General features: G+C 43.5%; 1 protein-coding gene across 1 annotated transcript; it reads right to left on the bottom strand.

Annotated features, from left to right (window-relative positions):
• Positions 1–77,631: 77,631 nt before the first annotated feature.
• On the bottom strand, positions 77,632–114,686 carry LOC134566022 (vomeronasal type-2 receptor 26-like). Its single transcript, XM_063425736.1, has 5 exons — positions 114,538–114,686; positions 112,300–112,591; positions 101,538–102,356; positions 89,495–89,618; positions 77,632–78,542 (listed from the first exon to the last, which is right to left on the bottom strand). The coding sequence occupies exons 1-5, from the start codon at positions 114,684–114,686 to the stop codon at positions 77,635–77,637; spliced, it is 2,292 nt and encodes a 763-aa protein (XP_063281806.1). The 3' UTR covers positions 77,632–77,634.
• Between the last annotated feature and the right edge of the window lie 29,493 nt (positions 114,687–144,179).

The following is a 144,179-nucleotide window of genomic DNA, read 5'->3' as shown; positions in this document are numbered from 1 at the left end:
TTCACCGAACTGGATAGTTATACGAAAGACCTCTCTCCTCGATACGAACAATCCAATTCCCTGAACTAAGAATCAGCCAAAATCCTTCTCTCCTGGAACAGGAAAAAGAATACTCCAAAGTAGCAATCCCCCCAAACACGAGACCAAGCTCCGTCTTGAGGGTTAAACAGGAATCTGGTTTATTGAGGGCTACCTGCCCGGTATTTATGCAGGTCTCCCTCCTGGTGGACACTCCGCTAGGGGACCAGATGGAAGACTGGGACAAATGAGGTACAGTAGCCAATCACAGTGGCTCAGGTATAAACACTCCCCTTTGTACAGGTAAGCCCCTCCTCTCTATCCTGGAGATAATTGGGAAGAAATCCAATTATCTCCATGGATAGAGGCAAACCGCCATTTTACATGGTATAACAAAAACACATAAAAATCCATAAATGTAAAACTACCGAATGCATTTAATTCGTATAACGTATCTCCAGATAGCCTAGATCTGTGCGCACATTACTACCGAATAGCGCTCAGACCCAATGCACACAGTTCAATCGCCATGGAGTCAAAGTCTTTCACACTGTTCTTTCGGTATACGAATGACTCCATGGGATGGCTGGGTTAAGTCCATTCGTACAATAAAACGTCCCGAACGGACCGGCGTTCATATGCCCGATGATAAGAAGGGAGGTCGGCGGTTTCAGCGGTGTTCGGTAGAAAAGTGTCCGTTTTGAGTTCCATAAGTTCATCGTCGAACACCGCTGCCTCATTCGTGTGTTTAAGGCCGCCGCCTCGTGGTCGACATACGAACGACGACCACCAAGCATACGGTTCCAATTAAGAGGTGTCTGCAGTTAACCACAACATTCTAATTGAGGCCAATACGTTAGCCAGCAGCACACTTCTCTTCTGGGTGGCCGGCCGTTCGGTAGTTTTATTCGGTATAAACTAATAGAAACGCACAGGCAGGTAATTCCACGAATGTATAACAAAATAGACGAACCAGCAGATAGTACTTAGACAGATGGATCTGTCACATGGCTCCCTCCTTGTGGGACACTACGGCAGACCCGGCTTGACCCTTTGGCGTGTCAACTTGGGGATGACCGGACTAGGAGGTGGGGGGAGGTCAGTTTGCCAGGAGAATCCATCAGCATTCCCGTTCTGCTTACCGGGTCGGTAGCTGATGGTGAAGTTATAAGGTTGGAGTGCTAAACTCCACCGCAGCAATCTACCATTGTCTCCTGAGACCCGGTTAAGCCAGACAAGGGGATTGTGGTCCGTTATAAGGGAGAATTCCTGCCCGTATAAAAAAGTGCCCAGACCAGGGCTAAACACTCCATCTCCACTGCCACATAGCTCACTCCCCGAGGTAGTAACTTTCTGCTGAGATATGCGACACGGTGCTCTCCTCCATCTTCCCTGACCTGGCTCAGCACAGCCCCCAGTCCATACATGGAAGCATCTGTATAAACGAGAAAGCATTTGTTAGGGACTGGGGCAGCCATGGCAGGGGCATTCACAAGAGCCTGCTTCAGGGCTTGAAACGCGGCTTCACAAGCTGGAGATCACAGGACCTGCTTAGGTAAATTCTTCTTAGTCAGGTCAGTCAGGGACTTGGCGATAGTACTGTAGTCAGGGACAAAACGTTGGTAGTACCCTGCCATCCCCAGCGGCCCGAATCTTGTCCAGAACCACCCCTACATGGACCAGGTGTTCCTCCTAGGACTCACTGTAGACCGCAATGTCGTCCAGGTATGCACAAGCAAATTCCTGGAAGCCATCGAGGAGTCTATCCACCATACGCTGGAAGGTAGCTGGAGCATTCTTCATCCCGAATGGCATGACCTTAAACTGGTACAGGCCAAATGGGGTGACGAATGCCGACTTGGGGATAGCATCCTCGGCCAGGGGGATCTGCCATTAGCCCTTACACAGGTCTATGGTGGTCAATAGCTTCAACCCTGGCAATACGGTCTAATAATTCTTCTTCCTGGGGCATCGGGTAGGCGTCAGTTGAGCCATCTGTAGTCCACACAGAACCAGGTGGTCCCATCTTTTTTAGGCACTAGGACTACAGGCGTGGCCCAAGGACTGTCAGAGTGTTCGATGACTCCAAGCCGAGTCATCTCCTGTATCTCCTTCCGCATTCCTTCTCGGACTGCTTCAGGGATACGGTAGGGGGGCTGTCACAGGGGGTTCTGTCCAGGGGTCTCTACCTTATGTACAGCTAGGGTAGTGTAGCTGGGCTCTTGGGAGAACGTCGCCTGCTTCTCCCACAGAAGCTGCCTTGCCTGTACCTTCTCTGTGGGGCTTAACAGGTCCCCTAGCTGCACAAGACTAGTGAGGTCAGTCTGGGGGTCCTTCTCTAATATATTGGGCAGGGTAAATTCTCTGGGTCGTCTGCAGCAGGGGCACACACTGCAGCGACATCCTCTGGTCTCTCCTGATACTCCTTCAGCATGTTCACATGAAAGGATCGCTGAATTCTCTCATCTGCACAGCTGGCTATAAGGTAGGTAGTATCACACACCTGAGCTTACACCTTATACGGGCCCTGCCAAGATGCTTGCATCTTGTTGGTCTTCACAGGCTTGAGCACCAACACTTTCTGCCCAACCTGGAAGACCCGCTGCCGGGCACCCCGATCGTACCACCTCTTCTGTCTCCCTTGGGCCACCTGGAGATTCTCCCTTCGCATCAGGGACAGTTTCTCCATGTGGTCCTGGAGTTCCAGGACATATGGTACTATGGGGTTTCCCTCCTGCTCTGTCTTTCCCTCCCAGTGTCCTCTAATGAGATCTAGGGGTCCACGGACCCTTCTCCCATAGAGTAACTCAAAGGGACAGAACCCAGTGGATTCCTGGGGCACCTCTCTATATGCAAATAGCAGATGAGGCAGGAATCGCTCCCAGTCTCTGCAAGTGTCAGTAAAGGTCCTCAGCATCTGCTTGAGGGTGCGGTTAAAGCGCTCGCAGAGACCGTTAGTCTGTGGGTGATAAGGTGAACTGAGCAGCGGTTTAATGCCGCACACCTTCCACAGCTGCTGGGTGAGCACAGCGTTAAATTGGGTTCCCTGGTCTGAGAGAATCTTGTAAGGGAATCCTACCCTAGTAAAAATCTTAACCAGGGCATCGGGGGTTGGTAGGCGGTAGTGGCTGGGGGTGCTGCTGGCCGGTACTCCACTCTGGCAGGGACCTTGGTGGTGGTATTGTCCAGTTTACGGGCATCCGTATACTCATCTGCCAGGCGGCCTTCTTCATGCAGGGTGAAGGGTTTACAGTCCCGGACTCACTCTCTGACTCCTGTGGATAGCTTGTCAAAACAATGTTCCAGCAGGAACATCTGCAGCACCTCTTCCCCGGATACAGCTTGGCATCCTGCCATCCAGTGAGCGGATGTGCGGTGCACCCGTCATGCCCACTCGACGTATGAATCTCCGGATAGTTTGGCAGTGTCTCTGAACCGCCTCAGGCATGCCTCTGGTGTAACTGCATACCTGGAGAATAGCACTTCTTTTACAGCATTTTTATATTATAAGGGCTCCCCCACCTGCAACCAATTGGTGTAGGCATAGGCCCCCCTCTAATAATAATTAGGACCCTCATCTGCCACCAATGCATGAGGCTCAGGGTGAGGACATTAAGTTTTCCACTATTTAATATTAAAATTTGGGTTTCCATTTATTTCCAATGGTTGGGGGCTGTAGGAAGGAATTAGGTCTCCCCCCTCTAATATAATAGACAGGGCTCCCACCTGTGCCCAGTGATCCGTCCATCCTCAATTACTTATTTGAAAGTCCCCCACCTGTTGCTCTTATGGGGCAGAATGGGGAGGGACTATGCCCCTAACCCTTCTTTCACAGGTCCCATGCCCATGGTTTGGAACCTTTCTAGTGATTGGACATGACAGGTGCGAACATAGAGACATTTAAACCTTATTTATAGTAATATGCAAACCTTATTGAGCCCCATAGGGTTTTTTAATTTATTTATATTTTACCTTTTTAATCTGATGGCTGGCTAGCATGTGCTGGCCAGCTGCCACATAATTAACCCTTGCACTGTTTCATGTTTTTAACAATTTCTTTACTGGTTGCTATAACTGTCAGTGGGCATATTGAACTTAAAATTAATTACCGTATATACTCGAGTATAAGCCGACCCGAATATAAGCCGAGGCCCCTAATTTTATCCCAAAAAACTGGGAAAACTTATTGACTCGAGTATAAGACTAGGGTGGGAAATGCAGCAGCTACTGGTAAATTTCTAAATAAAATTAGATCCTAAAAAAAATATATTAACCCCTTAACACCGCAGCCAAATGTACAAGTTGTGAACGAAACAAAACGTAAACAAAACCTGGCATTTGCGCTATATGTCTGTCCAACCGTAATTCACCTCTTTCATATTAAATGCACCCCCCCTTATTATATATCATTTTATTCAGGGGAAACAGGGCTTTCATTTAATATCAAATATTTAGCTATGAAACATAATTTAATATGAAAAAAATGGGACAAAATAAGATTTTTTTTGATTTTTTTCGTTCTACATGACATTTTAACTGTCAATGTCATAATACTGTTTGCTTTTACTGCAATAAAATACACATATTTGTATTCAGCAAAGTCTCACGTGTAAAACAGTACCCCCTATGTACAGGTTTTATGGTGTTTTGGGAAGTTACAGGGTCAAATATAGCGTGTTACATTTGAAATTGAAATTCGCCAGATTGGTTACGTTGCCTTTGAGACTGTATAGTAGCCCAGGAAATAAATTTACACCCATAATGGCATACCATTTGCAATAGTAGACGACCCAAGGTATTGCAAATAAGCGATGTCCAGTCTTTTTTAGTAGCCATTTGGTCACAAACACTGGCCAAAGTTAGCGTTTGTATTTGTTCGTGTGTGAAAAATGCAAAAAACGCCAATTTTGCCCAGTGTTTGTGACTAAGTGGCTACTAAAAAAGACTGGACATACCCCATTTGCAATACCTTTGGTTGTCTACTATTGCAAATGGTATGCCATCATAGGGGTAATTTTCATTCTTGGGCTACCATAGGGTCATAAAGGCAACGTAAGCAATCTGGCGAATTTTAATGTGAAAAAAATTAAACACAAGCCTTATATTTGACGCTGTCATTTTTGAAAACACCATAAAACCTGTACATGAGGGGTACTGTTGTACTCAGGAGACTTCGCTGAACACAAATATGTGTGTTTCAAAATAGTAAAAATTATTGCAGCAATAATATCGTCCCTGTAAGTGCTGTTTGTGCGTGAAACTTCACTTTTACTGGCGATATCATGGTTGTAATACATTTTACTGTTTTGAAACACTAATATTTGTGTTCAGCGAAGTCTCCCGAGTAAAACAGTACCCCCCATGTACAGGTTTTATGGTGTCTTGGAAAGTTATAGGGTTAAATATAGTGCTAGCAAATTAAATTCCCTATACTTTCGGCATGGGTGGTCAGGCAGGTCCCGCTAATTGTAATTAATTAGGATACCTAATTATGTAAAATTATTACATAAATATATGTGTAGAATTAATATATGTATATATATATATACATATGTGTATATATACGTATATATATATATATTTTTTTTTTTATATTTTTATTTATATATAGGTATATATATAGTAATATATATGTATATATTTATGTATATAGATATATATATTATTTCGTTATAAGTGTATTTTGATATAAATATATATATATATTAATATCAGAATACAGTTAGAACGAAATAAAACACATCTATATATTTTTTAATATTTTATTTTTAATTATTTTTTTTATTTAATTTTTTTACGTATTTACATATTAATTTTTTTTATATTATTTATAAATATATATAACAATAATTATATATATATTTAATCAGTATCAGTCTACGTGTAATTTGATATTAATATATATATATAATTATATATATATTAATATTAAAATACACCTAGACAGTGTATGTGTGTGTATGTATATGTGTATATATATACTTAGATCATATATATATAATATATATATATGATCTAAGTATATAATTTATTTATTTTTACACTGTTTTAAAAAAATTTTATTTGATTTTCAGCCAGCAGGGGGACCAACTGTCATTACAGTTGGTCCCCCTGCTGGCAATGCAGCTGGCAGCTATACCGGCCATTTGATTGTGAGGTCCTCGCAAGGACCTCACTCTCACATGGCCGGGAGGGCTCCTGGAGGGCGGACGTGCCGCGGGGGGCTCCCTGGGAGTCCCCCCAACCGCGATCGCCGGCGTGGGACCGCCAGCGACCGGGTAAGTTACTAAAAACCGGAGGGCGTACTATTACGTCCGGCGGCGTTTAGAGCCGCTTTTAAAAGGACGTAATAGTACGCCCTCCGGTCTTAAGGGGTTAATTGAATATTTATTTACAGTGTGTGTATAATGAATGCAGTGTGTGCGTATGTGTGTGTGTGTATGAGTGCAGTGTGTGTATGATTCCAGTGTGTGTATGAGTGCAGTGTGTGTGTGCATGAATGCAGTGTGTGTGTGCATGAATGCAGTGTGTGAATGCAGTGTGTGCAGGGCCGGTGCAAGGATATTTGCCGCCGTAGGCAAAAAAATTTTTGCCGCCCCCTCCCCCCCATATGTCCTGACTTCCCCTCCTCCTCCCTCAGTGGTCCTTACCTCCCCACCCCCGTGTTCCTTCACCCCCCCCCCAGTGGTCCTGACTCACCCCTCCCCTAGTGGTCCTTACCCTCCCCTCCCCTAGTGGTCCTTACTTCCCCCTCCCCTCCCATAGTGGTCCTTATCCCACCCCCTCCCTCTCATAGTGGTCCTTATCCCACCCCCTCCCTCTCATAGTGCTCCTTATTCCCCTTCTCCCTCCCATAGTGTTCCTTATCCCCCCATCCCTCCCATAGTGGTCCATATACCCCCCTCCCTCCCATAGTGGTCCTTATACCCCCCTCCCTCCCATAGTGGTCCTTATCCCACCCCCTCCCTCCCATAGTGGTCCTTATACCCCCCCTCCCTCCCATAGTGGTCCTTATACCCCCCTCCCTCCAATAGTGGTCCTTATCCCCCCCCTCCCTCCCATAGTGGTCCTTATCCCCCCTCCCTCCCATAGTGGTCCTTATACCCCCCTCCCTCCCACAGTGGTCCTTATCCCCCCCTCCCTCCCATAGTGGTCCTTATCCCCCCCCTCCCTGTCATAGTGGTCCTTATCTCCCCCTCCCTCCCATAGTGGTCCTTATCCCCCCCTCCCTCCCATAGTGGTCCTTATACCCCCCTCCCTCCCATAGTGGTCCTTATCCCCCCCTCCCTCCCATAGTGGTCCTTATCCCCCCCCCTCCCTCCCATAGCGGTCCTTATCCCCCCCCCTCCCTCCCATAGTGGTCCTTATACCCCCCCTCCCTCCCATAGTGGTCCTTAACCCACCCCCACCCTCCCATAGTGGTCCTTATACCCCTTTTTTTTATTATTAATTTTTTTTTTATTCTTATTATTTTTTTATTCTTATTTCTTATTTTATTTATATATTTTTTTTTCGTCCCCCCTCCCTGCTTGATATATGGCAGGGAGGGGGGCTCTCCTTCCCTGGTGGTGCAGTGGCAGTTCAGTGGGGGGGAGAGGGGGGCTGGCAGAGCTGTAACTTACCTGTTCTGCAGCTCCTGTCAGCTCTCTCCTCCTCTGCGCCGTCCGTTCTGCTCTTCTATCAGCTCACACTGTAAGTCTCGCGAGAGCCGCGGCTCTCGCGAAATTTACACTGGGAGCTGACCGAGGTGCTGACCGGACGGCGCAGAGGAGGAGAGAGCTGACAGGAGCTGCAGAGCAGGTAAGTTACAGCTCTGCCAGCCCCCCTCTCCCCCCAGTCTGTATTATGGCAATGCAAATTGCCATAATACAGACCTTGACTCGAGTATAAGCCGAGTTGGGGTTTTTCAGCCCAAAAAGTGGGCTGAAAATCTCGGCTTATACTCGAGTATATACGGTAGTTGCATTAAAGCAGGTTAATGATAATTTGTGAATGAGCATCCTGCCATTTGTTTCTGAACTTTAGTTAAGCTGGAGCTTTGTGAATGTTCTGATTTCTATACTCTGTGCAAAAACACTGATTTTAATCCAGACAAGAAGACAAGAAATGCTTCTGGGCGATTGTTGCAGATTCTCTCAGTCTGACTGAATTCATACCGGATTTGGCATCAGTAAATATGAGAATTGCCATTGTGGTTGGAATTTGGTCATTTTCACTGATTTTGTCCATCCGGTATTTAGTGAATAATCTTGTGTGTCTTTGTGACAAACTGCCATTTGCCACTGGGCATTGGAGAGGACTGATCGCTAGCCTCCTGCCTGCGACTATAGCCCTAGGATGTATTGCCCTTTAAGAACTGCATTTGGGCATAATGGATTTTTATAATGCTGTTCCTGGCCCTTTAAATATCTTGGAGCAGTGTTACAACTTTTAAACTGGCACTTCGGATGCAGTCGAAGTGCTGAAGTCATCGAAGTGGCCGCCATTCGACAAACGAACATGTGGCGGCCATTTTAACTTATTCGAACGCGGTCAGCGGTCTTTGCAGCCAAATCTATGGAACTGTTTGCGGCTACCCAATTGCACGAACACCGCTGACCCGTACCTTCTTCGACACCGTGGCTGGAGACTAAGTCTAGTTCGAAGATTTGAACGCTCGTTCGAATGGGACTTAGTAATTTTCTCGGTGCAAAATAGACCGACCGCACAGCCCAAATCCAGGGAACTGTTTTGGGCATGAAAATGTGCTTGCGGTCGGTCCAAAGAGACTTTTTAATATTTCTGGAACCACTGAACGGATATTCACGAATTTGGAATATGTTGTTCTACAAGTTGTTTATTCATGTACGATGCAAAATGAGAAAGTTATAAAATTGTATAAAAATGTACAAGTTTTAGCTTGGAGATAATTGAGGAGATACAGTAATAAACTCAATTATCTCCCAAGCAGAGGGGAGGGAATCTGTGGGATGTAACCGTTATCTTATTGATTAATGCCTAATTGCCTGTGGGCGTCTCCCTTGCAGGGGAGCACTGCATAAAAGCAGAGTACCTGCCATTAAACATGAGATCTTCTTGACCCTCAATACGTAGCCAATACGGCACAAGCTAGGAAGCGTCCATTAACGGAAGGTGTCCGTTACAGTCTTCATTGCAACAGATTTGAGCACTGCACTTCCCACACTTTGAATTGTCAGTTAGATAATGTAGACTGGTTAGTTTCCACCGTGGTAAATCCTATTAAAGGCGATATTTCCTTGGCACGGTACTCTGATTGGTTGGCTTTAAAGCTATCAAATCAGAGCCCTCAAACTACAATTCAAAGCCTTAATCAAGCCCTTTCCCTCCATGAGAATAAGGAATACTTTTAAAGCAAAGTTTTTATTTTTTAGCAGGTGGGACAATAGCAGCGGGTGGACACAGTCAGGAGAATTTCAGAACCAAAAATTCCATAGGAAAACAAATTAGGGTTTCCTACTTTGGTATCTTTAAACATAGTAATCCCACATAAGGGGTACCAAATTATATATATTATGAAACCAAATTAGCTAAATTAAGAAAGGACCTTACATTTGCAAATCACTTTGAATTCTTACTTTAGTGAATGACCCTGTGAGAAAGATGATTTATAGAAAGATGCTGAAGTTTAGCAAATGGGGAAAAAAATGTGACAATAAAATACAATATAAATGTTTTCATCTTTTTAAAGCTACACTGTTGTAACAGATCGCCTGGCACCCCGACTGGGTACCTCCGTTGAAGTATGCTCCTAGCGCTTACAGAGGGCTCCAAGCGCTCCGCCAGACACCACAACCACCGAAGACCCCACGAACCACCGCAGTTTGGTTGGGGTCTTGCCGTCTCCTACCCACACTGGACCTACGCCAAGGCTCCAGGTTCCAGTGGGTGAACCTCTCCTCCAAGAAAGTGAAGCAGGAACAAGCTCTTAAAAGAGCTTAGTAGTGATTAGCTAAGGGAGTATGCAGAGCATAGCAATCCCTTGTAGTGATATAGTAATTTCCCCAATAAGAGAAAGGACTCTAAATTGAGGGTGAAGTAGAACTCTGGTTTAATGACACACACTCTGCTTTTATGCAATTCTCCCATGCAAGAGAGACGCCCACAGACAATTATACAATAGCCAATCACACAATGGTTACATCCCACAGATACCCTCCCTTTAGCCTGAGAGGTAACACAATTATCCGTACAGTTTAAAACATACTTTTTACCCAACTTTCATAACTCTAAAATACATATATAAATACATATAACTATACATTCAATCTTCATAAAAATTACATATTCAAACTCAGCACACTTTACTTACAAACATTTCCAAAATTCAACCAATTCCATCCAGGGGTTAAAGAGTTAGCTGGAAGTCCTTTATGACCGACCGCGAGTACATTTTCCTGCCCAAAACAATTCCATAGATTTGGGCTGTGCAGTCGGTACAATTTCTCACTGAAAAAATGACTAAGTCCCATTGGAATGTGTGTTCGAATCTTCGAATGGGACTTGGTCTCTGTGGTTGAAAACTCGTGCAGGAGAAGGTAAGGGTCAGCGGTGTTCGTTGAAATGTGTAGCTGATTTCAGTTCCATGGATTTGGCTACACATACCGCTGACCTCGTTCGAATGAACAAAGATGGCTGCCACCACGTGTCCATTTGTCAAATGGTGGCCACTTCGACTACTTCGGCACTTTGGCTGTATCCGAAGTGTCAATTTAAAGTTGCAACACTGCTCCAAAGTAATTAAAGGGCCAGAAACAGCATTATAAAAATCCATTATGCCCAAATACAGTTCTTAAAGGGTCAGTAACAGTATAATATAAGTCCATAAGCCCCAACTCAGTTCCTTAAAGGGCAGTACATCCCAGGGCCATAGTCGCAGGGCAGGAGGCTGGCAAACAGGCCCCCCCAAAAACCAGTGGTGAGGTTACTTTCGCCACAACTGTAACTTGTTAGTTTTTTTATTTTTTATAAAGACAGAATACTCATGAAAAACCTCTAATGGTTGCTTTGGGCTTTAGTATGAACTACTTAGTCTGATGTACAATTAGACTCTGACAAAACATGCAAAGTTACCACTGCTGCATCCTAATATTTCCTGTGGAAAAGTGACCAATCTGTCACCAAGTAATTTATAAATTTCCTACACGAGGATTGTGTTTAAAAGGATACTCTGCAATGGTTGTGTGTCTATGTGTGTGTGCTGGGGATGAAGTGTGTGTCTGTGTGTGTGCTGTGAGTAAAGTGTGTGGTTGTGTGTGTGTGCAGTGGGATAACTGTGTGTCTAAGTGTTTGCTGGGCATAAATGTGTGTCTGTGTGTGTCTGTGTGCTGTGAGTGAACTGTTTATCTATGTGTTTGATGGGGTGAAGTGTGTGTCCACTATGAGTAAAGTGTGTGTCTAAGTGTGTGCTGGGGATGAAATTTGAATTTGTGTGTGTGCTGGAGGTGAAGTATGTGTCTGTGTGTGCTAGGGATGAAGTGTGTGTTTGTGTGTGTGCTGGGTATGCAGTGTGTTTTTTTGTGTGCTGGGAATGTAGTGTGTGCACTGCAGTCAATACACTTACCTATACACTGTGTCTGTGTACCTGCATATGTGTCAGTTTGTGAGTCAGTATGACTGTATCAGCATGTGTCAGTGTTTTTATCTGTGTGTCTGTATGTGCATGCCTGTCAGTGATTGTATATGTGTGTCTGTGTATCTGCATGTGTGTGTGTACCTGCATGTGTGGCAATATTTGTCTCTGTGTATCTGTACATCTGTATGTGTCAGTGCCTGTATGTGTATATCTGAATGTGTATCAACGTGCCTGTGGAACTGAATGTGTGTGTGCATCTGCATGTGTATCAAACACTGACACACAAAAAGATGTACAGAAACACTGATACGCATGTAGATAAACAGACACAGATATACAGATAAGTGGGCATTTATTATTTTTATTCATTAGAAACCTTTTAGCTGAAAACAGCAAGGTGAATTGTTAGCGTGGGACTCACTTAAGAGGTTTTTCCTTGACGTGGCATGTGAGATGTGAGCTACCACTTTTGTGTCTGATATTTACAATCTGCCAGCAAAGTAGTTTGTAAATTTCCTACCTGAGGATAATGTTTAAAGGAACACTCCAGACCCCAAAAGAATTTCATTTTAGCAATCTGTTTTTAGATGGCAGGTGAGCTTACATTTGAATGACCATTGGAGTAATACTAAAAAAAACTCCAGTTATTTAAATGTGCATAGGAATTTAGGATAGTGCACAAGTTTTTTGCTTTGGTTTTTATTATACGTATGGGGGATTATTTGTACAATTGTCATTACTGTCACCCAGGAGTAGTGAGAGTTTGAGCACATGGCTTACTGGTGATGGTTTTTAGATTTACCCCCAATCAAAATAATAACTAAATAAATGCATACTTAAATGCACATGTTTGCATTTGGGGTATATTTGGGTGGGGCAGTGGAGTGTTCATTTAATCAGTCAGAAAACATTGTGTGGTAAGACATTTAGGATATTCAATAGATATTTAAGATGATGAGAATAGGTTCTAATGAGGAAAATAAACTCAAGGATGAACACGTGTCCTCCCTGAGAAGTGGTTTTGGTTAATAGTACTTTGACTCTAAAGAAGAGAGAGTGCTAAAATATGGTTGTTAGATGGGGACAATTATCTTCAGTTCTATGAAAAACAGAAGTAAACCTAACCTAAAGTAAACCTAAAGTAAACCTACAATACTACCTAGAAGTATGAATGGTAGTAATATGTAATATAATAATGGATAATAAGCCTGTAGTGGAGTGACTATACTTAGAGATACTGTGGTAAAGTGCTATAAAGTGAATGAAATAACGACCCAATTGGGTTAACTCCTATGTCCAAGTAAAGTCTTTAAACCAAACCTACATCAATCATTACTAGTTGTCATGTTACCTATGGTGTCTACCTCAGAGGAGGCTAGACACCTAGACGTCCGTCCTCAAAGGGGGTCTGGCATGCCCGATCTCCTCAGTCTCCCCGGCCGTTTACACGCCGGCTGCGATAGCTCCGCCACCTTTTATGACGCGGCGCTCATTAGCCGACGTCATGACGTCAATCACGTCCCGACCCGCCAGAAACTACAAATCAGGACTTGTTGGAGGCGGGGCCAACAATTAAAGAGCCAAGGTATAAAAGAGTGTTATTTGAAATGATTCATTGCCCTGTCGTGGTTCTAGCTAGTCTGGTCACTCAGTGCTCTTATTTCTATTGTCTTTTGGTTTTTGATTCGGCTTTGCATTTTCGTCCCTGCTTACCTCTCTTATCCTTTTGTCTCGGCTTGTCTCTCGCTTACCTGCTCTCTCTTTCGCTCGACCTCGGCTTGTCTCTGACCATTCTTTGCCTACTCCTTACGTTAGTCCGGCCATTTTAAGGTCCGGTATACGTACCTATCTCCTGTTTGCATTCTGCGTGTTGGATCCCTGTCACGATCCTGACACTAGTATATAAATGATAAAAAGAGCTTTATTAAGTATGGCGGACTCAAAATCATACTTAATGTCATACCTCCTCCCGGCCCACGCTGCTCCGGTCCCGCCGTCTGTCCTGTCCTACCACGCTGTACAGACGCCCAGCCGACATTGTGCGCGCATGCACGTGCTATTACTAGCTAGGGGGCGTGCAACTTGTCTCCAGCTTCTTAACCCCTTAAGGACACATGACGTGTGACATGTCATGATTCCATTTTATTCCAGAAGTTTGGTCCTTATGGGGTTAAAGAGGAAGTACCATTTTTTACCTTTGAAATGGCACTCTATTGAATTACTTCCTTATTATGTTCCCTAGCCTATCAGCTCTCACTTAGCCCTATTTATACCTCCCTCTTTCATCATTTCCGTGCCCTGTCGTGGTCTCTTGTAGCCCGAGAGTGTGTTCTGTTGGTTTGTCTGTTTTTGGTTTCTGACTTCGGCTTGTATTCTGGTTATCCATACTTCTGACATCCTTGACCCTTGGCTTTGTTATTCGATTTTTCCTCCGCCTCCTATCCTGACCTTGGCTTGTCTGACCTTTCTATTCTCATCCTTGTACCTTTTCACGTTAAGTCCGGCCATTCGAAGGACCGGTAATACGTCTGGATTTGTGTGCCTATTTGAGCCCTTTAGTTTGCGTGTCGGGGAGCTTAACCTTGACATAGAAAGGCTAGGCAATAATCAGAAACAGGATCAATATACAAATGAAGGTGTAACTGTCTTGGTGAGCAGAGAGAAATACAATTATAAACAATGATCTCCCTTCAATATGAGCTAGGCCTGTGTATATGGGAGAGGAGATCCAAGGTATGTGTCTAACTGTAATCCAACAGGATCAATCAAATTCTAGGTCCCACCAAATAGTATTATTATCAATATAAAAGGTACCGTATATCCTACAGACGTCTGAAGTAGGTATTTAATGAATCAAAATTGATTGCCAGAGAGCCAATTAGATATAGACAGTATGAGGGAAGATAGGAAAATAAAGTTGCTGGGGCCAGTAAAAGACTGGCACAATTAAAACTGTTCAAAGCCTCTCTCCCTTTAAAACTTACTAAATAGACATAGGCGGATAGATAAGAAATACAAATGAATGAACACTCAGAGCAACATGCTAACCTAGTGATACAAATAATAAAGTGCCCAGTGAACGAAAACCAACGCCCGACGCACGTTTTGGTGCAGTACTATATGCATCTTCATTTTGCATTTTTATTTATAAAAAATTAGAATTTATATATGTATTTGTCACATCAAATTCAAGCCCCTTTTGTCCTTCAAATTTTTTTTATATATATAAAATATGTGTTGGTGCAATAAATAAGAAAAAAGCAAATTGAGGTTGAACACAAACAGCAAACAATGCACAATAAGGGTGAAGATGTGTCCTTAAGGGGATAATAAAAATAATAATAATAATAATAATAATAATAATAATAAATGTTACCACATTTTTATAAATACAGAGTCTATGGAATTGTTTATATACAACGTTTCTTTTTTCTGTTTCTAATATTCCATTCCATAACTTTCAGAATCTTACAAATACATGTGTTAACTAATGTATTAAATGACTAATGACATAAATGTAACTAGCAATTCAGAATTGCAGTGAATTGAACTATGGATAGTAAAATTTGGGCTAAATTATGCAAGTTGTGACTATAACTGAGTTTGAGGATATTTTTCAGGTCAGCTATTTTCCCATCAATTTTGCCATTCAAATGTCATATCAATACAATTTATAGTTTAGTGAATAAACACCTTTATGCTAGTATATAATAATGTCAGTATGTCGACATTATTGACTAATGTTTGCTATTTGATTATGAATGCACTATAAATCAGTGTTTGGAGAATAACAAGAAAGCAAGATAAACTCAGGGCTCAGTTTCAAAATTGTGGTATTGACATATATCATTTCTGCATGTAGCTTTTTATTGGTATTTTCATGTCACAGTTTAGCACAGGACACAAGCAACACACATTGTATTCAGATAACAATATACTCAATCTATTCCCCCCAGATCTACATCTCAGTGATAACTTTAAGTGAAATATAATACTCACGCAAAGCAGATAATTGGTCTGACTTTGAATTGACTTGGTACAAATTCAAATGATTCCTTATTCACAGTGAATACTCCTCCTATTACAATGTCTCCATCTCGTAAATACTCAAAATCCTCAAAAGCCTCCATTAGGTGAAGGGTACAAGCCTGGGCTGAGCTGTGGGTCTCAGATATGCAGGGTGTCACACACACTATTAAAAGGAGCACTAGACATTTATAAGGAAGGGAGGCAGGTCTTAACATTATTCCCCCATACAGCACGATGTACACTAGTGCAGTGCAGCATACATGTATGTCACAGAGAGAATACAGAACACCTGAAACATATGTATTGCTCTGATTAATCATCTCGTCTGCTTTTATGCTGCATGGGATAATATATTTCAATGGATCCTGAAATTCATTATGGCTTTGTGTGCTTTGGGAGCACTATTCTGGCCAGCTCTTAAAATATATTAAATGTATGGCAGGTTACAAATTAATAACAGACTGAAACAAACTAAAACAAATACCAATGTATTTTTATTTGAGTGATGTAATATAGCAACTATTTATTCTGGGCTTCCAGATGTTGTCGAACTACAGCTCCCATTATTCCTTGGCTATCTATTTTATTCAATAAATCATGGGAGTTATAGTTCAACAACATCTGGAGGGCCAGAGTTTGGAGAACTAGAGACTAAATTAATAATGTTTTTAAAAATGTCTGATCTGGACACCAGTGTGAGAAGATGCATTCTCTTTGAGTCTCTGTCACGGTGGCGGTCCGATGCCTGGGACCCAGACACTGTCTGGGCGGCGGTGCAGGACCGGGACCCAGTATGCCTGATGTTCAGAGTAGGAGTCACTGTGTGGAGGAGGATTAGCAGGGTCTGGTGCAGGGTAACCGCACGCCCCCTGGTTTTGAGCACCAGCGTTTGTGCAGCCACATACCAAGACCCTGAATCAGCGTAAGCGGATAACAGGAACTAGGAGCTTGGAAATTAAGCAGACCTCCCAGGAGCTTAATAGGGAGGCTCTGCAGCAAGATTGTATCAAGTACTAGAAACAAGGCAAGACTAGAGATAGGCACCAAACAAGGAAACAAGACAAAACTAGGAGAACCCAGAACCAGAGAAGAATAGTAAGCTAAACCCAGAACATATACACAAGACATAAGGAAAACATGAACATAATGTAACGGATCACCTGGCACCCCGACTGGGTACCTCCGTTTAATGGATGCTCCTTGCGCTTCCTGAGGACTCCAAGCACTCTGGCAGACACCACAATCACCGAATCTGAGAAGCATATGAATGCTCTCAAGCCTCTGAATGCTGTAGACAGTTGAATAGGAACCATACGAATAGGCTTGCATTCCTAGCAGTCAAACTGGAACAGCATACAATAAATCCTCCCCCAATAATGAGACGACACTTCACTTTGAGGGTTAAACAGGAACTTTGGACTGGCACATCCAGCCTGGCTTTTATTTCCATCTCACACATACAGGCCACACCCAGGGGGAGGCATAAAATAACCAATCCGAGATATGGTACAACCCACACATCCCCTCCCCTTAGCCTGAGAGATAGTCCACTTATTATACAGTTTAAAACATAACTTTTACACAATATCTGTAACTTCAAAACCATACATCACATTCACATATTCAGACTCAGCATACTTTAAACATAAACACTTCCAAAATTCAGGCAAATCCCTCTAGTGGATCAAAAGTTACACGGAAGTCCTTTTATGACCGACCGCAAGCACATTTTCTTGCCCAAAACAGTTCCATAGATTTGGGCTGTGCGGTCGGTCAATTCCTGGCATAAAAACGGCTAAGTCCCATTCGAAGTGTGCCTGTACTTCGACTTTAGTCGAAGTGTCGAAGTGGAGTTGATGTTAAGGGTCGGCGGTGTTCGAAGTTAAAATGGCCGCCGCCACGTGGTCCTTTGTCCAATACCGCCCACTTCGACGACTTCGACAACTTCGACAGCTTCGACAGCTTCGACTGTGTCTGAAGTGCCATATACAAAAGTACCAATCTGTCCCCAAAGTATTTAAAGGGCTAGGGACAGTATTATACAATCCACATGCCCACAAGTAGTTCTTAAAGGGTCAGTACATTATGGTAGCAGTCCATAAGCCCCAATTCAGTCCCTTAAAGGGCAATATCTCCCAGGGATCACTGGGCAGGAGGCTAGCAACCAGGCTTCTCCAGTTCTCAGTGGCGAGGTTGGTTTTGCCACACTTCTCCCCTTTACCAACTAGACTAACAGGGTACCTGACCTCTTGCCGGTCAGTGCCCTTGTTAGTCCAGCAGCCCACCCACAAGACAGAAACAGCAGTACAGCCCACCCGCAACAAATGGTTACTACACCTGGGTAAGGGAGAATCTTGTCCATGTCCAGGTGCCTTACCACGGCTGTGTGGGGGACTGGTAGGCTGCCTTGGTGGGTTGCTGAGGGGGCAGAGACCAGCGGTACTCTGTCCTGGTGCCAGCACTACCACGGGAGTAGTCTGGTTGGGGCCTGGTTGCTGGAGACGGGCTGTCTCCCCTTTAGGTACACCGCTCTGTGGCTGGAGACCGACTGTCTCCCCTTTAGTTACACAGCTCTGCTGCTGGAGACACACTGTCTCCCCTTTGGCTAAACAGCCCTGTCGTGGGGGGGCAGGACCGACCATCCCTACCCCTTGTGCTGGAAGTGCAGAGACCACGGTCCCATCTGCACAGGTGTGGGGCTTACAGTCTCCCCCTGGTACATTAAGCTGCCGCTGGGGAGGGGTGGTAACCAGCTCCTCTCCCATTAGAACACTCTGCCGCTGGGGAATAGAGACTGGGCTCTCTATTCCCTGTACATTAATGATCCGCCGCTAGGGAGAGGTGGTAACAATCTCCTCTCCCATACATACTTCCCGTCTCTGCGGAGGGAGACCGACTGTTTCTCCTCCCAGCACAGAGTCCTGCTGTGGGGGAAAGGGGGCTGGGCTCTCCATTCCCTGCTGGATACTCTGCCGCTGGGGAATGGAGACTGGGCTCCCAATTCCCAACAAATCACACTGCCGCTGGGGAGGGAGGACGGCCCCTTCAGCTCCCTGTAACTTGGGCGCAGAGACCACGGTCCCATCTGCGCTGGTGTGGGGCTTACTGTCTCCCCTTGGTGCGCTAAGCTGCCGCTGGGGAGAGGGGATAACAGGCTCCTCTCCCTGAACCGTAGACTGCCGCTGGGGAGGAAGGACGACACCTTCAGCTCCCTTTTTGTCTGCTAGGTACTGCAGGAGCTCTGCCGTTGATTTCCTTATGGACTGCACAGTTTTCTCAGAGGGGTTGGGTCCAAAGAAAGCCAGCCGTATGGCAACCAGTCTGTCCAACCACTCCTGAGTGTAGCCAGGCGCCATGCTTGCTCTGCTGAAGTTGCTTCTTTTGTGGATAGGGGCGCTGTACGGGTACTAGCGTTGCCCTCCCTTTGTAATCCAAACGAACTGTGTCTCCGAGCTGCTTTACCTCACACTAGGACGCCATCCCACCGCTGCCACCAATGTAACGGATCGCCTGGCACCCCGACTTGGTACCTCCGTTAAAGGATGCTCCTAGCGTTTCCTGAGGACTCCAAGCACTCTGGCAGACACCACAATCACCGAACCGATGCAGCATATGAATGCTATAGACCGTTGAATAGGAACCATACGAATAGGCTTACTCTCCTAACAGTCAACTGGAACAGCATGCAATAAATCCTTCCCCCAATAATGAGACGACACTTCACTTTGTTGGGAAAACAGGAACTCTGGACTGGCACATCCAGCCTGGCTTTTATTTCCATCTCACACATACAGGCCACACCCAGGGGGAGGCATAAAATAACCAATCCGAGATATGGTACAACCCACACATCCCCTCCCCTTAGCCTGAGAGATAATCCACTTATTATACAGTTTAAAACATAACTTTTACACAATATCTGTAACTTCAAAACCATACATCACATTCACATACAAATCACATATTCAGACTCAGCATACTTTAAACATAAACACTTCCAAAATTCAGGCAAATCCCTCCAGTGGATCAAAAGTTACACGGAAGTCCTTTTATGACCGACCGCAAGCACATTTTCTTGCCCAAAACAGTTCCATAGATTTGGGCTGTGCGGTCGGTCGGTCAATTCCTGGCATAAAAACGGCTAGGTCCCATTCGAAGTGTGCCTGTACTTCGACTTTAGTCGAAGTGTCGAAGTGGAGTTGATGTTAAGGGTCGGCGGTGTTCGAAGTTAAAATGGCCGCCACCACGTGGTCCTTTGTCCAATACCGCCCACTTCGACGACTTCGACAACTTTGACAGCTTCGACAGCTTCGACAGCTTCGACTGTGTCTGAAGTGCCATATTGTCATGCCTTAACTATGGTATCCTCTTACTTCCTGGTTCCACGGAGCCTAGCCACACCCCTTTATGACACGGTCTGCCTATTTAATCTGACTGCACCAGCTGATCAGGGCTGGATTATTGAACTACGTTCCTTACTCACAACCCGGCTACAACTTCATGGTGAAAGCCTCTGCTACCAGACCGGACTGAAAGACTCTGCAAAGTTCCCTTCACCTCTCCTCATCCACGACTAAGGATTAAACACTCTTCATACGCCTCTGAGGAGATCTCGGGAACCAGTGTTCTATGTGCCGGAAGCTAAGTAAAACCAATGTGATAAGAGTTGCATCTAAAAGCTGTTATTACCTGTCTCCAAAAGTCCTTCGGTAAAAACAATCCCGTTACAGCTAACTTCAATTCATACTTCATATCAGTTATCTGCATCTGTCTTGCTTCAGTTAAAGTATGGAACAGCTATTGTAATTACTTATCACCTAAACCGTTAACTCTACTAAGAGACTCTTTATTGATTCAGTGTCTGCAATTTACTACCGTTTACTCCTTAAAGCTACAGTGCCTGTAACTGTGGAATTCAGTTATCATTTACTACTTAAAGCTTCAGTACCTGTAAATTGGAATTAAAGTCTTTTCCTTTTACTTTCGTTAATAAAAATTCAACTATATGAAATCTGCAGTTGTGTTCCTTCATAACAAATGTTTAAACGTGACAGAATACTCCAACACTCCTGAGGAACATAGAAAACATGTCAGATGGGTATTATCAAGACTCAGAACTCACAAATTATTCGCTAAACCCGAAAAATGTGTTTTTCACGTCAAAGAAATAACCTTCTTAGGTTATGTCATCTCCCCTCATTCAATAGGTATGGATAATTCAAAAGTCGATTGTATCATCAACTGGCCTGTTCCCTCTACAGTAAAAGAATTACAGCGATTTCTAGGGTTCGCCAACTTCTACAGAAAATTTATTAAAAACTACTCTGAAATAGCTCACCCACTCAATCAACTTAACAGAAAAAAACATCCCTTCAATTGGAACGAGAAGGCTCAAACTGCCTTCACTGAATTAAAGAGAAAATTTACAACAGCTCCTATTCTTCAACTTCCAAATCCTTCATATCTTTATGTCCTTGAAACGGATGCTTCGGAAATTGCAATTGGAGCTGTCCTTTCTCAACACAAAACTCCTCAAGAACCTCTTCATCCTGTTGCCTTCTTCTCACGATCATTATCTCCTGCCGAAAAGAATTATCCTACAGGAGAAAAAGAATTATTAAGTATCAAAGTGGCTTTAGAAACCTGGAGACACCTTCTTGAAGGTGCTCAGAACTCTTTAATCATATATACTGACCATAAAAATCTCGAATATCTTCACTCCAATAAAACACTGTCTGCTCGACAAGTGAGATGGAATCTCTTTTTTTCCCGGTTCAACTTCCAAATCGTCTTTAGACCTGGGTCTAGAAACAAAAAGGCTGATGCCCTTTCCAGGATCCATAAAGACACTCAAATTGAACCTCCTTCGCCTAAAGTCATTGGAATCTTATCTTCTCTTATTGATGACATTAAAGATCTCAGTGAAGATGCTCTCGAACTTCCTAAATCAATTCAATTATCCAAGAAAAACGGTCTTTACTACTTCAAAGACCGGATTTACGTACCTCCCTCTTTCAGAATTAAAGTACTCGAATTTATTCATGATTCTCCTCTGGCAGGTCATCCAGGTATAAAAAAGACCCTTGAATTGTCTAAAAGATACTATTGGTGGCCTCGTCAAGACCAAACTATTGAATCTTATGTCAAATCTTGTTCTGTATGCCAAAGATCAAAACATGCCCATCATCAACCATTTGGTCAATTATTGAATTTACCAATTCCTGAACGACCTTGGCAATCCATTTCTATGGATTTTCTGGTAGAATTACCTCCTTCTCATCATCATACCACCATTTTAGTGGTGGTAGACCGCTTCACGAAAATGTCTCATTTCATTCCTTTAAAGAAGTTACCCACATCCTCTGAACTTTCGAAAATATTTCTTGATAACATAGTCAAACTTCACGGACTACCAGACGAAATCATTTCAGACCGAGGAACTCAGTTTACCTCCAAATTTTGGAATGCATTATGTGCCACTCTTCATATCCAACGTAAACTATCATCTGCATATCATCCTCAAACAGATGGACAAACTGAAAGAGTCAACCAATGCTTAGAACAATATCTACGATGTTATTGCTCTCACTTACAAGACGATTGGATAACTTGGTTACCTATGGCAGAATTTGCATACAACAACTCTTTTCATACCAGCAGTAAAATGACTCCATTTTTATCCAATTATGGATTTCATCCTTCTTCATTTCCTGCTCAGACAGTTTCTTCATCTAATCTCTCCGATTCGAATCAAATCTCTCATATGTCCTCTTTATTCAAGAAATTGCATGAGAATCTAGAATTGGCCTCCTCCAATCAAAAGAAGTTTTTTGATACAAAAAGACAACCTTCACCTTCTTATAAAATTGGTGATCTTGTCTGGCTTTCCTCAAAGAACATCTCTACAAATCGTCCATCAAAGAAGTTAAGTTCTCTTTTCCTTGGTCCTTTTCCAATAATATCGGTTATCAACCGTAATGTTGTTAAATTGAAACTTCCACCAACTTTAAAGCTACATCCTGTTTTTCATGTGTCCTTGTTGAAGCCTCATCATCCTGACCCTTTCCAAAGAAATGTCACTACTTCTCCTGATCCCATATTGGTCCAGGGTGAAGAAGAATACGAAATTCAAAGTATACTGGATTCAAGGATCCATCGTGGCTCCTTACAATACCTCATCAGATGGAAAGGATATGGAATTGATGAAGATACATGGGAAAACTCCTCTGTCGTTCATGCTGACAAATTGGTTTCCAATTTTCACAAGCGTTACCCTTCTAAACCAAGTCAATAGCACCCAGAGGTTGCTCATTAAAGAGGGGGTACTGTCATGCCTTAACTATGGTATCCTCTTACTTCCTGGTTCCACGGAGCCTAGCCACACCCCTTTATGACACGGTCTGCCTATTTAATCTGACTGCACCAGCTGATCAGGGCTGGATTATTGAACTACGTTCCTTACTCACAACCCGGCTACAACTTCATGGTGAAAGCCTCTGCTACCAGACCGGACTGAAAGACTCTGCAAAGTTCCCTTCACCTCTCCTCATCCACGACTAAGGATTAAACACTCTTCATACGCCTCTGAGGAGATCTCGGGAACCAGTGTTCTATGTGCCGGAAGCTAAGTAAAACCAATGTGATAAGAGTTGCATCTAAAAGCTGTTATTACCTGTCTCCAAAAGTCCTTCGGTAAAAACAATCCCGTTACAGCTAACTTCAATTCATACTTCATATCAGTTATCTGCATCTGTCTTGCTTCAGTTAAAGTATGGAACAGCTATTGTAATTACTTATCACCTAAACCGTTAACTCTACTAAGAGACTCTTTATTGATTCAGTGTCTGCAATTTACTACCGTTTACTCCTTAAAGCTACAGTGCCTGTAACTGTGGACTTCAGTTATCATTTACTACTTAAAGCTTCAGTACCTGTAAATTGGAATTAAAGTCTTTTCCTTTTACTTTCGTTAATAAAAATTCAACTATATGAAATCTGCAGTTGTGTTCCTTCATAACAAATGTTTAAACGTGACACATATACAAAAGTACCAATCTGTCCCCAAAGTATTTAAAGGGCTAGGGACAGTATTATACAATCCACATGCTCACAAGTAGTTCTTAAAGGGTCAGTACATTATGGTAGCAGTCCATAAGCCCCAATTCAGTCCCTTAAAGGGCAATATCTCCCAGGGACCATAATCACTGGGCAGGAGGCTAGCAACAAGGCTTCTCCAGTTCTCAGTGGCGAGGTTGGTTTCGCCACACATAACATGGGCATGACTAGACAGGACTGTACATGGACTGGGATACAAACTAAAACAAGACAGGATAACATAGGCAAAACAAGAGGAGAAATAACTAAGTACTACATATGAAAATCATGGGGATTTAGTCACACTATATGATCATACATTGCATAAGCCTGCCAACAACGCCAATGTACCCCATATCTGGCAGGTCCTACACTGCCTAATGTATGCTAAAACATCCTAAGTAGACATATATAGCACTTACCTGCAAGAAAGGGCAGAAGCTTTGAGCAGCTGCCTGCAGGACTCTGAAACAGAAAGGAATGATGGAAAACAAACGTGTGTGGTGACATAAAACAAACATTTAAAGGAAACCTGGAGACTGGGAAATCCAGGGACGAACTATAGGAATGAACCCAGAAATCCCAGCATAAAGAAAACCAGACATAGAATAGAAAACCAAAACACCAAGGAAAACTAAGCAAGAATAGCAAAAAGAGTACTGGATACCAGAAGCCAAGTCCAGACATCAGAACAGAGCAGAGCAGATCATGACAGTGGTATTATTCTGTCAATTTCTATACAAACAAGATATTTAAAATTAAAACAGGACATTTATGACAGTGTCTAGGCACGCTATGTTTTTCACTTTTATTTCTAATACCATTAAAATATTCTAGCAACCTTTCGTGCAATTTCCGTATAGTGTGATCTATATATTGAATCCCAGCATTAATATGGGCCAGTGTTTCTTAATGGCTTTCTCAATTTTAGTTGCTTTACTGTTATACTTTGTTCAAAAGGCCATGATAAAATCCACATTTTTAACTATTTTCTTGGGTTTTTCTTTTAAACTTTCTTTCCTATTTAAACACTCTATCTCCCTTTGGGAGTTTTTCAACAAGTCCTCCGGGTATTTCCTATCTAAGAATGTCTTGTTTAAAGACTCTACTTGGATCTTAAAATCTTCTTTTCTCGATCAATTCTGATATAGCCTCATGTGTTGTCTTTTTGGAATGTTTCGCAGCCATTGTTGATTGTGGCAACTTGTATAGTCTATCAAACTGTTACAATCAGTGGGCTTAAAATAGGTTTTATTGCACACTATTCCATTATTTAGAAAGAGTGCTAAATAAGGAAGTTAATACTAGTGTCACCTACTTCTTGGGTGAAGCGTAAACCATAATTATGGGAGTTCACGTATTCAATCAAATCTTTAAAAGAGGGTTTATCCCCTTGCCAAATAATTAAAATACCATCGATATACCTTTTCCATAACACCAGGTTCACCAAAAATGGATTAACTTTGACTCCCAGTTTACAAAACAGATATCGGCATATCTGGGGGCAGACGTGGTGCTCATGGTAGTCCCGCATATCTGAAGATGATGTGTGCCCTCAAACCAAAAAGCATTTTTCTTTAAAATGTACTCAATACATTTCAATATGAATACCATCTGTTTCTGAGACATTTGTTCATCAATGGTGGGAACATCCTGTACAGCCCTAATCCCTTTTTCATGGTCTATTACTGTATATAAGGAAGTTACATCCAGATGTAATCCTCTTTCCATTGAAGGTCCTCCATTTCTCTTATTATGTGGGCAGAATCTTTTATATAGGAAGGTGCTTGACATATTTCTGTAGATAAAAATCTACATATTCTGATAAAGTACTGGTCAAAGATCCAATCCCACTAATAATTGGTCTATAAGCTGGGTTATCTAAATGTTTGTGGATCTTGGGCAGGTGGTAAAAAATTGCCAATTTTAGATGCTGAATATACAAATAATCCAGCTCCATTTTAGAGATAATCTTTTCATTAAAGTTTTTTTTTTTTTTTTTTTAAAGTGTGCTAGGATTTTCTTTTCAGACTTTCTACGTATTCTCATCTTGTAAAATCTTGGAAGCTTTGTTGAGGTACATCTCTCTTTCCATAATGATGACCCCGACCCCTTTGTCAGCCTGTTATAACGAGATTATTATAGCGTGCCTGGACACTGTCATAAATGTCCCTATTTTAATTTTAAAGATTTTGTTTGTAAAGTAATCAACAGAATAATACCACATTGGAGAGGAGGTGATACATTGAGGGGCTTGGCGACAAAAGAAACAGAATAGATCTATCAACTTAAAAACTCTATTCCTTATAGTTTGAATACAGATTGGGATTTTTTATCATTTTTATAAAAAAATGAACTATTTTTGGAAATAAATGTTTTTGAAATAATATTGTTGTCTTCAATATATATGTATATTTTTAATACAATGTTTTTCCTTTTTATATTGGAGTGTTTTATCTATTCCCACATTTTATCAATGGGATTCCTATTTCTATGGATTATTTATGATTCCCTCTCTTTTCCCCATGATATATTATGCACCTTTATCTTTGATGGTTCTTTAGCCATTTGTTTTTGTCATGTTTTGTCATGGGTGGCGGTTCAGAGACCGGGATCCCAGAGTGCCTGATGATGAGAGGAGTCTCAGCGTGGAAATGGACTATCAGGGCCTGGTGCAGGGTAACTACATGCCCCCTGGTGTTGAGCACCAGCGTTTGTGCGGCCACATGCTAAGGCCCTGATGCAGCTTCTACAGATCCCAAGAGCTAGGACCTTGATGATATGCAGACCTCCCAGGAACTGCATAGGGAAGCTCTGCGGGAGATATATATCCAGTACTAGAAACAAGGTAAGACTAGAATAGACACCAAATAAACAAACAAGACAAAACTAGAAGAACCCAGAACCAGAGCAGGACAGAAAGCAGAACGCAGAACATGTACACAAGACATGAGGGAAACATGAACAGGACAGGACTGTACATAAACTGGGAATACAAGACAAAAAGAAAACCAGAGATGCAAGGCAAAACAAGAGGAGACATAACTAAGTACTATATATGTAAAACATTGGAGATTTAGACATGCATAAATGGCCAAGATGTATGCAGTCCACCACTGCGCCAAACTACTCCAAGTACGGTGGGTCCTAACTGCCTAGATATACATGACTAAATAAACAATAATAAAACACACACAGCACTGACCTGCAAAGAAAGGGGCAGAGGACATGAAGCAACTGCCTGCAGGAACCAACTGAAACAAAAGGATTAATGGGAAAGGAAAGGGTGTGGCAACATAAAACAAACATATAAAGGAATCCAGGAGACTGGGAATTCCAGGAAAGGAATAAAGGAATGAACCCAGAAAACCCAGCATGAAGAAAACCAAACACAGAATAGAAAACCAGAAAGACCAAGAAAAACTAAATAAGAATTGTAAAAAGAGTACTATAAACCAGAAGCCAAGGCCAGACACCTCCGCAGAACAGAACAGGATGTGACATAACTCCCTTCTTAAGGAGCGACCTCCGGGCGTGACAAGCAGCTCTCAGGCAGAGACCAGGAAAGAAGCGAGGATCCAGCAACTAAGTCCTCAAGACTTACAGGAGGCAAGGATTCCCCGACACAGCAGGAAAGTAGTTTGCGACTCACAATGCCATTTTGAACTACTTTAATTCATTTGGAAAGGTACCCTGCAAAGGAACCACCAGCCAGGACCGAGATCCACTTCAGAATAGGAGCACTGCCATGAAACAGGAACCAGAACAAGGAACCAGGAAACAAGCACCATAAAAGAATAACTGAAGCGACGACCGTACCGCTTAGTGATCGACCTCCTCCAGCAGACTGGTCCAGATACTGGTCCAGATACTGCGTCTCTTGCATGCAAAATTCCCAGGCAGGACACGACACAGACAGAGCAAGTCAGGAAAGCTGCAAAGTCCACTCCACAAACTCCAAGTGCATACCCCTGGGACCCCTGAGTGCCTGATGATGAGAGGAGTCTCAGCGTGGAAATAGACTATCAGGGCTTGGTGCAGGGTAACCACCCGCCTCCCTGGTGTTGAGCACCTGTGTTTGTGCAGCAACATATCAGGCCCTGATGCAAAGAAAGGGGCAGAGGACATGAAGCAACTGCCTGCAGGAACCAACTGAAACAAAAGGATTAATGGAAAAGGAAAGGGTGTGGCAACATAAAACAAACATATCAAGGAATCCAGGAGACTGGGAATTCCAGGAACGGAATAAAGGAATGAACCCAGAAAACCCAGCATAAAGAAAACCAGACAGAATAGAAAACCAGAAAAAACAATAACAACTAAACAAGATTTGTAAAAAGAGTACTGGATACCAGAAACCAAGGCCAGACATCTCCGCAGAACAGAACAGGATGTGACAGTTTTAGATTGTTTACCTTTTTTGCACCTTAATAGATTCAGCCATATTTAGTAATTTTTTTCTTTATTTTCTATTTTTAATACAATAGAATGTGAGGTGTACCACAAATACTTTTTTTTACATGCATTGTAATTTTAGGGGGAAATTCCTTTTTTAATTGATTATCTCCTCTTTATTTACTTATTTATTTTTTACATAGCCCTAATTTGTGGTATACTCAGTTCATACAGATATATGGCAACTTATGTGACACACCTTTTGCCACAAATGGCTTTTTTTCATTAAAAAAATTGATGCAGTTTCGGGTTGGGGCGGTGGTTGCCATTAAAGTTGCTTAGCGCTCCAGGGTGTAACTCTTATGCAATGGACACTTCCGGGTTCACGTAGCATGACGCTAGGTTGTACGACATTGTGCGCAATCACCCGGAAGTGTATGTGTCCATGTGCGTATCCGTTCATTCACCTTTGGGTGCGAAGAGGTAGTTATTTAAGAAGTTCGGGAGAAGGGACTCCTATTCAAGCACCCTGGCTCTTGAGGAAGTTCTGATGACCACTGGACGAAACACATCAAGAATCATAAGTATTGTTTTACAGCTCCACAGTTTGGTGACTTTACACACTATTTTATCCTTGTTTAGCACTTTATAGGTATTAATTACCCCAAGGAGTCGCGAACGAGGGCATTTGTTTTACACCATTTCATACCTATAGTGCTTACTGTGGACTTCACTGTGCTGTATATTTCAGTTTGTTGTATTAATATTCACTTTTTAATTTTGCTGCACAATAAATTGTTCACTTTTTTAATCCAGATATTTCTCTCCTTCTCTGCCTTTCTTATTTTTATGGGCTTGAGCCCCGTTATTATACCCATTATTTCAGGATAGGTAAATATGACATTTTACATCTGGTACTCTAGCACCCTCTTATGTGTGGTTTCACAAGTGCTTTTACTTGGACACTCTCTGGTGCTTGTTTACTATATTTATAGACGCCTCTGCACCTAGCTTACTTAGTCTGTTTTCTACTAGTTTTGTTTTTAGTTCATCTCCTAGCAACCGGACAGAGAGTCATGTGATCCAAGATGGCAGAGGGATGCCGGGAGGTGTTGCTTTACTCAATTATGCAAGTAATACCAGCTAACCAATCAGCGCACTCTTACTAAAATTACATAGTGGACATAGCATGAAAAAGCATTTATAAGGGCTTTCCCTGCCATGAGAGCTAATTTTACAGCAAACCCTCGCAGGACGAAGATGGATTCATTTTATTGTGTATCTTTCTCTTAATTGTTCTGTTACGGTATAACCAGGGTATCATGTGTTAATACCGAATAGGAGGTTAAGCTGTTACGGGAATAGCAACTCACGAACGCTTCAATTCACCGAACTGGATAATTATACGAAAGACCTCTCTCCTCGATACGAACAATCCAATTCCCTGAACTAAGTATCAGCCGAAATCCTTCTCTCCTGGAACAGGAAAAAGAATACCCCAAAGTAGCTGTTACAAATCGCTATTTGTAACTGGCCCTTTAAATGAGAAATTGCCCTGCTTCCCTGGATTGTGGAGAAGCATGTTTGCCAGCCTCCTGCCTCATGACTATGGCCCCTGGAAGATTGTGCCCCTGAAAACTTATTAACATTTATTGGGTGTGTATGGCCCTTTAAGAACCGTCTGGGGACATATTGTGACTTTGCTGAACAATGTCCCTTTAAGACTATGTCCCCAGACCTGTAAAATAACTTGCCCCTGGCTTTCTCCCACTTGGTTCAGTAAATAGGGCTTACTGAACCAAGTACCACACAGGCGGACCACCCAGAAGCTAAAGTGTGCAGGCAATTTACCTCCCAGGCTGTGAGGTTACTGCAGGTTAATTGCCGAGCGCTGGGTGGCCGCCATTCGGCAGCCGAACACGTGGCGGCGGCCATTTTAGTCATTCGAATGCGGTCAGCGGTGTATGCTAAAGATTCTGTGGAACCAAAATCGGCTACACATTTTGCCGAACACCGCTGACTCTTACCTTCTCCCATACTGAACTTGCAGCTCCAGAGACTAAGTCCCGTTCGAAATGGTCGTTTTTCGGCATGAAATTGACCGGCCGCACAGCCCAAATCTATGGAACTGTTTTGGGCAGGAAATTGTGCGTGCGGTCGGTCATAAAGGGACTTCCAGCTAACTTTTGATCCACTGGAGGGATTTGGCTGATTTTTGGAAGTGTTTATGTTTGATGTATGCTGAGTCTGAATATGTAACTTTTATTGAAATTGAATGTATGGTTTTAAAGTTACAGTGTGTATGTGAAAACTGTATTTTTATTGTATGTAATAATTGGTTTAACTGTTTATCTGAGGGGAGGGAACCTGTGGGCTGTACTATGCTGTTATTGGTTAATTTCATCCTCCCCCTGGGAGTGTCCTGTGTGTACCTTATCCTAATAAAAAGCAGGCTGGGTGTTCCAGTCCTCAGACCTCTTCTGACCCTCAATACGTAGCCTTGTCTCGTTATTGGAGGGAACTGCTAATCACTTAGCTCTTTTAAGAGCTTGTTCCGGATACGCTCTCCAGGAGGAGAGATCTTCCCCACACGTTCCTGAATGCTGAAGGTTCATTCCAGGGTGGACGGAAGACGGCGCAGCTCCAGTTAAGCTACGGCGGTTGTGGAGCCTTCGGTGGTTGTGCTGTCGTCTGCAGTGCTTGGAGTCCTCTGAGAGCGCTAGGAGCATCCATCAACGGAGGGTACTCGGTCGGAGTACACGGAGCTCCATTACAGTAGCAATCCCCCCAAACACGAGACCAAGCTCCGTCTTGAGGGTAAAACAGGATTCTGGCTTATTGAGGGCTACCTGCCCGGTATTTATGCAGGTCTCCCACCTGGTGGACACTCTGCTAGGGGACCAGATGGAAGACTGGGACAAATGAGGTACAGTAGCCAATCACAGTGGCTCAGGTATAAACACTCCCCCTTGTACAGGTAAGCCCCTTCTCTCTATCCTGGAGATAATTGGGAAGAAATCCAATTATCTCCATGGATAGAGGCAAACTGCCATTTTACATAGTATAATAAAAACACATAAAAATCCATAAATGTAAAACTACCGAATGCATTTAATTCGTATAACATATCCCCAGATAGCCTAGATCTGAGCGCACATTACTACCAAATAGCGCTCAGACCCAATGCACACAGTTCAATCGCCGTGGAATCAAAGTCTTTCACACTGTTCTTTCGGTATACGAATGACTCCATGGGATGGCTATCTGGGTTAAGTCCATTCGTACAATAAAAAGTCCCGAACGGACCGGCGTTCGTATGCCCGATGATAAGAAGGGAGGTCGGCGGTTTCAGCGGTGTTCAGTAGAAAAAGTGTCCGTTTTGAGTTCCATAAGTTCATCGTCGAACACCGCTGCTCATTCGTGTGTTTAAGGCCCCCGCCTCGTGGTCGACATACAAACGACGACCACCCAGCATACGGTTCCAATTAAGAGGTGTCTGCGGTTAACCACAACATTCTAATTGAGGCCAATAGGTTAACCAGCAGCACACTTCTCTTCTGGGTGGCCGGCCGTTCGGTATTTTTTTTTTTTTTTAAAGATTCTTTATTTTTCATTTTTAAATATCATATCATATGAACGTTTGTACAGAAGTAAGAAATACGGGATTGGTTATGTTCAGAACAATAACAACAATAACAGGGTACGACATCGTATTGTTTGCAAACAAATCTGGCATTTCGGTTTTGATATCGTGAGCTATACCGTAACTTGGGGACAGAGTTTCATTAGGGGTCGTGAGTTCAACCTCAATGTTCGAATTGTCCGTCTACGCCTCCTAATGGGGGGTCATGGTCGGGATGTGACATCCCTGGTTGGGTAGCGGACTATACAGTCGGCCTATCGACGGTTGTGAATTGTGGTATAGCTTATGAGTCTGTGATGCCAGGGGTTCTGGTGGTGGTCGTTTATAGAGGGGGTCGCTGGTGTGGCGGTTGCCGTCTTAGTAATATTTGTTGGTTGCGGTTGCGTCGGCAAAGCCAGGCAGTTGGGTTCGGTGCAGTGGTCAGAGGGTGGTTGGGTAGGTGGGGCGGTGTGCGGGGAGATGGGAGGAGTACCTGGTGGAAGAGGGAAGTGGTAAGTGGTGCTGCCTCCTTGGGTCCCTTCCAGGGCCCCGAGTTGGTTTGGATTGGTGGGGGGTCTAGTTGGTGGGTGCTGCTTCAGTGGTGGTGGCATGGTTGCATGAAATTGTGGCAGGTCACCACGGGAGTGAACTGTATCCTTCCAGCCAAGGGTCTCAGACTTTGTGAAATGATTTTGGGGTGTCATGTATTTGTGCTGTAAGCTTGTCCATGTCAATGCTGTCAGTTATTTTAGTGTGTATTTGGGGATGGGTGGGTATTTGTTGTGTGGACCAGACTTCTGCGATTGCTCTCCGAGTGGTTAGGGCCACTCTTGCAATGAGTTTGTTTTCGCTGCGGGTGAAGGTGTCTATGGGTTTAGAGAGTAGGAGAGCCCATGGGTCTAGAGGTACAGGTTTGGTAAGTATTCTTGACAGGAGTGCTGTGATTGTTTTCCAGAGGGGGGAGAGTTTTGGGCATGTCCACCAGCAGTGGAGGAAAGTGCCAGTTTCGCCGCACAGCTTCCAGCATAGGTTAGTGGGGAGTTGTTTCATTGCTTTTAACCCCGTAAGGACCAAACTTCTGGAATAAAATGGAATCATGACATGTCACACATGTCATGTGTCCTTAAGGGGTTAAGCGGCAGGGGGTGAGGTACCATCTGAAGAGCATCTTGTAAGCCTGCTCTTTGTGGGTTACGCAGGTTGAGATGGATTTGATGGATGACCAGACATCTGCCCATTCAGTGGGGTCTTCGGGAGGTCCTAAGTCAGTCTCCCATGCTGTGATGTATGGGAGGGCTACCTGGGTGTGGTGTGAAGTTAGTGTCGTGTATAGGGCGGATATTTGGCTCCTTCTAGCTGGTGAGCGGAGGGTGTCCCTTTCGAACCCAGTCAGGGTCGAGGTGGCTGCTATGCGGACTGTGTCTGTTGTGGCGAAGCTTCGGAGTTGGAGGTACCGAAAATAATCATATGTGGTTAGGGTTTCGGGGTCGGGGATTTCTGCGTATTGCAGGAGTGTGCCATTGGGGTAAAGGTGTCCAAGTCTGACTATGTCCCTGTCTTCGAAGTGGGTATAGTGTTGCGGTGTGAGGCCGGGCGGGAACATTTTGTTGCGGAGGATTCGATTTATCCTGTGGATAAATCGAATTTGTCGCTGAGGTGGTCCCAGAGGTCCAGGGAGTAGGTGATCATTGGGGATGTGGGGGGTGGTAGTGGTCTGTGCTGTTTCGGGAGCCACATGTATTGGGAGGGGTGGTCTCTGCCAAAGATGGAGTGTTCTAAGTCCACCCACCATTTGTGTGCGGGGGGTAGATGCCAGAGTTGGATTTGTGTCAGGAGGGCAGCATGTAGATAGTGTGTGAGGTTGGGAGGGCCTAGTCCTCCAGATGGAGTAGGTACATATAGAGTGGCCCTGCAGACTCGGGGTTTCTTCCCATTCCAGATGAATCTGTCTATGGCTGATTGTAGGAGTTTAACGTCGGTTTTATTACAAGGGATGGGTAATGCTTGGAAGGCGTAAAGGAACTTAGGTAGGAGATTCATTTTGACCGAGGCTATTCTCCCGAGCCAGGAGATAGCCATCGGTTTCCAGCATTCAAGATCTGAGAATGCTTTCTGGAATAGGGGGGGGGGGGGGGTAATTGGCTGAGTAGAGGGCGAAGGTGTCGTTGGTGATTTGGACGCCTAGGTATGTGATTTTCGTTGGGCAGATGCGGAAAGGGAATTTACGCTTCAGAGTGTGGATAGTGGATTCAGTGAGGTGGAGCGGCATGAGGTCTGATTTTGTGGCATTTAGTTGGTATCCTGAGATCACTGAGTAGTCTTGTAGGGTGGATAGGAGGGCAGTCAGGGTTGGGATGGGGTTGGTTAGGGTGAGAAGGATGTCGTCATCATTTGCGGCAACGGTAAATGTTTTGTCTCTGATTTGGAGTCCTGTGATATGTGGGTTGTTTCGTATGGTCTCTAGGAGGGGTTCAAGAGATATGGCGAATAAGAGGGGGGGAGAGGGGGCAGCCCTGATGGGTGCCGTTCAAAATAGGAAAGGAGGGGGGGTAATGTTGGGGATCAGCAGTTGTGCGGCCGGTGCGTGATACATTGCTTGTAGGAAGTGTGTGAGTTCTTGTGGGAATCCAAACTTGCGGAGCACTGCGAAGAGGTAAGGCCAGAGAAGGCGGTCAAATGCCTTCTCGGCATCTAGGGAGAGTATTGTTGTCGGGAGGTGTTTGTGGTATTGTTCTTCTCGTATTGTCTTGTGCTTGTCTTTGTGGGATAAAGACTACCTGGTCCGGTTTAATGAGTTTTGGTAAAAGGGGGTTAAGTCTAGTCATCATTACTTTGGTCAGGAGTTTTAAGTCAATGTTTAGGAGTGAGGGGCGGCAATGGCCTGGTTCGTCATGGACTTTACCGGGCTTGGGCAGGAAGGTAATGTTGGCTTGAGTCATGTCTGGGGGTAGTTGGTCGCCTTGGAGCATCGCGTTAAAGACTTTGCAGAGCCGTGGGGTGAGGATGTCTCTAAATGATTTGTAATAGATGGCCGTTAGGCCGTCGGGGCCGGGACTTTTATTAGGCTTTAATGTTTTGATTGCTGCCAATAGTTCCTCTGGGGAGATGTCTGCCGAGATTAGCGTTCTGGCTGCGTCCGTGAGGGAGGGGAGGGAAAGCTTCCCGAGAAAGGCGTCAGTTAGGGTTTGGGTTAGGTCAGTTCGGGGATCAGCGGTATGGTTGTAGAGGGTTGTGAAGTATTGTTGGAAGGTTTTCCCTATCGCGTGTGGGTCGTTGCTTATTGTGCCGTCCGTGGTGCGGATTTAAGAGATTCGTTTCATGTCGGTTAGGTTTTTGAGGCGTTTTGCTAGCATTGCGTCTGCTTTGTTACCCTTCTCGTAGTATTTCTGCTTGGTCCATGTGAGTGCTTTTGTTGTGGCTGAGAGTGATAAGCGTTTGAGTAGGGCCCTAGCTGTTGTGAGCTGTTCGAGGAGAGAGGGGGTTGAGTTTTGTTTATGTAGGGTTTCCAGACGGCCTATTTCGGCAATGGTTTCTAGCAGTTATTTGTTGTGTTGCTTTTTGCGTGCTGTTGCTATGGCTATCAGTTTACCTCGGATTACCGGTTTGTGTGCAGCCCACACAGTGATTGGGGAGGATACAGATGGGTCATTTAGGGTGAAATACTCTTTGATGCCGTTGGCAAGGGACATGGTCACTTGCTTGTTGTGTAGGAGTTGTGGGTTGAGTTTCCACGTCCATGGACGTGTCATATTAGGAATTGAGAGGGTTAGGGATATGTCGGCATGGTCCGACCAAGTTATGTGGCCAATGGAGGTGTGTGTGATCCTTGTCGTGATGTTTGGGGAGATGAGGAAGTAGTCGATGCGGGAGTATGTGTTGTGAGGGTGGGAATAGAATGTGTAAACAAGGGTTGAGGGGTGTTGGGCTCTCCAGATGTCCAGTAGGTTATGTGTGCTTAGTGTGCTTAGGAAGTGTGAGAAGAGGGTGTCATTGTGTGATGGTCGTGGGTCATCCTGGGATTTGGTGGTGCGGTCCAAGACTGGTTGGTGTGTGGCATTGCAGTCGCCGCCTATAATGGTGAATGTTGTGTTGAGTGCTGCTAGGTGGGCCGAGAATGTTTGCCAGAATAGTGAGTCCGGGGTCGTAGGTGCGTATAGTGACATGATGGAGTAGGTGGAGGGGCCTATTTTGCCCGTGAGTGTTAGGAATCTCCCTTGTTTGTCTGGGATGGCTTGGACGTCGGTCAGTGGGCAGGATGATTTGAGTATGATGGCCACCCCTTTGGTTTTGGCATCCGGCGAGTTGGCGAGGAAGCTGCGGTTGTAGTGTTTGTTCTTGAGTGGGAAGTGTTTGTGAGGGGTGAAGTGGGTTTCTTGTATCATAAGAATGTCTGCCTTTTGGCTGTGGGCCCATCATGTAGGGAGTGATGTTTTTTGGGGTTGTTAAGGCCCTTCGCGTTGATGGAAATACAGTGTAGTTTGAGTGGCATGGTCCGAAGTAGGGCAGTCGCTTGCTGCGGTGTGTCCGGGGGGTATGGGGAGGTGTAGAGGGGGAGCACCGGGGTCCGGGTGGTCCCAAGGAGGCAGCAGAGGTACTTGGTGTGTCGGGTGAGATGGGTTAGGGTATGAGTGTGCTGGGCTTACGTCTGGTGCCAGCGAGGGTAGACTGAGTTGCCGGGGGTCTCTCAGGCCTCTATGGTCGGAGAACGGTGGCACTTATCAGGTCGTGTATGGGGGGGAAGTGGTCGTCTTTCTGGGAGCGGGCGGCAAACATTGTGCAATTTCTTGCGGGCAGTTTTGATTTAACGTAGAACCTGAGTTAGTGAAACTTGGGAGGTAACTGTTGTAAGTCAGGGTGTCCCCAGTCCGGTGCCCTCTCCACGGAGCTTGGGGTCCGGAAGGGGGACACGGGTGTGTGTGCAGTCGAGAGGAGAGGGCCAGACCTGTGGGTCTCCCTAAAACTATGTACATGGGTGTGCGTGTCGTGCCGCACCTCGGCACGGTAATTGGTCTGACAGGGTGGTCCGTTAGTGGGCTCAGCGGCTCGGGAGTCCGAGGTTGGCGTAGGGACCGGGTCCCCTTGAGTCCAGTCCTGTTGCAGGGTGCTATCGGGTGTGCTAATAGTGGTATAGGTCTGAGTGGTACATTTGTCTGAGTGCACCAGCTTCACTGGTTTCGGGACCGCCGCGGCCCACCGCCCCCCCCCCCCCCGTCCCTCGGGAGGGGGGGGGATGACCGCCAGGGCCCCGAGTCTTTTGACATTTCCCACCCCTCGGTCCCACCCACCGGGAGTTGTTGGTGCTGGTCAGCTGGTTTGTGACGGCTGGGGAGCCATATCCCCCCTGACCCGGGGACCGTCGACGGAGGGGGGGGGGAGGGCCGCCAGAGCCCCGGGCCGCCCTCCCTCCCCTGCACCCCGGTCTACAGAGTGTCCCCAATACATCTGCTGGTAGGCCCGTATACTGGGGGCGATAAGACAGTTCGTGTACAGCATTCAGGGTGCAATCTCCCCCCTCCGGGCTCGGCGCTGTTGCCGCCCGCCGCCCCCCCGCTCCGTAGAGAGGGGGGGGCGGCCGCCAGGGCCCCGAACCGCATCCCTCCCAATCCCTTTCCCAGCCCCATGGTAGGCAGAAAGAGTGTCCCCACTGTGCTCTTAGGTTTTCCCAGAGTCAATAGAGTTCACTCAGCTCTGTCTCCTCCAGGCCGGTGGCAGGGCGTCGATCCGAGTGGGGCCTCCGCCACGTGCGGCCAGGGGGTGCTGAGTTGTGTGCTTGGGCTTGTTGCATGTCCTTGGTGGGGGTCCCAGGATCTCGAGCAGGCATGGGGGAGCTTGGTTAGGTCCTGAGGCTGTCGAGTGTCTCTTGGGGGCCGAGGAGCGGGCAGGACGCTTGGTGTCTCAATTTGTTCGGTGGTGTATAAAGTTTGTATCTAGGCCCATGACCGGGTCCCTGTGTGACCCCTGGTCAGGGTGCTTTACTCAGTGCGGCCGTTTGCAAGGGTCTGGGCTGCGTTGCGGAGTTGGCTTGTTGCGGAAACATCGTGAGTGTTGGGGTGCAGCTGCGGTGCTTGCGGTGTTTAGGCGTGGGGTTGCGAGGGGTGCTGTTGCCTTTCTCGGTCTCTTTGAGGTTGCGGTTCCCATGTGCGGCGTTGGGTCGAAGGCTGCTGTAAAGTTGCGGCTAGTTCTTGGGTAAGGTCTTGGAGGCCTAGTTGTGCGGCGAATTCTCGGGCTTCTGATGGTCTATGAAGCGTGTATGTGTGGTTGTCGTGTCTCACCACTAGTTTAAAGGGATGACCCCAGGAGTAGCGTATTCTCCGTGCTTGTAGTGCTTGGGTCAGCGGCCTTAGTTCCCTGCGTTTGCGAAGGGTAGTGGGTGCCAGGTCCTGGTACAGTTGTACTGTATGGCCTTCAATTTGTAGCGGGGTCTCTTGTTGCGCGCATAATCACCTCTTTGATGTGAAAGTAGTGACATCGGATGATAATGTCTCGAGGCTGCGTGGAGCTTGTGGATAGTGGGCGGAGGGCCCTATGTGCTCTGTCGAGGAGAAGATCTGACGGTGGGGCGTCAGGCAGCAGGCTGCTGAAGGCCTCGTGGAGCATGGCGGTAAGTGCCTCTGGCGCTGAGGATTCTGGCAGCCCCCTTATGCGGATGTTATTGCGCCTTGACCTGTTCTTCAGATCTTCTTGCGTATCTTCCAAGTACGCAATTTGCTCTTGTAGGTCTTTGAGGGAGGCTTCATGGGAGGAAGTGGTGGCGGTTACCTCGTCCATTTTGTTTTCAAGCGCATGTGTGCATTTAGAGAGGTCAGTCAGTCCTTCATTGAGTGGGGTTAAGTGTTTGGCAAGTTCTTCGGCCACTAAGGACTTCATGTCAGTCAGCAAGTCTTTCAAGTCTTTTTTAGTGAGGTGTGATGATTCCCTTTTGTGGCTGGTTATGCTGGTGTCAGAGACTGAGTCTGAGGCCTGCTGGCTGTGGGAGCATGGCGTCTCTTTGTCTGACCTCGGTTTGAATATCGGAGCCACGGCTGCTCCGGTTTTCGATTTCCTCCCTCCGCCCATTGTGCTGCGATCTAGCATGGTTCAGGGTTGTGGGAGTCGGTCCAGGGCTTGTGTGCCAGTTCTGGTGCCCCTAATGTAGGCTGATGTGCCGTTTGCCGCCTCGGAGCTCACTCAGACTGCGGCCATCTTCGTCGGCGGTTAGGCTCCGCCGGCCGTTCGGTAGTTTTATTCGGTATAAACTAATATAAACGCACAGGGACGTACGGGCAGGTAATTCCACGAATGTATAACAAAATAGACGAACCAGCAGATAGTACTTAGACAGATGGATCTGTCACATGGCTCCCTCCTTGTGGGACACTCCGGCAGACCCAGCTTGACCCTTTGGCGGGTCAACTTGGGGATGACCGGACTAGGAGGTGATGGGGAGGTCAGTTTGCCGGGACAATCCATCAGCATTCCCGTTCTGCTTACCGGGTCGGTAGCTGATGGTGAAGTTATAAAAAGTGCCCAGACCAGGGCTAAACACTCCTTCTCCACTGCAGCATAGCTCACTTCCCGAGGTAGTAACTTTCTGCTGAGATATGCGACACGGTGCTGTCCTCCATCTTCCCCGACCTGGCTCAGCACAGCCCCCAGTCCATACATGGAAGCATCTGTATGAACGAGAAAGTTTGTTAGGGACTGGGGCAGCCATGACAGGGGCATTCACAAGAGCCTGCTTCAGGGCTTGAAACACGGCTTCACAAGCTGGAGATCACAGGACCTGCTTAGGTAAATTCTTCTAAGTCAGGTCAGTCAGGGACTTGGCGATAGTACTGTAGTCAGGGACAAAACGTTGGTAGTACTCTGCCGTCCCCAGCGGCCCGAATCTTGTCCAGAACCACCCCTACATGGACCAGGTGTTCCTCCTAGGACTCACTGTAGACCGCAATGTCGTCTAGGTATGCTCAAGCAAATTCCTGGAAGCCATCGAGGAGTCTATCCACCATACGCTGGAAGGTAGCCGGAGCATTCTTCATCCCGAATGGCATGACCTTAAACTGGTACATGTCAAATGGGGTGACGAATGCCGACTTGGGGATAGCATCCTCGGCCAGGGGGATCTGCCAATAGCCCTTACACAGGTCTATGGTGGTCAATAGCATCCCCTGGCAATACGGTCTAATAGTTCTTCTACCTGGGGCATCGGGTAGGCGTCAGTGGTGGTCCTCTCGTTGAGCCACCTGTAGTCCACACAGAACCAGGTGGTCCCATCTTTTTTAGGCACTAGGACTACAGGCGTGGCCCAAGGAGTGTCAGAGTGTTCGATGACTCCAAGCCGAGTCATCTCCAGTATCTCCTTCCGCATTCCTTCTCGGACTGCTTCAGGGATACGGTAGGGGGGCTGTCGCAGGGGGTTCTGTCCAGGGGTCTCTACCTTATGTACAGCTAGGGTAGTGTAGCTGGGCTCTTGGGAGAACGTCGCCTGCTTCTCCACAGAAGCTGCCTTGCCTGTACCTTCTCTGTGGGGCTTAATGGGTCCCCTAGCTGCACAAGACTAGTGAGGTCAGTCTGGGGGTCCTTCTGGGGGGTAAATTCTCTGGGTCATCTGCAGCAGGGGCACACACTGCAGCGACATCCTCTGGTCTCTCCTGATACTCCTTCAGCATGTTCACATGAAAGGATCGCTGAATCCTCTCATCTGCACAGCTGGCTATAAGGTAGGTAGTATCACACACCTGAGCTTACACCTTATACGGGCCCTGCAAAGATGCTTGCATCTTGTTGTTCTTCACAGGCTTGAGCACCAACACTTTCTGCCCAACCTGGAAGACCCGCTGCCGGGCACCCCGATTGTACCACCTCTTCTGTCTCCCCTGGGCCACCTGGAGATTCTCCCTTCGCATCAGGGACAGTTTATCCATGTGGTCCTGGAGTTCCAGGACATGTGGTACTATGGGGGTTCCCTCCTGCTCTGTCTCTCCCTCCCAGTGTCCTCTAATGAGATCTAGGGGTCCACGGACCCTTCTCCCATAGAGTAACTCAAAGGGACAGAACCCAGTGAATTCCTGGGGCACCTCTCTATATGCAAATAGCAGATGAGGCAGGAATCGCTCCCAGTCTCTGCAAGTGTCAGTAAAGGTCCTCAGCATCTGCTTGAGGGTGCGGTTAAATCGCTCGCAGAGACCGTTAGTCTGTGGGTGATAAGGTGAACTGAGCAGCGGTTTAATGCCGCACACCTTCCACAGCTGCTGGGTGAGCACAGCGGTAAATTGGGTTCCCTGGTCTGAGAGAATCTCGTAAGGGAATCCTACCCTAGTAAAAATCTTAACCAGGGCATCGGGGGTTGGTAGGCGGTAGTGGCTGTTGGTGCTGCTGGCCGGTACTCCACTCTGGCAGGGATCTTGGTGGTGGTATTGTCCAGTTTACGGGCATCCGTATACTCATCTGCCAGGCGGGCTGCTTCATGCAGGGTGGAAGGTTTACAGTCTCGGACCCACTCTCTGACTCCTGTGGATAGCTTGTCAAAACAATGTTCCAGCAATGTTCCCCGGAAACAGCTTGGCATCCTGCCATCCAGTGAGCGGCTGTGCGGTGCACCCGTCATGCCCACTCGACCTTTGAATCTGGCTAGTTTGGCAGTGTCTCTGAACCGCCTCAGGTATGCCTCTGGTGTAACTGCATACCTGGAGAGTAGCGCTTCTTTTACGGCATTTTTATATTATAAGGGCTCCCCCACCTGCAATTGGTGTAGACATAGGCCCCCCTCTAATAATATAATTAGGACCCTCATCTGCCACCAATGCATGAGGCTCAGGGTGAGGACATTACGTTTTCCCATATTTAATATTAAAATTTGGGTTTCCATTTATCTCCAATGGTTGGGGGCTGTAGGAAGGAATTAGGTCTTCCCCCTCTAATATACAGGGCTCCCACCTGTGCCCAGTGATCCGTCCATCCTCAATTACTTATTTTAAAGCCCCCACCTGTTGCTCTTATGGGACAGAATGGGGAGGGACTATGCCCCCAACCCTTCTTTCACAGGTCCCATGCCCATGGTTTGGAGCCTTTCTAGTGATTGGACATGACAGGTGCGAACATAGAGACATTTAAACCTCATTTATAGTAATATGCAAACCTTATTGAGCCCCATAGGGTTTTTTAATTTATTTATATTTTACCTTTTTAATGTGATGGCTGGCTAGCATGTGCTGGCCAGCTGCCACATAATTAAACCTTGCACTGATTCAGGTTTTTAACTATTTTTTTACTTGTTGCTATAACTGCCAGTGGGCATATTAAACTTAAAATTAATTAGTTGCATTAAAGCAGGTTAATGATAATTTGTGAATGAGCATCCTGCCATTTGTTTCTGAACTTTAGTTAAGCTGGAGCTTTGTGAATGTTCTGATTTCTATACTTTGTGCAAAAACACTGATTTTAATCCAGACAAGAAGACAAGAAATGTTTCTTGGCGATTGTTGCAGATTTTCTCAGTCTGACTGAATTCATAACGGATTTGGCATCAGTAAATATGAGAATTGCCATTGTGGTTGGAATTTAGTCATTTTCACTGATTTTGTCCATCCGGTATTTAGTGAATAATCTTGTGTGTCTTTGTGACAAACTGCCATTGGGCGTTGGAGAGGACTGATCACTAGCCTCCTGCCCTGCGACTATGACCCTGGGATGTATTGCCCTTTAAGAACTGCATTTGGGCATAATGGCTTTTTATGATGCTGTTCCTGGCCCTTTAAATATCTTGGAGCAGTGTTACAACTTTTAAACTGGCACTTCGGATGCAGTCGAAGTGCCAAAGTCATCGAAGTGGCCGCCATTCGACAAACGAACATGTGGCGGCTATTTTAACTTATTCGAATGCGGTCAGCGGTGTGTGCAGCCAAATCTATAGAACTGTTTGCGGCTACCCAGTTGCACGAACACCGCTGACCCGTACCTTCTTCGACACCGCGGCTGGAGACTAAGTCCCGTTCGAAGATTCGAACGCTCGTTCGAATGGGACTTAGTCATTTTCTCGGTGCAAAATAGACCGACCGCACAGCCCAAATCCATGGAACTGTTTTGGGCATGAAAATGTGCTTGCGGTCGGTCCAAAGAGACTTTTTAATATTTCTGGAACCACTGAACGGGTTTTCACGAATTTTGAATATGTTGTTCCACAAGTTGTTTATTCATGTACGATGTAAAATGAGAAAGTTATAAAATTGTATAAAAATGTATAAGTTTTAGCTTGGAGATAATTGAGGAGATACAGTAAGAAACTCAATTATCTCCCAAGCAGAGGGGAGGGAATCTGTGGGATGTAACCGTTATCTTATTGATTAATGCCTAATTGCCTGTGGGCGTCTCCCTTGCAGGGGAGCACTGCATAAAAGCAGAGTACCGGCCATTAAACATGAGATCTTCTTGACCCTCAATAAGTAGCCTTGTCTCGTTATTGGAGGGAACTGCTATATCACACTGGGGATTGCTATGCTCTGCATACTCCCTTGAGCTTTAATCACTTAGCTCTTGTTCCTGATATGCTCTCCTGGAGGAGAGGTCTTCCCCACACGGTCCTGGAGGACAGAAGCTGATCCAGGGTGGACGGAAGACGACGAGGCTCCAGTTAAGCTATGGCGGTTGTGGAGTCTGCGGTAGTTGTGGTGTCCAGTGCGGTGCTTGTGGTCCTCGGCGCAAGCTAGGAAGCGTCCATTAACGGATGGTATCCGTTACAGTCTTCATTGCAACAGATTTGAGCACTGCACTTCCCACACTTTGAATTGTCAGTTAGATAATGTTGACTGGTTAGTTTCCACAGTGGTAAATCCTATTAAAGGCGATATTTCCTTGTCAGGGTACTCTGATTGGTTGGCTTTAAAGCTATCAAATCAGAGCCCTCAAACTACAATTCAAAGCAGGGAAAGCCTTAATCAAGCCCTTTCCCTCCATGATAATAAGGAATACTTTTAAAGCAAAGTTTTTATTTTTAGCAGGTGGGACAATAGCAGCGGGTGGACACAGTCAGGAGAATTTCAGAACCAAAAATTCCATTGGAAAACAAATTAGGGTTTCCTACTTTGGTATCTTTAAAAATAGTAATCCCACATAAGGGCAGGGGCTTGCTGGGCCGGGGGGCAAGGAGGCAATTGCCCCCGAGGCCGCCCGAAATTCTTTAAGGACCGGCTGCGGCGGGCCGGCCCTTTAAATGCTGCAGCCGCCTGAGCGCTCTGTAAGAGCGCTCAGGCGGCTGCCGCACTGCCTCACCTCCCCTCCCCTATAGCGTGACCGAGCTGCTCTCCGGTCCGCGGTGCCCGGCCGGAGTGATGGGAAGGTGCACACTGAGTGTGCACTTCCTGTCAGTCCGGCCGGTTATAGGAAACAGAAACTCCTATTCCGCGCGGAGTTTCTGTTTCCTGTAACCGGCCGGACTGACAGGAAGTGCACACTCAGTGTGCACCTTCCCATCACTCCGGCCGGGCACCGCGGACCGGAGAGCAGCTCGGCCACGCTACAGGGGAGGGGGTAAGAAGAAGAGGGGAGGGGGAGAGAATTAGAGGAGGGGAGGGGGGGAGAGATTAAGAGGAGGGGAGGGGGGGAGAGATTAAGAGGAGGGGTGGGGGATAGATTAAGAGGAGGGGAGGGGGGGAGAGATTAAGAGGAGGGGAGGGGGGGAGAGAGATTAAGAGGAGGGGAGGGGGAAGAGAGAATAAGAGGAGGGGGGAGAGAGAATAAGAGGAGGGGAGGGGGGAGAGAGAATAAGAGGAGGGGAGGGGGAGAGAATAAGAGGAGGGGAGGGGGAGAGAATAAGAGGAGGGGAGGGGGGAGAGAATAAGAGGAGGGGAGGGGGGAGAGAATAAGAGGAGGGGAGGGGGGGAGAGAATAAGAGGAGGGGAGGGGGGGAGAGAATAAGAGGATGGGTGGGGGGAGAGAATAAGAGGAGGGGAGGGGGAGAGAATAAGAGGAGGGGAGGGGGGAGAGAATAAGAGGAGGGGAGGGGGAGAGAATAAGAGGAGGGGAGGGGGGAGAGAATAAGAGGAGGGGAGGGGGGAGAGAATAACAGGAGGGGAGGGGGGAGAGAATGAAGAGGGGAGGGGGGAGTAGGAAGAAGGGAGGGGAATAAGAAGAAGGGAGGGGAATAAGAAGAAGGGAGGGGAATAAGAAGAGGGGAGGGGAATAAGAAGAGGGGAGAGGGGAGAGGGGAGTAAGAGGGGAGTAAGAGGGGAGTAAGAGGGAAGTAAGAAGATGGGAGGGGGGAGTAAGAAGAGGGGAGGGGGGAGTAAGAGGGGAGGGAGGAGAGTAAGAGGAGGGGGGAGAGTAAGAGGAGGGGAGGGGAGAGTAAGAAGAGGGGAGGGGGAGAGTAAGAAGAGGGGAGGGGGGAGTAGGAAGAAGGGAGGGGAATAAGAATAAGGGAGGGGAATAAGAAGAAGGGAGGGGAATAAGAAGAGGGGAGGGGAATAAGAAGAGGGGAGAGGGGAGTAAGAGGGGAGTAAGAGGGGAGTAAGAAGAGGGGAGGGGGGAGTAAGAAGAGGGGAGGGGGGAGTAAGAGGGGAGGGGGGAGTAAGAGGGGAGGGAGGAGAGTAAGAGGAGGGGAGGGGGGAGAGTAAGAGGAGGGGAGGGGGAGAGTAAGAAGAGGGGAGGGGGAGAGTAAGAAGAGGGGAGGGGGGAGTAGGAAGAAGGGAGGGGAATAAGAAGAAGGGAGGGGAATAAGAAGAGGGGAGGGGAATAAGAAGAGGGGAGAGGGGAGAGGGGAGTAAGAGGGGAGTAAGAAGAGGGGAGGGGGGAGTAAGAAGAGGGGAGGGGGAGTAAGAGGGGAGGGGGGAGTAAGAGGGGAGGGAGGAGAGTAAGAGGAGGGGAGGGGGGAGAGTAAGAGGAGGGGAGGGGGAGAGTAAGAGGAGGGGAGTGAGGGGAGAGTAATAGGATGGGAGGGGGGAGAGTGAGGCGAGGGGGGAGAGTAAGTGGAGGGGAGGGGGGAGAGTAAGAAGAGGGGAGGGGGGAGAGTAAGAAGAAGGGGGGAATACGAAGAAGGGAGGGGAATAAGAAGAGGGGAGGGGAATAAGAATAGGGGAGTGGGGAGTAAGAGGGGAGTAAGAAGGAGGGGGGAGTAAGAAGAGGGGAGGGGGGAGTAATAAGAGGGGAGGGGGGAGTAAGAGGGGAGGGGGGAGTAAGAGGGGAGGGAGGGAGTAAGAGGGGAGGGGGGAGTAAGAGGGGAGGGGGGAGTAAGAGGGAAGGGGGAGTAAAAGGGGAGGAGAGTAAGAGGGGAGGGAGGAGAGTAAGAGGGGAGGGAGGAGAGTAAGAGGGGAGGGAGGAGAGTAAGAGGAGGGGGAGAGTAAGAGGAGGGGGGAGAGTAAGAGGAGGGGGGAGAGTAAGAGGAGGGGTGGGAGAGTAAGAGGAGGGGTGGGAGAGTAAGAGGAGGGGGGAGAGTAAGAGGAGGAGTGGGAGAGTAAGAGGAGGGGTGGGAGAGTAAGAGGAGGGGTGGGAGAGTAAGAGGAGGGGGGAGAGTAAGAGGAGGGGGAGAGTAAGAAGAAGGGGGGGGAATAAGAAGAAGGGAGGGGAATAAGAAGAGGGGAGGGGAATAAGAATAGGGGAGAGGGGAGTAAGAGGGAGGGGGAGTAAGAAGAGGGGAGGGAGAGTAAGAAGAGGGGAGGGGGAGTAAGATAGAAGGGGGGAGTAAGAGGGGAGGGGGGAGTAAGAGGGGAGGGAGGGAATAAGAGGGGAGGGGGGAGTTAGAGGGAGGGGGGAGTAAGAGGGAAGGGAGGGAGTAAGAGGGGAGGGAGGAGAGTAAGAGGGGAGGGAGGAGAGTAAGAGGAGGGGGGAGAGTAAGAGGAGGGGGGAGAGTAAGAGGAGGGGGGAGATTAAGAGGAGGGGGAGAGTAAGAGGAGGGGGGAGAGTAAGAGGAGGGGGGAGATTAAGAGGAGGGGGAGAGTAAGAGGAGGGGGGAGAGTAAGAGGAGGAAGGAAAGTAAGAGGAGGGGGGAAGTAAGAGGAGGGGGGAGAGTAAGAGCAGGGGGAGAGTAAGAGGAGGGGTGGGAGAGTAAGAGGATGGGTGGGAGAGTAAGAGGAGGGGGAGAGTAAGAGGAGGGGCAGAGTAAGAGGAGGGGTGGGAGAGTAAGAGGAGGGGTGGGAGAGTAAGAGGAGGGGGGAGAGTAAGAGGAGGGGGAGAGTAAGAGGAGGGGGAGAGTAAGAGGAGGGGAGAGTAAGAGGACTGGGGGAGAGTAAGAAGATGGGAGAGGGGGAGAGTAGGAAGAGGGGAGGGGAATAAGAAGAGGGGAGGGGGGAGTAAGAGGGGAGTAAGAAGAGGGGATGGGGAGTAGTAAGAGGGGAGGGGGAGTAAGAGGGGAGGGGGGAGTAAGAAGAGGGGAGGGAGGAGTAAGAAGAGGGGAGGGAGGAGTAAGAAGAGGGGAGGGGAGTAAGAGGAGGGGGGAGAGTAAGAGGAGGGGGAGAGTAAGAGGAGGGTGGAGAGTAAGAGGAGGGGGAGAATAAGAGGAGGGGGAGAGTAAGAGTAGGGGGAGAGTAAGAGGTGGGGGAGAGTAAGAGGAGGGGGGAGAGTAAGAAGATGGGAGGGGGAGAGTAGGAAGAGGGGAGGGGAATAAGAAGAGGGGAGGGGGAGTAAGACGGGAGTAAGAAGAGGGGAGGGGGAGTAGTAAGAGGGGAGGGGGAGTAAGAGGGGAGGGGGGAGTAAGAGGGGAGGGGGGTAAGAGGGGAGGGGGAAGTAAGAGGGGAGGGGGGAGTAAGAAGAGGGGAGGGAGGAATAAGAAGAGGGGAGGGAGGAGTAAGAAGAGGGGAGGGGAGTAAGAAGAGGGGGGGAGTAAGCGGAGGGGGAAGTAAGAAGAGGGGCGGAGTAAGAAGAGGCGAAGGGGGAGAGTAAGAAGAAGGGAGGAGTAAGAAGAGGGGAGGGAGTAAGAAGAGGGGATGGGGGATAATAAGAGGGGGGAGTAAGGGGAGGGGTGAAGTAAGAGGAGGGGGGCGTAAGAAGAGGGGGGAGTGTAAGAAGGAGGGGAGAAAAGAAAAAAAAGGGGGGAAGAAGAGGGAGGGGAGTAAGAAGAGGGGGAAGGGGAGTAAGAAGGAGGAGAGATAAGAAAAAGAGGGGGGTAAGAAGAAGAAGGGGGGAGTAAGAAAAAGAGGGGGAAGTAAGAAGAAGAAGAGGAGGGAGTAAGGAAAAATAGGAGGGATTAAGGAAAAAGAGGAGGGAGTAAGACGAAGAAGGGGGAAGAAGAAGAAGGGGGAAGTAAGAAGGAGGGGGAGTAAGAAGAACAAGAGTGGGGAGTAATTAGAAGAAGGGGGTAAGAAGAAGAAGGGGAAGTAAGAAGAAGAAGGGGGAGTAAGAAGAAGAAGGGGAGTAAGAAGAAGAAGGGGGAGTAAGAAGAAGAGTGGGGTTAAGAAGAAGAGTGGGGTTAAGAAGAAGAGTGGGGTTAAGAAGAAGAGTGGGGTTAAGAAGAAGTGGGGGTAAGAAGAAGTGGGGGTAAGAAGAAGTGGGGGTAAGAAGAGGGGGTAAGAAGAAGAAGGGGGAGTAAGAAGAAGTAGGAGGGTTAAGAAGAAGAAGGGGGGAGTAAGACGAAGAAGAAGAACAAGGGGGTAGTAAGAAGAACACAGGGAGGAGGGGGGTTAAGAAGAACACAGGGGGGTGAGGAGAACACACAGAGGAAGGAGTGAGAAGAGCACAGGGAGGGTGGGTGAGTGTGAGAAGAGACCGCTAGGGGAGGGTGAGGGTGAGGAGAGACCACTAAGCAGCAGGGGAGAGCTCTAAGGGACAGAAGGGACAGCTCTATAGGACAGGGAGCAAGACAGGGTGCAAGACAGGGAGCTCTTTCACACTACGCAATCACACACACAATGCATCCCTATACATACACAGAAACACACAATGCATCCCTATACATACACAGAAACACACAATGCATCCCTATACATACACATAAACACAACATGCTTCCCTATACATACACAGAAACACAACATGCTTCCCTTACACACAATGCATCCATTACACACACACACAATGCAACCCTTACACACAAAGACAATGCATCGTTTGCACACATACACAGAAACATACAATGCAAACCTTTACACACACGCAAACACACACACTGTTTTTCTTACATACACACAGAAACACAATGCATCTCTTACACTCAATGCACACACCTTGCATCCCTTATGCATACAAACACAGATTCACACAATGCATCCCTTACACACAACCAGAAACACATAATACATCCCTTATACACAAATACACACTGCTTCCACTACACACAAACACACTGCATCACCTGCACAAACTGGTATCCCTATACACTACATACCATAAGCACACATATTAGATCCTCTACAATAACACATAACATCCCCTACACACTCCACTCCCTGAGCGAACTCATGGGTGGGTGGAACATATAAGTGGACTCATGAGTGGGCCTTATGGGCATACCCACCATCAGGCCCTGGGGCCCAGACCTTGAGCTGTGTAAGAGGCCCCCCAAAAATGGAGCTGCTTCCAATTCTCCCAGAACATTGAATTTTGTGACCACAGTTGCAAACAGCCTCCAGAGATCCTGTTCTACACCAGACCAGTGGAGCCAAACTGCAGCCCATCATCATCCTCATCTAATTGTAAGTAGGCAATCTAGTATATTATTAGTGACACTAATCTATATTTACCTCACATTAAAGGGACACTATAGCTTAATGAAGTGGTTCTGGTGTCTATAGCTGGTCCCTGCAGGATTTTTAATGTAAACACACACTGTGTGCAGCACTGGCGTTAGTTCATATGGCAGATCATATGGGTGGGGCATTGTGTTGTCACATGGGGGGGCGACAAATTTATATTTTGTCTAGGACGTCAAAAATCCTTGCACCGGCTCTGATCCTGGGCAGGTGCACCAGTCTACTGGTGACCCACAGGAGGGGAGTGCACTGATTGCAATGCACTCTCCTCCTGCCCAGACCCGTCTTGACCGCAGTGCAAGTGCCCTCTGCCCCTAATTTACAGTGGCTCACACTCACAACAAGCAGTGCCTGGAGCCCTTTGCAGAGACGGAAACAAAGAGGTTCTGTGGTGGAATCTCGGTAAAAATAAATTTAGTAGGCCGAGATTACCACGTGGCATGTGTACGTGCATATGCTGACGTATCGATCAGTTGGTTGCACGAGGCAAGATACGATCAGTAGTGTACGGAGCATGTGCAAGAATACCGGATATAGTATTCCCCTCCTCCATTGTGCTGGACAAGCCATGCGGTCAAACAGGAAGTTAATTCTTATTTGTGTTGATTGGTTAAGAGAATGTGCGGGTGGAGCTTAATATGGGAGGAGTTATATGCCTATATAAGGAGCCTGCACTATTGTCCGGGGCTCAGAACTTGTGGTATTTTGGTGACGCTAGTCCCTCTGAGTCCCGATCGGTGATCCAATAAAGAATCTCTTCCTTCCTGAAGAAACCTGTGTCCATCTCTCTGTGCTTGGCTTCCGTCAGTTTCTCCGGTATCATTTGGTGCATTGGCCGGGAAGCTCATCGTTCAACGGTAGCTGAGAGGCAGAGGCGTGAGACGGTCTATCTTTGCCCACGTTCTCTACGGCTGCACCCCTGAACTTCTGCGTGGACCTCCCTTCGTCTCGGCGCCACTGGGCCGTTGTCCAGGAGATCATCGGCCTCTACGTGAGAAGTGCTGGGGTGTCCCCGTCGATGAGTGTGAACTCAGGTTCAGGAACGAGGAGGTAAGACAACTGCTGTTTTAGATGGCAGGACCCACTAGGGGTATACCGATTGTGCGGTAGGCCCAAAGGGGTTTTGAATCTGTGTATCTGCCCCCTCTGTCGGAGGGAAGGAGCGAAGGCGCACCGCTCGATCGAACGCTCTTTAGTCAGACCGTTTGATTCTGTTAGTCAGGCGGGGCGCTCTGGTGTAAAATAGCCCTAGCCGGACACCGGTGTCTTGTCTAGACTAGCGTTCTAGGGTGTACATTTTGTTCGCTAGGTCGGAGGGACCGGGAGACTAAGCGGCGTCTGTGTAAATTCGGTTCGCTAGTTCTCATCCTATCTGGGCTAAGTGGGAAGGCGTGTAAATTTGGAACCCACTAGACTTTTGATAGTACGACTAAGAGGCGTCTGTGTAAATTCGGTCCTCTAGCTCGTTGTATAGTGCGACTAAGAGGCGTCTGTGTAAATTCGGTTCTCTAGCTCGCTATATATGTGGTGATTGGGCAGTGTGGCTAACCAAAACGTATGTAGATTGTTTTTAGGTAGTCCATTCAAGGTACTGGCCAATAGTTTAGTTGGGAATTGTAAATGTGTTAACGATTGTTTTAGTAAAGTGTATATCTTGTTAGATAGCGCGAGCTCAGCCGTCTAGCGAAAGTGTTAATAGTGTGTTGCTGTATTATAGTGCACGGTACCATAACCCTGTATATTTACTGACATTGTATAATAAGTACTAATCATTGTCGTCCATTGCATGTTTAACACCATAACCACTAATAATTGTATTGTGACCTTAACTTGTGCTTTGACCTATGCTAACCGTACTGTAACCGCTATTTGTAAAAGACGATGTTACTGGGGTGTGTTATAGACGGGTAATTCGTATATAGAGAATTATAGCGTGGGTGACTGTATAGTTACGCCAAAGGGCATAATATTGATTATATAGTGACTGGTGTAACAGCTGTGTGTGTACGGGAATTCCCTGAGTGTTTATTGTTATTGTGTACGTTTCACTTGGTAACCGTACCACGTGGTGCTGTTGCCAGAGGAAACGGGTGTGACTGTTGAATAGTACGCGTGTATAGTATTCGTTGTCGACGACGTTCTATTGTTAAGTATGGGTGCGTCGCAGTCAACGATTCCGGATCCCTTAGGTTGCATGGTAAAGAATTTTAAAAAGGGATTCAAAACTTGTGATTTTGGGGTTAAGATGTCTCCTGTACGTTTAGTTACTTTGTGCACTAGGGAGTGGCCTACTTTGGTTGCGGCATGGCCGCCACGTGGCAGTTTGGATCCAACTCTGGTACAGCGCTTACACGTGGCTGTATCGGGTAGGCCTGAACTTTACGGCCAGTTTCCTTATATTGATTGTTGGAGACAGGCCGTAAATGACTCGCCAAAATGGCTCCAGACATGCCACGAGGAGCAGTGTCGCCTCATGGTAGCTAGGACTTGTTCGTCCACTAGGACCGGTGTTAGGCCCATTTTGGACACGCCCCCTGAGTCCGAGATCCCTTTGCCGCCCCCTTACTTTCCGTTAAGAAGAAGTGACGCAAACGCAGGAAGCCCTGCACCCCTCCCCTCATTACCCTCATCCACTTCCGCTTCCTCCTCCAGTACAGGATCCACCCCCCCTCGTACTAAATCTCCCCTTCCGGAACCAGAACCCACCCCCATTAAAAACGAATATCCTGATTTGGCGCCACTTCAGACTTCCGGTCAAGCTTCATCTAGCTCGGCTCGAAGTGTTTTATTTACGACCTTTTCCCAAAACCAACCTCCCAAATCCCCATACCCTATCTCTCCCCGACCGGAACCCATGACTGACGCCTCTCTACGTAGCCCCATCCAAACCCGACAGTTGACTGGTGCCCAACAATTAAAGCATTATCAGATGCCTCTTCGCCTAAATCCCGGGTCAGCTTATATCGATGCCGCAGGTCAAATGGCACACGCTGACCCAGTCTTCGTATATGTCCCATTTACCACAACCGACCTTTTAAACTGGAAGACCCATAATTCCTCGTATACTGAGAAACCACAAGCCATGACTGATCTGTTCACCTCAATAGTACAGACGCATAATCCGACATGGGCTGATTGCCAGCAGTTACTAATGACTTTATTTAACAATGAGGAAAGGACAAGAATAAATCAAGCAGCCATTAAAGCATTAGAAGATAGAGCCCGTGCTTTGAACCAAGCTAATCCAGCAGCATGGGCCGCAACACATTATCCCAATACTGATCCCGATTGGAACGTAAATGGTGCTGATATGGTTCAACTCAGAGCCTATAGAGACGCTATAATTGCTGGCATGAAAGCAGGAGGAAAGAAAGCCATTAACATGTCGAAGACAGTTGAGGTGATTCAGAAAAGCGATGAAGCGCCCAGTGTCTTTTATGACCGATTATTGGAGGCGTACCGCTTGTACACCCCCTTTAATCCGGAAGACGCAGACAATTCCCGAATGGTTAACTCCGCCTTTGTCAGCCAAGCATACGGAGATATTAAGCGCAAGCTACAAAAGTTAGAAGGGTTTGCAGGTATGTCCATCACCCAACTAATGGAGGTAGCAAATAAGGTTTATATGAACAGGGATACAGAAAGTAAGAAAGAGGAAGAGCGCAAGATGCGTAAAAAGGCTGATATGCTAGCGGTAGCGATCGCAGGCGTAGATAGACGGGGCCCGGATAGAGGCGATAGTAAGTGGAATGAGGAACCTCTAAGTAGGAATCAGTGCGCTTACTGTAGGGAAGAAGGGCATTGGAGAAATGAGTGCCCGCGAAGGGAACAGTCTGAGAGAGACAGACCTAGGTCAGGTTACGGAAACTTTAGAGGCAGAGCGAGAGGTAGAGGAGGCCCCGGAGGGAGTAATGGTTATAGAGGGAGTAATGGGAACAGAGGAAGTGTTAGGGAAGACAGGTATATTCCAGCAGCGCAAAGGTCCCGCGATAGAGAAGGTAGGGACTTTGTAGGATTGGCTGACACGGTCATGGAGGACTATTGATACCGACCGGGCTCCATCCCCCTTGGTCGAGCGGAGCCTATGGTCGATGTATCAATAGGGGGGAAAAGGAGTGCGTTCATGATCGACACTGGTGCTGAACATTCAGTGGTGACTAATCTAGTTGCTCCTCCATCTGGAAGGACTATTACTGTGATAGGAGCAACTGGAAGAAGTGCTGAAAAACCGGTTCTTAAAAGTCGACTCTGTACATTGGGAGGCCACGTAGTAAAACACCAATTCCTTTATATGCCTGAATGTCCAGTCCAATTGCTGGGACGTGATATGCTATCAAAATTACAAGCGCAGATTACGTTCCTACCAAATGGAACAACATCCTTAAAGTTTAATGGACCCTCAGGTATTATGACTTTATCCGTACCAAAGGAAGAAGAGTGGCGACTTTATACAGTGTTGACTAGCCAAAACCCTAGGAGTGATGAGACATTGTTTAACATACCAGGAGTTTGGGCAGAGAACAACCCACCAGGACTGGCCCGCAATATTCCACCTATAAAAATTTTACTGAAACTTGGGGTTTATCCAGTAAGCCTAAGACAATACCACATCCCACAGAAGGCTAAGAATAACATTCAATCCTATCTGGATAAATTCATACGGTATGGTATCCTAAAATTCTGTACTTCCCCCTGGAACACCCCATTGCTGCCTGTTCAAAAGCCCGGTACAGATGAGTATCGACCTGTGCAGGACTTAAGAGCAGTCAATGATGCGGTTGTTAGTATACATCCAGTCGTACCCAATCCATATAACCTGCTTGCTTTAATTCCGGGCGGGGCTACTTACTTCACAGTCTTAGATCTCAAAGATGCCTTCTTTTGCCTCCGAATTGCCGCAGAAAGTCAATGTATTTTCGCTTTCCAATGGGAGAATGCTGTAACGGGCTCAAAACGCCAAATGACTTGGACAAGACTACCCCAAGGGTTTAAAAATTCACCTACCCTATTTGGTTCAGCCCTAAGTCAAGATCTATTGGATTTCGAGTCCATCCCAGGAGAGTGTGTATTGTTACAGTATGTAGATGACTTGTTGATAGCAGCAGTTACAAAAGAAAAATGTCAGCAAGCAACGCACGATCTACTACACATTCTCTGGAAGGCAGGATACAAGGTGTCTAGAAAGAAGGCTCAGTTGTGTTTGCCAACTGTCAAGTATCTGGGATTCCATATCTCTGAAGGTCAAAGGATTATGGGGCCAGAGAGAAAAGAAGCTGTCTGCCAAATACCAACACCCAAGAATAGAAGACAAGTGCGAGAATTCTTGGGGGCAGCAGGCTTCTGTAGGATATGGATTCCCAGCTATGCGATACTAGCAAAACCTCTGTACGCAGCCATCAAAGGTACAGAGCATGACCCCTTCTTATGGACCCAAGAACAACAAACGGCAGTTGAAGATGTGAAGAAGGCTTTGATGAGTGCCCCAGCATTAGGTCTACCTGATCACACACGACCATTCTACTTATACGTACATGAGCAAAGAAGAATGGCTGTGGGAGTATTGACACAGTACTTGGGATCATGGCAAAGACCTGTTGCCTACATGTCTAAGCAACTGGATGCAGTGGCCAGCGGACTTCCACCTTGTCTAAGAGCCGTAGCTGCAGCCGCCTTGCTAGTAGCTGAAGCCGATAAACTCACTCTGGGTCAAGAACTTTATGTACGAGTCCCACATGCAGTACAGACGTTGTTGGATTACAAAGGAAATCATTGGTTTAGTAACAGCCGTATGACCAAATATCAAGCAATGTTGTGTGAAAACCCAAGAGTGCATTTAGAGACTGTAAACACCTTAAATCCAGCTACCCTTTTGCCACAACCTACTGAAAGTCAACATGATTGTTTGGAAGTAATGGATGAAGTATTTTCAAGTAGACCAGATCTTCGTGATTTTCCCATCCAGAACCCCGATGTTCAATATTACACCGACGGCAGTAGTTATGTGAAAGAAGGGATCCGCTATGCAGGATATGCAGTAACAACAATAGACAAGGTGATAGAAGCTCGGCCACTGGCAAAAGGAACATCAGCACAAAAGGCAGAATTAATAGCACTAACACGAGCGTTACAATTGGCTGAAGGTTTAAGAGTGAATATCTATACGGACTCGAAGTATGCGTTTTTAACCACTCATGCCCACGGAGCTTTGTATAAAGAAAGAGGACTACTGAATTCAGAAGGCAAAGAAATCAAATACGCAGCTGAAATCCTACAACTATTGGAAGCAGTGTGGGAGCCGAAAGAAGTCGGTATCATACATTGTCGAGCGCATCTGAGAGGAGATGGTGATGTAACCAAGGGAAATCGGATGGCAGATAGTGCAGCTAAGCGTGCTGCTGAATCAGGAAGACAGGAGTATGTGGGGCATATAGCTGCTCTTATACCAACTCCACTGTCTCAATGGACTCCAGTTTATACAGCTCAAGAAGAGGAGTGGTTAAAGACTGAACCGGGAAAGTATTTGGAGAACAAGTGGTATCAGCTAGAAGATGGAAGAATAGTTATACCAGCATCACTAGCAGTAGAAATTGTCCAGAACTATCATAACGGGACACATTCTGGGAGAGACAGTACTGAAGAATCTCTCAGGAAACATTTCTACATACCAAGATTGTCCAACTTGACTCAGGCCATTGTACGCAGATGTGTAACGTGTGCTAAGAATAATGCAAGACAAGGACCAGTAAAGCCACCAGGAGTCCAGTTTATGGGGGGACTCCCCATGTCCGATCTACAAATAGACTTTACAGTGATGCCTAAATCGGGTGGACATCGTTACCTGTTGGTAATTTTGTGCACCTATTCAGGTTGGGTAGAAGCATGTCCTACTCGTACAGAGAAAGCAGGAGAAGTTGTGAGATTCCTGCTACGAGAAATAATACCCCGATATGGACTACCCTGTTCTATAGGATCGGACAATGGTCCAGCTTTTGTTCACCAGTGCCTACAATAACTGACTCATATGCTTGGTATAAAGTGGAGGCTTCATACTGCATATAGACCCCAGAGTTCTGGTAAGGTAGAGAGAATGAATAGAACTATTAAGAACCAGTTGGCTAAAATGTGTCAGGAAACCCAACTTAAGTGGAACGTTCTCTTACCCATAGCTTTATTGCGAATCCGCAGTACCCCTACCAGAAGGATGGGCCTCTCTCCTTTTGAAATTATGTATGGGCGACCACCTCCCGTACTTGGTAACTTAAGGGGGGATTTGAGTCAGTTGGGAGAAGGAATTACCCGGCAGCAGGTTGTAGAGTTGGGTAAGACTATGGAGGAGGTACAGAAATGGGTACAAGATAGATTACCTGTGAATATTTATCCCCCTGTTCATAGTTATCATCCAGGAGATCAAGTGTGGATTAAAGAGTGGAATAATGTACCGTTAGGGCCCAAGTGGAGAGGTCCTTATGTTGTTCTTTTGTCTACCCCTACAGCGATAAAAGTAGCCGAAGTGACTCCGTGGATACATCACTCCAGGGTTAAGCCAGCAGCAGTCGATTCTTGGCAAGTTACAGCAGATCCAGAGAATCCCTGCAAGATCCGGTTGAAACGCACTACTCAGTCGGAGTAACGAGGAATTATTGTGGATTACAAATTTTATTGTTACAGGTGTGAGTGAGAAGGCCATAATAAAGCCTGTCCGCTTACCATCACATAGTGTATAAGCCAGGAAAGTCTCGAAGGGACACCTGTGAAGACGAGCAGAACTCCATTCCCTGCAGCCCTCACATCCTGGAAGCTGAGGTTCCATCGCACGGACGAAGACTGAGGATGACGGCGAAAGATGTGCTTTTGATTGTGTTTATTTACATGTGTTTTTATATTCAGGAAGGTAGAGGTACCGACACTCCTAGCTGTGAGGTATGCATTAAGACTACGAGAACAGGTAACCATATTTCCCAAACCCTAATTTGGCATTCACAATACGAATGTAAAGGAGAGGTATCAAGATGTAGATACCTAAATATAGACTATAGTGTGTGCCATTTAGGAGTAGGAGAACCTAAGTGCTTCAGTCCGGAGTATCAACCTCGTACAATTTGGTTGACTCTCAGGAATGGAGATCCTCAGGGGACCCTAATTAATAAGACGGTGTTAGAATCCGTATATTCTTCGGGTGTTCTGCTATTTGATGCATGTAAGGCGATATCAAGTGGTAGAAAGCCGTGGAATGTATGTGGGGATCTTAGATGGGAGAGGACGTATGGATCTAACGATAAATATATTTGTCCCAGTAGTAAAAATAAATATGTGAGTCCTAGATGCCCAAATAAAGACTATAACTTTTGCCCATATTGGTCTTGTGTGGGGTGGGCGACTTGGGGACAGACAGTAGACAAAGACATGATAGTGACTAAGTTACCAACTAGCCCTTATTGTAAGTCTATGGAATGCAACCCAGTCCATATACTTATAAATAACCCCGACAAGTTCTTAGACAAATATGGAAATTTATTTGGGTTTCAGATATACGGGACGGGTTTAGATCCTGGGACATTATTGTTTATAGGAATAGAGACTGATACGGTATCCTCCCAGACTCATCAAGTATACCATTCCTTTTATGAAGAGATGAGTATAGATAATAAGATCCCCCATAGCGCTAAGAACCTGTTCATAGATTTAGCCGAAAGTATTGCCGGTAGTCTTAATGTTACCAACTGCTATGTGTGTGGAGGTACTAACATGGGAGACCAATGGCCTTGGGAAGCAAAGGAGGTAATGTCCGGTTCTGAGGCAGTTGACCAATTAATATCTACACAAGCCGATTATCATATGAGTGTTAGAGGTAAATCTGAGTGGAGATTAAAGACCTCCATCATAGGTTATGTTTGCATAGCAAGGAAAGGAATAATGTATAATACTTCTGTAGGAGAATTAACTTGTCTAGGGCAAAAAGCTTATGATGATGATACAAAGAATACAACTTGGTGGTCGGCTTCAAATGTCTCAGAACCATCTAACCCGTTTGCTAGATATGCCAGTTTAAAGGATGTGTGGTTTGATTTATCCATCACATCTACCTGGAGAGCCCCAGCAAATTTGTACTGGATCTGTGGTAAGAAAGCCTATTCGGAGTTGCCACAGGACTGGGAAGGGGCATGTGTGTTGGGTATGCTCAAACCATCCTTCTTCTTGTTACCGATTGAAACAGGTGAGACTTTAGGTGTTAAAGTGTATGATGTGAATCATAGGAAGAAAAGGGGACCCTTAGAGATAGGCACCTGGGAAGATAATGAATGGCCTCCCCAGCGTATCATAGATTATTATGGGCCAGCCACGTGGGCAGAAGATGGTACCTTTGGTTATAGAACCCCTATTTATATGCTCAACCGCATTATAAGATTACAGGCGGTGGTTGAGATTATCACAAATGAGACATCACAAGCGCTCAATCTCCTAGTGAAACATAATACCAGGATGAGGACAGCAGTATACCAGAATAGATTAGCCTTGGATTACCTTTTGGCAGTAGAGGGAGGTGTATGTGGGAAGTTTAACCTAAGCAATTGCTGTCTTCAAATAGACGACGAAGGGCAAGCAATAGCGGAGCTTACTAGCCATATGGTTAAACTAGCACATGTGCCTACTCAGGTATGGAAAGGGTACAATCCAAGTAGTTGGTTTGGTAGCTGGTATGAGTGGTTTGGAGGGCTTAAGGCAGTGGTAGGTGGAGTCCTACTGATTTTACTGTTGTGTCTACTCCTACCGTGTCTTATACCCTTAGTAGTTAGGTCTGTGCAAAGCCTGATAGGAAGTATAGCAGAGAGGAAGGCTGCTGCACAGATAATGGCGATATATAAATATAAGGCTCTAGATCAGGGAGAACCAATGCAAGAAGATGAATGTTGAAGATTCACATCATAAGATAAGTCTGGTCTGGTTCAAGGTAACTTGCGGTGTAAGCAAAACTAAGGTTATGTGATGCCTCAAGTAATTGTAAAATATCAAGAGGCATCAAAGGGGGGAATGTGGTGGAATCTCGGTAAAAATAAATTTAGTAGGCCGAGATTACCACGTGGCATGTGTACGTGCATATGCTGACGTATCGATCAGTTGGTTGCACGAGGCAAGATACGATCAGTAGTGTACGGAGCATGTGCAAGAATACCGGATATAGTATTCCCCTCCTCCATTGTGCTGGACAAGCCATGCGGTCAAACAGGAAGTTAATTCTTATTTGTGTTGATTGGTTAAGAGAATGTGCGGGTGGAGCTTAATATGGGAGGAGTTATATGCCTATATAAGGAGCCTGCACTATTGTCCGGGGCTCAGAACTTGTGGTATTTTGGTGACGCTAGTCCCTCTGAGTCCCGATCGGTGATCCAATAAAGAATCTCTTCCTTCCTGAAGAAACCTGTGTCCATCTCTCTGTGCTTGGCTTCCGTCAGTTTCTCCGGTATCAGTTCTGCGGCAGCTGCCCGTCCTGCAAGCATTACATTAAACAGCTGTTCCCCATGCAGCCACAGGTGGCGTTGTGCTGGGAGACTGATTACTCTTCACTTCCTCCCAGCCTACAGAGCAGCGCATGGGGGAGAGAGAGGAGGAGGCATGATTTAATCTTACAATAAATCCTCTAAGCAAACCTTTTGGGGGGGGGGGGGATCAGCTCTGTTTCCACAGTTTATTGGTGTTTACTCTGATGTCTGTATTAATATTGAGGGATGTCTAAGTAGTAACGTCAGTGTGTGTCAGCAGGGACAGCCGTTGGGGTGGGCAAGCTGTGCGGTCACGCAGGGTGTCATGACAACAGAGGCACCCGGCGGCCAACACAGCTCGCAAGTTGGGTACACCAGCATATTTAATTTAAACGATTCGCTGGTGGTCCACTGGTGCGTACCAGCAGTAGGTGCAGTCAGATCATATGTTAGTGAGTCAGAGCAAAGGCTCATAGATTCTCAGCCTGTGCTCTGACAACATTGAAAGTCAGAGCCGTGAAGGAGCGGGTATGGCAAAGAGCTACTGATTAACATAACATCAATATCCGTTATAAAACCAAGAAAAGGTGGGCATGGATGGTGAATTGATTTGGTGGCGCAATGGGCCACTTGACTGGTTTTGCCCCCCAGGCCTAAGGCTGCCAGCCCTCCCCTGCCAGACTCCACCATTGCAAAACAGAGCAAGGAGAGGAGGAGGCATTGTTATTTATGTTGACACTTCCATAAAGTTTACCCATTACAAAACGTTAGCCCTCCTGCCACCTTTGATTTCCTTTCTGGCACAATTGAGATGCCGTGCAGTAAATCAATCATTGTTGCATCAATCTACCGCCCACCTAGCTCCCATAGCATTCCCTATCTGACATAGCCCATCTCCTTAGTGAAACCATAACTCAAAACCCAAAAAGTAAACTGTTGGTCTTTGGAGATTTCAATATTGATTGGCTGAATCCTAAAAATAATAGTTCTTGCTCGCTGTTTAACCCCTTAACACCGCAGCCAAATGTACAAGTTGTGAACGAAACAAAACGTAAACAAAACCTGGCATTTGCGCTATATGTCTGTCCAACCGTAATTCACCTCTTTCATATTAAATGCACCCCCCCTTATTATATATCATTTTATTCAGGGGAAACAGGGCTTTCATTTAATATCAAATATTTAGCTATGAAACATAATTTAATATGAAAAAAATGGGACAAAATAAGATTTTTTTTGATTATTTTCGTTCTACATGACATTTTAACTGTCAATGTCATAATACTGTTTGCTTTTACTGCAATAAAATACACATATTTGTATTCAGCAAAGTCTCACGTGTAAAACAGTACCCCCTATGTACAGGTTTTATGGTGTTTTGGGAAGTTACAGGGTCAAATATAGCGTGTTACATTTGAAATTGAAATTCGCCAGATTGGTTACGTTGCCTTTGAGACTGTATAGTAGCCCAGGAAATAAATTTACACCCATAATGGCATACCATTTGCAATAGTAGACGACCCAAGGTATTGCAAATAAGCGATGTCCAGTCTTTTTTAGTAGCCATTTGGTCACAAACACTGGCCAAAGCTAGCGTTTGTATTTGTTTGTGTGTGGAAAATGCAAAAAACGCCAATTTTGGCCAGTGTTTGTGACTAAGTGGCTACTAAAAAAGACTGGACATACCCCATTTGCAATACCTTTGGTTGTCTACTATTGCAAATGGTATGCCATCATAGGGGTAATTTTCATTCTTGGGCTACCATAGGGTCATAAAGGCAACGTAAGCAATCTGGCGAATTTTAATGTGAAAAAAATTAAACACAAGCCTTATATTTGACGCTGTAATTTTTGAAAACACCATAAAACCTGTACATGAGGGGTACTGTTGTACTCAGGAGACTTCGCTGAACACAAATATTTGTGTTTCAAAACAGTAAAAAGTATTGCAGCAATAATATCGTCCCTGTAAGTGCTGTTTGTGCGTGAAAAATGCAAAAAACTTCACTTTTACTGGCGATATCATGGTTGTAATACATTTTACTGTTTTGAAACACTAATATTTGTGTTCAGCGAAGTCTCCCGAGTAAAACAGTACCCCCCATGTACAGGTTTTATGGTGTCTTGGAAAGTTATAGGGTTAAATATAGTGCTAGCAAATTAAATTCCCTATACTTTCGGCATGGGTGGTCAGGCAGGTCCCGCTAATTGTAATTAATTAGGATACCTAATTATGTAAAATTATTACATAAATATATGTGTAGAATTAATATATGTATATATATACATATGTGTATATATACGTATATATATATATATATTTTTTTTTTATATTTTTATTTATATATAGGTATATATATAGTGATATATACGTATATATTTATGTATATAGATATATATATTATTTCGTTATAAGTGTATTTTGATATAAATATATATATATTAATATCAGAATACAGTTAGAACGAAATAAAACACATCTATATATTTTTTAATATTTTATTTTTAATTATTTTTTTTATTTAATTTTTTTACGTATTTACATATTAATTTTTTTTATATTATTTATAAATATATATATAACAATAATTATATATATATTTAATCAGTATCAGTCTACGTGTAATTTGATATTAATATATATATATAATTATATATATATTAATATTAAAATACACCTAGACGGTGTATGTGTATGTGTGTATATGTGTATATATATACTTAGATCATATATATATAATATATATATATGATCTAAGTATATAATTTATTTATTTTTACACTGTTTTAACATTTTTTTATTTGATTTTCAGCCAGCAGGGGGACCAACTGTCATTACAGTTGGTCCCCCTGCTGGCAATGCAGCAGGCAGCTATACCGGCCATGTGATTGTGAGGTCCTCGCAAAGACCTCACTCTCACATGGCCGGGAGGGCTCCTGGAGGGCGGACGTGCCGCGGGGGGCTCCCTGGGAGTCCCCCGAACCGCGATCGCCGGCGTGGGACCGCCAGCGACCGGGTAAGTTACTAAAAACCGGAGGGCGTACTATTACGTCCGGCGGCGTTTAGAGCCGCTTTTAAAAGGACGTAATAGTACGCCCTCCAGTCTTAAGGGGTTAATCTCCTTCCCAACTTGTATAAACATTAAAAGCCATAACTATACCCTGCTCGATTGGATTCTCTCCACTTCTCCTGATCCAGGAGGGCGGTGTTCTCCCAAACAGTTTCAGTGATCACTGTTTAGTGTACTGCGTGTGCAAAATAAAGGCTACTAAATCCTCTCCCAAGGTTAAAATCACCAGGTCCTTCAAAAATTTAATCTTGAATCCGTTCTTAGTGACATCAAAAACCTCCCATGGCGCATATTAAACATTATCCCAGATCTAGACTGTGCAGTTGAATTATTTCAGTCTGAACTCCTACAAGTTTGGAAGTTGCATGCCCTGCTGCGTAAAGTGAGAGTAAAAGGAGCACATATGAACTGGATCACAGCTCACCTCATCCAAATGTACCAGTTTTGGGATTCATTGTGGTCAAAGTTCACGATCACTGTGCATATAGACAATGGCAAAATATATGCACAAAACAAACAAAATTGACCAAGTCCCAATATTTCTGTGAAAATCTGAATAATATCATATCAAACCCTAGAAACTTTTGGAAAGTCATAAATAAATTACAAAAAAGAAAGTGAGGAAACCGCGCCTTAGATATAAAGGGATATACAAATATATCAACAATATATGTACACACTGGTGGAAGTAGTGGTCGCTATACAATATGACCTCAAAAAAAAGGAAAATACAAGGTAATAGTGCAGTATATCAGGTATAGTGGGTATGTGAATGAATAATTAAAGTAACCCTCACTCACATTTCCCAGAGCTACCTAAGAGCTCTGCCGTTAGTACGCGTGGACGGAACAATCCCCGTCTAAGGATATATGTGGAGTAGTAGGTGTCCCAATCGTCTCGGATGAGATAATATGTGGAGAGACAGAAAATTCCAAAATAGTGCAGATTGTACTGGTAAAATAATTAAAGGAAATAATATAAACTCCGTACTCACATTTACTAGAGCAGAACTTGCTCTAGTTATTGTAGCATAGGTGGTACAGTCCCCACCAAGGAGTAAGATGGTAACCAGGAAATAAGAAATAAAATTCAGGTATATATAAACAAAGTGTACATTTATTATACCAAAATAAAATAAAAGAGATAAAAAGTACTATAAAAAGTCTTTTCCAAAATCCACTTTACGCGTTTCACCTGTCAAAGGCTTCTTCAGAAGTGTGCATAATGTCCTGGAATAGTCCGTTTATATAAGGGATCCTTAAGTGATGATTATTTCCTGGTGTGTGTTGATTGGAGTTTCTTACTTCCTGTAACCATCGGTGACCTGCACGCGTCATACCAGAAGTGACACGGCGTGGTGTTGCCGTGGTATTGTATGCGTTCCATAAGTGGAACGCAAATGCTACCAAGAATAGTAGCCTTGCGTCCCAGTAGGATAAAGTAATAAAAACATATATTAGTAGGACATACAAGAGTGGGGACCTATTAGAATATATTGCTGTATGTATGTGTTCAAAATATCGTGTAGGTCGCGCTAGGAATAACGCGGTGTGATAAGGACGAAGAAAATGGCCGTGCGTTCCATACATGGAACACACACAATATTGCCGTAATAATTGTAAATATATATATATATATAATCACAATTAAGTGAATTAGAACTTTGTAATATCTCATATGGAAATATAGAGTGGTACATAAAAATAGACATAGCAATATTTGAAGGTACAAGTCTTATAAAAAATGTCCGTGCGTTCCATACATGGAAAATAACTATGCGTTCCACACATGGAACGCATATAATATTGCCGTAATAGTAATAGATATATGTGTGCAATCTCTATAGGATGAATTAAAACATTGCAATATTGCATACAGTAGTATAGAATGGTACACAGAAATAGGCATAACAGTATTTATGGGTGCAGATCATATAAAAAATGTCTGTGCATTCCATATAGTTTTGCCAAGAGAAATAATGGGTACATATGTAGAGTTAAAGTAATACAACATCAGATAGCATAGGGCACATTGAACTGTATGAACAATAATGTATATGGATAAAAAAAAGCTTATAAGAAAAATTAAAAATGATAAAAAAATGTATATGATATACATTTCTTAAAGGGATATAATAATTTATAGGTGAATATAAAAGAACATATGACAGATATATAAAGCTGTAGGCACAATAGGGGAATAGCATATATACATATGAAAAACACAATATGTAAATCAGGATGGAGAGTTACATCAAAAATAGGAAAATAGCTATATAGGTATGGAATGTGACTTAAAATTAACATAAAAGTGATAAAAAAGTTACATATTATAATTATAGGGCTTATACATAAGGCGAAAATCTATAATAAATATTGGTAAAACATATTATAAAAAAATGTTATTATAAAAAATTAAAAAGATCGAATTCGATATTAAGCCCATTCGGATGTAAAGTATCCATATTAAAAACCCATTCCATTTCTTTTTGTCCTATTTTTTTGATCAAATCTCCACCTCTCCAGTGATTTTTTACTGTGAATCACAGTAATGACCCAAAAAGGTCAAGTGTTTTGGGTCATTACTGTGTTTGCAAAAGTGTGATGATACGGAGTGATTGGTATAATTAATTTCTATATTTCTGCAATGTTCAGCTATTCGTGTTTTTAATGATCTTATAGTACGCCCAATGTATTGAAGACCACACGGGCATTCTAACAGATAAATTACATTTTTACTTTCACAAGTGATTATTTCTTTAATAGTGTATGTTTTACCCGTGTTATTTGATTTAAATGAAGTTATCCTTCGCTCGGTAGGATTTGTTTTTTTACAAGCTGTGCAGCTATTACATTTATAAAAAACCTTTATTTAATGATAAGAAATGATCTTTGTTGGAATTATATGTTATATCTGTATTGGTTATGGGCAATGATAAATGTTCTATTATTGTGTTCCCATTCATGTGCAATAACGTATGATACCTATAGGGGGTGTAGTGAGCACTGTGACGTCGAGTGAATAAAGATGGCTGCCGCATAGTCAATGAGACATGTGCTTTAGGGAGGAAGTGACCTATAGGTGGCCTAGTGAGCACTGTGACGTCGAGTGAATAAAGATGGCTGCCGCATAGTCAATGAGACATGTGCTTTAGGAAGGTATTGAGAATTCTTAATTTACTTCCTTTCACAAATGACCACATGTAGTATCCGCCTCCTAGAGATGACCATTAGGTATTGGTTATGTTACCTCTGTGGGCGGATACTAGATGGGAGGTTATTCAAGGGGTTACCAGAAACCTGAGAGCAGTTTCATGACTGGGTCGGAAGAAGCCAGGTGTCTTTAGAGGTGCCCATGTAAATCCATTTAACATGTGGCAAGGAACTCACCTCATTGTTCTGTGTGTTATGCTGATTCAATTATCCTGTGTAAGCTGCTGAATCTCCATGAATAGAGCTAAGTAGATTTCTTACCTGAATGTATTGTTTATAGCAGTGTGTGTTTTTTAAAAGTATTTGTTTTTTTGTGTGCTTGATAATTGTATTCCCAGTAAAGTTTTGTTTATACTTTCATCAAAACTTTGCCTCTTGTCTGTTCATTCAAGATATTCACTAATATTTATGTGATTGACCAGTATACCTTTTATTATTTTATTTGTGGTATTATTTCATATTTATGAAATTCAGAACTTCATAAATATAAAGAAATTACTTAATTTACCATTACAACTGGCGCTGTGAACAGGATACTGCACAATCACTAAATATAGAATATTTGAATGTGTGTATAGATTGAATAAGCCTATAGCACAGTCACGTTGCACAGTGAAAAGAGATATAGTTAACAAGCATTGTCTTTGATTGGTATATTTGCATTTTTGTGTTCCCCCTGAGAGTAAAGATGCTTACTCTGTTTAAAAAAAGTAATAGAGCAGGAGGGAAGGAGGCGTCTAAGTATGGGACAATTCCATTGTGGGCCAGTTTAGAAAACTGGAAACCCATTGCTGAGGAGCTGATCAAGTATGCAGCTCCTGTCTATCCTGATGCTGGTACTGAACTTGGTGTTCAAGCATTACGGTTAGACCTGGGAGTATACTCCAAAAAAGTGCGGAAAGCCGCTGCCACCACAGGGTGGATAGTTGTGCAGGCCCTTAGCCGCGAGGTGCAAAGAAATAAAGCGCTCGAGAAAGAGTTGCAGGATGTAAAAGATTTATTAGTTATGACTAAAGAATGTATGCGTAGTAATGCATGCCAGGTGGCTGCCCTAGAAGAAAAGTGTACTACTTTAGTGGTAAGCAAGATTAACCGCAGGAGGTCACAGAAAGGAAAAAAGCCAGTGCCTGTAAGTAAAGTGCGAGCAATGGTTGCAAACCCCATATGGGATCCTGAAGCACCGCTACAGTCATCTGATGATGAGTATGTATCCTTTTCTGATGATGATAATGATGTGGACAGGCGACAAGCCCGTCCTATCATTACACAGCAGCGGAAAAGGAGACTACAAGATAGAGCGCATGGTTTGAGAAATGGTGTACATGAAGAGATGAATGAAGTGGTAAAAAGTTACACACAAACAGAGCTCATGGAGCTGGCAAAGGTGTATAAGCATGAAGTTGGTGAAAATGTGGGAGAATGGTTATTGCGCATGTGGGATGGAGGAGCTGACAGTGTGCAGTTGAATGCAAGGGAAGCATTATGTATGGGGCAGCTGACGCTGCATCCACAGCTCATGCAGGTATTACGGAGGGTGAGGGAGATTGGAGGTAATTTTTCATTATTTGATATGGTGCGGCATGCCATAATTGTGGCCTTCCCATCTAGCAATGACATTGAGCCCATTTTACCCTGGTCAAAACCGAGGGATGCTATTACCCGCATTAGAGTTATGGGTTGTGTGGTGGGATTAAACAAGGATAACTGGGAAGGTCCAGACATGGAGGAATTCACAGCCAGCATGCGGTCTCGGTTTTTAAAAAGTGCACCCCAGGAAATGAAGGCATCTTTATTGTCTTTGCTGGGCAGTTTGGGGAATAATGTAAAGGTACATCAGCTCACCACTTATTTAGCTGAAATTGGGGAATTAGAGTCAGAATCTAACCCTAGGAAAGGTGTTTTTGCCGCTAACAGGACAAGGGAGGAGATGGTGGAACCAATAGAGGGAAAAAATCAGGGAAAGTTTAGGAATAAAACAAGGCTGAGAGTTAATCGTTTTCAAATGTGGAATGATTTGATTGAGGCTGGTGTACCTAGAGAACAAATTAATGGAATTTCAACACCTGCCATGTTTGAAAAATGGTTAGAACTAAAAAAAGAGTCTAATAAAAAGGTACAGGTGCATTTGGCATGCAAGGATCAGGCAGACAATACCATGCCCTCTGCCCCATTTGTCCCAAAGTCTCCTCCCCCTAGTTATTTAAAAAACACTCCTCTCATGCCTACAGACACACCTCCTCTGTCCATACCTCTATTCCAACATTGTGCTCCTTATGCTGTGCCCCCACCCTCACTTCAAGCCCAAGATAACACCCCCCCACATTCATACCCACATATGTCCTCACTGTTTCCAACAGAATATCGTGCTAGGACTTACTCTCATACTACACCTAGTGAGAAACAAGCACTGCCAGAGAGTGATGGTAAAGTCAGATCCTTGTATCCTGTAAAAGATCTGATGACACATGATTTGATGGATTGGGACAGTGCTGTAGTACAATGACAGAATGGTGGGCCTCCGGCGGTACATGTTTCCCCTTTAACCGCCGGGGACCGACGCCCTTATGTACCTTTGACTGTGTGGTGGGGGACAAGACCAGGACCAACAAAGATTTTAGCTTTAGTTGACACAGGAGCAGAAGTCACAGTACTGCATGGTAATCCATCAAGGCTATCAGGACCCTGTGTGAGAATAGAAGGTTTAGGAGGTAGAATTACCAAAGCAGTACAAACTGTTGTGGCTATGTCAATTAACAAAGGACCAAGATTCAGTGCTAAAGTTTTGATTTCAGAATTGCCAGACAATATCTTGGGAATAGATGTGTTACTAGGGCAGAGTATTGAGACACAGTGGGGGGTGTTCACGTTTGGATTCCCTCATAAGCCATACTATCTCAGACCAGTAAAAGACATTGTGCGAGGGAATGCAAATTGGACACCTGACATTGTTCCTCCTCCATGCAACCCGGTAAGACTGAAGCAATACCGTTTGCCCGCAGGATGTCAAGAAATTAGTGAGACTATCGACAAGCTTTTACAGTCAGGTGTAATTCGTCCAGCTGTCAGTCCGTTCAATGCTCCAGTATTCCCTGTAAAGAAGATGGATGGTTCATGGCGAATGACGGTGGATTACCGGGGACTCAACAAGGTAGCACCACCATTGAGTGCTGCTGTCCCTGATATTATAACCATTGTGGGAAACATTGCCAAACAGGCCGGGGAGTGGCATGCGGTAATAGATTTAGCTAATGCGTTCTTTTCAATTCCTATTGCACCTGAGTCGCAAGATCAATTTGCTTTCACTTGGGAAGGACCCCAATATACCTTCCAAGTTGTGCCCCAGGGATATATACACTCACCTACGATTTGCCATGGACTAGTTGCACGGGATTTAAGCCACCTCACTCTACATCTTCCAGTATTTCACTACATTGATGACATCATGATCTCTGGATCTAAAGAGGAAGTGAAAGAAGCATTACCTGTTCTAGTGAATTACATGACTGGACGGGGATGGGCAATAAATAAAGACAAAATTCAAGGTCCAACCCAAGAAGTAAAATTCCTAGGAATGATGTGGTCCGGGCCTGTTCGGAAGATACCTCAGCCTGTGCTGGATACAATCCAGAATTCTCCAGAACCTAAGACGTTAACAGAAGCCCAAAAGTTTTTAGGTGCAGTTGGTTACTGGAGAGCATTTATACCGCATCTAGGATTGCTGCTACGCCCCATATACAATGTTACCAGAAAGAAATCAGCATTTGTATGGGGAATTGATCAAGCTACAGCATTCCAAGCAGCAAAGGAAGCAGTATTACAGCATCAGGGCTTGGGCCCGATTCAAATTGGAGCTCCATTCATATTGGATGTGATGGTGAACGACAACGTAGCATCATGGGGACTATGGCAACCGAGCGAAGACAAAGGCAAGCGGGCAGTACCAATTGGGTTTTGGTCCAAGCAATTGACTGGGGCTCAGCAAAGGTACACACCTTTGGAGAAGAATCTTCTGGCAGCATACCTCGCACTGCAGCATGTGGAGACAATGACTGAGAAAAGCATAGTATCAGTGAAAACAGATTTACCAATAGCAGGATGGGTACGAGATGAAGGATTATCTGCAAAGACAACAGTGGCACAAAGTCAGACATTATTAAAATGGAAGTGGTACCTGCAGGAAAGAGGAGGGATCCAAGCAGGTGAAGTGAAGGAACTGACCAAACTCCTTACTGGGTTAGTGACATATGATACACTTTCACATCCCAATGTACAAGAAGTCCCAATTTTACAGCCCTCACCCATCAAGACAGCTCCTTCATTTGGAGAACTGGGTGAAGAACAAAAGAAAAACGCATGGTTCACAGATGGGTCTGCAATCATGACCCACAAAGGACGACATTGGACTGCAGTAGCTTACAACCCTCAGCAACAAATTGTGATTCAAGAGAAGGGAATAGGAGGATCTAGTCAATATGCTGAATTGACTGCCATAGTCATACTGATGGAAGAAACCACAGATCCAGAGCTCTACATCTATACAGATAGCTGGGCTGTGTACAAGGTTTGTGTTACATGGATGCCTACATGGAGAAACAACAGGTGGCAAATACATGGCAAGACAGTATGGGGAGGAGAAGATTTATGGGAAAATATATGGAAAACAGCCCAATCAAGATTAATACACCTCGGACATGTTAATGCCCATGTGAAAGACAGTACTGGAGAAGAGAACGCGAATAAGATAGCCGATGAATTGACCCGAATACGAGAAGCAAAAATAACACCAGAACCTGTTGATCCAGTATTACTTAGAATGGCAGACTGGGCCCATGAGACCGCGGGTCATAGAGGAAAAGCAGCTACGCTAGAGTGGGCGCGAGCCCGAGGACTACCAATAACTCTCCAGATGATTGTCCAAGCTCAAGAAGTATGCGAGACCTGCAACGAGGTGAAGAAATGGCCCCTCACGAAGCAAGCCCGTGGACATTTAAATAAAGGAACAATAGCAGGACAGATCTGGCAGATGGACTACATTGGTCCCATGCCTAAAGGAAGAGGGGGGCTGATGTATTGTTGTACTGCTGTAGACACCTTTTCCGGAATTCTGAAAGTATTACCCTGCAAACATGCAAACCAGGCCTCAACACTTCAGATGCTACAGACTCTTGTGATTGCTTATGGACTGCCATCTGAGATTCAGACAGACAATGGAACCCACTTCACTGGACAGCTCGTACAGCAGTGGGCAAATGACTCAGGGATTAAGTGGATCTTCCACATCCCCTATCATCCTCAAGCTTCGGGGTTGATTGAAAGGTGCAATGGGCTTTTAAAAGAACAGATTCGGAAGCTATCCCCAAGTAGGACATTGAGGGGGTGGGACCGGGTGATCACGCAGGCAGTTATGATACTAAATAGTAGACCAATAGGACAGTTTTCACCATATGAAAGATTGACTGGACAGGTAGGGACACCAACTGTGTCAGTTCGATTAAGGTTCAAGGGATCTTTCCCCCAACAGGTGGGGAAGAACAAATTTAAAGTGGTCAGCCAGAACCTAGTTGAGATTGTACAGGGTGATGAATGGATGACATACATACTTCCCATGGGTGGGATATTACCAGAAGGGACTGAAGTGACCTTCGCCCTAACAGAGGAGCTAAGAGATGATAAATGGTTGACCACAGGGATGGTAAATGTGTTATCAGATTTGTGGGAAATCCCATTGACCAGGGGGTGTCCAGGCCAGATTTTCTCACACACTGTATTAGGCGTGGTATCCATTTGGATCCCACGGAAAGTATTAGTGACATGGGAGGAAAGCAATACCTTACAGACAGGTTCCAAAGTATGGGTGCTACCACGAGCAGGTGAGCAGGTCAAACAGAAGGGAGAAATACTGTCCAATGGACCTGGTGACACTAAAGTTGTATTACTAAGTGGAGGTACTCACCCTATTTTCTTTCCTTCCAACAGATTGGTGCCTATATAGACAAGTCGGATCCCTGGTCCTCCAACTCATACCTGAATCTATTAGCAAGTTATTCGAGAGTGTCAAACAGCACGGATTGCTGGATTTGTGGGGCCATATCATTCAGCGAGGAGAGCAGTTACCCATATGTTGGTGTTCCATGGACATTGGAGGAGTTAAAACAATATAATAATACAGGATTCGGCTGGTACCGAGAAGAAGGAAAGCCACAATCATTGGACAGATTGCATATTATAAACCGCCCCCAGGAAGGTGCTATTTGTATCAGTTCACATAACAACGGAGGCAATGCCACTAAAATGGGATATTCTAACTGTACATCTGCCTGGGTAAAGGGCTATGGTAATGAACAACATTGGGCAATGACTGTCAAAGACGCCAGCCCAGTGGTGAGATTAATAAGTATGACCTCTCATGGTGCAATAAAAAGACTGAGCTTTCCCTTTATTTCTATACTCCTGGACACTTGTTTTAGTGGGGCCCCAGATAATAGTTACAGTGTCCTTCCCAGAGGTGTGTATTTTCTGTGTGGTAATTGGGCCTATAGATGGTTACCTAGTCAATGGGAAGGAGAATGTTACATTGGATCAATCATCCCCGCCATAAGGCATAGAAATAGCTTTCCAGAAGGCATGATTAGAAATAAACGGTGGAGTTCATTTATCGGAGAACATGAAGCTAATTCTGGAATTGTATTTCCCGGCTGGGGAGTATATTGGTCATTAACTCGAATAGAAGCTTTAAAAAAGCTAGTGGATGAAGCTTTAGATGCAACCGTGGATGCTATTAACAAACTATCCCAAGAGCAGGTACAAATGAGAGCAGTGGTGTTGCAAAATAGACTGGCATTAGATTATGTCTTGGCCGCCAAAGGAGGCGTTTGTGCGTTGGTAGGGGCAGAGTGCTGCTCATATATTGTCAATAACTCTGGCGCAATAACACATGATATTTCAAAGATAAATGATACCAGGAAGAAGCTCCAGAATCCACCGGATAGTGGACCTTTTGGGTGGTTGGGTAATTTAGGGTTTAAAGTAATGCAATGGGTAGTAGTGGGTGTTGTTTTATGTATAATATTGTATTTTTTTGTAAATTTGATTATATGTGTGGGAAAGCAAGCTATGAAGAAAGTAAGACCTATCCGGGAAATATATGAGTTATAGTTATTACTCATGTAATGGGATCAACAGGTGGATTGTATTGGTTATGGGCAATGATAAATGTTCTATTATTGTGTTCCCATTCATGTGCAATAACGTATGATACCTATAGGGGGTGTAGTGAGCACTGTGACGTCGAGTGAATAAAGATGGCTGCCGCATAGTCAATGAGACATGTGCTTTAGGGAGGAAGTGACCTATAGGTGGCCTAGTGAGCACTGTGACGTCGAGTGAATAAAGATGGCTGCCGCATAGTCAATGAGACATGTGCTTTAGGAAGGTATTGAGAATTCTTAATTTACTTCCTTTCACAAATGACCACATGTAGTATCCGCCTCCTAGAGATGACCATTAGGTATTGGTTATGTTACCTCTGTGGGCGGATACTAGATGGGAGGTTATTCAAGGGGTTACCAGAAACCTGAGAGCAGTTTCATGACTGGGTCGGAAGAAGCCAGGTGTCTTTAGAGGTGCCCATGTAAATCCATTTAACATGTGGCAAGGAACTCACCTCATTGTTCTGTGTGTTATGCTGATTCAATTATCCTGTGTAAGCTGCTGAATCTCCATGAATAGAGCTAAGTAGATTTCTTACCTGAATGTATTGTTTATAGCAGTGTGTGTTTTTTAAAAGTATTTGTTTTTTTGTGTGCTTGATAATTGTATTCCCAGTAAAGTTTTGTTTATACTTTCATCAAAACTTTGCCTCTTGTCTGTTCATTCAAGATATTCACTAATATTTATGTGATTGACCAGTATACCTTTTATTATTTTATTTGTGGTATTATTTCATATTTATGAAATTCAGAACTTCATAAATATAAAGAAATTACTTAATTTACCATTACAATATCTTTAGTATAATTTCTTGTAAGGTGCATTTTCAAATTTGGTGCCCCTCTAAAAATAATTTTAGGTTTTTCTGGGATGATATCTTTTAAGATAGGATCTTCTTTTAGAAGGTGCCAGTGTCTGTTGACAATTTTTTTTTATATGTCTATTTTTGTCGTTGTAGTCCAATACTATAGGGAGTATTAATTCTTTGTTTTGTTGCAATTTTTCTTTGTGTATGAGATCTTTTTGACTAACTGTAAGTGTTTGCTGTATAGTTGATTCTATTGCTTTTCCATTATATCCTTTATTGACTAGGCTATCTTTTATTTTGTTTGCTTGTTCAAAAGAGGTAGTGTTGTCAGAGCAATTCCTTCTTAGTCTAGTGATCTGACTCTTAGGGATACTGTCTAGCCAGACTTTTTTATGACAGCTTTTTTTATCTATATAATTATTAACATGCACGTTTTTAAAATGAGTTTTAGTGTTGATGGTAATCTTTAATGTAGATGTTTAGGTCTAAATATGTAATCTCACTCTTACTGATTTCTGAAGTTAAAATGATACCTTCTTGATTGGAATTTAAAAATGTAATAAAATTTTGTGCGTCTATAGTAGAACCTCTCCAAATGAAAATAAGGTCGTCAATATATCTTGAATAGGACACCAGATTCGCTGCCCAGCCATGACCACTCCAGATATATCTTTCTTCCCATTCTGCCATGTATAAGTTAGCATAGCTGGGCGCGAATCTGGTGCCCATAGCTGTCCCTCTATTTTGCAAATAAAAAAAATCTTTAAACCAAAAATAGTTGTTATTTAAAATTAATTTAATACCTTCGATTAAAAAAAAAATTGATCTTGCATCATAGTACCATCCTTTTCTAAAATCTTTTTTACTGCTTCACATCCTTTGTTGTGTTGGATGATAGTGTACAACGATTGTACATCACAAATAATGAGTAAGTAGTTTTCTTGCCAGACAATCTTTTCCAATTTTTTTAGAAGGTCTATGGTGTCTTTTAGATAAGATCTAGTTTTAATGACATAAGGCTGGAGTAGAATGTCTATATACTCGGATAGGTTAGAGAGGGCTGAGCCGATTCCAGATACAATCGGTCGTCCTGGAGGTTTTGACAGATTTTTGTGAATTTTCGGGAGGAAGTAGATCACCGGAATCTTTGGGTAAGTGATATTTATATATTGAAATTCTTTATTGTCCAAAATTCCTATATCAAGCCCTTTATCTAAATATAATTTTAGTTCTTTCTTAATATTAGTTGTAGGGTTAGTGAGAAGTTTAGTGTAGGTAGTGTGATCGTTGAATTGTTTATAAGCCTCTTCTTCATACTGTTCTTTAGATAAAATCACGAGCCCTCCACCTTTGTCCGCAGGTTTAATCACAATTGTGTTGTCATTGTATAAATCTTTAAGAGTTTGTCTTTCTTTCTTAGTTAGATTTGTCTTATCTTTGTATTTATTGTTTTTTTCTAAAATTCTGATATCTTTTCCAACTTTCTTTTCAAAGATGTCTAGAGCGCTTGATTTGCAGTATGCCGGGTAAAACTTTGATTTATTTTTTAAATTACTATTTATATATTTATTTGAGATGTTATCGGTATTGGTCTGATTTTTATTAACATTAATAGAAAAAAAATCTTTTTAATGTGGCATTTCTGACAAATTTGCCGATGTCTATAAAGGTCATAAAGGAATTGTAAGGTTTAGTAGGGGCAAATTTGAGGCCTTTTGTGTGTTTGTGTGAGTGCAGGGGGTGCAGTGTGTTTGTGTGTTAGTGCAGGGGGTGCTGTGTGTGTAGTGTGTTAGTGCAGGGGAGCAGTATGTTTTTGTTAATGCAGTGTGTGTTTGTGTGTTAGTGCAGGGGAGCAGTAGGTTTGTGTGTTAGTGCAGTGTGTGTGTGTGTGTGTTAGTGCAGAGGAGCAGTATGTGTGTGTTAGTGCAGTGTGTGTTTGTGTGTTAGTGCAGGGGAGCTGTATGTTTGTGTGTTAGTGCAGGGGTGCAGTGTATGTTATGTGTTTGTTTGTGTATGTAGTGTGTTTGTGTGTGTATAGTGTATATGGCCTTAAATTATTAAATTAATAAACAAAACAAAAAAGTTACAAAAATAATATAATGCTATTTATTCCCCCTTTTAACTTTGCAGGGGGAGAGAGGGAGCATTCAGATACCTGGTGGTCCAGGGGGGGCGAATGCCTTTTTTTCAGAGTGTTTCCACAGGTTATCATGGCAATGCTCTGATAATCTCAGAGCTCGCAAGAGGGAGAGAAGAAATCTCCTCGGCATGCACGGAGGGTGACCGGCTCACTGCCCGATCTCCCCTCTGGCCCGTGATAGGACAGAACTCCATCTTCAGGCTGGTGCTGCCCTGCATGGGCCAGCAGGAGAGATCTCTTGATCTTTTCTGCCGCCTTCAGTCCATGGACATCGCGGCTCACCAGGCATTTGCCAGGTTTGCCCGATGGTCAGTCTGGGCCTGGGTGGGGGGCAAAAAAAACAATGATATCAGCGAACCTTTGAAGACTGTGGTGCTGTATATGTAAGGGGCATGTCAAAATAGCTGTCAAGTAAGGTGACATTATAGATAGGCAAGCTTATTGCTGCGGGGGAGCTTATTTTTTCCATTGTTGAAGGGGAGTCTTTTAAAAAAACTAATTCAGACCCTGGCTCTTAATTACCACCTGACTTCCTGAACAACATAAATCAGGAAAGTAGTACCCTTTCTGTATCATTTGTGTGTATCACTTTTAAAGAAGTAGCTGTCTAAGGCAGGTGGACATAGTGTGCCGTTCTCCACAGACCCCTAGTGTGCAGAACTATACACTTGATATAGCATTCTAGCCAGGCATTATTATAGCCAGCACAGTAATAGGAAACGGTTTTCCTGCTGCCGTCCCTTCCCAAATAACCTTCTTTAAAAAAAAAATGTAACGTAATTCAGCCAAAGCGATACTTTGCCAGCCTTCCAAAAAAAAAACTATTTTTTTTTTGCCCTACACAAGTTTACTGTAAGCTTTATAGTCAGGATGAGAATTTTGAATTTAACTCTTCATGACATGTAAATTCAGCATACATTTAATAATCATGATTTATCACTACATAGTAATTTTTTTGGACTTTAAATAATTTAAGAAAAAGAATGAATTATGAAATCAGAGAGGTGGGTAGCTTAAATTTTTATTTAATTCGGGCAATCTTTTTTTTATTTATGAACAAGAGATATTTCATTTTTCACACTATAAATAGATTTATTTAAAGGAGAATTAAACTTGTATAAACAATGTCATTGCAAATATTTCCTTGGTATTGTCTTTGTCCACAGTACGACAATTAACTGAGACAGGAGAAACAATTTTGCAAGGAGCATCAGTATTGGTTCTATGTTAAGTACAAATATTTGGAACTCATCTTCAGCTGTTATCAATTGAGTTAAATACATATGAGTGTGTGTAGTAAAGTTAAGTGCCAATTTAATTAGTTCTATATCCAAAAAGATTTGATTTAACATTCAACTCAGGTCTAAACATTATTATGAAACATTTTGGAAAAAATATACATGATAACAGAGCAGCAGATGAGGTCAAAATAGCAAAAATCTCAACAGCCACCACATATTTCCCTTTGGTGCTCAGATAGGCTGGGATCATTGCAATCCAAACACTGCAGAATATCAGCATGCTGAAGGTGATGTACTTGGCCTCATTAAAACTGTCTGGTAATGTCCGGGCCAAGAAAGCTAGAATAAAACTAACTGCTGCCAGAAACCCCATATAACCAAAGGAAGAAGAAAAGGCAAAAAATGAGCCTTCATTACACTGAATGATGATCTTTTCTTTATACGAGTATATGTCCATCTCTTGAAAGGGTGGAGAAATAGCCAACCAACTGACATTTATCAATATCTGGATGAATGAGCAGAGAAAAACAACAGAATTTGTCACTTTTATATTGACCCACTTTTTCCACACACTTCCGGGCTTGGTAGCTTTAAAAACAATACAGATCATGATAGTCTTCCCCAGTACAGAAGAGATTGCTATTGAGAATATGATGGCAAAAGTGGATTGACGCAGCATGCAGGTTACGTCTACAGGACGTCCGAGGAACAGAAACACGCAGAGGAAGCTCAGCATGATGGAGACCAGGAGGAGAAAGCTGAGGGTTTTGTTATTGGCTTTTACAATTGATGTGTTTTGGAAAATAATAAAGATAGTTAATATCACAAGAGTAAGAAGACAAAATATAATTGAGACACATGAAGAAACTACAGCAATAGCTTCATTATTGTACGGTAAAAATTCCACCAGTTTGGGAATACATTCATCCCGTTTGTTACTGGACCATTCATTTTCTGGACATCTTATGCAGTTGACACTGTCTGAAAAAAATAATCTTTGTCTGTCATACAGGAATACATTTAGAAATTATAACACAATAACAATTTAACACAATTCCTCAAGGTCTGAAGATGCCTTGCCATAATTGTGATCTGATCCATCAGGACCTTATATAACTTTGGCCGCACATTACACACACTACTACAACATGAATGTCCTATTTTGGATGACATAGTTAAAAATCAAATGAAGTTACCGTATATACTCGAGTATAAGCCGACCTGAATATAAGCCGAGCCCCCTAATGTTACCCCAAAAAACTGGGGAAACTTATTGACTCAAGTATAAGACTAGGGTGGGAAATGCAGCAGCTACTGGTAAATTTCTAAATAAAATTAGATCCTAAAAAAATTATATTCATTGAATATTTATTTACAGTGTGTGTATATAATGAATGCAGTGTGTGTGTATGAATGCAGTGTGTGTATGAATGCAGTGTGTGTGTGTGTATGAATGCAGTGTGTGTATGAATGCAGTGTGTGTGTGTGTATGAGTGCAGTGTGTGTATGAATGCAGTGTGTGTATGAGTGCAGTGTGTGTATGAGTGCAGTGTGTGTGTATGAATGCAGTGTGTGTGTATGAATGCAGTGTGTGTATGAGTGCAGTGTGTGTATGAATGCAGTGTGTGTATGAGTGCAGTGTGTGTATGAGTGCAGTGTGTGTGTATGAGTGCAGTGTGTGTATGAGTGCAGTGTGTGTGTATGAGTGCAGTGTGTGTGTATGAGTGCAGTGTGTGTGATTCAGAGTGTGATGCAGAGTCTTAAGGTAAGTAAACGCTCTCTGCCAGCCCCCTCCTACACAGCCCCTTGTCTGTATTATGGCAATGTAAATTGCCATAATACAGACATTGACTCGAGTATAAGTTGAGTTGGGGTTTTTCAGCACAAAAAATGCTGAAAAACTCGACTTATACTCGAGTATATACGGTACCCATAAATGTAATTTAGACATTTAAACAGTGTTTACTACTTACATATTTCCTTCTTTTTGTAAAAGACAAAATGACCATTCAAATCTCAAATAATGAGCGCAGAGTTTGTTTTTTTCTCTACTGCACAGTAGTAAAGGAAAACTCTTATGAGAGTTAACGAGTGTGTGAATGTATGTGAATATGAGGTTGCGGATTATAAATTAGCTACCTTAATGTAAGTTTAATTTCTGCTGGAAATATATATCTTAACTAACAGATAGCATTGTATGATGTTTATAATTTTGTTCCTGAAAATAAATGAATGGTAAACTGTAAACTGTCAGTTTAGTAAGTAACACAATATGTTTACTATCAGCTCCACTTAGATAATATTTACCCATGGACCCAGTTAGGTAAACTTCTTCCTGAATGGCACGTTTATTAAGAAACATCAAACAGCTTTTTTAAAAAAATGCAAATTAAAATGAAACAATGTTGCTGTGAGTTCAATGAAAACTATAGTCACCTGAATTACTTTAGCTAAATAAAGCAGTTTTAGTGTATAGATCATTCCCCTGCAATTTCACTGCTCAATTCACTGTCATTTAGGAGTTAAATCACTTTGTTTCTGTTTATGCAGCCCTAGCCACACCTCCCCTGGCTATGATTGACAGAGCCTGCATGAAAAAAACAAACTGGTTTCACTTTCAAACAGATGTAATTTACCTTAAATAATTGTATCTCAATCTCTAAATTGAACTTTAATCACATACAGGAGGCTCTTGCAGGGTCTAGCAAGCTATTAACATAGCAGGGGATAAGAAAATCTTAATTAAACAGAACTTGCAATAAAGAAAGCCTAAATAGGGCTCTCTTTACAGGAAGTGTTTATGGAAGGCTGTGCAAGTCACATGCAGGGAGGTGTGACTAGGGTTCATAAACAAAGGGATTTAACTCCTAAATGGCAGAGGGCTGAGCAGTGAGGCTGCAGGGGCATGTTCTATACACCAAAACTGCTTCATTAAGCTAAAGTTGTTCAGGTGACTATAGTGTCCCTTTCAAGTTACAGTGGTTCAATGTGCAAGAAGCAATCTTCATTATCACAGGAATTCCCATGGGTGCGGTACTAAATATAAACTATAAACATTATTTTCGACACAGCCAAGAATAAAATAAGTGTTGTTAGTCATTTCTATCAGGGTGAAGCCAGGACTGGTGGGTTGTGGGAGTAAGGGGTTTGGCTATTTAAATAGGTAGCCATTTTGCAATGTGCACTTTTAATTTCCTACCTGGTGGAGTTTGTCCCGCCCACCCTCCCTGGATTTGTTTTATATGTGGGTTATCCCGTTTTGTCACAGCGGCGGGATAGGGAGCTGAGAGAGAGGACATAGGCTCCCTATGAGGGATGTGAGGAACATGGAGAATTGTGGTCACTGGTGGTTGGTAGGTTTCGAGTCCTGGAGGTGGCTCAAAACCTGGTGGGGTGGGGGTATCCAGGTATACCCCTGCCTTGGTTACTTATGATTGGCACTTAATTGGTTCAGGTTGGAGTAGGTTGAAAATTGTTATATATATATATATATATATATATATATATATATGTGTGTGTTAGTTATGTTGGGGTCATTGCCCTTTATTAAAAAGAAGGATACGGATGCGAGGGGCGGAAGGTGGGGGCAATGACCCATGTTTATATGTTAAATTATATGTTAATTTATTGCTATCATTATTATGATTGTTATTATTAAGCATTATTATCGTTATATTATTATATTTGTTTAATAAAGCTGTGGACAATTTTACCCATATACCCTAGTGTCAGCGTGTTATTGGGATAGGTATGTGGGTTTTTTTTCTCCAAGGTTCCGACTGCCCATATGGCGACTATACACCGGTCATGTTAGAGCCTGCAACAGTGTCATGTATGTGATTCACCCCTTCACCTTGGCACTCATGTATACATGATTGCCAGTGTATGCCTAATGCCTTCACCCTCTACAATTGTGTATTGGCTATTTGCATGATTGCAAACAAGATTTGTTTATTGCAAACAAATTATATTTGCAAATTGGGCTTTTTATAAGTCCCGAAATTCACAGCACAGAAGCACTAACAGCAACCATTCTATAAACTTTAGAAATCTGAATACAAATGGACTGTCTGTATTCAGATATGTCTGTGCATCAGGATATGGAATATTTGCTGATGGGAGAGGAGGCACAGGCTGCAGATTCTCTTTAGATTGTACACTGAAATTATTTAGTTACGCAGACCTGATTCTGTGCATAGTTCCTCCTCCATGTTTTTTTTGCTTGATTTCTTCAGAAAATGCTGGGAGGGGAGGGCTGAAGGGGAGGGCAGCAGCCTCTCTGGATACCCTGAGTCAGCTGAATTGACTGGAGTCCAGGGTTGATGTGGAGAGGGCTGGCACAGTGTCTTAGCCCATGGAAGCTGTCACGGCAAGGGTGCATAATTTAGTATTACATTATGAAATATTATCCTTTAATGCCACTTGTGTAGTAAATTGCACAAAAGTATGCTATTGCTGAGGTCAACAGGGGTTACATCTTTTGAAGCTGGGACCCCCACAGAGGTTGGATGACAGAAGGGGAAGTGTGGATGGCATAGCAAGGTTGAAAGGGTTTTACTAATATGGATGTGAAGTAATCAAGGCTCTGCAAGGTGTGAGGTTCTACACTTGGGAAAAGTCTGAATGTCTCTTCATCCATTTGGCCTGTACCATTAAGTGCTGAGTAAAACTCTTTGAAATGTAAATGCCATTTTAGCTTTGCTCCAGTATCATACCCAAAGGAAGGACAAAAACATTCATATTTACCCCACAGAATAATAATAAAGCCTAATTTTTATTATATTTGGAATGGCACAAGCCCAATCTTTTAATTAAGCCTAAACATGAGTTGCACAACTTAAACCGTGTGGCAGGAATTGTGATGTCTGTCCTATTGGATCGCAGGTGGGGCGTGCAACATGTCTATGGAATGGGAAAACAATAACAAATTCATAGAGGCCATTATTATTTCTGTGGCAGGTACAGTGGAGGAGATAAAACCAAAAAGTTTATATTTGGCTTGCTGTTTCTGGAACAAAGGAGGTGGTCACTTGGAATCACTATAGGTACGCCCCTGGGTGGGGTGTGATAATTCCACAGGGTATATCTCCTGTGATCCTGAAGGGTGGTGTGTACTTGCTTGGGGCCAAGATCTAATTTTTAGTGAGTCACCATCATCCTTCCTTGCCAGAGACCCCCTGGACAGAAGTTGTACTTTGAAAACCTAAGTGAGTAATTAAGACTTCTGTTATTTTATCCTTTTTGTTTTTAAATGCTGTTGGTGTAAATAATTTGTTTATTATTGTTATATGCACTGTGACTATTTTTGGTCATAATAAACATTCATTTATTAAGTTCTACCTTTGTCTGGTTAAGAATCACGTTACCTGAAGAGACTAGTTAGTATTTTTGTAATTACATAGATATTGTGCTAAGTAATATTTGGTGGGTTTTATTGTTGATTTACCTGGGGGACCAAGGCACCCCATTTATAAATTGTCTTGGTGGTGGCAGCGTTAAGATAGTAATAGTTGTATTATTATGTTTAAGTGTGGGTGGTGTTAAAAGGGGGATTTTGTCATTATTTCCGGTCTAGTGCAGACAAATAGTGTAGTTTAACCCTTTCACCACCACAACTACGTCACGCACACTCTAGGAGTAGGGTGCGTTCGTGACAAATTGGTGGCATAGCGGTGGGATAACTAAAAGATTTTTTCATCTTTTTATACCAGATTTTAGTGTTGCTGGATTTGTTAGTTAATCCAGGCACTAAAAGAAATTGTCTCAATTTCCAAAGGCTGAACTCAGTGCATATATAATATATTTACACCTCAACAGTTCCCTCCCCCCCCCCCCTTCTCTGTTTTTTCTTTGCTATCTTTTATTTACTAAATGGAGTACCAGGCACAGTCCAAGGCAGCGCTAGACCAGCTTTGCCGGGAGAGATCTATTCCCTGTTGGGGAAAATCAAAAGAGGAACTATTACAAGCACTGGTGGACTATGATATGCAACAAGCGGTGCAAAATTATGCCTCAAACACTGCAGAGGAGATACCTGCAGCTTTTGTCAATGATGTGCCGAGATCTGGAGATCCTTTGGATGCTTACTTACAAACTGTGTTGAAATATGTGGACTCAGCAGATACAAACCAAAGACAACAGCTTATCCTTAAATATCAGGAGGGTGAGAGAGAGGCTGCAGAGCGGCAAGCTGAGAGAGAGGCCACGGAGCGCCAAGCTGCCAGAGAGCATGAGCTAAAAATGGCTGAGTTGGAGAGGTTGACTGCCTCCCCTATAAGTATAAATTCCAGAGACTCTTCTGCACCCAAACCACGTGCAGAGAACTTTCCAACTTTGGACAAAGATGGTGATTTGGATGTTTTCCTGCGCAGTTTTGAAAAGGTTTGCAGGCAGTACCAGCTACCAAAGGACCAGTGAGCAAAATACCTCACCCATGGCCTCAGAGGTCCTGCACTGGAAGCATTTGCTGCGCTTCCAGCAGAATTTGACCAGGACTATGATTCGATTAAGGCTGCCTTGCAGGAACGGTACAACCTCACTCCTGAGGTGTACCGAAAGAAATTCAGGACTTTGCAAAAGCATCCCACAGAAAGTTATGCAGCAGTTGTGGGGCACCTGGCGACAGCATTCCGACAGTGGACTACAGGGCTGGAAATTACCACTTTAGAAGGTTTGCAAGATCTGCTAATAAAAGAACAGTTTTTGCAGCTCTGCCCAGCCGATGTACAGGAGTGGCTGCTGGACCGGAACCCCAAAACAGCATTGGAAGCGGGTAAGCTGGCAGATGTCCACACTGCCAACCGAGCAACAGTGGAGCAGAGCAGAGGGTTTGCCAAGGGAGCATCCAGCTGGAGGACCACACCACCACGACTCCCCATCACCAGGCCTAGCGGGCCATCTTTTGTTTCAGCTCCTACCTCAGGGAGAGGGGGAGCTAGTGCCATGTCTGTGCAGGGAGATAGTCGCAGATGTTTTATTTGCAACCAAGTGGGGCACATTAGTGTTGCTTGCCCTGGGAAACGGCAGCCAGCATTATCAGCTGGGGAGGGACGCTCCTCGGAACCAACGTCATCTATGTTGTTTGTAACCATATCAGAGGGCAGCAACAATGTGAATCTGCAACCTGTGACAGTCGGAGGAGAGGTAACTGTGGGACTCAGGGACACTGGGGCAGATGTGACTCTTGTGCGTCCAGAGCTAGTGCGCTCTGAGGACCTAATTCCTGGCAAGACTCTAGCAGTTAAAGGAATTGGGGGGATACGGCTTGTAGTGCCAATGGCACGAGTTTATTTGGATTGGGCAGCGGGGAAGGGTTTCAGAAATGTGGGGGTAGATGAGAATATCCCTGCAAATGTATTACTTGGTACTGACTTAGGTAGATTGTTATCCCAGTATGTGCCTGAAGGTAATGTGTGTTTTAAACCCAAGCCTCATAGGGGCCCTACTGTGCAGAGGGCAATATGTAAAAGTGTACGTAGACTACCTTGCTGGGAGGGAGGGCAGAATGAGCATGTGTGCCAGGCTGTGCCAGAACCAGAGGTGTCTGTGGTAACAGGTGAAAGTTTGGCAGGGCAACTTTACTGGGAGGGAGGGCAGAATGTGTGTCAATCTGTGCCAGAACCAGGGGTGTCCATGGAAACTTGTGAAAATGTATGCAGACAATTGTGCTGGGAGGGAGGGCAGAATGAGCATGTGTGCCAGGCTGTGCCAGAACCAGAGGTGTCTGTGGTAACAGGGGAAAGTTGGCCAGGGCAACTTTACTGGGAGGGAGGGCAGAATGTGTGTCAATCTGTGCCAGAACCAGGGGTGTCCATGGAAACATGTGAAGGTGTATGCCGGCAATTGTGCTGGGAGCAAGGGCAGAAGGAGCATGCATGCCAGTCCGGGCCAGAAATAAGAGTGCCTGCAATACCATATGTGAGTGGGCAAAAACAACTGCAAGGGGAGGCAGGGCTAGATGAGCGTGTGTGCCTATCTGTGTCAGAGCCAGGGTTGTTTGAGGTGCCATGTGAAAACATAAGTGGATCAAACCACTGGGAGTCAGGGCAGGATGAGTTGATATGTTCCCCTGTATCTCAGTCAGGAGTATGTCAGGTGCCAGAACAAGGAGAAAGTGAGGGGCTATGTGAGATTGTGGGAGGATGGCCTGGCTGGGAGAGGAAATTATGTGAGTGTGTACCACATTATGTGCCTGACCAAGGGGTGTCAAAGGTGTCATGTGACAATGTGCAGGAAGAGAATTGTAGGGACAGAGGGCTGAATGAATATGTGTGCCAATATGTGCCTGAAGCAAATGTATCAGATGGGCTGTGTGAAAGTATGGAGGGAACCAGGAACCTTGTCAGCTTATCACAATCACATCTCACACATACACCCAAGCCAGCTCAGGAGAAGGAATCTGTCTCTAAGCAACTTTTTGATTCTGAACCAAAGGTTCAGAGTCAAAAAGGGCAACAAGCCCTGCAGGCAGACCACAAACTAAAAAAGATAAGGAGTGTGGATACATTGCAGGTACCCTGGGAGTGTCCTCTGTCTCATCTTTTGTGTGCTTACAGGGGAGTACTGCAGAAATTGGTTGGTTTCTTCCCCTTAGAGCTACTACATGGGCGCAGTGGGTGCGGCCCAAGAGATGTGACCAGAGCGCAGTGTGAGAAGGAAACAGGCAAATCAGGCATGCGTGTTGTGGATATGGCTGTTCTATGGCTTAGGGACAAAGGGCAAGCCTTTTTGGGGGAGGTGTGCGAACACATGAGGGCTACCCCATTCATGGAGAACCAGAGTTATGAAAAAGATGAGTGTATGAGGTGGAGGCAAAAAGGAACAAGTGTTGATACGCAAGGTAGAGGCATGTGAGCCTTCTCCCATTGCGTCTCTTATTTGGGGGAGGTGTCACGGCAAGGGTGCATAATTTAGTATTACATTATGAAATATTATCCTTTAATGCCATTTGTGTAGTAAATGGCACAAAAGTATGCTATTGCTGAGGTCAACAGGGGTTACATATTTGAAGCTGGGACCCCCACAGAGGTTGGATGACAGAAGGGGAAGTGTGGATGGCATAGCAAGGTGGAAAGGGTTTTACTAATATGGATGTGAAGTAATCAAGGCTCTGCAAGGTGTGAGGTTCTACACTTGGGAAAAGTCTGAATGTCTCTTCATCCATTTGGCCTGTACCATTAAGTGCTGAGTAAAAGTCTTTGAAATGTAAATGCCATTTTAGCTTTGCTCCAGTATCATACCCAAAGGAAGGACAAAAACATTCATGTTTACCCCACAGAATAATAATAAAGCCTAATTTTTATTATATTTGGAATGGGACAAGCCCAATCTTTTAATTAAGCCTAAACATGAGTTGCACAACTTAAACCGTGTGGCAGGAATTGTGATGTCTGTCCTATTGGATCGCAGGTGGGGCGTGCAACATGTCTATGGAATGGGAAAACAATAACAAATTCATAGAGGCAATTATTATTTCTGTGGCAGGTACAGTAGAGGAGATAAAACCAAAAAGTTTATATTTGGCTTGCTGTTTCTGGAACAAAGGAGGTGGTCACTTGGAATCACTATAGGTACGCCCCTGGGTGGGGTGTGATAATTCCACAGGGTATATCTCCTGTGATCCTGAAGGGTGGTGTGTACTTGCTTGGGGCCAAGACCTAATTTTTAGTGAGTCACCATCATCCTTCCTTGCCAGAGACCCCCTGGACAGAAGTTGTACTTTGAAAACCTAAGTGAGTAATAAGGACTTCTGTTATTTTATCCTTTTTGTTTTTAAATGCTGTTGGTGTAAATAATTTGTTTATTATTGTTATATGCACTGTGACTATTTTTGGTCATAATAAACATTCATTTATTAAGTTCTACCTTTGTCTGGTTAAGAATCACGTTACCTGAAGAGACTAGTTAGTATTTTTGTAATTACATAGATATTGTGCTAAGTAATATTTGGTGGGTTTTATTGTTGATTTACCTGGGGGACCAAGGCACCCCGTTTATAAATTGTCTTGGTGGTGGCAGCGTTAAGATAGTAATAGTTGTATTATTATGTTTAAGTGTGGGTGGTGTTAAAAGGGGGATTTTGTCATTATTTCCGGTCTAGTGCAGACATATAGTGTACTTTAACCCTTTCACCACCACAACTACGTCACGCACACTCTTGGAGTAGGGTGCGTTCGTGACAGAAGCTGCTAGCAATAGTGAGTGGGCAGCCCAGCTACCCTCATGCCAAGAAGGTGACTGAGACTATATGGAGGTCAGAGCTGACTGGGGGCATAGTGTGCAATTTGAAGAAAATTGTTGTCTAGGCCCCTTTTATAATACATGTATGTGGGAGCTCTCACAAAACACATGTAGACAGATTAGCAGGAAACTCCATTCCCTGCTGTAAGATCAGATTGACAATTAAGCAGTTAAGGGCATGATCTATACACCAAAACAGCTTCATTAAGCTAAAGCTGTTTTGCTTAGAGGGTGTCTTTAATTTCTGCATGCATGCATATCTATGTATGCATTTGTGTGTAATGTATTGTGCTTGCATCTGTTAGTATAATGCATGAAGCCGTATAAATTAATATTTGGTTATGTTAGAAATGGTTAGAGTAAAGGAAGGTTCTAGGTTAGACGGGAATTAACATCAGTTTGTTTGTTTTTTCTGTTTTTTTTATATATGTATATATATGCATTAAAAAGGCACTAGCTTAATGAAGCAGTTAAGGGGTATAGATCATGCCGCTGCAGTCTCACTGCTCAATTATCTGCAATTCAGAAGTTAAATCACTTTGTTTATGCAGTCCTATGCACACCACCATGCTTGGAAAGTACACAGCCTTTCTAAACACTTCCTGCAAAGAGTCATGTTTGCACTTACTTTATTGCAAAGTGTGTTTCATTTAGAATTTCTAATATCCTGCTCTGTTAATAGCTTAATAAACCTTACAGGAGCCTCATGTGTGTGATTAAAGCTCGATTTGCAGAGCAGGAAATAACTTTTATAGTAAGTTACATATGAATTAAAATAAAACCATTTTGTTTTCATGCAGGCTGTGTCAGTCACAGCCAGGGGAGGTACGGTTAGAGCTGCATGAACTACTAAATGGCAATGAATTGAGCAGTGATCTATACACTAAAACTACTTCATTAAGCTAAAATTATTTTGGTGACTTTAAATATTCTAAGGATGTAAGCTTGAGAGCAATTAAAATATTGATATAATTTGAATATTGCATTTAGGCTGCTCAATGTTTAAGACAAATGAACTGAGGATTAAGATAAAGAGGGTTTTTTATTTTATTTTCTGATTAAGGGAATACAGGTTTTAAAATGGTAAATGTTGGTACATTTAGGAATACTAAAAGGGTTAATGTATGATTATGGGAAAATAGGTGTTTAGGGTGTAGGCATAGAGAGGTTAAAGAGTTAAAGAGCCAAGTCAATTCATATGGTTGATAGTAGAGTTGCAGGAACTTTTATACAGTGTGACTCACTCAGTGCTGTCGCTGCTTCTCCTCAAAGGCATTTCCTTTGTGAGAGGCTGTTAGTAGCAGATGGGAGTTATCTCTTCCACTTCCCGTCCAACATCACACATAGACACTGGGTGAGGTGGGAGAGTACTGAGATGTACATCCTCTTAAGCAGCTGTACTGATAAACATAGGTGGCTGGCTGGACGGACTACAAATAACTCTGGACAAGGCTGATTAGCTGGCATAACTAATGCAAGATTTGATGGACTGGAAAAGGTCTAAGTTTAAACAACTCATTGCTTTACATTACTTTCACGTGACAAGATCATTCCTTTCTTGTTATATAATTCTGCCAATTGGAAATGTTCAAACTTCAAAGATTTTAAGGTTTTTATGCCAATGTATTTTTTGTAAACACTGATGGTATTGATATTGATGATATTTCAATAGTATACTTAGGAAAATATTATACCAGTACTGTTTGATATCTCTCCTTCTGAACAATGAACACAGTCAAAACAGCAGGTCTGCACTCTGGGTTTCAAGACTTTTCTGTATCCAGGTAAACAGCTCTCTGAACATTGAGATTTTGGGATCTAAAAATAGTAAATGAAAATATAATGTATACATACGTTTTTACCAAATGTGCTTAATAATGTTTAAATTGACAATGCCTAAAGCATGGGGTTAGTGAATATCATGTTATTTTTTTTTAAGCTGCTCAATTTAGTTATCGTGTACATATCACTGGATCATTAATAAGTAGAAATAGTGGGCAGAACCATGCATTATCGAACAATAATGACATTGGAGGATTCTGAAGACATATAGAAATGATAGTATCAGCTAAGTGAAAAGGAAAACTCTTGAGGTTTCTAAGTATGAGAAAGATTGTTCAGAAAGATAAGGGAGTAAAACCGGGGGACTCCTGTTACCAAAACAATCGTATTTAGATGATGTTGTTTTGGTGCCTTGAGTGTTTCTTTAATAAATTCCTTCTATATTTAAATGGACACTGTAGGCTTGTTAACTATTTAATATCTTTGAATTAGTAACAACACTAAATAACAGGGCCAGATTAAGAGTCCATTGGGCCTGGTGCTGACAATTGTGATGGGCCTAATTACTAAATCTTATCGACCGAAATGACTAAAAGTCATACTTCAGCGTCATGTATCTGACATAGGTGGTGCTGGAGGTAAACTCACAGGAAATAGCTATAAGAACACACATACCCTATGCTAATCTCTCGCTTTCATCTTTCAAGTAAATCCATACCCCCAACAGCAGGTCCAGTGAATAAGAATGTTGGTCGGGTGGGATAAAAGGGTCGGCCACTCATGCGAGACACATAACCAGAACCCCCCAAAAAGGGGCCTGTCTGCCCTAAGAATTAGGTCAGCCTGGTGTAAGTGCATGATCATGCATGCTGGCCAACAAAGAGCATACCATGAAGACAGTACCCTAAACTTAGCATAAATGTGTCTAATGATGTGCTTGCTCCACGCTTTCTAAGGACTGTCTCCTAGCATTCACTTGTCCACTCCTCTCCTTACCTTCTTACTAGCAGGCAGTAGCTCCTGTTAAGGTCTGGGACAGAGGAAAGGTGTATGTAGTGAGTGTAGAAGAAATGGAACAGGCAACAGTGTTAGAGAGACTGAAGCAGCAAGAGCATTCGCATAGTGCGCAAAGTCAGCTTTACTGTAACTAATTGTATTGTCAGTCCACACAAGTTTTGTTCCCCTACATCACTCTTTAGTTTATATACTTAAGCAAGAGCATGTGAAGAGTAGTAAAAAATATATATATCTTTTTTTTTAAACAATGGGCCTATTCTATTGGCATGGGCCTGGAGCTTCCGCTTTATCAGCCCTGCTAAATAAGGGTCACTGACCACCCACAGCCTGGTACCTGCTAGATGTATGCATAAGGTAGAGATTATACACTTTATCCTAGTCATACTGGCAATGGCTGTTGTAATAGGCTCAAAGCAGTCAGATGACAATCTCATCTAATCACAATTGCCTATTGTCATTGCTACTCATGCTAACTTTCAGGGGATGTGGGCTTTTGTAGCATATACATATTAAAAACAGCTAAACATTGAATGGAAGAAATATGTCAAGTGACTTCAGACACTATAACCACTTTAATTAAATTGAGCAGTTACATACAGTGCCTCCAGTGTCCCTTTAGATTTAAAAATTTGATCCTCAGCAGACAAACCGATGGGTCTGAGTAAATATTCACCTCCATCAGAAATAAGGTGAATTCCTTAAAAATATCTAATCTTTCTCGACTATCACTGGATATTAAAATAGGTTTCACTCTCTCAGAAGAAAAAAAAAGAGACTTATATTGACAGTATCTAGGTACTATCTGGTAATAATCTTGAATATTTTACCGTTTAATGTTGTACAGGTTGTTATATTGAAGGATGCCTATATTGAAGGATGCCTTAAAAATCACTTTCCACTTTTCCATCTGTAAGTCTTCATCACAGGTCACGTCTGTCATGGCTACACTACCCAACTTACAAGTAAAGGTCAGAATATATAGCTAGATTGGATCTATATGTAAACTATAAGTGACTTGAGTGAAAAAGTGATATGTAAATTATTAAAATTGGATAGCTTATAGATGCCTGATATGTTAAGTAGAGCGTTAGAAATTCTAACAGTTTTTTAATTATTGATTAGATATAACAATAGAGGCATTTCTCTTGAATTAATCCCTATTCCTACTATCAGGGACCCTAGTTGCAATACATACAAGCAACCTGGGATTAACTGCAGTTTTTATTGGCCATAGGTATTATCTCATATCTATTGCCATATAATTCTCTATACCATTATGTGATTATCTGTACAGAATCAATTAATTACATAGAGAATCTAGAGTGGATTGAAAATTATTTTCTAACTTCTACCTATGTGTGACTATTATTGGGCCCCCATGATCCCCCTTCTATTATCTAATTATTATTATTATTTTATTATTTATATAGTGCCATCACATTCCGTAGCGCTGTACATTGGGTGGACTAACAGACATGTAATTTTAACCAGACAATTGGACGTACAGGAACAGAGAGGGAGTGGAGTATAGTGACACAAAGGGTAAAAGTAGTGGTACGAAGTAGGTTGTCAGAAAAGTATTCATTGAGGGCTTAGTAGGTCATTTTTGACAGTTGCAGGAGAGGAGTCATGGGGGTGGGGGATAAAAACCTGCTTACAGTTTAACTGATATGCTTTCTTGAAGAAGTGAGTTTTCAATTATTTTTTGAATGAGTGGAGACTGGGTGAAAGTCTTACGGAAAAGGGAAGGGCGTTCCACAGAAGAGGTGCAGCCCTGGATAAATCATGGAGGCGAGCATCAGAGGTGGGAGTACGGACAGAGGATAGACGTAGATCTTTGGCAGAGTGTAGGGGCCTCGACGGGACATACTTGTGTATTAGGGAGGATAGGTAGGTTGGAGCAGCGTTATGTAGGGACTTGTAAGCAAGCACCAGAAAAATTGAGCCCTATATTTAACTGGAAGCCAGTGCAGGGACTGACAGAGCGGGGAGGCGTGGGACGTGCGAGCGGACAGGAAAATGAGCCTCGCAGCTGCGTTCATTATAGATTGCAGCGGTGCAATCTGGGAACATGTAAGACAACTGATTCAGAGTGATTATTTATAACCAATGAATTTACCACCATTTACTGATATATAGCTAGAAGTGTCTATTACTAGATGCTACATATCATTGATACTTAGGACTTTTTTGTAACTGACAATTCTGGAACATTGTGACTTATTCAGATATTTAACTTTGTATCCAGACTCTTAGAATTTCTAACCCTCTACTTAACGTATCAGGCATCTATAAGCTATCCAATTTTAAGAATTTACGTATCACTTTTTCACTCAAGTCACTTATAGTTTACATATCGATTCAATCTAGCCATATATTCTGACCTTTACTTGTAAGTTGGTTAGTGTAGCCATGACAGACGTGACCTGTGATGAAGACTTACATATGGAAAAGTGGAAAGTGATTTTTAAGGCATCCTTCAATATTACAACCTGTACAACATTAAAAGGTAAAATATTCAAGATTATTACCAGATAGTACCTAGATACTGTCAATATAAGTCTCTTTTTTTTTTCTTCTGAGAGAGTGAAACATATTTTAATATCCAGTGATAGTCGAGAAAGATTAGATATTTTTAAGGAATTCACCTTATTTCTGATGGAGCTAACAACTATTAGTATGGCCGGGTTCAATGTGACAGAGAGAGCCAAGATCAGGATACCAAATACAGAATTACGCTATAACAAGCCTCAACAGGATTACAGAAGTCAGTAAACATTTCAAAATCTACCATAAAATCAGGGAGCAATATTGAACTATACAAGGAACCAAGAGCAAGGCAATGACAAATGGTACTAAAACTTTATATAAACCCTAAGGTTCACATTGATTTGTCCACGTACACCCTTGTGATTCCAAAATGTGTTTAAACAGGCTCACAGTGATGACATGGCACTGCAAGAAGAGGAAATTATGCGACGCGTCTTATCAGTATAAATAGAGGGGCAGCTGCGATCATGCAGCATTCCTCTCCCCAGCTTTAGAGCATTCACCTGAAAACTGAAGTGAACCAGAAGGTGTTACTTCCAAACAATGAGTGCAACATGCTCAGGAATGTCAGGGCAGCGTGTCAATCAGGTAAGTCCCCAGACAGTGTGAAAATCTATCTATTAAATGCTGCGTAAAGGAGGAATGAATACTCTATGAAAATGAGACCCTTTGCCTGATGGCTAGTCTTGAAGAGTCTTTTAAATGGGAAAAGTATCAGTGCTTGGTAACTTCGTAAGAGGCCCTCCAATATTTTTTTTTTTTTATTTGGAGATAGTTTGACATTGTTAAATTAGAAGATTCAATATTCAGAAATATATTTCTTTGTCATAATATGACCCACAGCTGTCATATCATTACTCCTCCATCATGCATAATGTTTCTTAGTTTTACCCTTTTTTTAATTATCCAAAAGGGCAGGGAGATCAGGACATAACGCCATACAGACCACGGCATTCTGACAATGAAGCCAGCATGTTGTTATCACAGAGGAGGTTTAGGTCATGTTTCCAAGTTAGTGAAATAAAGAAGAGAGCTTGCAGAGCCTGAGTGGACCCTATACTGGAAACCTGGTAGTGCAGGATTACAGATTCATGACAATTTTATTTTAAAAAAAATATACTTGTCCAAGGGACTAAAGCATTTTGCAAACTATGTGTCCATCATGACAATCCACTTGTCCTGATATACAATTACTTAAATAAAAAAGATTGTTAACCCTGTCTACAAACAGGGGGGAGCCATTCACATATGAATGCCCCTAAACCCCTCCCTATGGGAGTGTTTCCCCTTTCCCTCCCCTATTTAAACCCAGTCCACTCTATGCTTATTGCTCAGATGTCTTGTGAGCTCCGGAAAAGTCACCTTTGTCAGTCTGTATTGTCTAGAGACTTAAAACCTGTTTCCTGATCCGGAACCTTTGTTGCCTACGTAGCTGTTGCAGGTTTGTAGAATATATTAACATATATACTCTATATTACATTGGCATTATAATCATATATCTTTCATCCAAGAAGAAATAAAGAGTATATTAGAAGAAATAACAATTAACAACTGGTCTTACCTGGTTGTTTTTATTCTTCCAGATTATTTTTTTTAAGTCAATGTTGAGTTGTTGGCCTTCTGCTGTTCTCTCTGTAACATTACCCACATTGGTTATTACTGTGGTATTATATAATTTTAGCCAGTTTTGTATTACAAAAGGCAATTCAATCTCTCCATGCTCATTGAAAAGTGTTTTGCTACATTCCCAAAAATGTTTAAGATCTTTTATGTAGTGATATAACTGTAAAGAAAAAATATGCCTGAGGTAGTTGACATGACACTAAACATTAATATGCATTATGTAACTTAAGCATTGCTTGGATGCAATTGTTATTTAAATAAGTGTCCTATATGGGTCATCTATACCTACAAGGGGTTGAGTTTGATGTTTTCAAACATTGCACAGTTTACTTTTGAACTTATTCTTCTTAATACTCTCATCAAAATATTGTTCCTGTCATCATTTGTAATAGTTCATCTCATTGATTGTTAATAATAATAATAATAATAATAATAATAATAATAATAATATTGGCTCAAAGATGGTCACATTTAATTGGAATATAAAACTGACTTTTAGAGATACATGATATTCCTAATAAGCAGTAAGCATTCAGTTTTCAGTGTGTAGCCAAAAGGCAATTAATGCCACTGTATATTATGTGTGAGTGGTTGATTATTATACACTGATCAGCTACAACATTAAAACCATTAAGAGGGAAAATAAATAGCATTGACTAAATCATTACAATGGCACCTGTCAAGGGGTGGGATATTAGGCAGCAATTGAACAGTCAGTTCTTGAATTTCATGTGTTGGAAGCAGGAGAAATGGTCAAGCGAAACAATCTGAGTAGCCATCACTAGTTGTCAAGGACCAACTAGTGATGGCTAGACAACAGGGTAAGAGCATCTCCAAAACTGCAAGCCTTGTGGAGTTTTCCCAGTATGCAGTGGTTAGCACCTTCCAAAAGTGGTGCAAGAATGGACAACCAATGCATCGGCATCAGGCTAATGAGCACCTAATGCCTATTGATGCACATGGGAGTGAGGAATAGCCAGGAAAGAGCTCAATGCTAGCCATGATAGAAAGGTGCCAGAATGGAGCAGTGAGCATATAGTGCATCAAGCTTGCTAAGTAGCCGCAGATCAGTCAGAGTACCAGTGATGACCTCTATCCACCTCCAAATGTGCCTTCAATGGACCAAAGAACTGGGCCACAGAGCAATGGAAAAAAGGTTGCATTGTTTACCTGGGGACAAGATGGCAGCAGGGAGCAGGAAGGCCAGCGCAGAAAATGTTATTCTGGGAAACCTTGGGTACTGGCAGTTATGTGGATGTTTCCTTGACATGTACCATGAAACTAGAAATTTTTGGAGACCTTGTACACCACATCATGGTAATCATGTTCCTTGATGACAAACACCTCTTTCAACAGGATAATGCACCCTGCCACAATGCAAAAAAAAATGTTCTGGAATAGTTTGAGGACTATGATAAGAGTTCAAGGTGTTGCCTTGGCATCCAAATTCCCCAGATCTCAATCCAACTGATCATTTGTGGAATGTGCTGGAACAACAAATCTGATCCATGGAGGCTACACCTTGCAACTTGCAAGACTTAAAGAATCTTCTGCTAATGTCTTGGTGCCAGATACCACTGGACATATTCAGAGGTCATGTGGTGTTCTTTCCTTAATGCATCAGAGCTGTTTTAGCAGCACAAGGGCACCTACATGATATTAGGCAGGTGGATTTAATATAGTGGTTGATAGGTCTATGGTAACAGGATTATGACTTGTAGTTCACTTCTATACTAGGCATACACTTTACTGATGAACTCTATGACTGCACACAATGTACAAATGAATTAAGCAGGATTCACTGTCACACTGTGATTTGTGGTGGTATGTAAAATATTTTATATATATACATGTTATGTTTAAGTCCATAAATTAAAAAAAAAAAAAAAAAAGTTTTTAAACACTAAAAACTGGGATGGGGGTATTAGTTAATGAAGACCAGGAAAGGGCAGAAATTTGAAATAACTATTTCACCTCTGTTTATATTAAGGAAGAACCTAAGGCAATAGATATGCAAATGATTGCTGCAAAAAACGTGCAGAAAAAAATTAATTGGCTAACTCAAGACAAGGTGCTGCAGCAACTAAAGAAAGATAATATAAACAAAGCTCCAGGGCCTGACGGTATCCATCCACGATTACGTAAGGAACTAAGTGTAGAAATAAGTGAACCTCTGTTTTTAATCTTTTAAGATTATTTTCTTTCAGAAAGTGTTCTGAAGAACTGGAGAAAGCATGGTTTTATGAAGCACAGGTTATGTCAAACTAACTTGATTGCATTCTATGAAGAAGTAAGTAGAAGTATAGATCAGGGTGTTGCAGTGGATGTGATCTATTTGGATTTTGCCAAGGTGTTTGATACAGTTGCACACAATAGATTAGTGTTCAAACTCAAAGAAATCGATATAGATGAAAATTCTTGTTCTTGGGTAGAACATTGGCTTAAAAATAGGGTACAGAGAGTTGTCATTAATGGTAAATTTTCAAGCTGGACAGAGGTGGCAAGTGATGTCCCTCAGGGTTTTGTTCTGGGACCCCTATTTAACATGTTTATAAATGATCTTGAAAAAAGCATTAAAAGTCATGTGTTTACAGATGACACAAAACTCTGTAAAGTAATACAATGTGACCAAGATATTGCTTTGCTGCAGAGGGATTTAGATAGACTGGGAGACTGGGCACTCAAATGGCAAATGATATTACATGTAGAAAAATGCAAAATTCTGCACTGCGGCGTTAAGCACAAGCAACGTATACTCTTAATGTAAGCAAATTAGGGATAACAACACATGACAAGGACTTGGGAATTGTTATAGACAACAAACTATGAAACTATTTGCAATGTCAATCAGCAGTGGCTAAGGCCAGTAAGGTATTGTCATGCATGAAAAAGGGCATTAATTCTGGGAATGAGAATATAATTTGCCTCTTTATAAATCACTGGTAATACCATATATTGAATATGCTGTGCAATTATGGGCACTTGTTCTAAACAAGGATATTATGGCACTAGAAGTAGTGCAGAGGATGGCTACAAAATTAATAAAAGGAATGGAACATATCAGCTATGAAGAAAGGTTAACAAATTTAAACCTCTTTAGTTTAGAAAAACATTACCTCAGAGGGGATATAATAACAGTATACAAAAATATATCCGGGGCCAATACAAACCATTGTTTGGAAATCTATTCACTGACAGGACTTTACATAGGACACAAGGTCATGCTTTTAGACAAGAAGAAAGAAGATTTAGTCTAAGGCAAAGGGAAAAAAAAATTTACCGTAGGAACGATAAGGATATGGAGTTCTCTGCCTGAAGTAGTTTTATCAGAGTCCGTACAGATGTTTAAACAACAAAACATAATATTAAATTATATGATTTTTCAATTGTAGGGTAAGAGCTTCTTGATCCAAGGATAAATCTGACTGCCATTCTGGGGTCAAGAGGGATTTTTGTTCCTAGTTTGTTGCAAAATGTGAAGTGCTTCAACTATTTTTTTTTTATCTTCTTTTGTCTTCAACAGCAAACAACACGTGAGGAAGCTGAACTTGATGGACACGTTTTTTTCAGCCTATGTAACTATATAACTATGTAACAACTCAGTCTGCAAGATATTACATTTTGAATAGTCATGAAAGAATAAGTTTAAATTAATTTATGGATAAGTGTAATAAAGTGTAAAAACATTCTGCAGCACTGAAGAATGGATGGAGAAGACATAGAAATACATTGAACAAGAACATTTTGAGCTGCAAATGGTAGTGAAGGACCTACTCCAAAGAGCTTATAATCTAAAGAAAATAGTGCAAATAATTACTTAGTAATGATGATGTACCTTCTACTTAAAATAAATCGATAATATACTTTTCAGTTTACAAAATTGCATTCAAATGTTTAAAAAATAAGGGGCGGAGCCTGGCAGCCATGCCGAGCAGTCGCATGCAACGTGGGCTCCAAGGCAAAAACCTAAACGACACAGAATTAAACGAGATAAAGCCCTTAAATCTGCTTGCACAACAGCCCCAAACTAAGGGGCACACCACAGCAGCATTACCAGCCAAAAATCCCAACTGCCAGCGACAGTATCTAACCGGAGATCGACCCGAGGCCTACGGAGGGCAGCAGCAGGCGACACGAGGGAGGCGGACGATCCCCCCGCAACTGCAGCTTTCTTGGACTAGGGTCTCCCCGGAGGACTCTACGTCCCCCCCCCCCCCATGCCGGCGGGGGATATCCCGGCAAACACAAGCGACGACCAAGCGCCAGGGAAACACCCTGAGAAAAACATGGCGGACACCGCATGCAGCCTCGAGACCAGCATCCGACTGCCCCCGTTAGCGGAAAGGATCGACCGTATACTGCAAGACTTCTGGGACAAACTTGCCAGCAGAGAACGCATCTCTGAGGCTAGTTCACCGGTAAAATGCCCACAAGACATGGCACTAACATTAGAGGTCAAGCAGAGGAAGCTAGTGCCCCGGAGAGGGCCACGCCGCAAAAAGCCTGGCGCCGTTAAGGTACGCCATACTAGGGCACGGCCTAAGCAGGAACAGTCCACCACGCATCGCCCACGCAATCGGGGGGCTGCTCCCAGCCGGGGACACAAGTACTTCACGGAGAGAGGCTCTCTATCAAGCAGTTACAAGTCCTCGGAATGGCAGAGTCGCCAAGCCCGCAAATTTACTGCCCAACGGAGACTTACCATACTTCGAGACCGTGGATGGCCTCTTGCTTCTCTAAGGGGTATGAGATATGAACAGCGCAGCCACTCCCGGCAAGCTGACCCGCAACACCATAGTACCAGACACCAGACACTGACACAGCTCACGGTCCTGAATACTCAGCTGCAAGTACCCTGTATTTCAGGAAGGGAGACTGACTGCCCGAGACCAGCATGCGGTATTGGATGACTCCTGGCCGACTAAAACAAGCACACCTCCATGCTTTATAGTGCAGGACTCTTGTTTGTTTAAAATTTTCGCAGCTCTAGCATGATGTGCTCTCAGTAGATCTTAATATAATATAATAACCACAGGCAATTAGCTTGTTAATTACAGATCATTTAGCCGATGTTTACTCACTGTAAATGCGTTTTATTGTCTGTCAGTATTTCCGTTTAAAAAACGTGCAGATTTTATCTTGTTTAGCCACACATTAGACTAGGTGTATCATAGAACTTAAAGCATGCAATCTTTAATATCAAGCAGGTTCTTATTTCGTAAATCTTATACTCTGTATTTAAACATTTATTAACAATGCATACCACTGAGGCTGACTAAGATATATATAGCTTGTTTGCAACGAACATAAGTACTTGTTATAACTTTGTTTAAAACATGTCTTGATAAGTGATTAAGCATATATAGGACCATAGCCTCTGTCTTTAAGGTAAAAAGACGTTCTTTATTCTGTTCTGTTTCTTATAACCATGCCTAGCATAAACGCCATTTCATACGAGATAAGCAGTAATACCTTTAAATATACAAATGTGCTGAAGCAGCAAAATGAAGCCAGCGATGACTCATTAAGATTAATACCGTATGTAACCTGTTTCATTATGTTTTATGCATGTTCTTGCACTCGTTATCGTGACGGTGTAGGACAACTTGTTCACTTATGCACAATAAAAATAAAGAATTTAAAAAAAAAAAAAATGTTTAAAAAATAAGTATCAATTGCATGAGTTAAAAAAATATCCACATTGTTAACTTGCATGTTTCACAGGTTGACCTATAATCATAAGCATCACTTGCACTTACTTTCATTGAAGTCCCTGAGTGGAGTTCAGTAAGTAGTGAAAAAGCAGGCACAACAGATCCTGAAAGCAAAACCATATTGAAATGACAGCAGTCTTCTTGATAAGTCTTGGTATCATTGATACTGTCTCTCCTGGGCATCAATCTACATTGTTGATCACGATTACATAGCTTTCTGCCTCCCTGACCTGATCTATTCACAATAACCTCAGCTCCCTAAGTGTCACCAGGATAAATACCTCCTCTCCCTTTAATTCCATTAGTTTTAATGATGATAAATATATAGATTTGTCTTGTTCAATTTAACCTTTATTTGTTTTATAATTTACTGTATTACAGCTTAATTTATTATTTTTGATAATGCTAAATCATTTAGAGCACTCTTGATAACAGTGTTGCAAAATAATTGTTAAAAAAAGTAAGAAAAATATGAAAAAAAGTTATGCTTTATAATATTGTTTAGATTTCTAGGAAAATTAACATACACCTGAATTTGCATTTTTTTTTTAACATTTTCCCATAGGGATAAAACATATTGCTTCTTCTTATTGTCTTCATAAATTGACTATTTTACTATAATTTCATACCAGGACGACAACAAAATTCGATGAACGAAAGGGTCAGGATTACACATCATGTCTGCTTTATGGGACTGTCAGTATTCCTGTGAGCACACAGTCCTCTTTGAAGAAGTTACATAGTTACATAGTTACATAGTTACATAACTGAAAAGATACTTGCGTCCATCAAGTTCAGCCTTCCTCACATATGTTTAGAAGTGATCAAGAAGCAAATAAAACATGCAAGGGATCCCAGTTTAAGATGTTATTACATTGAAAATAAGTCATACTGATTGCTATATATGTTAGAACACTCTCCTGTAAATGGGGACACTTATATGTGATATATGCACATTGTGTTACCAATAATATTAGGCAATAATATTTACATAGATGTGTGAGTTTGTTAGTTTAAAATGTATATATACTATGCAATTATTAATATTTACCTGATGTTTATGCCTATAGTTTGATAAGTGTTTTCCTTGACGAACTGTATCATTCATATTTAAGTGCATTTGATTGAAAGCTATTGCCATAGCAATGACTGAATAATATACTCCAGAGGAAATGCTATCAGCCTTATAAATATCTGTAAGTATTGGATTTTTCCCCTCAGTGCAGTTGTTTGGTTTGATTCTGTATATATTTGAATACATCTTATTTTTGTTTGGTTTTCTCGATAAACAATTGCACTCTATTAACCAAATATCCTCAAGAAGTATATCTTCTGGACGATTCGAAGGGTGGATATTATCAATGAAACTCATATTGGGTAAAGGCATATAATAAAAATCCATGGCCAAGCTGCCGTTGAGTTGCTCATTGTTAAAATCTGTAAGAAAGTAGTTGGAAGCCCAGGAGGGAGGAATAATTAGTGTCTTATCGTGAAACACATTGTCTAGTTTTGTTGCAACGAATATATCAACAACCGCTATAGTAAAAGGGCCACATAGCAAAATAACACGAGCAGATGACTTTTGAACCATCTTTAGTTTCCTTTTAATATTTATAAGTTTGTCATTCACATTTATTTTGAAAGAAAAGGCAACACAAAACCCGTGATTCGTGATATATTTTTTCAGAATCTGAATGTCTGTGTCTCCGCTATCATTGTCCGAGGCAATAATCCCCACCCAGCTCCATCCAAAGGTTTTCAGAAGTTTTGATACGGTCTTAAAATAAACACGATTATTTTGATGTGTATGAAAAAGATGTGGATAAAGATGTCTTTCATTTAGCGCAATTTCTGTAACTCCGTAACTGATCTATAAAACATGAAATAGAGTGTAAGCTTTCAGCAAGATTTGAAATATAATAATAATATTTAATATAATTGTTATAATGAGTCATTCTATTACCTTAAACTATTGAGTGATAGGAAAAAAAAGCAATGCATTTTGTTTTGCTCATTTAGTCTGCTACCTCAAATCATATACGTAATCATAGTAGGTAACATCCCATGTGTTGTATTGTATTTTTAAATAGTTAACAACATGAAGACCTATAGCTATAGACATATACATTAATCAGTGGTACTATGTCATCTTCAGCACATGTTTGGGAATTCTTGAGATATTTTATGATTTTTCTTTTATCAATTGTTTTATCATGACTTATGTTATCTAATCATCATTAATGCAATATTAATAGTTTCCCTTTCCAATATGTAGTAGTCCCAAACGTGTCAGTAAATATCCAATGAACTCTGCACGCAAGTATTTAAAAATCATATGATTAAATGGTTATTTCTATCTATCTATATTTCTATCCCCTTCCATCTGAAGTCTGTGGATAGTTAATACAATGTTAAACAAAAATCTGCACACCCATCAAGCCATAAGACTTGCTTTTCTACTGCAAAGGATTCTGGGTGGACATATGCAAACTAGTTTAACAAAGAATCACGTTTTTGCCCCATTCCATTTTAACCCCTTAAGGACACATGACATGTCTGACACGTCATGATTCCCTTTTATTCCAGAAGTTTGGTCCTTAAGGGGTTAAACATGGATTACTTTGAGTCTGTGTTTGCTGTATACAACAGCTTCAGAATACTTTGCAGTAGTAGCATCACTGCAGATTTGTGATTTCTGTGGGAAAATTAAGTCTTATGGCTTGACTGGTGTGCATATTTCTGTTTAACATTGTATTAACTACATATAGCTATATATATATAAATAATAGTTTTTTTCACCCCTCCTGGGTGGTATGTTTATTCCTCATTCTCGGGTCCTCTACCAGAGACCTGGGAGTTTGAGGGTTCTGCGCAGTATCTTAGCTGTTCCTAGAACTGCACTCTTCTGGACAGCAATCTCAGATGTCCCACCTGGAATCTGTTGAAGCCACTCCCTCAACTTGGGAGTCACAGCCCCGAGTGCTCCTATCACAAATGGGACTACTAATGCCTTCATTTTCCAAATCCTTTCTAGTTCTTCTTTCAGTCCTTGGTATTTGTCCACCTTCTCATGCTCCTTCTTCCTGATGTTATTTATATTGTCATAGAACTTATATTCATGAGATGCAGTATTCAAAAATACATCTGTGCAATTTTTACAATCCAGGCTTCAGAAAGAGGCTAAAACAGTGTTGGTCGATTATTGGTTGAATCCAAAGAACAGCAGAAGGTTCATATTTCTATTACTTAGATTTAAAGAACTAAATCAGAGTCCTTTGATAATGCACACACTATTGACAAACCAGTGTTTCCTACATGCATGCAATCTTGCTAAACTGTAGCAGTGATTTTCAGCAATGGTTATTTTTCTCTTTTAAAAAAAAATAAATCATGGTTAAAGCCTGTTAAAATTAGACTATAAAGTTATCATTAGGTAAGAGTTGTTTAATATATTAAAGCATTGTGACATTGGTGATAGAGTGGTTGGGGATATTTATCAAAGTGCTAATGATAATTTTTGAACATTTTATTGGCATTTTTAGAGCAATTTATTAATTGTTATTCAAGTAAAGGACAAAATCCAGTGAAAACAATTGAATTCTCACTGAAATTGTTATTCTCACACTGACTAAATTTAAACAAGATCTGCAGCAATCACCTGGATTGATGGAAAATAAACTGTTTTACCTATGCAATGCTTAGTACATATTCTCCTAGGCATACAGAGCTATATAGTATTATTATTTTTATTACTATTATTATTATTATTATTTTTGTCATTTATATAGCGCCAACAAATTCCGTAGCACTTTACAATATTATGAGAGGGGGGATTTAACTACAAATAGGACAATTACAAGAAAACTTACAGGAAAGATAGGTTGAAGAGGACCCTGCTCAAATGAACTTACAGTCTATAGGAGGTGGGGTATAAAAAACATTAGGACAGGAAATAGAAATCAAATAAGGTGTGAGTGAAGCAGAGCTAGAGGAGAGAGTATAGTGCTGCCCTTAACCCCTTAAGGACCAAACTTCTGGAATAAAAGGGAATCATGACATGTCACACATGTCATGTGTCCTTAAGGGGTTAAGGGGAGAACAAGAGACAGGTATGTGAAATGGGTTTTAAGGCACTTCTTAAGCAATTGAAGACTAGGGGAGAGTCTGATGGCGGTAGGCAGGATATTCCATAGGAAGGGAGTCACCCGCGAGACGTCCTGCAAGCGTGAGTTGGCCTTATGGGTGCGAGCAGCGGACAGGAGAAGGGCAGAGGGGAGAGACAGAAAAGGGGCATAGCTATGGATCTGTGAGGAGATATAAGAGGGGCTAAGATTATTCAGTGCTTTATAGGTATGGGTTAGCACTTTGAATTTAATTCTATAGTATACAGGAAGCCAATGTAAGGAGTGACAGAGGGGTGAGGGGTGAGAGGACCGATTAGAGAGGAAAATCAGTCTGGCGGCAGCATTCATTACAGACTGTAGCGGGGCAATACGGCTATTGGGAAGACCAATTAGGAGAGAGTTACAATAGTCCATGCGAGAGATTACTAGAGCATGGACAAGCTCTTTAGTAGCATCTTGTGTAAGAAAGGGGCAGATGTGGGCAATGTTTTTGAGGTGGAATTGGCATGATTTGACAACAGACCGGATGTGAGGCTCAAAGGTGAGGCCAGAATCAAAATTAATACCAAGACAACGTGCTTGTAAGGATGAACTGATATGGGTACCACCAATCTGAAGGGAGAGTGAGGATTAATATTAGGAGGAGGAAAGACAAGAAGTTCTGTTTTGGAAAGATTCAGTTTCAGAAAGCGGGAGGACATCTAATCAGACATAGAAGAAAGGCAAGAGGTGACACGTTGCAGGACATCAGGGGAGAGGTCCGGGGAGGAGAGACATATATGGGTGTCATCAGCATACAGGTGGTATTGGAATCCAAAAGAGGTAATACGTTTCCCAAGAGGGGCAGTGTAAAGAGAAAATAGAAGGGGACCAAGGACAGAGCCTTGGGGGACTCCAACTGAGACAGGACAAATGGTGGAGGTATCATTAGAAAAGAAGACACTGAATGAGCATTGGGAGAGATAAGAGGAAAACCATGAGAGGACAGAGTCACAGAGACTGAGTGATTGAAGGGTTTGGAGAAGGAGAACATGGTCAACAGTGTCAAAAGCAGCTGAGAGGTCAAGAATAATTAATATGGAGTAGTGACCTTTGTATTTAGCTATGATAATGTCGTTAGTAACTTTGATAAGGACAGTCTCAGTAGAGTGGAGGGGGCGGAAGCTGGACTGAAGAGGGTCAAGGAGAGAGTTGGAATCTAGGAAGCAGGCCAGATAAGACTAGTCTTTCAAGAAGCTTTGAGGAAAAAGGGAGCAGGGATATAGGCCGGTAGTTAGAAGGGGAGGATGGGTCGAGACATGGTTTCTTTAATATGGGTACTACATTAACATGTTTGAGGACAGCAGGAACAGTGCCAGAAGAAAGAGAGCAGTTGAAGATGTGTGTTAAGGAGGGCACAAGACAAGAGGAGAGAGATCTGATAAGGTGAGGCAGGACAGGATCAAGGGGGCAACTGGTGGGGCGAGAGGAAAGAATAAGTGCAGCCACCTCTTGTTCAGTAGCCTGGGAGAAGGTCGAAAGGGTTGGAGAAGCATGATCCAGGTGAGGTTGAGAAAGTGAGGGGCAAGGTGGTGAGAATTCTTTCCTTAGCTGCTCAATCTTGTCAGTAAAGTAGCATGCAAAACTATCGGCTGTAAGGCTAGTTTGGTAGGTGGCAAAGAAGAGAGTTAAAGGTATCAAAGATATGCTTGGGATTGCGATAGCATGAGCTAATAAGTGAAGAAAAGTATGACTGTTTGGCAAGGCAAGCGCAATATGAATTTGTAGTGTAGAAAGTCTTACTCAGTGTGAGACCTCCTCCAGCAGCATTCAGCAGAATGGGAGCATCTTTGCAGGTAGCGTGTTGATTTAGAGTGCCACGGTTGGGGGCATATTCTCCTCGAGGTGCGTATTTGGAGAGGGGCTGCAGCATCCATGGCTGAGGTAAGGGTAGAGTTATATGAGGAGATAGCAAGTGAGTAAGCAGGAATGGATAATAGTTGGGAATCGATGTCAGCTGACAGCTGTTGGAGGATTATGCAATTCAGATTCCTTTTGAGTTGAGGGGAGTTAGGCTGGGGTTGTTGGGGGAGGGGGCTATTGAGAGGAAATGATAGGAAATGATGATCTGAGAGAGGAAATGGAGTATTGCAGATGTTAGAGACTGTACATTCATGAGTGAAAATAAGGTCTAGGGTATTGCCTGCTACATGTGTGGGGGAATTAGTCCACTGTGATAGCCCAAGGGAGGAGGTAATAGAAAGTAGTCTTGAGGCTGCTGGAGTCAAGGGTGGGTTAATGAGAATGTTGAAGTCTCCAAGAATTACAGATGGAATGTTAGAGATGAGGAAGTAAAGAAGCCAGGAAGCAAAGTGGTCAAGGAAGAGAAGTGGGGTACCGGGGGGACGATAGATAACTGCAATGTTAGCAGAGATGGGTTTGAAAAGGCAGATTGAATGAATATCAAGTGATGAGAAAGAGAGGAAAGGGGGTGTGGCTAGAGGTTTGAAGGAGCAGTGAGGTGAAAGCAGAATCCCTGCACCACCACCTTTATTTTCAGGGTTTCTTGGGTTGTGGTAAAGTTGGTGACCACCAAAGGATAAAGAGGCTGGGGTAGCAGTGTCAGAGGGAGAGAGCCATGTTTCAGTTAATGCTAGTAGTGTTATATGTGGAGATGGCCAGTGAGGGACAAGAGAGGGAAGTGATGGATAGCAGTTGTGAATCAATATCAGCTGACAACTGCTTGAGGTCAGTAGAATTACTGTTCCTCCTGAGCTGAGGGGGGTTAGGCTGAGGTTGTTGGGTTAGGGGTTACTCAAGAGCAAATGATAAGAGGTGGTGATCAGAGAGGAAATGGAATGTTGCAGATATTAGATACTGTACATGCATAAGAGAAAATGAGGTTGAGGGTATTGCCAGCTACATGGATGTGATAGCCCGAGGGAGGATGGTCATATGTAGGTTAATGGGAATATTGAAGTCCCCAAGAATTATGGATGGAATATTAGAAGAGAGGAAATATGGTAGCCAGACAGCAAAGTGGTCAAGGAAGAGGAGAGGGGAACCAGGGGGGCAATAAATAACGGCAATGTTAAATCTAGGAAACGAGAGAAGAGGTCGTGCACAGCAGTGGATATATTAACCTATGGATGTATTACAAAATGAGAGGTGGATTCAATAATACATATTATGCTGTAACCCATGGATATCTGGACAACTCTTCCTTGATGACTCCTTTGGTGTGAGATGGCAAGGGAATCAAGGTGAAGATCTAATTAAAGTCCCACAGGTATAACTAGTATACTTGGATATACCTCACCTAGAACTCTCACCTGTGGCATCAGAAGAGGGGAATAGTTGTAGATAAAAGTAAATAAAGGGTTAAAACATTCGTCCTAGTTAGGACCTGCCATGTCTGCAGGGGTTAAAAGCTAAATTCTTACTCCTGCTTCAGTCAGCATTTTTTTTGCAGCACATTCATGAAATGCTTCTTTTGCTTTAACCCCTTCAGGACGGAGTCAATAGTACACGTTCTGATCAAAACAAAACGTAAACAAAAACTGGAATTTGTGCTATATGTCTGTTCACCCGTAGTTCCCCTCTTTCATATTAAATGCACCCACACTTATTATATATCATTTTGTTCAGGAGAAACAGGGCTTTCATTTCATATAAAATGTTTGTATATGAAACAATTTATTATGAATAAAATAAAAAAAACTGTGAGAAATTTAAATTTTTTTTTTTAATTTGTAGTTCCGCCTCACATTTTAGCTGTAAATGTCATAATACTGTTAGGTTTTACTGCAACAAAATGCACATATTTGTAATCAGCGATGTCTCACGAGTACAACAGTACCCCCCATTAACAGGTTTTATGGTGTTTTGGAAAGTTACAGGGTCAAATATAGAACGTTCCATTTTCAAATTGAAATTTGCCAGATTAGTAATGTTACCTTTGAGACGGTGTGGTAGCCCAAGAATGAGAATTACCCCCATAATGGCATACCATTTGAAAAAGTAGACAACCCAAGGTATTGAACGTGGGGTATGTTTAGTTTTTTTTAGTAGCCACTTAGTCACAAACACTGGCCAAAGTTAGCGTTCATATTTGTTTTTGTGTGAAAAAAGCAAAAAACTAATATTTGGCCAGTGTTTGTGACTAAGTGGCTACTAAAAATGACTGGACATACCCCATTTGCAATACCTTGGGTTGTCTACTTTTGCAAATGGTATGCCATCATGGGGGTAATTCTTATTCCTGGGCTACCATACGGTCTCAAAGGCAACATAACTAATCTGGCAAATTTCAATGTAAAAAAAATGAAATGCAAGCTTTATATGTGACTCTCTAACTTTCCAAAACACCATAAAACCTGTACATGGGGGGTACTGTTATTCTCGGGAGATTTCACTAAACACAAATATTAGTGTTTTAAAACAGTAAAACATATTACAACAATAATATAGTCCATAAAAGTGCCGTTTTTTTGTAAAAAATGCAAAAAACGTCACTTTTACTTAAAATATCATCGTTGTAATACAATTTACCAGTTTTAAACACTAATATTTGAGTTCAGCGAAGTCTCCCGAGTAAAACAGTACCCCCTATGTACCAGTTTTATGGTTTCTTGGAGAGTTACAGGGTCTAATATAGTGCTTGCGAATTAAATTCTCTGCACTTTCTCCCTGTGTTGTCAGGCATGTCAATCAAATTTTAATTAATCAAATGACATAATTATGTTAAAAAATTACTTAAATATACACGTAGAATTTTAATATATATGCATTTATAGGTATATAAATTCTACGTGTATACTAATGTAATCTTTTATGTAATTATATGTATTTATCTCTATATATATATTTGCGGTTATTTGTATTTTATATATAGATATATATATAGAATGTCATTCTAAGTGTATTCTGTTTCCAATATATATATATTAATAACAAAATACAGTTAGAATGAAATTACATATGAATATATAATTTATTTTATATTTTGTTTCAATATTTTATTTATTTATTTAATTAATTAATTTATTTATTATTGTAATTATGCGTATATATATATATAATATATATATGTAGATCTATTATATATATAATATATATACATATTATATATATGTAACGTCATTCTAAGTGTATTTTAATATTAATATATATACTAATATTAATATTAAAATACATTACGTATGACGTTTCATATATATATAATATGTATATATATTATATATATAATATATATACATATATTATATATATAAAAAGGCATTTAATTTATTTTATAACATTTTAATATTTATTTATTTTTACACTACCTACCAGCAGGGGGACTGTCTAATATTTTAGACAGTCCCCCTGCTGGCAGATCCATAGCCAGCTATAGGGGGCCATGTGATCGCTCTTTGAGAGCGATCACATGGCCCCCGGGGGCCTCATTTGCCGGAGGGGGGCTGCCTGGGCTCTCAGACAGCCCCCCAGAAGAGGATCGCGGCGGAGGTGAGTACACCTCTGCTCCTGGGGCTGCAAGCCGTTACGGCGTTCTATGCCGCCTCAACGGCTTTAAAGCCCTTTAAAGCCGCAACGGTATAGAACGCCGTAACGGCGTTAAGGGGTTAACCTTGTAGATAAGACTCTCAAGTTGTCCCTTTGTTTTCATGTACACATTTTATATATACAATATAGGATTCATGAAACATTTGAATGCTTATTGATAATCCATCTAAACTGCCGTGACTCCTTTGAGTATTCCCTTCAGATGATTTTACACAGAGACAAGAAAAGCAAAAATGTGTTAGTGCATAAGGTATTTTATATTTTATTTCTTAGTTCGTCTGTTTGTTCAGCAATCCTAATTTCCCTATGACTACCCCGATCTCGTTTGAAAAACCGAACCAACTACCGAATGACCAACCACCCAGCAGCAGAGTGTGCAGCCTATTAGCCTCCCAAACTTGTGGTTTACAGCAGTTTAAATGACGAACGGCTGGGTGGCTGCCGTTCGTATAGTCGAACACGTGGTGGTGGCCATCTTGTTTAGTCGTACGCGTCCAGTGGTCTTTTGTCGTCGAGCGCATGGAACTAATATTGGACACTCAACGGCACGAGCACCGCTGGGACTTCCATCTCCATTTGGGTTTGACTGAAATGTTTGGATCAGCTTGTTTGGATTTTAGTTTTGTGGATATACTTGAATACCCTATAGATTTTTTAAGTTTACTCCAGAGGGAGGCCCCCCCCTGCTGGAGTTTGTACTGAAACTATTGTATTCAGACTTGTGTATTTTGCTAAACTATATCGGCTACAATTAGACCGATATTTATTTATCATTGATTGATGTGTATTGCTTTATGATGTATCCATATCTTTTAATACACTTTTTATAGATCAATAAATGCATTTTTATAATAGTTTAGATGGTTTCATGCATTATTTACTGTGATTAATTCATTTGCTGATCTTATTCTATCAAGTTTATATAGTATGCAATTATTTATTGAATTTATTGGATTCAATATTAACTTTTGAACTGATTCTCTCTCTCATTTATTTATCTGTGAGAGATAATTGTCAGTAGATACTTATTGATTCATTTACTGTATTATCCAAATGAAATGTATAGTGTATATACAAGTGTTTTATCACTTTTCTGTAATTGGTACGTGTCTAGGGTTATTTTGGAGCGCTCACACACACCCTTATTATTTTTTGTCTTCTTTCTAACAGTCGCTCATCATTGTGTTGTGAAGCAGCCCATTGTGAATTTATCTGATTATAATTTTTCATATTCCGTATAATTTCAGCTACCTTCCATTTATTAATATAATCACTAGCTCTTGTAAGAGCTGCTCCTGCTCTGCTCTACAGCCTCCCTCTCATCAAGTAGGGGAAAAGGACATCTCCTGGTAGTGAAAAAACCTCTCTCTACCGGTGTGCCGTTACAATTGGTGGCAGAGGTGGGATGGTTCTTCTCACCCCTACCGCCACCCCAGAAGGGAAGCTACAAAGTGATCTGGCAACGAAAGGAACGAGATCAGGGTAGTCATAGGGAAAGTTAGGATTGCCAAACAAACAGACAAACTAAGAGATAAAATATAAAATCCAGGGACAGAGAGGTCTGTCACAAGTAGTTTTAAGATTTAGTATATATATTGCCAAATACCAGCTGAGGGTAGAAGGAATTTTCCATAATTGTCCTGATAGTAATGAGATGGTCATATTGACCCCTAATAGACAGTTTATACTTTTTTTTTTAACTTTAATATGGAGCCTGGCTAGCAATTACTGGCCAGATACCACATGGTTAACGATAGTTGCACCAATGATTTTTAACCATTTACTTGATGGTTGCTAGCATTTGTGCTTGTGGGCAAATAGTTTAGATTCGGTTGAAATCTGGGTCCAAGCTCGTTCAGAGCCATTTTTGTCCAGCCACTCAACAGATTTACCAATCTTTCCATCTTTTTCTTTTCCACCAGAAAATGTTTCTGTTTCTCTATTTTTTCAACCACATTCAGTGTTGGTGGCTTTTCTGCAATAGATAGTTCTACTAAAGTATTTGGAATTGAGGCAGAGAAAAAAAAAAAAACGTTTTGTAGACTATTTTAGAATAATTTAATTAATATGAACAGATAACACAAAGACCGCATTTCAAAACACTTCCAAAAATCCACAAAATGTGTAAGAAAATATTTTACTCACCTGTGCATATCCATACAGCACCAGTAATTGGGCTATTGGAATGGTTGTAATTGAATAATGATCCCCAATAAAACCTGCCAATTTATTTTTATCCGTACAGGAGTAATTCGGTACAGTCTTCCCAGTTCCAGAGAGAATCTGTAGAACACTTTTCACAGCTTTCCTGGGATCTGTACATGAATCGTATATATGGTATCCAAGGGTGATGTTTGGTAAAATGCTTGGATCCAAATTCACATGTTCATTGACATGCATAAATATTAGAAGGTTTATATAATGCCGGGGATTGGGTCTGGGACAAAATGATAAAACATGTTAGAAAGCATTGTAAAGATGCTTTTCTTCAGTAATTATAAAATGTTTGTTTTGCCTTTGCATCTTGTGGTATATATTATAGGACTATATACTGTTTTATTCCTATGCTTTGTGATGTTTTAACATTTTTGGCAGGGAAAGTGCACGGAGTATTAAACTACTGGTAGTCTTTTTAAATCAGAACCATCGAAGTAGGTTTTATACAAATTCACAACAGCAACTGTTGTTAGTATTGAAAACAATATCTGACCTGGATTAAATGGTTTAAACTGGGGAACCTCCCGACTTTGTGTCTTTGTGATCAGTGGACTTCACATCCACAGACGGCAGAGAAATATGTGAATTAGAAAGATTGAGAACTTTTTCGCCCAGTGGTTTCCATTGTTTTTGGACTGATGCATACTTTCCAAGGCACGCCTACTCTGTTTTTTATTAACTTCAGAAAAAAACTTAAAAATGTTATTTAATCCTTGCTATAAATACACGTACACTTACTTTTTCTAACTAACACCTACACTTAATTACGGATCTCCATATTAACTTATTTTAATTGCCATATGATAATAATATATATATATATATTTTTTTTTTTTGCCAAAACAAAGTGATGGAAAACCACTGCTTCAGTCCACCATTATTTACATAATTTCCTCAATCCAGTAAAATGGGGTGGAGGAAAAGAGTAGAGCAAAATGAGTATGCTATGTATTTGTTTGTTTATTTATTTATTTGTTTGGACAGGGTTTTTTAACCAAATTTTACATCTTATACAAGTTCTCCAAAATAACATTATAGAACTGGGAAACATTATGGTACATATTGATAAAGGCTTTGAAATGCTATCTCATGGAAAGGACCTCTAATAAATGTCTGTGTGACAACCATCCCTGCAAAGTAACCATTGCTCTTTCTACAGAATGGCAGTGTTTCACACTGCAGGGTTAAACCGAGAGGGACATGGCACCCAGATCACTTTATTGAGATGAGGTGGTCTCTGTGTCTGTAGGGTCCATTTAACATTTTAAGGCTACTAAATGAAAAAGTATACTTAATTTATAATGATTATCATTATTATTATTATTTACATACAAATGATAATTATAATGGCTAGTATATTTATCATTCCTCGTTAATGCCTAATTTGTCTTGTTTCATCTTTCAAACATTTACAAAGTCTTAGAAATGCTTTATTGTTAAAAATATTAAGCTACAAATCATGTAAATCATTAATTCTTTCTCAAAGAGTTGCATAATGGTGGTTTATTTAAACTGCTGATAAGCACATTTTTATAAATAAAAGTAATATGGGAAGTGAGACAGTAATAATAAGAAGTAACTTTACATTTACAGTGGTAGTAATTTACATGGTAATTTACATGGTAGGTGCATGATTATTACTTGTGACTGGAAAGCAATTGTTAGTCTTGGGGCCGGACTGGGAAAAAAATTTGGCCTGGGCATTTTATAACCACAGTGGGCCAGTGAGAATGGGACAGACCAGAGAGGGTGTGTTTTGTCATCGCTAGTTGAGCCCACTCCCCTCAAAGAGAACATATTCTTTCAATGCCATTCCAGGGCATCCCATGTGCAGAGTCATACTGAAGAGCTCTTGCATGAGAAAAAGGGTGCAATGTTAATGTCTATACATGGGGGGTGCAGTGTGTGTGCAAGGGGTGCCATAAAAGTGTTTGGAGGCAAAAAATATGTGTGGTGGAGCAAATATGCCTAAACAAAACTAATAAATGTTGTATCTTCCTTCCCTTCTTAGCTTTGATCAGGGAGGGGGACATTGCCTGCAAGACCTGGTAGTCAGTGGTGAGTGAACTCTAGAGTTTACCCCTCTCGCGAGATTCGTCCTTGGCAATGTTTTAATCTCATGAGAGGAAGAACCCGGCGGAGCTGGGTCCTCTACCCTCACCTAACCTCTCCTTCCTCTTCTGTCTTCCTCTCCCTGTGGGAAACTGAGAGAGATATTTGATATCCAATGGCCCGTCCTGGCACACAGCAGGGCCGGTGCTTGGAGAGTGTTGGCTCTGCATGGGTGGGCAGGGGTGATCCTTTTGATCTTCCATGTCGGCCTCGGCCCATGGCATCATGACCCACCAATACTTGCCTGGTTTGCCTGATGGCTAGTCTAGGCCTGACTAGTCTTTTATTACAGTAAACGGCAACTGGCTCCTGTAACATATTCTTCCTCACCTTGCGGTCTCTGCACCCAGCGGCCATGCGTCTGCATGACTGACGCCGGCCACTGCGGATCCACAGCAAATTATACCCCCATGTCCTCTCACGTGATTGACGACGTCGCCGTGCACGTGACGTCGCGCACACATTTTGGGGTCAAAGATCGATCTCGGCCAATCAGAAAGGTAAAGCATGTACTTAAACTAAAAATTACCTTTCCTCATCGCCCTGTCGTGGTTTCCCTAGTGGCTGTCCGAGAGTGCATTCCTGAACAGTTGTATTTCTGTTTTTTGACTTTGGCTTTGTATTTGACTTCCCTGTATTCTGGTATCCCTGACCTTTCCTTAATCATTGTGTCCCTTTCTGAGTCCCATGACCTTGGCTAGTAGCCTGACTATTCTTTGGTATCTGAGTCTGGCCATTCTAAGGTCCAGTAATATTTTACCTATTAGTCATCTGTGTGACACAATTCTACGTGCTGGATCAAGTAGTAATCCTGACAGCTCCTCAATGTTTAGCAGACAATGGATATGTGAGTGCGGACATAGTGGAGGTATAAAAACTCTTTGGTACTAATGTATGGTTTCTACTGACTCCCATGGGCAGTTTTTAATTATGTAGCTCCAGAGGGCAAATAGTTAACCCAGAATATCATAGCATTCAAAACTGCAAATCCATTGGCCATTTTGGTTACTTCTGGATTATGACAGCGATGATTTGGGGTTTTTGCCAGGAGTGTCACTTTTACATATCACCAAACAGTTTAAATACAAAAACAAAAAGGAAACCCTACACTCTACAAACAGCAAACGTGAAAAAGCAACGATGGCAGCTTTAGAATGCCAAACAATACGTTTTCAAATGTAAATTGGAACTGGGAATCTTAGAGGTTTTACATAGTTACATAGCTGAAAAGAGACTTGCGTCCATCAAGTTCAGCCTTCCTCACATTTGATTTTTGCTGTTGATCCAAAAGAAGGCAAAAAATCCAGTTTGAAGCACAATTTTGCAACAAGCTAGGAAAAAATTCCTTCTTGACCCCAGAATGGCAGTCAGATTTATCTTTGGATCAAGCAGTTATTACCCTACATTGTAAGATTATATCCTTGAATATTCTGTTTTTGCAAGTATGCACCCAGTAGCTGTTTGAACATCTGTATGGACTCTGATAAAACCACTTCTTCAGGCAGAGAATTCCACATCCTGATTGTTCTTACAGTAAAAAAAACATTTCCTTTGCCTTAGACGAAATCTTCTTTCTTCCAGTGTAAACGCATGGCCTCGTGTCCTATGTAAAGTCCGGTTTGTGAATAGATTTCCACACAATGGTTTGTATTGGCCCCGAATATATTTGTATAATGTTATCATATCCCCTCTCAGGCGACGTTTTTCTAAACTAAATAGGTTTAAATTTGATAACCTTTCTTCATAGCTGATATGTTCCATTCCTTTTATTAATTTTGTAGCCCGCCTCTGCACTTTTTCTAGTGCCATAATATCCTTCTTTAGAACAGGTGCCAAAAATTGCACAGCATATTCAATATGTGGTCTTACCAGTGATTTATAAAGAGGCAAAATGATATTCTCGTTTTAGACTCTTTAAAGTATGTTTCCTATCTACACAACTGCCTGTTGAGCTTTTAATAAACATAATGCAAAAGGAGCGTTTCTCTGGAGTGTTTAGCCCTCTTGCATTGATAGAAAGAAGCTTAAGGTGTAAAGGCCATGAGTATGTGTGAAATAGAAATTGGAAGATTAGAGACTAGAGAAAAGGAGCCCTAGTCCTGGAAGTGGTGGGGTTCCTGGTCTGTATGGGTAAAAAGGGTAGGAACAAATTCACACATTAGCATTTTCCAGGTGCAAAAACAAAATCACTACTAGCTGAAGTAAATACATGGAGCAGCAAAGTGTTATCAAGAAGTAGAAGTGTTTGACTGGGAAAGAGCTCAGGAAGCACAACAGGCGCCCTGTGTGAAAAATCTTCACAGCGCCCCTCCTTGGTCATACCCCTTCATTCATGTATAGTGCGTGGCAATAGGTGTAGTGTTTGTATATGGGATTTATTAAATTAATAATTATTTTAAAACAAAAATTCATTCCCCTTCCCTGTTGTTACCTTGCATGGAGGGGGCATGCTGATTTCTGGTGATCCAGATTGCTGGGAATCTGATTGGCGCCTTCACTGGGTGCAGATCATAAGTAACTGTTTCATGAGCTCAGGCACTTACAGCGTCAGAGCTTTCCTGTGGTAGTCTGAATCTGATTGTCCAGAGCTTGGAAGACAGCTACATATTGCATTTTGTATGACAGAGCTCCACTGTAATACCTCTCATAATGATATGATGCAGTGTCTGGTGTCTGTGTGTGATAGGCATGATGGTTGTGTGTTATATGTATGTTATGTGTTGGCTGTGTGTTATATTTGTAAAGGTTGTATTGACAGTGTGTGATATTTGTGTTGGGTGTATTTAATATGTGTGATGGGTATTTCATTCAGATAAAAATATGTATGTAGGCCCATGTGTGAATACTGGTGCGTATTTTTGCAGAGTCACATGCACATAGTCACAGACACATAGTCACAAACACATTGTCAGGCACACACACACACACACACACACACACACACACATACATGTACCAGCAGCCATACACAGTCATAGGTAGACAGTCATAAATACAGTTATGGAATACAGTCAGGAAGTCGTACACAAACTGCTACAGGCAGAAAGTCATACACACACTGTTACAGGCAGACACACACACACATTTGCAGGCTGTCACACACACATTTGCAGGTAGGGAGACACACAGTCTCTCACACACACACAGTTACAGGCAGACTGTTATCTCCTTCCATTATTGGCTGGAGGGGGGAGCAGGGGCATTGTGGTGGTAGGTGGGGGAGCACAGGGATTGGGGGGTGGGAGGGAGAGGGGACCTGCAGTGCCAGGAAAATAGATTTTTTTCCTGTCACTGGAGTTTCCCTTTAGGTTAGCACACAACACTATTAAGCTGTACCTCAATGGAATTCAGCACCACATACTCACCACATATCCTAATCACACAGCCTTCCTCACTTCTTACCCTATTAAAAGCATACTCAGGTGTAAGCAAAACAGACAGACCTACTACCTCGTCCAGCCAACCCATAGTTGGTCCTATACTCAGAGCTCTTTCTAACCTACTAAGGTTTGTCACTGTAAATATATTGCGATAAAGTTTGTTTTTGGTTAACCTCTTTGCCCCCTTTATTACATGTCTACACGTACATTGGTTTTGGCACACCTCAACCAAATTTGCCCAAATCCAAATTATGCATTATACGATTATGTTTCCGACCGCAAATATATATATATATATTTATATTTTTGTGGTCAGTTAATATATGGGTGTGGTGTGCCGAAACCGACGTAGGAGTAGGTATGTAAAAAAAGAGGGCCCACCGAAGGGATTGTGTAGGGATGAAGAGGGTGAGGTGGGTGAGGTGGGTGGGGTGAACAGCGTACGTCATGGCAAAGGTAAGAAGGGGGAGTAGCGTTTTTATAGGAACACTAACTTCTCCCACAAATACAGGCCTGCGGCCTTAAAACTTGTGGTTGGATAATATATGGACCATGAAATACCTTGTGATTGGATTAAGTCGGTGTGGTGTGCCAAAACCGACGTAGGGGTAGGCCTGTAAAAAAAGAGGGCAAAAGGAGATGCAAAAAAACAACAACACTTTATTATCAACATAATTATGATACAAGGTTTTTTAAATGCTTGCCTTAACTCTTTTTCTGGTTGCGGTATGTATCCGTTGTATATTGCAGATTTCCAACATCCTAATTTTTTAATGATGTGTACTGGAGTATTGATACTGGATGCGGCTGAGGTAGCCCCTATTCTGAACGAATGTCCCGAATAATAGGCAGTGTCCCAACCTAATTTAATGCACAGAGTTCTAATGTAGAACATGCATTTAGAAGTAGTTAGGGGACTGCCTACTAGTGAAAAAAGTGGAGAGTGGCTGGGATTATCCTTAACCTGAACTAGGTAAGTGTCTAGGACTTTAACAGGGCCCCAGTGATTCTCAGTAGGGTACTCTTACTGCTGTCCCACTTAACCCCATGAACATGCCATAAAGAGGGATGGATAGGTAGCAACTTCAAGGCATTAGAGATATCGTTCTTGCTAAGCCATGCGGCTTTACCAGCCTTCAAGATTGCTTGTATGGCATTATCCCCGGTGGTATAGTGGAGAGAGAATTCAGCAGATGGTATTAGGGAGTTTATGCTTGAGTTAGTGGATGAATGAGGAGTAGACAGATCAAAGACTTTTTTATTAGAGTATTTGCTGGTGGCTATCCCGATCGGGTTTGTGCGCCAGAAGGTGAAGGGAGGAGAGAAAAAGGCGGCTATCATGAAACCCTTTTGAACTTCCTTCCCAAAGATCATCTACTGTATGTAGTTTTGGGACATTCCAAGGTACCTACAAGGAGTGACACCAACCCAGTGTGGAACCCTTGAGAAAAACTGTGAATTAAGTATTCCACCAAGTGAGGGGACAGGTGTGACTTTAAGTAGAACGCTAAATGATATATATTCACCTCGGTTAGTCATTGCTTTGGGTTTAACTTAGATGGGCATATGGGTTTGGCATGAGCCCTAAAGCATATGGAGCATACGTGTAGTAATCTGCAGGCACTAAACCTACATACTCCTGCACTAAAACTATTGCAGATTTGTGCTTTGCATAGGTAGACAATGGGACAACCGAGCTTGTCTTTTAAGCCACGTTGGTCAGGCTTGTTAGCCCCACCTGAGAGATTCGAATAGGAGGAATGATCGGCTTCTGAGGGGCACAGATTGGTTGTATGGGAGGTGGATGAGCAGACTGCACAAGACGGGGGTACCAAGCCTGCAAATTCTCTGCAAAAGTGTTCTGTGTCCAACAGTTTCCTGTCAGTGCGGATGTTAAACTGGGCCAGGGTTGCAGCTGCTTTTGCTGACACAGACTTGTGGAAGGCCTAAGTCCACTCGATGTTGTGGATAAACAGAGCATACAACATCCCTGTAAATACCGAAGGCTAGGACAAACTCGGGTATGGTGAGTTTTTTTATTGAGTCGTGGGTCTCTAGCCTTCATGACGACAGCCAAATCGCCGTAATTGTATGTTCTGTTCTCCACAACGTCTTGGGAAGCTATTAGTAGTGAGACTCGATTTACATCCTCACCATCTAAAATATCATTATGGAGAGCCAGAGGGACCATGTGTGCTGGGGTAATTACATGGGTAGAGGGGGGGTTGAAAGGTGAGGCGGAGGGCCTACCCTGTGAGTTGAAAGGTGTGAGTGCTTGTGCAGACCCTATGGGAGGAGGATCTATGCGAGCCGGGTTGGCATTTTCCAATTTAGTCAGTCTATGATAAATGGACGGAAGAGATGACAGGAGTTCCTTGTATGTCTGAGCTGTGCCCTTGTGAGATCCTCAGGATGTTCTGTAAGCAGCTTGAAGAGTTCAGCTTTCCTTGCAGTAGCCGGGAAAGGGATTCCCCCTGCAATTCAGCTGAGATTCCTGGGTATAGTCCAGGATCTTAAAGAGCCTGGCGTGGATGGTTCTTAAAATTACCTGGGGGTACTATGCCTAATGGGTGTGCTAGGGGGGTGGGGGATTCTTCTCCTATGTTGGCTTCTTGGGACATACTGCAAGAAAGAACAACACAACAACAATGATCTGATTAATGAAACACCGCTGAGCTTATGTAGAACTGGCTGGCTGGCTTGCTAGTGCCGAAGCGAAAAGCTATCTACCCCATGACAGGTGAGGCCCTGCTAGTTGCCAAGCAGCATGTGAGAGGCTCTATCTATGATTTGGGCATGGGGCTCGAGCCAATAGCGTGGTGGTGGGGTGTTGGCATCTTGGTGACAGTAAAGATACAAACACGTGGCCGTGACAGGTGAGGCCCTAACTATAAACTCGATAGGTGGATGAATGCAAGGCTATAACTATGATTTGGGCCGAGGGGCGAAAATCTCTGTGTTGAGATTGGGGAGTTGGCCTCGCGGGACCGGCTATGTTGTGCAACTAAGGCCAGCGACTATCCCTAAACTGCCAGTTCTCTGATCCTGCATGGGAACTTGATGAAGAGGTAATGCAACGTGCCTAGAAAAACCCAAGTTGCGGTTTCTTATGAAAAAATAAAACTCCCTATGAGACCTACAACATAAGAGAAAGAGAGAAAGGAGAGAGGGAAAGGAAGGAGGGCGAGAGAAGAGGAAAAAAGAGAGAGGGAGAGGAGGAAGAGCAAGAGGAAAAAAAAAATTGATAAGTTTAGATTTAGTATAGTGACTAATATTGATGATAGTACTTTTCAGCCCCGAGTGTACTGAAAAGTTCAGGGATAGCTACTATTCCCCTAAGAGATCTATGAAGAGATTGTGCTATTAAAGCATGGTAGAATCCGATAACAGAGGAGGGTGAAATGAACAAGGGATGCTTGTTTTTTAGAATCAAGATGTTTATTACAGATAGTGAGTTTGGATAAACGTATGAACGAGTTGTCGAGTGGAGCTGTGGCCTGACGAGGCAAGGTGGACAATCAAGCCCCCATATCCTAATAACCCCGTTATGGTGATATGTGGCCTTGTAAAGGCAGATAATAGAGATGTGAACAAAATTATATTTGTACCTGATAGAAAATGGAGGCAAATGAACCAATAAACGGGCTTAGTAGAATGCCCTTCAGGAACCTGAAATTCAGGAAGCATGTAAAAAAGGAAAGGATCCTTATGATGATATTTAATACATTAATGTTAACCCCTCCCTCTTAATTATAATTAACAGTATTAGAATGCCCAATTATTCAGATTTACGTAACCGATAATAAGCTGTAGTTTCGCATATAATAATAAATAACTTCTTAAATATAGTATTAGTTTGTTTAATTAGAGAGATCCCTCTCTTAACAGTGATCTTCCATTCACTTAACCTAACCATAGAACAGGAAATTTCACGAATTGACATGAATAAATGTAACTAACGAATGAACCTGGTATAGCAGGTCTATAACGTTTGTGTGTTTGTTCACATATCTCGCCGATTACCTGATCGTTCGTTTGTTTGGTTCATCTGAAATTTCACGAACGGAGGATGCTATTGCACGAACGGAGGATGCTAGCTGGCGGGAAAACGAAACGAAGGCCGAAACCGGAAGTGCGGCTGTCGGCAACCGGAAGTGCAAACGAGGAGAAGCAAATAGTCCCGGAGTGAGCAGCGTACGTCATGGCGAAGGTAAGAAGGGGGAGTAGCATTTTTATTGGAACGTTAACTCCTCCCACAAATACAGGCTTGTGGCCTTAAAATATATATATATATATATATATATATATTGTGGCAGGATGGCCAGGCTCTTCACAATAAACTTAAAATGCAACAGTCAGGATAAAATAGTACTGCAGTTTATTGTCACTTTCCACAATATATACAAGGTTGTGCTCTCCCATAAAATAAAAGAAAAAGAAAATAAATCTTACTCCAACTTGGAGACTTACTAAACAACAGTGTTACTAACTATTCAACCGGCCAGCTAATCTGGTTCCCAGTTTTAAACAAAATGAAATACAGCACTTTAAGCAGGTTTCACACAGTACCTTTTTCTCAGAGTCTCAGAGTCTCAGAGTCTTAGAGTCTTAGAGTCTCAGAGTCTCAGAGTCTCAGGCTTAACTGCCTCCTCTCTTCCAGCTGTTAGACTCTCTGATGTCTTCAGAGGCTGACCTTTTAAAACCCTAGTGCTGGTTAATTACATTCACCTGGTTGATAACATTCAAGGGGTGACTCCCACCAATTAACCCCATCATGCTGGGAATAGAGAGCGCTCCAATCTATTACTAACATAAAAAGCCTCTCTGACCCTGCCACAATATATTAAAGGAAATTAGTAAGAATGGCAGCACTCACGGTCTTCAAATAAAACTTCTTCTTCATTCAGTAAGGTTAAAACATAGGATCAGCGTTCAGTCCTTCTCTGGGACTTTCATCCTGATGAAAGTCCCAGCTGGAGAGGGACTGAAACGTTGACCTTGCTGAATGAAGAAGAAGTTTTATTTGAAGACCGTGAGTGCTGCCATTCTTACTACTTTCTGGATATTAAAGCCCCAGGCTGAGCACCTGGCAAGTATATATGTTTATACCTGAGTGCAAGGATTTCTTACAATATCTATATATATATGATCCAGCTCACTCACTTATCTACTAAACAGCAACTTCAATGTTGACAGATTTTATTTGTTTGTTTTTTAAAACACCTTATCCAGGCAAAAATAATGGGGGTTTAGTTACAGTATATGATCATGCATTGCATAAGCCTGCCACAACGTCAATGTACCCCATCTTTGGCAAGTCCTACTCTAACAGCCTAATGTCTGCTCTTATGAGATATATAAACCAACTCCTTGGATTTGAACCCCTCCCTGTAACAGGTGCCTCATCCCAGGACCGTATTTAGCCTTGTACTGCAGAGAGCCCCAGATGGAATTTTTTCCCCAAGTAAGTGGGTTAATCTCATAAGAGCAGACATTAGGCGGTTAGAGTAGGACCTGCCAAAGATGGGGTACATTGACGTTGTGGCAAAAATATATATAAAATCTTTAGTAAAATGATATGGTGACCCATTATTAAGCCTTGTCTGCCTCTATAATAAACACTAGACAAAGAGGACAGCAACAGGCAGCTACTATTAAATATAAACATTAAATACATGACCACTATGTGCTTCCAGTTACCTACAAAACACGTATGCAGATACCTGTGCTCACATTAATACATATAGCAGACATATACATACACACTATTACAGTTGTGTTCAAAATTTGCATAGCCTTGGAGAATTGGTAATATATGTACAGTTTTTGAAGAAAGCATGAGCAGGCAGGCAAAACACATTTATTTTATTTCTAATGGGATTCATATTCAACTGTAGGTTATAACAGAATCACACAATCATAACATAAAACATGGCAACAAAGAAAAAAATGAAATGATCCCCTATTTAAATGTCTGCTTACCCATAGTTCCTAATACGGTGTATTGTCCCCTATAGCATCAATGACATCATGCAGTCTTTTGTAATAATTGTCTATGAGGCCCCTAATTCTTTCAGGTGTTATAGCTGTCCATTTGTCTTGGCAAAATGCCTCCAGGTAAAGTCTTTGTTCGTCTTGCATGAACTACGTATTTAAGGTCTCCCCAGAGTTGATCAATGATATTAAGGTCAGGAAAGTGTGATGGCCACTCCAGAACTTGCATCCTTTTCTGCTCTAACCATTGGAGGGGCTTTGTGCTTAGCGTCATTGTCATACTAGAAAGTTCAAGAGCGTCCCATGCACAGTCTTTGTGCAGAAGAATGCAAATTGTCTACCAGTATTTTCTGTATTAAACAGTGCAATTTGGGTGATTTTTTTATCATTATGATTTCAAAATGAGCCATACAACTATGTGATAATAAATGGCTTTGTATGATCACTATCCTTCAAAAAAAGGCATTTGTATGCATGATCAGTTATATTTTCAAATTCAATGCCAAAATGTACCCATATCTGCCAGAGTATGCAAACCTCTGAGCACAACTGTATGTCAACAGATGTACCTACATCCAAACAGATACATGCATTCACGTAATTACATGTATAATGCACAAATATGCACTCATATTCCTTCTATATAAAATGCATGCTCCTTAAAGCTTGCACATACCGATATATAAAGACACACACCTATTCACAACCACATACTTCACATTCTCAAAGCACACAAAGTCATTATATTATGTCTTTATTTCTTAGGATTTTACATGTTTTACCTCACCATTTGCTGATTTGGGGTTATTTACTGAACACTAAATTGTGTCCAGACAGGCAAAATTCTATGAAAATTATCAAATTCTAACCAAATTGGCAATTTCCACATTTTTAAAGCCCAGTCAGGTCAAAATGTGTTTACCCCTACTGAATGTGCATCAATTGGCTAAATGATTTTGGTATTTGGTTTAATATCAATCCTTTTTACATCTGAATCCTGTATAAAGTATATGATCTGGAAAATGTATGAAGCATTGTTTGTTAGTAAAACCAGGACCACTTTAATTACATGAGCAAATTATTGTTCGCTTGTAAAAAATCATTACTACTAATACTTTTATTCAATGATATTTCATTGAATGAAAAACATTATTCTAGTCTTTTGTGACACAGTAGTAATCTGACAAATGTCCTGTTTAAACCAACATAAGTCTTGACTAAACAAGAATCACACACTCAATTGATTATTAAGAGCTAGTTCTAGCTATTGTTAAGACAGAGAGCCCTTAACCCCTTAAGGATGGCGGGCATACTATGCTGTTCTTGGTGGACTCGGTCCTAAACGCCGGCTTGCCGTCCTTGGAAACCCGGTCCCCACTGTTCTAAGGGCTTACCTGCTCTCCGGCGATCGCGATAGGGGGACTTGCCTGGCATCCCAGGGAGCCCTCTGCTGCAGATCTGGCCCTCCCCGGCCATGTGATCACAATGAGGATGCAATCACATGACGGAATAGCCGTCCACAGCAGTACCTGCCTGGAATGACATACAGTCCCCCTGCTGCCTGTAGAAAAGTTAAAGTTTAAAAACAGTGTAAAATTGAATTATATATATTTAGATCATATATATATATATATATATATATATATATATATGTCTTATATATATCATCTAAGTATATAAATATACAAACATGCATACACATACACTATGCCTCCAAATGTATTTTAATATATATATATATATATATATATATATATATATATATATATATATATTAACATACACTTTAAATTATATATATATATATATATATATATATAAAATAAATAATAAATATATATATATATATATATATACATGTGCAATTTTTTTCTAACTGTATTTTGATATTTATACCATATATTAAATTCATATTTAAATTCTACGTAAATGTTTATGTAATATTTTTACATAATTAAGTAATTGTATTAATTACAGTGTGAGGGAACTGCCTGACAAACCAGACAGAAAGCCCACAGAATTTGGTTCCCAGGCCCTATATTTAACCCTGTTACTTTCCAAGACATGATAAAACCTGTACATGGGAAGCACTGTTTTATTCTGGAGACTTCGCTGAACATAAATATTAGTGTTTTAAAACAGTAAAATGCATTACAACTATGATACTGTCAGTGAAAGTGCATTTTTCACACACAAACGGCACTTTCACTGACGATATCATCAGTAACTATCACCTGTAACTTTCCAAAACACCATAAAACCTGTACATTTGGGGTACTGTTTTACTCGTGAGACATCGCTGTATACAAATATGTCTACTTTATTGCAGTAACAGCTAACAATATTGTGATATTCACAGTTAAAATGCCATGCAGAACAAAAAAAATAACACAATTTCTTAATTTTCTTTTATATTTTATTCATATTAAATATTTGATATGACATAAAAGCCCTGTTTCTCCTTAACAAAATTATATATAATAGGTGTGGGTGCATTTAATACGAAAGAGGTGAATTCTGGTTGAACAGACATATAGAGCAAATTCAAAGTTTTGTTTGCGTTTTGTTTTGATCACAACTTGTACAACTGCCACAGTCCTTAAGGGGTTAAAGGAAAATAATGATAAGCACCATTACCACTATACTCAATGTTTAATTTCTCTTCTTCCCTGTATTCTTTGTCTATGCCAACAGCGGACTGGATTTCTACATTTAATTTCATTTGTCACACCTCACAAATGCATATTTGTTAAATACAGGTATGGCATTGTGTTTCTAATTTTTTTTTGCAGGCTGATCATTTTATATATACTGTGATTTTTATTTATCTGCTCCTGACTTATTATCCATTTTGTTAACCTGTATTTCTGTTTTTAGTTTTTAGTTTGGCAGCCTTTTTTATTATTTTTTTATTATCTTAGTTTCTATATACTTAGTAGGCTATACTTAAATAAGTTGCACTTAAAGGGTAAATTCACAAGACACCTTAATTAGTATACACACTTACTACCAAGGTTTAACTAAAGCTGGTTCCAGCGTGTCTCAGAAGAAGTATTTGCCATAGCGGAATGTTCACTAAACAGCAAGATGTATTGTGTGTGCTTAGAACATGCATTATATCTTTATCCTTTAATAAATATTTGTCTTTATTCAAGAATGCAGGACATACCTTGCACACAGAAGAACTTTCAAAGGTTTTTGTAGAAACGTATACTCTTCTGTATATGTATTTACGGTCAGCACTCCCCCAATTATGATATCTCCATCTCTGAAATACTCATAGTCCTCATACGGCTGTGCTATTTGAAGATTGCAGGCTGGATCTAAGCTGAGAGAACTGACAGTACAATGCAGGAAGATAACAGACATCAATATGTGATGTTTCCTTTGAATTTTAGACATAGTGTTCTCAACCAATATATTTCAAAATAATGCAGAGTATCACATATAATAAGAAGAATATCATATAAAAAAGACAATGTATCATATATAAAAGTCGATGAATCATATAAAGGAGTATAAAACAACATCCAGAGCAGTGGAATTTTCTGCATGTGTGAAAATCGTTGTAATGGAATAAAATAAAAAAACCCTCTTTTATAGTGTGCATTCAGTATTATAAATATCACAGGTTTTCCATATAGCGACTGGTGAGCTTTGGGAGCAGAATTTTGTCTTATCCCTTCTGTGAAAAGCCTTCTAGATATATATATATATATATGTTAATACCTTGTCCCAAGCTATTTCAAGCTACACTTCAGATTCACATTGTTTATAGCTTGTGCATGAAACTAATAATACATTATGGATGCATGTTCTTCATGAAAAATCCCAAAACAAATATAGGAATTATCATAAGAGATATATATGCAGTCATGTTGATAGGTTAACAAACCTAGTCTTCTCAATACAATACATAAAACAAATGTTCACATATAATAGAGCTGTAGGCCATATGATCTTGCAATATATCAAAGGAAATGTATTATATATTATATATTTCCTTTGATATATTGTAATATATATATATATATATATAAAAAAATATGAAATATTGTGAGATCATATGGCCTACAGTTATGTATATAGATATATAGAGATATATTAAAAAAAGATAAATATAAGGGCTGCACTCACGGTCTTTCTTTTATGAAGTTCTTTTATTCCATATAATAAACGAGCAGATCGACGTTTCGGTCCTCTCTGGGACCTTTCTCAAGATAAAATGGCATGATGCAATGTCCACCATATGCATACGTTATATGCAATCATATATATTTATGTTTCATGTCTTATGCACATCTACATTCTTGCATCCCCTAGGGAGTTTTTAGTTTTCCTTAATATTATTTGTTTAGAATACTTATCTACTTCCAAGCAACTGTTGAATTCAGAGACTAATCATCTGTACATACAGATATCATATCATCACAGGTACATACAGTTCTTATATTATCGTTCTGTGGTTCAGTTTTGACTTTCTATATAGTTATACATATCAATATTACTTATAGATTACTATCAGACCTTCTCTACTGCTCAGGAGACATAATCATTATCTTTCTTAGGGTATGCAGGGCCGGAATAACATAGGGGCTGATGGAGCTGCAGCTCCAGGCCCAGGCCTAGGCCTAGGCCCAGGCCCATTGTATAGGCCCATCAAAAAAAAAAATTCACACACACTACTCTTAGGTTTGCCACTGACTGGTATTTTACCAGCACAGCCAGTATTTGAGGCTGCCTGGCTGTGCCGGTATTGCAGTAATACTAAATGCAGATATTTTTCTCAGTATAAACGGAGATTACTCTGCAATACCAGCACCAGCCAGTAGGGGTCACTGTGTGTGGAGAGAGGCAGGCATAGGACATTACAGCATATCCTTCCATGCCTCTCTCTACTCACTGATCCGTGGGGAGCAGCTACACAGCACATAGAGTTCAGACAGCAACTCCCACCCTGCAGAGACAGCCTACAGCTCAGGTAAGTGAAGGATGGGGGAGGAAAGGCAGCAGGGAAACATGGGGATATTGAGACACTAGGGGACAGTGGGAGACCTGGGAATACTTAAACACTAGGGGACACTGGGAGACCTGGGAAGACAGGGAGACCTGGGGGCACTGAGACACTTGGGGACACTGAGACACTAGGGGACACTGTGAGACATGGGGACACTGAGACACATTGGGATGCTGTGAGACATAGGGACATTGGGAGACACATTGGGACATGGAGACACATGTCTCTGTTTCCCTAGTGTCTCAGTGTCCCCATGGCTCCCAGTGTCCCCATGTCTCCCAGTGTCCCCAAATGTCTGTGCCCCATGTCTCCTCGTGTTCACATGTCTTCCAGCCAGTGTCCCTAGTATCTCAGTGTCCTCATGTCTCTCAGTATCCCTAGTGTCCCCATGTCTCCCAGTGTCCTTAAGTATCTCAGTGTCCCCATGCCTCCCAGCCAGTGTCCCTAGTGTCTGTCCCCATGTCTCAGTGTCCCCTAGTCTCCCAGTGTATTTGTTCCCATGTCTCTGTGTCCCTAGTGTCTTAGTGTCCCCAAATATCTGTGTCCCCATGTATCCCAGTGTCTGTGTCCCCATGTCTCTGTGTCCCTAGTGTTTGTCCCCATTTCTTCCAGTGTCCCCAAATGTCTGTGTCCCCATGTCTCCTACTGTCCCCATGTCTGTATCCACAAGTGCCCCCATGTCTCCCAGTGTCCCCAAGTTTCTGTGTCCCAAAATGTCTGTGTCCCTAGGTCTCACTGTGTCCCCATGTCTCTCAGTGTCTCCATTTCTCTGTGTCCCCTAATATAATAATAATAGGTGTCTGTACTGTTCACTATATCAAGAGACATGAGCAATATTCATCATTAGTCTGCTATGCCATACAGAGTTGAATGTTGTGTTTTGAGGATGCCTATACTTATGCTTATAACTGTATGAACTTCATTCATAGCCTCTCAACACTATATCAACACTTCAGGTTCAATCTTGTGACCAGATTCCTAGTTACCTATTTATATAAGTGCTCTATACTATTTTATCACACTCTGAACGTCTAGACTTGACTCACTTGACTCTACTTATTAACAATAAAAGTCTTTAGTCTGTCGCTATTCAAGAGCTATACTAGTGAGCATTTATCTACTAGGATTTATAGAGGTATGCCATTTTTGGCTTGATTGCACCCTTTCTTTGGGTTTTCAACTTTGACCACCACCATTTCATAGCTGAGCTATATCACTATTTACCTACTCATCATTAAGCTTATTCTCAATATTTACCTATTTTTCCAGTTTATACTCTTTATGCCTTGAGGCTATCCAGACAAGTCGAGTATTTAGCTTTCTTCTGCAAATAGGGTTATGCCCCAGGACACATCTGGAGTGTCCAGTTAGGTGTATTTCCACCAGTGTGTAGGATCCAAGTTTTTGGACCCATTCACACAGTGGTTAACCGCAGCTTAACGAGCGTGTGCCGGCAATTGACCACCCAGTAGATGCGGTTAACCGCAGCTTAATTGATTGTTACTGGGTGGTCGCGGTTACACCTAGCCGCCACACGATGGCGGTGTTCTGGAGCTCCCCGGGCAGCCATCTCTTTTCTGCCCGGCTTTCATGCACCAAACCCGGACACTTTTACGTGCAGGCACCGCTGAACCTCCAGCCCCTGGTTCTAATTCGTACTGATTTAACAAATGCATGTAAATTCTGTATTTTATGTTGGAGGAATGTTTTAACCCAGATAGCCATGCCATGGAGCATATTAGTGTAATTAAAGACTTTGGCTCCAAGGGCAATTAAACTGTATTCGTGTGGTCTGAGTGCCATTCACCTAATAATGTGCAGTCACACCTGAGCTATCTGGGGATATGCTAGATGTATATATTTACTGTACCATTTGTCCCATTATGTATTTTAAAGTGATAGTCTGTCTTTGTGTCCCCACGTGTGTAATGGAGTTTTGCCTTTGTCCTGGGAGATAATTGAATTACTTCTCAATTATCTCCAGGGCAGAGGGGAGGAAGCCAGGATGCATTGTGGGGATGTTTTACTTCTGTATGTCCTGAAATGCTACTTGTCTGTCCATTGTTACAGTCTTCCATCTGGTCCCCTAGGGGAGTGTCCACCAGGTGGGAGACCTGCATAAATATAGGGGCAGGTAGCCCTCAATAAACAGACCACTGCTTGACCCTCAACACAGAGCCTTGTCTCGTTATTGGGGGATTCACTGTATGCTGTTAGAGACTGATTGCCGGGAGTGTAAGCTGATTGTATGCTTTTCCTGTTCGTCTGCTGGCAGCTATTCGTGAGGTTCCAGTTCGGGAGTTGGAGTGCTATTTTGTATCCAGTTCGGGAGTTTGGTGTTCTGCAGTAGCTGTGCCTGTCTCAGAAAGGGGATTATCGCCTAAATGGATTTTAACCCCTTGTCTGCTAAAACGTCCCGTTACAATTGGTGGCAAGCGGCGGATCGTTCCTACAGCCAGAAGGACAGCTACTGGAGACACCATTTCTTGGGATTTTACAAATTGAGGGCAACGCATGTCTGAGTACAGCGACCCTGACAGCACCAGGATGGAACCAGCAGTGGAGTATGATGAGGGTGACATGGATGACCGAGGTGCAGTCCGCAAAGGCATCTGGTACCAGGCACTGGGTATTGTGGAATACCAGCGGGACGGGAGATTCCCCAAGGAAGACCAGCGGTTGCAGAAGCGAGTAGCCCTGTGGATGCCCTTCCTGGGAGAGCAGCCCATGGAGGAATGGGTGAGGAAATTGGAACACCTAGTATGGCAGGAGATGTGGCTAGAAGATGACTACCAGGCGCTCTGGTGGTATGGGGCACAATACCTGCCCTGGACAGCCGAGCATGACAAGCCAGAGGGAGAGGAGTTTGATGGTCCTGGCTTGTTATGGCAGTCGTTTTCAGAGCCCGAGTTTGGGAGCCCTACACAAGCCTGGTTCAGTGATCTCTTTGAGTGGAGGGAGAGCAGGTATGACTGGGCCGACACTCAGGAGATAGAGCAAGACCTGGTCCACCTAGTGACCCAAGAGATGGAGCTGGAACAGGGCTACCAAAATCTGTTCCACTCCAATGAGGGAAGCGGAGACCCAGATCCAGACCCATTCAGCTGGGCAGATATTGAGGAGATGTACTGGGAAGAACCCCAGGTGGCCGGTGGAGATGGGACCGAGATCTCTCCACCGGTCCTGCAGGGAATTGGGAGCACAGTCTCCATTCCCCAGCGGCACTATGAAGTGCAGGGAGAGGAGAGCAGCGTCCTCCCTCCCCAGCGGCAGGCTGAGTTACAGGGGGCATAGGTAGTTGTTCCTGCCCCCCAGCAGCAGAGTGATATGCCGGGAAGGCAGTGTGAAGTGCAGGGAGAGGAGAGCAGCGTCCTCCCTCCCCAGCAGCAGGCTGAGTTACAGGGGGCAGAGGTAGTTGTTCCTGCCCCCCAGCAGCAGAGAGAGATGCCAGGAAGGCAGTGTGAAGTCCAGGGAGAGGAGAGCAGTGTCCTCCCTCCCCAGCGGCAGGCTGAGTTACAGGGGGCAGAGGTAGTTGTTCCTGCCCCCCAGCAGCAGCGTGATTTTTGGGAATTGGGAGCCCAGTCTCCATTCCCCAGCGTCAGTGTGATGTGCCAGGAATTGGGAGCCCAGTCTCCATTCTCCAGCGGCAGTGTTATTTATTGGGAATTGGGAGCTCACTCTCCAGTCCCCAGCGGCAGAGTGTCCAGCAGGGAATAGAGAGCCCTGTCTCCTTTCCCCAGCGGCAGGACTGTGTTGGGAGGAGAGACAGTCGATCTCCCTCCACAGCGACTGGAAGTATGTATGGGAGAGGAGATTGTTACCACCTCTCCCCAGCGGCAGATTATTAATGTACAGGGAATAGAGAGCCCAGTCTCCATTCCCCAGCGGCCGAGTGTTCTATCGGCAGACGAGCTTGTTACCCCCTCTCCCCAGCGACAGCTTAATGTACCAGGGGGAGACTGTAAGCCCCACACCTGTGCCATGGGACCATGGTCTCTGCACTTACCACACAGGGGGTAGGGACGGTCGGTCCTACCCCCCCACGACAGGGCTGTTTAGCCAAAGAGGAGACAGTCGGTCTACCCCTCCGGAAGCAGAGCTGTGTATCCAAAGGGGAGACAGTCGGTCTCCCCCTCCAGCAGCAGAGCTGTGCACCTAAAGGGGAGACAGTCAGTCTCCAGCAACCAGGCTCCAACCAGACTACTGCCGTGGTAGTGCTGGTACCAGGACAGAGTACCGCTGGTCTCTGCCCACGCAGCAACCCACCAAGGCAGCCTACCAGTCCCCCACACAGCCGTGGTGAGGCACCTGGACATGGACCAGATTCTCCCTTACCCAGGTGTAGTAACCAGTTATTGTGGGTGGGCTGTACTGCTTTTTCTGTTTTGTGGGTGGGCTGCTGAACTAACAAGGGCACTGACCGGCAGGAGGCCAGCTACCCTGTTAGTCTGTTTGGAAAAGGGGAGAGATGTGACGAGACCAATCTCGCCACATTCATTGGAGGAGCATGGTTGCCCGCCTGCTGCCTTTGGATTATGGACCGGCAGTTAAAGGGTTAATTTTACTGTGCAGAAAGATTTATTTCTCCATTTCTGCACAGCCGTTCAGTAGATGCTATCTACCGAACAAACAGCCGTTTTTCAACCTCCCCAGAGCCGTGGGAAGCCGGCCAGCGCTGTTAATGGGCCACACAGAAGCTGGCGTGTGCCTCCTATCGACCTCCTATCGACGAGCGTGTGCCGGCAATTGACCACCCAGCAGCTGCGGTTAACCGCAGCTTAATTGATTGTTACTGGGTGGTCGCGGTTACACCTAGCCACCACACGATGGCGGTGTTCTGGAGCTCCCAGGGCAGCCCGCGCTTTTCTGCCCGGCTTTTATGCACCAAACCCAGACACTTTTATGTGCAGGCACCGCTGAACCTCCAGCCCCTGGTTCTAATTCGTACTACTTTAACAAATGCATGTAAATTCGGTATTTTATGTTGGAGGAATGTTTTAACCCAGATAGCCATGCCATGGAGCATATTAGTGTAATTAAAGACTTTGGCTCCATGGCAATTAAACTGTATTCGTGTGGTCTGAGTGCCATTCACCTAATAATGTGCACTCAGACCTGAGCTATCTGGGGATATGCTAGATGTATATATTTACTGTACCATTTGTCCCATTATGTATTTTAAAGTGATAGTCTGTCTTTGTGTCCCCACGTGTGTAATGGAGTTTTGCCTTTGTCCTGGGAGATAATTGAATTACTTCTCAATTATCTCCAGAGCAGAGGGGAGGAAGCCAGGATGCATTGTGGGGATGTTTTACTTCTGTATGTCCTGAAATGCTACTTGTCTGTCCATTGTTACAGTCTTCCATCTGGTCCCCTAGGGGAGTGTCCACCAGGTGGGAGACCTGCATAAATACAGGGGCAGGTAGCCCTCAATAAACAGACCACTGCTTGACCCTCAACACGGAGCCTTGTCTCGTTATTGGGGGGATTCACTGTATGCTGTTAGAGACTGATTGCCAGGAGTGTAAGCTGATTGTATGCTTTTCCTGTTCATCTGCTAGCAGCTATTCGTGAGGTTCCAGTTCGGGAGTTGGAGTGCCATTTTGTATCCAGTTCGGGAGTTTGATGTTCTGCAGTAGCTGTGCCTGTCTCAGAAAGGGGATTATCGCCTACATGGATTTTAACCCCTTGACTGCTGAAACGGTCCGTTACAGATCTTATTCACTAAACTGTGAGCATTTGTAGACATGACTCTAAGCTTATCATTTTTAACACACTTGCTACAGGCTACCTTCTGTTCTTGTTTTAGGGGGGGGAATTGTATTGATGTTTCATCAAACCTTTTGCCCCCCTCCTAGTTTAAATACATCCTAGCAAAGCCTCTGAACTTCTTACTGAGAACATTTGTTCCCTTTTGCGAAAGATGCAAACCATCTTTTTGTACAGTTTATTTCCATTCCAAACAGAGCTACCATGAGAAATGAAGACAAATCCTTGCTCCCGACACTATTCTCCAAGCCACAAGTTAAAGTCCCTTATACGCATCTGCCTGTCGTTCTGAGTGTTATGCACAGGCAGAACTTCAGAGAATGACAGTGTAGAAGCAACCTGCCGTATATTATTGGGAAAAACACAAAAAACTTAATTTACCTCTGAAACCTCATTGCAAGCCAAGTAATGTGTCCCTAGATGGACAAGTTCATAGAATTCCCCTTCCTGCTTTGCGCGCTTAACAATATTACAAATACGTCTCTTGTCTCTGTGAGCGGTAGCTCTGGGAAGACATCTTACAAGAGCACTATTGTCCAGCTCCACACCTCTTATGATAGAATCTCTAACAACAGCTGCTTTCTATTAGGCCTCACCATAGTCTGCAAGCCTGTCTCCATAATATCACTACACTCAGTGCCTGAGAATGTTTCCACAACACCACTACACTCGGTGCTTGAGCCTGTCTCCATAACACCACTACCCTCTGTGCCTGAGCCTGTCTCCAAAACACCACTACCCTCAGTGCCTGAGCCTGTCTCCACAACACCACTACCCTCAGTGCCTGAGCCTGTCTCCATAACACCACTACAATTGGTCTCTGAACCTGTCTCCATAACACCATTACACTCTGAAAGTGATGAAAATGAATTATGTAGAGCAACAGACTGTACAATATGCCTTTTATTCACAACTGTAAGTCTACCAGATCCTACAGTAATCCATCTGCCATTCCTACTATGTCTCTGTGGCAGTGGCTTTGCAACAGTTCCAGACTGAGTTTGTTTACCAGATAATTTACAAATCTCAGACTTCAAAAATACAATCTCCTGCCGAAATATAGAGAACTGTCTACAGATTAGTCAATCTCTAGTATGGAGCACAGGTTGCTATTCTCTATAATTCACCTCTGAGAAATCCAGCCCTAAGGCTAACTAAGAATCGCATGTGCAGTAACCCTATCTGCTGCTTCGAGGCAGTTCTAGTGATACACTATTCTAGTGATACACTAAGAGACATCCACTATCTAGTCGTCAACCAAATTGCTAGGAAGTATTGGTAAGAATCTATGGGTAAGTACCCAACATATGTGTGCTACCAAAATAAAAGCAAAGAACAGAAGCGTGCGCGCCAAGTGCGTTTTGGCGCTTCAAAATGCCTTTCTCAAGAGCAAAGCTTAAACTTTATTTGCAACACTTTTTAACAGGAAAAGTGTATCCGCCCCCTGCTAGACATCATTTGTTACGTACATGGAACAGACTAGCGGGGGTGGAGTCAACAGTCGGTGTGGCGTGAGTTATTAGGTCGCAGGGGTAGAAGATTAACCTTAAGGTAGTGGTGATGTACCGAACTGTTTGCCGGCGAATAGTTCCCGGCGAACATAGCGTGTTCGCGTTCGCCACCGCTGGCGAACACATGGGCGGTTCGATCCGCCCCCTATTCGTCATCATTGAGCAAACTTTGACCCTGTGCCTCACGGTCAGCAGACACATTCCAGCAAATCAGCAGCAGACCCTCCCTTCCACACAGAGGCGGCTCTCTAATTCGGCGGTTTAGGCGGCCGCCTAAGGCCTCGCGCTGTCTGGGGCCTCGCGGCCGCCTAAACCGCCTGTGGGCAGAGTGTGTCAGGTCCTCGGTCAGTGACCGAGGACCTGACACCAGGAGGGGGCCCGGCGGCTTGCCCGGTATGCCGCCGGGTGCGAGGCCCCTCCTGGCTGCCCGGCCACCATCGCAGACACTGGTCTGCAGCTCCGCAGTGAGCAGAGCTGCAGACCATGTGACTCGCGAGAATTGGCCAATCAGAGCGTTGCCGCGGGTTACCACGGCAACGCTCTGAAATCTCAGGTCAGGTCCTCTGCGGAGCTGCAGACCGGAAGCAGTGGCCACCGGACCACCAGGGAGCCCACTGGACCACCAGGGAAAGGTAGGCTCTCCCTCCCCATCACCCCCAACCACACTCAGGCTCACCCCCAGCTTCACCCCCCCACCACATCACCCCCACCACCCTCAGCCTGCCCCCCACCCCCATCACCCCCACCACCCTCAGCCTCAACCCCCTTCACCCTCAGCCTCACCCCCCACCACCCTCACCATTACCCCCCACCACCCTCACCATCCCCATAACCCCCACCACCCTAAGCCTTACCCCCCACCACCCTTACCATCACCCCCCACCACCCTCAGCCTCACCCCCACCACCCTCAGCCTCACCCCCCCACCACCCTCACCATCACCCCCCACCACCCTCAGCCTCACCCCCACCACCCTCAGCCTCACCCCCACCACCCTCAGCCTCACCCCCACCACCCTCACCATCACCCCCCACCACCCTCAGCCTCACCCCCACCACCCTCACCATCACCCCCCACCACCCTCAGCCTCACCCACACCACCCTCACCATCACCCCCCACCACCCTCAGCCTCACCCACACCACCCTCACCATCACCCCCCACTACCATTACCCCTCCCCACCCTCACCATAACCCCCCACCACCACCATCACCCCCACCAGCATCAGCCTCACCATCCCCATAACCCCCACCACCCTCAGCCTTACCCCCCACCACCCTCAGCATCACCCCCCACCACCCTCAGCATCACCCCCCACCACCCTCAGCCTTGCCCCCCACCACCCTCAGCATCACCCCCCACCACCCTCAGCATCACCCCCCACCACCATCACCCCTCACCACCCTCAGCCTCACCCCCCAGCACCCTCAGCCTCACCCCCCACCACCCTCAGCGTCACCCCCCACCACCATCACCCCCACCACCCTCAGCCTCACCCCCCACCACCCTCAGCCTCACCCCCCACCACCATCACCCCCACCACCCTCAGCCTCACCCCCACCACCCTCAGCCTCACCCCCCACCACCATCACTACCCCCAACACCACCACCCTCAGCCTCACCCCCTTTCACCCTCAGCCTCACCCCCACCACCCTCACCATTACCCCCACCACCCTCAGCCTCACAATCCCCATAACCCCCACCACCCTCAGCCTTACCCCCCACCACCCTCACCATCACCCCCCACCACCCTCACCATCACCCTCCGTCACCACCCTCAGCCTCACCCCACTCACCATCACCTCCTCCTTCTCACATTACCCCCCTCTCACTCTCACATTAGCCCCCCCACTCTCACATTAGCCCCCCCCACCATCACCATCCCCATAACCCCCACCACCCTCAGCCTCACCTCCGACCACCCTCAGCATCACCCCTCACCACCCTCAGCTTCACCACCCTCAGAATCACTCCCCCACCACCCTCAGCATTAACCCCTCACCACAACAGCATTAACCCCTCACCACCCTCAGCCTCACCCCCACCACCCTCAGCATCACCACCCTCAGCATCACCCCTCACCACCCTCAGCATTACCCCCCACCACCCTCAGTATTACCCCCCACCACCCTCAGCATAACCCCCACCACCCTCAGCATAACCCTCCGTCACCACCCTCAGCCTCACCCCACTCACCATCACCTCCTCCTTCTCACATTACCCCCCTCTCACTCTCACATTAGCTCCCCCCCACTCTCACATTACCCCCTCTCACTCTCACATTACCCCCCTCTACTCTCACATTACCCCCCTCTACTCTCACATTACCCCCCTCTCACTCTCACATTACCCCCCTCTCACTCTCACATTACCCCCTCTCACTCTCACATTAGCCCCCCCACTCTCACATTACCCCCCTCTCACTCTCACATTACCCCCCTCTCACTCTCACATTACCCCCTCTCACTCTCACATTAGCCCCCCCACTCTCACATTACCCCCCTCTCACTCTCACATTACCCCCCTCTCACATTACCCCCCTCTCACATTACCCCCCCACTCTCACATTACCTCCCCACTCTCACATTACCCCCCCACTCTCACATTACCCCCTCTCACTCTCACACTACCCACTCTCACATTACCCCCCCTCACTCTCACATTACTATCACCCCCCGCTCCCTCTCACATTACCATCACCCCCCGCTCCCTCTCACATTACCATCACCCCCCGCTCCCTCTCACATTACCAGGGGAGGGCTGGCAGCCTTAGGCCTGGGGGGCAAAACCAGTCAAGTGGCCCATTGCGCCACCAAATCAGTTCACCATCCATGCCCACCTTTTCCTGGTTTTATAACGGATATTGATGTTATGCTAATCAGTAGCTCTTTGCCATACCCACTCCTTCACGGCTCTGACTTTCAATGTTGTCAGAGCACAGGCTGAGAATCTCTGAGCCTGTGCTCTGACTCACTAACTGAGCGCCGGAACCACGAGGGAGAGGATATGATCTGACTGCACCTACTGCTGGTGCGCACCAGTGGACCACCAGCGAATCGTTTAAATTAAATATGCTGGTGTACCCAACTTGTGAGCTGTGTTGACCGCCGGGTGCCTCTGTTGTCATGGCACCCTGCGTGACCGCACAGCTTGCCCACCCCAACGGCTGGCCCTGCTGACACACACTGACGTTACTACTTAGACATCCCTCAATATTAATACAGACATCATAGTAAACACCAATAAACTGTGGAAACAGAGCTGATCCCCCCAAATTTATAAAGGTTTGCTTAGAGGATTTATTCAAGATTAAATCATGCCTCCTCCTCTCTCTCCCCCATGCGCTGCTCTGTAGGCTGGGAGGAAGTGAAGAGTAATCACAGTCTCCCAGCACAACGCCACCTGTGGCTGCATGGGGAACAGCTGTTTAATGCAATGCTTGCAGGACGGCTAGCTGCCGCAGAACCTCTTTGTTTCCGTCTCTGCAAAGGGCTCCAGGCACTGCTCGTTGTGAGTGTGAGCCACTGTAAATTAGGGGCAGAGGGCACTTGCACTGCGGTCAAGACGGGTCTGGGCAGAAGGAGAGTGCAGTGCAATCAGTGCACTCCCCTCCTGTGGGTCACCAGTACACTGGTGCACCTGCCCAGGATCAGAGCCGGTGCAAGGATTTTTGCCGCCCTAGACAAAATATAAATTTGCCGCCCCCCCATGTGACATCACAATGCCCCACCCATATGATCTGCCATATGAACTAAAGCCAGTGCTGCACACAGTGTGTGTTTACATTAAAAAGCCTGCAGGGACCAGCTATAGACACCAGAACCACTTCATTAAGCTATAGTGTCCCTTTAATGTGAGGTAAATTATAGATTAGTGTCACTAATAATATACTAGATTGCCTACTTACAATTAGATGAGCATGATGATGGGCTGCAGTTTGGCTCCACTGGTCTGGTGTAGAACAGGATCTCTGGAGGCTGTTTGCAACTGTGGTCACAAAAATTCAATGTTCTGGGAGAATTGGAAGCAGCTCCATTTTTTGGGGGCCTCTTACACAGCTCAAGGTCTGGGCCCCACTGCCTGACGGTGAATATGCCCATAAGGCCCACTCATAAGTCCACTTATATGTTCCACCCACCCATGAGTTCGCTCACAGGGAGTGGAGTGTGTAGGGGATGTGTTATGTGTTATTGTAGAGGATCTAATATGTGTGCTTATGGTATGTAGTGTATAGGGATACCAGTTTGTGCAGGTGATGCAGTGTGTATTTGTATATAAGGGATGTATTATGTGTTTCTGGTTGTGTGTAAGGGATGCATTGTGTGAATCTGTGTTTGTATGCATAAGGGATGCAAGGTGTGTGTTTGTATGTGTGTGCATTGAGTGTAAGAGATGCATTGTGTTTCTGTGTGTATGTAAGAAAAACAGTGTGTGTGTTTGCATGTGTGTGTAAGGGTTTGCATTGTATGTTTCTGTGTATGTGTGCAAATGATGCATTGTCTTTGTGTGTAAGGGTTGCAGTGTGTGTGTGTGTAATGGATGCATTGTGTGTTTCTCTGTGTGTAAGGGAAGCATGTTGTGTTTCTGTGTATGTATAGGGATGCATTGTGTGTTTCTGTGTATGTATAGGGATGCATTGTGTGTGTGTGTGTGTGTGTGTGTGTGCGTAGTGTGAAAGAGCTCCCTGTCTTGCCTTCTGTCCCTTAGAGCTCTCCCCTGCCCCTTAGTGGTCTCATCTCCCCCACCCTCCCCTAGTGGTCTCTTCTCACACTCACCCACCCTCCCTGTGCTCTTCTCATCCCCCCTCCACCCTCCCTGTGCTCTTCTCATCCCCCCTCCACCCTCCCTGTGTTCTTCTCACTCCTCCCTCTGTGTGTTCTCCTCACCCCCCCTGTGTTCTTCTTACCCCCCTCCTCCCTGTGTTCTTCTTACTTCCCCCCTTGTTCTTCTTACCCCCTTCTTCTTATTACTCCCCCCTTCTTCTTACTCCCCCTTCTCCTTCTTCTTACTCCCCCCTTCTTCTTCTTCTTACTCCCCCCTTCTTCTTCTTAACCCTCCTACTTCTTCTTACTCCCCCTTCTTCTTCTTATCCCTTCTTCTTCTTATCCCTTCTTCTTCTTAACCCCTTCTTCTTCTTAACCCCTTCTTCTTCTTACCCCCTTCGTCTTCTTACCCCCTTCTTCTTCTTACCCCCTTATTCTTCTTACTCCCCCCTCTTCTTCTTACTCCCCCTTCTTCTTCTTACCCCCTCTTCTTCTTACCCCCCTTCTTCTAATTACTTCCCACTCTTGTTCTTCTTACTCCCCACTCTTTTTCTTACTCCCCCCTTCTTCTTCTTACCCCCTCTTTTTCTTATCTCCCCTCCTTCTTACTTCCCCCTTCTTCTTACTCCCCCCTTATTCTTCTTACCCCCCTTCTTCTAATTACTTCCCACTCTTCTTCTTCTTACTCCCCCCTCTTTTTCTTACTCCCTCCTCTTCTTCTTCTTACTCCCCCCTCTTTTTCTTACCCCCTCTTTTTCTTATCTCCCCTCCTTCTTACTCCCCCCTCCCCCTCTTCTTACTCCCCTCCCCTCTTCTTCCCCCCTTTTTCTTTTCTCCCCTCCTTCTTACACTCCCACCTCCCCTCTTTTTACTCCCCCCTCCTCTTACTCCACCCCTCCCCTTACTCCCCCCTCTCCTCTTACTCCCCCCCTCTTATTATCCCCCCTCCCCTCTTCTTACTCCCCCCTTCTTCTTACTCTCCCCCCTCGCCTCTTCTTACTCCCCCCTCTTCTTACTCCCCCCTCCCCTCTTACTCCCCCCTCTTCTTACTCCCCGCTCCCCTCTTCCTACTCCCCCTCCCCTCTTCTTACTCTCCCCCCTCCCCTCCTCTTACTCTCCCCCCCTCCCCTCCTCTTACTCCCCCCTCCCCTTCTCTTACTCCCCCTCCCCTCTTCTTACTCTCCCCCCTCTTCTTACTCTCCCCCCTCCCCTCTTCTTACTCCCCCCTTCTTACTCCCCCCTCCCCTCTTCTTACTCCCCCCTCCCCTCTTCTTACTCCCCCCCTCCCCTCTTCTTACTCCCCCCCTCTTCTTACTCTCCCCCCTCTTCTTACTCTCCCCCCCAACCCCTCCCCTCTTCTTACTCCCCCCTCCCCTCTTCTTACTCTCCCCCCTCCCCTCTTCTTACTCCCCCCTCCCCTCTTCTTACTCTCCCCCCTCCCCTCTTCTTACTCCCCCCACTCCCCTCTTCTTACTTCCAACCCCCCTTCCCTCTTCTTACTTCCAACCCCCCTCCCCTCTTCTTACTTCCACCCCCCCTCCCCTCTTCTTACTTCCACCCCCCCTCCCCTCTTCTTACTTCCACCCCCCCTCCCCTCTTCTTACTTCCACCCCCCCTCCCCTCTTCTTACTTCCACGCCCCCTCCCCTCTTCTTACTTCCACCCCCCCTCCCCTCTTCTTACTTCCACCCCCCCTCCCCTCTTCTTACTTCCACCCCCCCCTCCCCTCTTCTTACTTCCACCCCCCTCCCCTATTCTTACTTCCACGCCCCCTCCCCTCTTCTTACTTCCACCCCCCCTCCCCTCTTCTTACTTCCACCCCCCCTCCCCTCTTCTTACTTCCCCCCTCCCTCCCCTCTTCTTACTTCCCCCCTCCCTCCCCTCTTCTTACTTCCCCCCTCCCTCCCCTCACTTCCCCCCTCCCTCCCCTCTTCTTACTTCCCCCCCTCCCTCCCCTCTTCTTACTTCCCCCCCTCCCTCCCCTCTTCTTACTTCCCCCCCTCCCTCCCCTCTTCTTACTTCCCCCCCTCCCTCCCCTCTTCTTACTTCCCCCCCTCCCTCCCCTCTTCTTACTTTCCCCCTCCCTCCCTTCTTCTTACTTCCCCCCTCCCTCCCCTCTTCTTACTTCCCCCCTCCCCTCTTCTTCTTACCCCCTCCCCTCTTCTTCTTACCCCCTCCACCGTAGCGTGGCCGAGCTGCTCTCCGGTCCCGGCCGGAGTAATGGGAAAGTGCACGCTCAGTGTGCACTTCCTGTCAGTCCGGCCGGTTACAGGAAACAGAAACTCCGCGCGGAACAGGAGTTTCTGTTTCCTGTAACCGGCCGGACTGAAAGGAAGGTGCACACTGAGCGTGCACTTTCCCATCACTCCGGCCGGGAACCGGAGAGCAGCTCGGCCACGCTACAGGGGAGGGGAGGGGAGGGGAGAATCTGTTCTGCAGCCGCCTGAGCGCTCTTTACAGAGCGCTCAGGCGGCTGCAGCATTTAAAGGGCCGGCCCGCCGCGGCCGGTCTTAATGGGATTTAGGACGGCCTGGGGGGCAATTGCCTCCCTGCCCCCCGGCCCAGCCCGCCCCTGCACATTACCATCACCCCCGTTCCTTCTCACATTACCATCACCCCCCGCTCCCTCTCACATTACCATCACTCCCCGCTCCCTCTCACATTACCATCACCCCCCGCTCCCTCTCACATTACCATCACCCCCCGCTCCCTCTCACATTACCATCACCCCCGTTCCTTCTCACATTACCATCACCCCCCGCTCCCTCTCACATTACCATCACCCCCCGCTCCCTCTCACATTACCATCACCCCCCGCTCCCTCTCACATTACCATCACACCCCTCTCCCTCTCACATTACCATCACACCCCGCTCCCTCTCACATTACCATCACCCCCCGCTCCCTCTCACCATCAACCCCCCCGCTCCCTCTCACCATCACCCCCCGCTCCCTTTCACCATTACCCCCCGCTCCCTCTCACATTACCATCACCCCCCGCTCCCTCTCACATTACCATCACCCCCGTTCCTTCTCACATTACCATCACCCCCCGCTCCCTCTCACATTACCATCACCCCCCGCTCCCTCTCACATTACCATCACCCCCCGCTCCCTCTCACATTACCATCACCCCCCGCTCCCTCTCACATTACCATCACACCCCGCTCCCTCTCACATTACCATCACACCCCGCTCCCTCTCACATTACCATCACACCCTCTGCTCCCTCTCACCATCAGCTACCCCATACACATAGGGT

Source organism: Pelobates fuscus, chromosome 6 (assembly GCF_036172605.1).
Source record: "Pelobates fuscus isolate aPelFus1 chromosome 6, aPelFus1.pri, whole genome shotgun sequence".
Lineage (NCBI taxonomy): Eukaryota > Metazoa > Chordata > Amphibia > Anura > Pelobatidae > Pelobates > Pelobates fuscus.
The sequence above is the reverse complement of the archived record's forward strand: the minus strand, read 5'-3'. Positions and strand labels throughout refer to the sequence as shown.

Coding starts and splice junctions, on each gene's coding strand:
- LOC134566022 (XM_063425736.1), bottom strand. CDS start 114,686: ATGGAAGATCAAAAGGATCACCCCTGCCCACCCATGCAGAGCCAACAC. Junction 112,592..114,537: donor AGACAGAAGAGGAAGGAGAG/GTTAGGTGAGGG, acceptor ATTTTGTCCCAG/ACCCAATCCCCGGCATTATA. Junction 78,543..89,494: donor AGAGATATCAAACAGTACTG/GTATAATATTTT, acceptor TATTTTTTTCAG/ACAGTGTCAACTGCATAAGA.